Source organism: Pan troglodytes, chromosome 7, assembly GCF_028858775.2.
Source record: "Pan troglodytes isolate AG18354 chromosome 7, NHGRI_mPanTro3-v2.0_pri, whole genome shotgun sequence".
Lineage (NCBI taxonomy): Eukaryota > Metazoa > Chordata > Mammalia > Primates > Hominidae > Pan > Pan troglodytes.
In genome coordinates, this window is record NC_072405.2 from 135,789,016 (window position 1) to 135,933,194 (window position 144,179).

General features: G+C 46.2%; 1 long non-coding RNA gene across 1 annotated transcript; it reads left to right on the top strand.

Moving 5' to 3' along the window:
- The first annotated feature begins 6,981 nt into the window (after nt 1-6,981).
- On the top strand, nt 6,982-84,103 carry LOC134810796 (uncharacterized). Its single transcript, XR_010159385.1, has 4 exons — nt 6,982-7,390; nt 13,477-13,655; nt 81,629-81,811; nt 81,920-84,103. It is a non-coding gene; the product is annotated as an uncharacterized LOC134810796 (long non-coding RNA).
- The last annotated feature ends 60,076 nt before the right edge of the window (nt 84,104-144,179 follow it).

Consider the following 144,179-nt stretch of genomic DNA (forward strand, 5'->3'; position numbering starts at 1 on the left):
CAGATGAGGAAATTGAGACCAAATGCCAGCTCCCACATCACACAACTGGCATTTGAAGCCCAGAAGTCTGGCTCTGGAGTACATACTCTTAACCACTGCACTTAGCTGGTTCTCCCAGGCTCATGGGGGAGAAAGGTGAGCACTCAGATAACTCCACCCTCTGTGTGCTTTGCTTGGGTGATCTCACCAACACCATGGCTTCAACCATTACATATCAGTTTCCACATATTCAGCATGGATCTTCTTCTACTTCCTATTAAACTCTGTACCTGGGTATCTGGTGGCCATTACAAACAAGTGTCAGTCCTCAGTAGGTCACTGTCAGACTGCAATGCACAAACTACAAGGGATCCTCTTGCTGCAAATCTTCCTGTGTCTTCCCGTCATCTTCCCTTAGCACAGTACCCTTGCTGTTGCTGTCTATTTCTCCAGCCTCAACTGGAAACCACCCAAATGTCCATCAACTGGTGATTGTATAAACCAACTGTGGTACATCCATACAATGGAATATTACTCAGCAATGAAAAGGAACACACTGATACATGCAACAGCATGGATGAGTCTCAAGAGCATTGGACTAAATGAAAGAAACTAGAAAAAAAAAGAGTATCTACTGTATGATTCCAGAAAGTTCTAGGAAAGGCAAAACCATAATGAAAGAGAACAGATCAGTGGTTTCCAGGGGTTGGGGGGTGGGTGGCAGGAATTGAGTGCAAAGATGCACAAAGGACATTTTGGGGGTGATGGAAATATTCTATACGTGATTGTGGTGGTGGTGAACAGGTGTACACATTTGTCAAACTCATAAAATTTAAAATGTACACTTAAAACAGAGGCATTCTATTTATGTAAATGACACTTCAATAAAGCTGTTTTATATGTGTGTGTGTGTGTGTGTGTGTGTGTGTGTGTGTGTGTGATGGAGTCTTTCTCTGTTGCCCAGGTTGGGGTGCAGTGGCGCGTTCTCGGCTCACTGCAACCTCCATCTCCTGGGTTCAAGCGATTCTCCTGCCTCAGCCTCCTGAGTAGCAGCGATTACAAGAGCCTGCCATGATGCCTGGCTAATTTTTTGTATTTTTGGTAGGGACGGGGGTTTCTTCATGTTGGCCAGGGTGGTCTTGAACTCTTGACTTCAGGTGATGCGCCCACCTCGGCCTCCCAAAGTGCTGGGATTACAGGTGTGAGCCACTGCGCCCAGCCCAATAAAGTTGATCTCTTGAAAAAGCCTCTGTTTGTGGGTTCTAGTCCTGGGGTGCCTTGCAGGCCACCACACTCACCACACTGTATTTCCACAGTCTGTTTTCTGGTTTGTGTCTGGCACTAGACCTCAAGCTTCTCCAGCCTCTTTTCCCGCTGTAATTGCCATCTCTTCCACCGTAGCACAGTGGCTGTACTCCCTGGATGCTCAGGGAGCGATGGGCTAAGAGTTATTAGTGACTTGCCAAAGTCATGTGGCCACTGTAAAAAGTCTTTCCTTGCCTTTAAGACAAATTTCAAGCCCCTAAATACTTGGGCTGGAATACTTCTGACCCGAATGCCATAGGCTGTATCCAACCGCAGTTCATCAGCAATCTGGTCTGAAGAGAGACGCAGACAGAGGATTCGGAGGGCTCCCGACCACCGGTCGCTGTTCCTGGCAAGGACTCTGAGCAGAGGTTCTCCTGGTCACTGTTACCCCCATAGCCCTTTACTGGTTCAGCTGTGTATCATGCATCCTAGAAAGGAACACTAAGCCCCAGGAGGGAAGGGGCTGTGTTTGTCTTTCTTGTCAGTGTTTCTCTAGTGCCTAGCACAGTGCTTGGCATGCAATAAAATTACGATATATATATATATTTTAAAACAAATAGATTGTGAAGTTTGGACATCTGGAATAGACATGTTGTTTGTAGCTGAAAATATTGGAGTCATTTTTATTTATTTTTAAACATTTCTGTTTATTTTTTATTTCCTTTTTAGAGATGAGTCTCTCTGTGCTGCCCAGGCTGGACTCAAACTCCTGGACTCAAGTGATCCTCTTGACAGAGCCTCTTGAGTAGCTGGGACTGCAGGTGCCTGCCACCCGGTGTTTCTATTCTTTTTTTGTTTGTTTCTTTTGTTTGAGACAGAGTCTTGCTCTGTTGCTTAGGCTGGAGTGCAGTGGTGTCATCTTGGCCCATTACAACCTCCACCTCCTGGATTCAAGTGATTCTCCTGTCTCAGCCTTCTGAGTAGCTGGGATTATAGGAGCATGCCACCACACCTGGGTAATTTTTGTATTTTTTAGTGGAGACAGGGTTTTGCCATGTTGGCCAGGCTTGTCTCAAACCCCTGACTTCAGGTGATCCGCCCGCCTAGGCCTCCCAAATTGCTGGGATTACAGGTGTGAGCCACGGTGCCTGGTCTGTTTTTATTCTTGAAATGCTGAAATGTAGGGCAGCTCAGGCATAGATCATTTTCCCATCTGAACTCCAATAGTTTGGGACTTCAAATGGGGTCTGACACTTTGTGGGGGAAGAAACACAAGAGAGGTGAAATCTTTGATGTGTTAAACTCTTGATGACTGGGTACATTTTTGAGGGGGCAAGGGGGAAGGGTTTTTCAATATTTCGTTTGTTTTTTGAGACAGGGTCTGGCTCTGTTGCCTAGGCTGGAGTGCAGTGGCATGATCACAGCTCACTGCAGCCTCAACGACCTGGGCCCTAGGGATCCTCCCGTCTCAGCCTCCCTAGTAGCTGGGACTACAGGCATATGCCACCATGCCCTGCTAATGAATTTTTTCTTTTTCTTTTTTTTTTGTTTGAGATGGGGTCTCACTATCTTGCCCCGGCTGGTCTCAAGAGCTCCTCCTGCCTCAGCCTCCCAAAGTGCTGGGATTACAGGCCCGAGCCACTGCACCCAGCCTGTTACTAACATTGAATGCTCTGCAGTACTTCATTTAGAAAAAAAAAAAACACAAAAATCTGATTTTTTTCGAACAGATTTTAATTTACAAAAATTTCAAAGACAGCACAGAGGGTTCCCATATACTCTAGTTTCTCCCATTATTAACATCTTACGTTAGGATGGCACATTTGTCACAATTGATGAACCATTACTGATGCGTTATTATTAAGTAAAGTGCATAGTTTATTTAGATTTTCTTAGTTTTTATCTGAGGTCCTCTTTCTGTTCCAGGATTCCATCTAGAATCCCACATTACATTTAGTCACCGTGCCCCTTAGGGTCCCCTGGGCTGTGACAGTTTCTCAGACTTTCTTGTCTTTAATGACCTTGACAATTTGGAGGAATGCTTTGCTGAAATATTCTGTACAGTGTCTCTCAACTGGGATTTGTCTGATGTCTTTCTCACGATTAGACTGGAGGGCATAGGTTTTCGGGGGGGATGTCCCCAGAGGTCAAGAGCTGCACCTATTTTTCAGATCTAAATGCAGCTTATTAGTTTAGATGAAAATGTGTTGTGGTTGACGTTATATGCTTGCGAAATTGCCATGCTGATAAGGGATAGGCGGACTTAATCCCCAAACAGAAAACAAAATGAAACAAAATTACACAAATCCCCCACTTACCCCACCTCCCAAATGCTTTCCACCCTCGACTTCACTTTCCCCCCACAAAGCAACAATACTGCCATTTCTGGATATTGGTAGCTCTTTCTAAAGGGAATTGAACTGACTCAGAAGGAACCAGGAAGCAGTTGCATATTCAGCCCGCTCCGGATTAACCCCTATCTGTTTCTGTGCTTTCTTTCCAAACAAATCTTTTTAGAATCAGAAGGGAGGGAACTGATTCTGTTCTCAAGGATCTACCCGGCCGGGAGCGGTGGCTCACGCCTGTAATCCCAGCACTTTGGGAGGCCGAGGCGGGCGGATCACGAGGTCAGGAGATCGAGACCATCCTGGCTAACATAGTGAAATCCCATCTCTACTAAAAATACAAAAAAATTAGCCAGGCGTGGTGGCGGGCACCTGTAGTCCCAGCTACTCAGGAGGCTGAGTCAGGAGAATGGCATGAACCCAGGAGGCGGAGCTTGCAGTGAGCAGAGATCGCGCCACTGCACTCCAGCCTGGGCGATAGAGCAAGTCTCCGTCTCAAAAAAAAAAAAAAAAAAGAAAAAGAAAAAAGAAAGGATCTACCCAACTAGGGAGCCTCTCCCTCTGTCCCTTTCTCCTTTACACATTTAGTCCCTGCTGTGTTCCAGGAGCCACCCTTGAGCTGAAAAGTTGACTGAAACAGGGCTCTTATCTGGGATTTGGAAGGAGAGATACCCGATGTATGAGCACGGCCCCACATCATAGGTGTTGGAGAGGCGGATATGTACCTGGGATTGTGTGGCCCAATGAAGGGAAGATTACCCTTCTGGGTCTGCATGAAGCATGCCAGTCAAAGGGAATTGGGCAGGAAAGGATGCCAATCAAATGAGCAGATTAATGAGCAGGGTAGTCCCCCACCAGTCAGGGGACAATAAAAGCTAGATTTAACTTGGCCCATTCTTTCTCAGATACCATCGACCTTTGGGTGAATGTGAGGTGACTGTTCTCTTCCAAAGTCTGCCTTTGTGATGGCAACTGGTTTACTTTGTACCCAGACTCGCCTGAGGGAGGGAAGCCAGCTTATCCGGAGGCTGTGCTGCGGTGTACCAAGCCCTAATCCTTAAATCCTTGGCTCTCTTCCACATAGCACATGTCAAACCAATCCCTAGGAGTGGGCAGGACAGCACTTTGCAAAGCACTCTGAATCTTGAGCCAGAGGTTTGGGTTTGATTTAATATTAGTGAAAATTGCCTCTATTGGGGCATATACAAAACTCCTGCCTAAGTGCCTTATGTGTATCATCTCATCCAACCTTCCAGACTGCATACGATAATGATGGCACTAATAAGAGTTACTAATTTTCTTTCTTTATTATTATTATTTTTTTGAGACAGAGTCTTGCTCTGTCACCCAGGTTGGAGTGCAGTGGTGCGTTCTTGGCTCACTGCAACCTCTGCCCCCCAGGTTCAAGTGATTCTCCTGCCTCAGCCTCCCGAGTAGCTGGAACCATGGGCATGTGCCACCACGCCCGGCTAATTTTTGTATTTTTAGTAGAAATGGGTTTCGACATGTTGGCCAGGCTGGTCTTGAACTCCTGACCTCAGGTGATCCACCCACCTCAGCCTCCCAAAGTGCTGGGATTACAGGTGTGAGCCACCGTGCCCAGCCAGAGTTACTAATTATTGAGCATTTGTTATGTGTCAGGGTTGTTTAAAGAGCTAGACATGGATTACCTCACTTAATTTCACAATAGCCCTGTAAGTGCAAAAATCTTAAGCACAGAGCTTAATCAGTTTTTACCTATGTGTCCCCATGCCCCCACCACCTGGGTTAAGCTATAGAAGTTTTCTCCAAGCCTTCCTCATGGCCGTTCTCGGTCATTACCACCACCCTCTCCTCAAGAAGGTAACCACTATTTTGATTTCCAGCATTGTCAATGAGTTTGGCTCACTTTCAAAATTAATAACTTAATTATTTTTAAAAATTAAGGTGAAATTCACATTATTTACAAAATTAGCCATTTTAAAGAAAATAATCCAGTGACATTGAACACATTCACGATATTGGGCAACCATCACCTCTCTGTGTCTCCAAAACATTTTCATCACCCCAAAAGGAAGCCCCATTCCCACTAAACAGTTGGCTTGTTTTCGAACATCAGATAAATGAATCATGCAGGATGTGCCTTTTTGGGTCCGACTTCTTTGTTTTTAACATATGTCTGTGAGAGTAACGCATGTTGTGCGTGTGGTGGGTACAAATATTATCCTCATTTTATAGATGAGTAAACCAGGGCACAGAGTGGTTAAGTAACCAGCCCATGATCACTCAGCTGCTAAGTGGTTGACCTAGGATCCCTGGCAGGGTGGCCCTGGAGCCTTATTCCGGAAGCATGTACCGTATTGCAGAGGAGGAAACAAACTCAGACAGTAAGGTAACAAACTGAGGGGAGCCAGTAAGGATTTCAATGCAGATTCTTCTGACTGCAAGACCAAACTGTTGACTGCTAGCCTGTTTTCCCCTTGACTAACTGTGTGTCTTGGGGCCTCTTTCTGGGCCTCAGTTTCCCAGTCTCAGTAAAGCCTTCTGAATTTTCCTTGCTGGGGTGGTGAAAGGCTTGGTTGAGAGCCTGTGTGAACCTCACGGTGCCATATTAACAGTCACGAGAATGTAATTGATTCTATGATGTTGTGGTTCACTGGAAACTTGGCAGGGGTGGAGTAGGACCCTGAAGAAAGCTGGCACTATGTCAAGTGGCCAACGGGAGCTCAGCCCTTCCTGTTCTCTCTGAGTATTTGTAGCTCTTTATTATTTCCTGTGCTCAGCCCCATTCAGAGATCACCAAGTCAAACACCTAAAATCCAGGGTCCCTGTGTTTGAGGAAGTTTGCATTCTAAGATATTTCTTCCCAGGCTGGTACCCTAGAATATCATCGTTCCATAGGCTGCCTTTGTCATCATTTATGAAATTTGTCAACTGTTGGTCCAGAGGTCTGATTAGGAGGAAAAGAAGAAAGTCATGTAAGGCCAGGTGCGGTGGCTCATGCCTGTAATCCCAGCACTTTGGGAGGCCAAGGTGGGCAGATCACCTGAGGTCAGGAGTTCAAGACCAACCTGGCCAACATGGTGAAACCCCATCTCTACTAAAAATACAAAAATTAGTGGAGCGTGGTGGCAGGTGCCTGTAATCCCAGCTACTTGGGAGACTGAGGCAGGAGAATCGCTGAAGCTGAGGTGTGGCAGCTTCAGCGTTTGGCTCCATTATTCCCTCAGGCATGAAATCTTCCTCTCTAGCCTTGTTTAAATCTCAACACTTCCCTTTCCAAATGATTTCTAAGGGGAAACATAAAAAGAATGTTCCAGAATACTCTGTTGGCCCAGGGGTGATTTGCCAGAGCAGTTTCCTGGATTACGGCCTCTTCCCCCATCAGCAAATCATGTGAAACAAACTACTGTCAGCTGTAAACCCTGAATGTGGGAAAAAGAGCTGACACACAGGGCCCACTTTCGTAAAGCTGACATTTCTCATGAATAGCGAATTCCTGAGTGTGGGTAGTAGACCAAGGCCAGGAATTCTCATTAGCTGGTGATAATCAGGCATGACTTGGACTGTGGAAGGCAGCTGGGCGGAGAGGTCATAGGTATGGGCAGGGGCGACCCACAGCTGATAGCTGGGCTCGATCTGCCTGGATTGTTACTGAAATACTAACATGCTCTTTATGGGTTAGTAACTCCCTTCACCTCCCCAACGGCTCCTACCCACTGGGACCTTCACCTCCCCATGATCCAACAGTGAAAGATATAATACCCACATGACAAGGGCCTTCCAGACATGGTCCAGCTGGGGTCTGATGCTGATTTGGATAGATCCATGGCAAACTGGTGAGTAAATATGTTAAATGCCTCTCCTGGCTGTGGGACGACAGTTCCCTCCTTGGGCCCCAGCCTCCTTCCTGCTTCTGAGACCATGGCCTCTGATCTCACCTCTTTAGAGCTGAAGGACATCTAGGACATGAGCTCAGCTGATTGTTTCCCATTCAGTGGCTCAATCCCACCCCTTTCACATTCAACCTCCCTGAAGTCAGCATTCACTGTTTTTTTGTTTGTTTGGCCTTTTTTTTTTTTTTTAAACCCTTATCTCTGTAGCATTTCCTCACTTTCCTAAACAGAGTTAGTCACTTCCTTCTGTGTGTTCTCATAATACTTACAAGCCATATCTCTATGATCCAATTTTATGAACACTGTTATTTTCTTTTTCATACGTATGAAAGATTGTGAATATTTCTTTTCCTTTTTTTTGCTTTGGCCTCTGGGAATCTCAGAGCCCAATTTGTAGTTTCCCTCAATTAAGCAATCGATGTAGGCTTTGTGAATTCACTTTGTCTCTGGCTTCATGTTAAGTTCAGCCTTTCTTTCCTCCATTTCTTTATTTATATATATTTGTATTATATTCATCTCTGTGATTCATCTCAAATGCTAAAATTATTTTATGCATTGTCTTATTTATTTATTTATTTGAGACGGAGTCTTGCTCTGTCGCCCAGGCTGGATTGCAGTGGCGCGATCTCGGCTCACTGCAACCTCCGCCTCCTGGGTTCAAGTGATTCCCCTGCCTCAGCCTTCCGAGTAGCTGGGACTACAGGCATGTGCCACCACGCCCAGCTAATTTTTTGTATTTTTTAGTAGAGACGGGGTTTCACCATGTTGGCCAGGATGATCTCCATCTCCTGACCTCATGATCCACCATCCTCGGCCTCCCAAAGTGTTGGGATTACAGGCGTGAGCCACTGCACCCGGCCCTTGCATCGTCTTCTTTAATGAAGTATAATTTTCAAAAATAAAATGCATCAATTTCACATGTACAGTCTGATGTGTGTACCCATGTAACCACCACCATAATGCCATAGGATACATTTCTATCACTTCAAATTTCCCTTGTATCCTTTCTCAGTCAATTCACCACCCTACCCTGATCTCAGGTGCCACTAATCTGTTTTCGGCTACTACATATTAGATTTACCTGCTTCTACAGTTTCATAGAAATGGAAGCCTACGTATGTGATCTTTGGAGATGCATCCAAAGACATGGATGCATTATGCCAAGTGATATTTTTGAGATGCACCCATGTTTTTGTGTATATTAGCATCTTTTGAGATGCACTCACGTTTTTGTGTATATTCGCATCTTCTGAGATGCATCCATGTGTTTGTGTATACCAGCAAATGGTTCCATTTTATTTCTGAGTAATATTCCACTGTATGGAGACATCACAATTTGCTTCTCCATTCACATGCTGATGGACATGTGAATGATTTCCAGTTCTGGGCTGTTTTGAGTAAGTAAAATCAGGAGAGCGTAGCAGGTGTTGGGCAAACAACAAACATGTCTGCTAGTGTGAAATTCACTGGCAATGCCTTAGCATGGTGTCTAGCACACAGGGGTGCCTAAGAAATGGATAGTCGGGTTGATTTTAACAGCTCCCTGGGTCGGGGAGACAGGGTTGGACCTTGAATCACAGAAATACGAATATCAGTCCCAGCTGTGCCATTTCCAGCTGTATGATCTTGAATAAGCCACTGAACTTTTCTAAACCTCAGTTTCCCCCAATTCTGTAGAAGGGGACTAATTCTTCCCAAATGAACACAACTGTCAGTGAAAGCACTTTGCAAAGGATTAAGACAAATATTAGGCAAAACTACTGTGACCATGGAATTTCAAAAGACTAGAATTTCTCTTCAGATCTTGAATTCTCTGCTCTTCCTTACCGCTGCCCTCAATGGCTGATGAGGACTCCCACATTTTAGGGAAGAATTGAGATCACGTCCAAGCTCCTACTTGGACTTCATCCTCACCTCCTTCTGAGCCTCCCATGGCCAAATGCAGTGATTCCCCAACTCCCCTGTACCCCGCCCTGCCCTTAGCACATTTCTAGACCCTGGAACTTTGGGTGAAATCCCATTTATCACACCGGTCTCCCTTGGCCACCTCCTAGCACTGTGTCGCAGTGTCAGTAGGGCTGTTCACTTCTCTGCCCTTGCTGTCTATCATTCATGAGTCAAAGTTCTCCGAGCTCATTCCGTGTTGGTGGCCCCCTGTGAAGGGTTTCACCAAACACCACTGTGGCCTGGGCGCTGGCTTCCATCCACTGACCCAGTGCAGCTCCTGGCTTCTGACTTCTTTCTGTTCCTCTCTGGCCTTATTTTCTCCCACTCCTTCCTGTGACTGTTTAATATACCAAGATGTTCCCTGTCTTGATGCTATCACTTGACTCCACTGGCTTTGGCTTTTTATTGTACTTCCTTTTTTTTCCTTCATTTGTAATGCATTCATCTACCTGCATCAACGTGGCTTTGTTCTCCACCACTTCTCAGCAATAACTGACCTACCAAAGGCCAAGCACCCCAGCATGGCTAGGTCTTCTCTTCCTGATGCTCCTCATGGCTTCCATATTTTCCCTGAGACTCCTTGGGGCCCCCAAGTCACCTCCCCTCCCTTCTCTTCCTCCAGCCATTTCTTTTCATCTTCTTTAGCTGTCACCTCATCTTCAATGCTGGGCTCTGTCACCCAGGCTGGAGTGCAGTGGCACGATCATGGCTCACTGCAGCCTTGACTTCCCGGGCTCAAGCGATTCTCCTACTTCAGCCTCCTGAGTAGCTGGGACCCCAAGCACACATCAACACACCTGGCTAATTTTTTATTTTTTGTAGAGATGGAGTTTCCCTATGTTGCTCAGGCTGATCTCAAATTCCTGGGTTCAAGCGATTCTCCTGCCTCAGTCTCCCGAGTAGCTGGGATTTTAGGAGTGCACCACCACACCTGGCTAATTTTTGTATTTTTAGTAGAAATGGGGTTTCATCATGTTGGCCAGGCTGTTCTTGAACTCCTAACCTTAAGTGATCCACCTGCCTTGGCCCTCCAAAGTGCTGGGATTACAGGCATGAGCCACTGTGCCCGGCCCAATCACTTTCTTTTTCATTATACTGTGTATCTTTCTCTTTAAAAATCCAGATTCAAACAAATAGCGTTTTAAATTCAATTAGTCCAAACCTGGTGACCTTTTATGCCATCTTTTGGGACAGGGCCCTGATGGGAATACCTGCAGCATGGGCCCATAACAGCAGCCAGCATGAACGCTGTCTCAAATTAGACTGGGTCAGCAGTTGCAGGCTTGGTTGTAAGCAGCCATATAATGTCATGCAATGTCAACCCTGAAATACCTTGGGCTGACTCCAGGGAGATCCAGGGCCAGCAGGACACTGAGAAAGCCATGGAAAATCTGCCATTGACTGTTGTTCCTTCCTGGTGAGCTGGGGCATGCATTAGTCCGGAAAGATCTAATTGGTTATAACTGCAGGGGAAGGAAGGAAGGAGTTAATTCCTGGCTGGGCCTGTTTGCAGGAAGCCATATGCTTTAGTTATTAAAGTCTGCTCAACGTGGGAGGGAATAAATTGGCCCTTCCAGGAGCCTGGTGAAGCAGCAGAAATAGTTTTCTCTTGGTCAAGCACAGGTTGGGGGGTGGGGTTGGAGGACCACCCGCGGATTTAAGATGTGGCCGGTGCCAGGACCATGGGTCTTGTCTGCCACATTCTCCTGCTAACTTGGTGACACTTTTTCCTCTGTTAGCACTGTAGCTTTGCTTAAGAAAGACACCATACTGGACACTTGACATTCAAAAGGAATTTGTCCTCAAATCTTAGTTCTCTCAATTTACAAGCATACCTCCTGGTCTTCTCCCGAGTCACTCTTCTGCTGAGTCTTGTGTTCACAAAACTTCTGAACTGCTCTTTCAAATCACCCTAATTTTTTCTGTCTCATATGGTAACCACTGTCATAAACAAAGATTTTTTAAAAGCCACAACACACCTAATGAAAACCTAGCCCCTTGCCCCCAAAATAAATTCTGATGTTAAATTTAACCTTCTAAGATCATTCAGTTTCATCTTGCAAATAATTTTCTGGATGAGATATAAAACTATTTTAAATCATAAAAAACAAGTGATAGCACAGACCACAAAATAAAAAAATAGTGCACTCTACTTCGTTGAAATGAAAACTTATACTCTTTGAAAAACGCTATTAAGAAAATGAGTTGATAAGCTACAGACTGGGAGAAAATATTTGCCAGACAAACAATCCAATTAAAAATGGTCAAAAGATTTTTAATAAATACTTTACCAAAGAATATATATGAAGGGCCAATGAGTATGTGGAAAGAGGCCCAACATCATTAGTCATTACAGAAATGTAAATTAAAACCACAATGAAATACCAATACATACCTACTAAAATGTCTAAAATGAAAGAGACTGGGCCAGGCATGGTGGTTCATGATTGTAATTACAGTGCTTTTGGAGGCTGAGGTGGGAGGATTGCTTGAGGTCAGGAATTTGAGACCAGCCTCGGCAACAGAGAAAGACCCTCGTCTTTACAAAACATTAAAAAAAAATGAGCCAAGCGCAGTGCCACATGCCTGTAGCCCCAGCTTGAGCCCAGGAGTTCAAGGTTGCAGTGAGCCATGATCATGCCACTGCACTCCAGCCTGGGTGACAGAGCAAGACCCTGTCTCAATTAATAAAATAAAATAAAAAGACTGACAGTGCTAACTGATGATGAGGATTTGGTGCAAATGGAACTTTCACACACTGTTGGTGAGAATACAAAATGGAAAGCTACTTTTTAAAAAGATGCTAAAAATGTTTAGGCAACTGGACTTAGTTGAGATAATCCCAATTTGTTGGCAATGTCCAAAGCTTTGTAGCCGGGGAGCAAATGCATGCCTTCTTTATGCCATTAGGCCTGATCAGAGTATGGGCTTTGGCCAGTCAAGGTCGTAGGGCTCCTTCGTAGCCTCTTTGATCTGGTGCTTGTTGGCCTTGATGTCCATGATGAACACTAATGTGACCAGTATGTCCTTGCCATTGAGCTTCATGGCCAACTTCATGGTAATAACGGCTAAGCTTATTCCTCCTAGGGACCTCTGTGTGTCCATGTCTACATTTATAAAATGGAGTGTATTCGTTGGGGTAGGCTAACTACTGTAACAAATAGACCCGAAATGTGTCATGGTTAAAGACAGGTGTTACTGGGTCACATAACAGTCTAAGGTAGTTCTAAGTTGGAGGTGGAGCAGAGCCTTACTGCTGACTTGGACAGCTCATCTTGGGAATGTTTTATCAGCGAAACCTCAATATTGTTTAAGCTATTGCATTTTAGGACCTCTTCGTCACAGCAGCTGAGTCTTAACCTCACTAATGTGGTCAGACTCAACTGGTAAACATCTTGCCTCTCACACAGGCCTTATTGCTCCTGCAATTCTAATCTGAGCTTCAGCTAAATTCAAAATGGCTGTGTGTCAGGGGCCTTCAGGGTTGCTTGTGAATAGTCAAAACTGCTGATTTGTGGAAAATACCAAAGGTCCCATCAATCAGTCATGGATCAGTCATATAACATGCACATAAAGTGTTTATTTTCAGCATAAAAACAAGGAAAATGCAGCTTAGGAAAAGGAGGAGGGAAGGAAGGAACCACCTCTGCTGAGCACGTCCATGTAGGAGGTGCGGGGTTGGGCGTTTGCATGCGTTATCCCATGTTGATTATCAAGAGAGTCCTACTGCAGAATGGTTATCTTTATTTTATTACATTTATTTATTTATTTTTTTAGACAGGATCTCACTCCGTCACCCAGGCTGGAGTGCCGTGGTGCTATCATGGCTCACTGCAGCCTCTACCTCCACCGGCTCAGGTGATCCTCCCACCTGAGCCTCCTGAGTCACTAAGACTACAGGCACACACTACCAAGCCCGGCTAATTTTTGTATTTTTTTGTGAAGACGGGGTTTCGCTCTGTTGCCCAGACTGGTCTCAAACTCCTGGGTTCAAGTGATTCACCGACCTTGGCCTCCCAAAGTGCTGGAATTACAGGCATGAGCCACCACTCCCAGCCAGGACTGTTATTTTTACATTGCAGATGAAGAAATTTTGGTCAGAGAGATGAAATAGCTCTGCCAGTACACAGCATGGAATTGAAAGCAATGGGCCTGGCACTGACTGAGAGGTGCTCACAGCTTGGGGCAGACTCCCATTTGGAGATGGGATCCTGAAGAAGCCTGGATGTTTGTGAGGGCGGTCAACAGAGCTTCCAGAATGGTAAATCTGATCTTTTGTTTACAACCTTTCAAGAGGCCCTCATTGCCTTCCAGGTAAAACGTCCAACCCTCAGTAGCTAGCCATCAAGTCCTTAGTCACCTGACCCACCATCATCTGTTTCATTTGTGTCACATCCCCCTTGTATAGGCTACGGTCTCTTTTTCTCTTGGCTGTTGCCCTTGCTGTCCCCTCTTCTTAAACACTCCCTCTGTCACCCCTTTGCTGACTCATCCTCATGCTTCAAGATGCAGACATCACCTCCTCCAGGAAGTCTTCTCTCCTGATGAATCCTCTGCTCCCACTCATTTCCACGCTCCCCAATCTGCACTTCCCTCCCTCAGAGCAGTTGATTAACAGTGTAACTCTATTATATAACCTGCTTAAATTCCTCCATCAGTAAAATGGCTATGATAATAATCGTACTTATAACGCAGCAGTGCAGCAAAGTGGAAAGAGACCATCCTCGCAGAGCCCTTTGCATGGGGCCTTGCTCAGAGTAAGCACTCAATGCATGTTAGCCAGTTAGCACTCTTTAAGTAATTCTCTGTTGAAGCCTCTGCCTCTTGCCAAAGATGCCATGCAGCACTGTATCTCCAGCACCTAGCCCAGTGCTGAGACACAGTGACGTTCAATAAAGGTGCAGGAACCAAAGCTTAGGCACATCTCTACCTATGTTTTTTTTTTTTTCTCTCCCCTCAGCAAACGAAAAGGAAGGGTTAGGTAGACCAATTATGTGACTAACTTAATTGGCGTTGTGTTTCACTAGCAACTGTGGTTTGAAGATGTGCAGTGACCTGCCCAGTACCACACAGATGGTATTAGGCAGAACAAGGACTTTCGTCCTCTTCATACCTAGGCTACCTCCTGCACAGCTACTTGATGGACTAAGGGAAGGGGACTTCTAAATTTTGAGGTGGGAGAAAGAAGGTACCAAGAGTGAACCCCTATCTTTTTCTTTTTCTATTTTTTGTGTGTGTGTGTGTGACAGTCTCGCTCTGTTGCCCAGGCTGGAGTGCAGTGGCACAATCTCAGGTCACTGCAACCTCTGCCTCCCAGGTTCAAGTGATTCTCCTGCCTCAGCCTCCTGAGTAGCTGGGATTACAGGCACCTGCCACCATGCCTGGCTAATTTTTGTATTTTCAGTAGAGATGGGGTTTCACCATGTTGGCCAGACTGATCTTGACCTCAGGTGGTCCACCTGCCTCAGCCTCCCAAAGTGCTGGAATTACAGGCATGCACCACCGCGCCCGGCCAAACCCCTGTCTTTATTTGGTTCTCTATAGCTGGTGTCTGAGACTTGGCTCTCTAAAGAGATGGTGAACTCTCAGAGAACAACTTCATGTACTAACAAGAGCAATACTAGCTCACTACGCTCCAGCCCCTGAGCTGGGCTGAACTCTTCGTGGTATCATTGTGTTTATGTGCATAGAAATCCTTATAGGTGGGAACTATGTCAATCTCCATTTTATGGATAAGGAAACTGAGATTAAGTAATTACCAAGGTTACCCTTAGTAAGTAGCAGGCCTGGAATGCAAACACAGGCCACAGGACACTAAAGCCCATGCATTAACCTCTGGGCAGTGCTGTCTTTCATCTTTCCAATTCAAGTCACGTCAATTACTTGGCACAACTTTCCTTGGCACCTTCTGGTATAGGCATTATGCTAATACAGAGACACAGTGATTCCCAGAGGAAGAAATCAAGGAAGCCTACATACATGCTGATTAGTCATTGCCAGCACGAGTTTATGGAGTATTGACTTGTCCTAGGTGCAATCCTAGAAACCACACAGGTATTACATTTATTTAATTCTCACAGCAAACCTTTGTAATAGGTATTAGGGTTCCCCCCATTTTACAGATTGGGAAACTGAGGCTAATAGCATGCACAAGGGCACAGAATTCTTAAGTAGTAATGTCTGGATTTGAACAGAGTCATGATGCCGTGCTGCTTTGCAGGGTGGAGTAAGGCCAGAAGTCAGCATTTGGAATGGCCTTGGAGGGGGAAAAGGCCAGGGGGAGCTGGGTGCAGCCAGGAGAGGCAACTAAGGAGAAGGTACCCTGCACACCCTTACTGACTGGCAACCCTTACTGACTTGAATCCATGTGGCAATCCACGACCTGGGTCTGATATCATCTCTGGGAACGGGCCTGGAACACCCATGAGAAACAGAGCGCAATGGTTGAGCAATGCAGCCTCAACTCTTAGGAAATGGAAAATTCTGAAAAGGAAGGTTCTAGGAGCTTGGAGAGGCACAGCCACAGGTCTGAGAGTCGCTTCCATTTCCTCGCTCACCCCTGAATCTGCCCTGCCGGTTCCTCCACTCTGAGCCTTTGCTGTTGCCTAGGCCTGTAAAATGCAGCCCCTTCCCTGCAGTCCTCCTCTGATCCCTGTTTGCCCATCAGGTTCCCTCACTGTCTGTGACAGCCCTGTCCCTCCCAACCAGTGCAGAACTGGCTGTGGACACGATTTCCAGCATCACTCTTTTTTGTTTTGTTTTTCACTTATGTGATTAAAAAAAATTTCAACTCTAATTTTGGATTCAGGAGGTACATGTGCAGGTTTGTTACTTGGATATATTGTGTGATGCTGAAGTTTGGGATATGAATGATCCCATCACTCACCTAGTGAGCATAGTACCCAATAGGTAGTTTTGCAACCCTCGCCCTCCTTCCATCCTCCCCCTACTAGTAATCCCTAGTCTCTATTGTTGCCATCTTTATGTCCATGGGTACCCAATATTTGACTTCTATTTTATAAGTGAAAACATTTGATATTTTGTTTTCTGTTCCTGTATTAATTTGCTTAGGATAATGGCCTCCAGCTGCATCTATGTTGCTGCACAGGATATGATTTTGTTCCTTTTTATGGCTGTGTAGTACTTCCTGGTGTTTCTGTACCATATTTTCTTTATTCAATCCACCGTTGATGGGCACCAGTTGGTTCCGTGTCTTTGCTATTGCGAATAGTCCTGCACTACTCTTGCAGGGCCAGCAGAGCCTGGGTTACATCTGGGCTCTGCGGACAGACCAACCTGGATTGAATCTGGCAGAGTAACTAAGACAGGGACCTAGCGAGCTCTAGATTTCACCAGGATCAGAGGCTCAAAGAGGTAAAACAAATCTCCCAGGCCACACAGATTGTTATTATTAGAGCATTCTTGTTCGGGTGCTGCTTGACCAATCTGAGCCTTTAAAATGGGGCTAGTGATACTTGTGTGAAATAGATGAGATGATGCTTACTAAAGGGTGTGGAACAGGGCACTCAGTCAACGGCGACATTAGCCCTGCTCCCCACCCACCCCATGTATCTCTTCAGATGTATGTGTCTTTTTTCTACAATGAAATCATAGGAAATTGAAGGTCAGAGCGTCTTCTTTAGCATATTTCAGTAACCCTTTGTGGGGCCTTGCCTATTGAAAAAAGGGCTGAAAAGATGTTGGTTAACAAAACAGCCTTCCAAAAAATGTTCAGAACCCAAAGCAAGGTCTACAGTCCCTGGGGCTGCCATGTCAAAATGATGTCCTTGTGGCCGTAGGGGTCGGGTTTCTGGGAAAACCTGTCCTGGAGACAGAGCCCAGCCCAGGGGAGTAGGGTGCTAGGCAGCTGTCCCGGAGGGAGACCCCATTTTTCTCTGCTCAGCTGGTTGGAAGGGAGCTGAATAGTCATTTAGGTGCTCGTTGCGACAGGCTGGGGTTGAGACAGGCAGCCTCAGACGGGCTGGATATTAATGTGGCTAATTATGTGGATTGCTTCACCAGGAGATGGGAGATAGAACTCCCCAGGAGTCCCAGTGGGAAGGCCCTGTGGGACCCAGCCCTTGGTGTGCTCATTGCTGCTCTGTCTGGGAAAGCTGAGGTGCCCTGGCCAGTTCCTGAAGTGGCTGGTCCCTCCCAGCTGCTCCAAGTGACAGTCTGCATCTCTAGGATGATCTTGGTGTGGCTACAGAGGGAGAGATGGGGCCTCCGGGAGAAGAAAGCCAGGGCCAGGTAGAGTGGTGCTGACAGATGGCTTGATAATGATCAAAAGGTGCACCTCCCAGGCAAGGAGGAAAATGCCGCCCCCTGGAAATAGAGAAAAGAAAACTGCTGAGGATGTGTCTTTGTCAGGTACTATATTTGATCCAGAGAGGGCGAGTCTGGCTTTACCTTCTCTTCTGGCTCTGCAGGAAATAAAGGTTTGGGTTCTATTTCCTGTTCCCTATGGTTGGAATTGAACACACCTATAAAGTCCTATCAGGATTAGAGTCTATCTATCTATCTATCTATCTATCTATCAATAATCTATTTTCTTTGAGATGGAGTCTGGCTCTTGTTGCTCAGGCTGGAGTGGCATGATCTTGGCTCACTGCAACCTCCGTCTCCTGGGTTCAAGTGATTCTCCTGTCTCAGACTCCCGAGTAGCTGGGATTACAGGCACCTGCCACCACACCTGGCTAATTTTTTTTTTTTTTGTATTTTTAGTAGAGACAGGGTTTTGCCATGTTGGCCAGGCTGGTCTCAAACTCCTGACCTCATGAGCCGCCCGCCTTAGCCTCCCAAAGTGCTGGAATTACAGGAATGAGCCACTGTGCCTGGCCTATTTTCATGTATCATCTATCTATCTATCTACATAGATATATATGTATATATATGTATATAGATAGATTCTATATCTATATAGATATAGATACTTTCTATATATATATCTATCTACATATATCTACATATATATCTATCTACATATATATACATATATATCTATCTACATATATATACATATATATCTATCTACATATATATACATATATATATCTATCTACATATATATACATATATATCTATCTACATATATATACATATATATATCTATCTACATATATATACATATATATATCTATCTACATATATATACATATATATATCTATCTACATATATATACATATATATATATATATATTTTTTTTTTTTTGACAGAGTCTTGCTCTGTTGCCTAGGCCGGAGTGCTGTGGTGCAATCTCAGCTCACTGCAACCTTCACCTCCCAGGTTCAAGTGATTCTCCTGCCTTGGCCTCCCAAGTAGCTGGGATTACAGGCACCCACCACCACACCCAGCTAATTTTTGTATTTTTTTAGTAGAGATGGGGTTTCACCATGTTGGCCAGGCTGGTCTTGAACTCCTGACCTCAGGCCTGCCTTGGCCTCCCAAAGTGCTGGGATTACAGACATGAGCCACTGCGCCCTGCTGTCATCTATATTTCTATTTTCTTTCTTTTGATCAATTGAGCAATCTATCTATCATGCACCTACCTATCTACCTAACTTTCATCTATCAACATACTATCTCATGTTGGGACTTAAAAAAAAAAGAAGAAAACCAAATATCAGTGCCATTTACAAAGCTGCTGATGGAATTTTACAGTGGATCAGCAACTACAAATTAGCAGAACAAATCTGGTTTATTTTTTGGTATCTCTCCCCTCATGACACAAAGCTCGTTGCGTCTTCCATTCAAAGATGGTGGATTTGAGATTTGAGTAAACTCGGCTCAAAAGCAAGTCATCATGCCTAGTCAGTTAAGCAGAAACGAGGCCAAACTTTGGAAAGCGCCTCCAAGCCCACTCTCACAAAACCAAGTACTGTATCTGCTGACTGCTTTTTAATTTGTTCCCTGGCTTTTTGTAAGCATCTTTGACTTCAGAAAACACTTGCTGTGTTTACACCTGTTAAAAATTTTTTACAAGTTTTGAGAAAGCACTGTGTTGGCTGAAATTGTCATTTCTTTGGTGGTGTTTCAGGGGGATGAGGATGAGGGATGTGCAAACCAAAATGAACTTGGCTTTCTCCTTTTAGAGCTGGAGAGCCTATTGCTTTTTGAAGATAAGACACTACAAGCTCCTTTATCATGCTAGACTGGAAAGTGTTTCTCCTTCCTTTGTAAGTTTCTTCCTCTCTCCGGCTGTTAGATGAGGCAAAACGTGAAGCTTTAAGCACGATGATTCTCAGTCTCCAGGAGATGCTAAATAAACGCTACCTTCCTTCTTGTCTCTCTTTTGTTGCCTGATCTCTCCTCATCATCACGACAGCATATCTTCCCACTGATCGACTGTAAGATGCCGTATTGATTTATTAACAGCTGTTATTTATTTTTGGCAAGGTTGGTGCGTGTGGTGGGGACAAATATTGATTGTACGTGGTACCCTGATTTCAGCAATGTTAGAGTTCAGAAACAAATCACATATCTTAGAATCGAAGGGACTCAGTAGCATTTTCAAGTGGACTCAGAAGCAATGTTGTTCAGAAAAAGAGGCACAGGTCAAGGTCTTGGTAGCACTTGGTTTGTCTGTTGTCTGGGGACGTTTTTCTCCCGTGGCTTCTAGGACACAATTCTCTTTTTCTCTTACCTTGTTACTGATGTGTTTTTTCTCCATCACCTTTGCTGGATCCTCCTCCCCTTTCTGCCTTCTTGTGGAAGTGCCCCAGGGCTCACTCCTGAGCCTTTTTCTTCTGTGTTTGCATAATGTCCTCCGATGATTCAATCCCGTTTCTTGGTTTTAAATATCATCTATACACGGGATGACTCCCAACACTTTTGTCTTGACAGCTTCACTTGGACATCTTAGACACTCCTCAAGCATAACATAATCGGAACTTTGGGTCTTCCTCTACTAACCTGCTTCCTTCTCTGTGTTCCCTTTTCCAGTTAACGGCACCCAGGGGCTCAAGCTCCAAACCAAAGAGCTGTCCTGGACTTACCTCTCTCACATCCATCATTTGAACCACCAGCAAATTCTATCGATTTCACTTTCAGAATATAGTCCCCCACCTCTCTCTCTCTCTCTGTCTCTGTCTCTCTTTATGTATATGTGTGTGTGTATATATATATATATAAAACTAAAGCTCAGCGCCACTCACAAAGCTGCAGATGGGATTTTACAGTGCCAGCCTAGCCCCAGATGTCTTTAACTTCCATCTAGACTGCTACGGTGCCTTCTAATGGGGATTCCAACTCCCATCCTCACCCCCTAGAAGCCACACAGTAGGCAAAGCAATCTTTAAAGACAGAAATCAGATCATGTCACTCCTGATTCCAAGTCCTGCCTGGAAAGATTGGTGGACTGGTCTATGGAGAGGACAAAAGTATTATTTCATAAATGTTTACAATGTTTTATACTTTATATATTTTTAAGGCAAACTTATTTTGTGCTAATTTTTATTGATGAATATCGGATTATGTAAACCAAAGATTCCCGGATGCCTGGCATGAAGCCTGGCACAATAGCAGGTGTGCAATCAAAGTTTTTTTTTTTTTAGACAGAGTCTTGCTATGCTGCCCAGTCTAGAATGCAGAGGCACTATCTCAACTCACTGCAACCTCTGCCTCTCAGGTTCCAGTGATTCTCCTGCCTCAGCTTCCCAAGTAGCTGGGACTATAGGCATGCACCACCACACCTGGCTGATTTTTGTATTTTTAGTAGAGATGGGGTTTACCATGTTGGCCAGGCTGGTCTCAAACTCCTGAGCTCAGGCAATTCGTCACCTCAGCCTCCCAAACTTCTGCAATTACAGATGTGAGCCACCGCGCCCAGCCAATAAATGGTTGTTGAAAGGATGAACAAGCAATCCTGACTCAGATTCTAATTTGTCATGTGACCTGGGAGTGTTTCTTTTTTTCTCTGGGCCTGAGTTTTCCTCCTTTGGTAAAGTGATTGCTGTGATCCATGATGCAGCCTGATATTTTCTTTCTCTTCTCTTTCATGTAAGAAATGGCTACTCATAAATGACCAAAATGATTTCATGATTTGCTGATGTGTGGAGATCCAGTGGAAAACGTTGTCTGGCCTTGTCAGAGCTGCCAGGCTCTGCAGATTGCTGAGAGCAGGCCGCGTGTTCTGCAGATCGGAGAAGCACTACCATGCCATGGCTCTGGAGCCAGAACCTGGTGCTTCTTTGCAGTGTGATTGCAGGCGAGTCTGCCAGCCTCTCTGAGCCCTGGTTTTCTCATCTATAACCTGGGGAGTCTAACATTTTTCTTTGACAGCCAGGGTTCCGGCTGACCTAGTATGATGCCCAGATCAACAGCTAACCTTCATTGTGTGTTTACTGTGGGGGCTTACTGTGCCGTGTGCTTTACAGAATTGGTTCAGTGGTTCTCAGCCCTGGTTGCATATTTGAATCATGTAGGTAAAAAATATGAATGTCCAGGCTCCACTTGATATTGGTAAAGTCAAAATTTGTGGGGTCAAAGCTTGAACATTGGAATTATTTAAAAGCTCTCCAGGTGATTCGAATGTGCAGTCAATGCTGAGAATCATTGTATTAAGTCAATCAATTCTTTTTTTTTTTTTTTTTTTTTGAGATGGTATCTGGCTCTTGTTGCCCAGGCTGGAGTGCAGTGGCATGATCTCGGCTCACTGCAACCTCTGCCTCCCGGGGTTCAAGTGATTCTCCTGCCTCAGCCTCCCGAGTAGCTGGGATTACAGGCATGCGCCACCATGCCTGGCTAATTTTTGTGTTTTTAGTAGAGACAGTGTTTCACCATGTTGTCCAGGCCGGTCTCAAACTCCTGACCTCAAGTGATCCACCCACCTCGGACCCCCAAAGTGCTGGGATTACAGGCATGAGCTACCACACCCGGCCAAGTGAATTCATTCTTAACCCTATGTAGTAGGTAGTAATGGTATGTACACCTGTGTTTTAGTTAAGTAAATCGAGGCACAGAGAGTTAATTTGCCTTGGCAGGCATTCAAACTCTAGCAATCTGTCTTGACAGCTTCACTTGGATATCTTAGAGAGTCCTCAAACATAACATATTCAGAATCAAACTTCGGGTTTTTTTTTTTTAAGAAATAAATGTTTTATTCTTCCAACTAAATTTCAGTACTACAAGGGCAGTAAAACAATGATACACTAGAAAAAAATGCAGCAATAAATATTTGTTTAAATGGCTGATAGAATAAATAAAACTACCAAAAAAAATCCTATAAACTCATTCTGAAATCCCAAGAAGTCCTGGAATACAGAAATGCCCTCCTGCATCACTATTTCACAGGATGCACTGCAGGCTATTTGCTCAATATTGTCCTGGGATTACTTTCTTTTTTGAGATGGAGTTTTGCTCTTGTTGCCCAGGCTGGAGTGCAATGGTGTGATCCTGGGATTACTTTCTCAAATTAATAACTGCTTACAGCTTGGTTGTAGCCCACAATTAAAATCACACTAACTTCATCTGAAGTTAGTTTGGGAAGACGTATTAGAATGAACATTCTGTTGGTAAGGATGCCGTAGAGCTTGAAAGATTTGGAGGCTGGCCTGAGGTCACTCAGTAAGGTTTTGGCAGAGCTGTGGGGCTAGAACTCAGGAATCTTGGTCCCTGTTTAGGCAAATTGCCACTGCAGTGGGCTACCCTATTTGGTCAAATATAACATACCATCAGTTGTGAGATGCTGCTGTGGGAGGGATGTGACATCTGTGAAGAATGTATGGCCCATTCTGCTCCACTCTGGACTTCCTTGGGCTGGGAGGATGGGGGCTGGTGCTGGGGAGATGGGGACCCATGTCAGGGAGGCAGGTGTGAAGAGAAGCAGGCCCCTCTGGGACCCACATTTCTTCCTGCTGCCTTCGTCACCAGGCTGAGGTTGTGTTGGCTTTGGCATGGTGCTTTCCCTCTATTCCACTATTAGAATTAATTATTATTATTATTATTTTGTAGAGACAGGGTCTCATTATGTTGCCCAGGCTGGTTGCAAACTCCTGGGCTCAAGCAATCCTTCCGTCTTGGCCTCCCCAAATGCTGGGATTACTGGTTTGAGCCACCGAGCCTGGCCTTTATTAGAATTTTAAGCAGCTAGGCGCAGTGGCTCACGCCTGTAATCCCAGCACTTTGGGAGGATGAGGCCGGCAGATTTACCTGAGTTCAGGAGTTCAAGACCAACCTGGCCAACGCAGCGAAACCCTGTTTCTACTAAAAAAATACAAAAATTAGCCTGGTGTGATGCCTGTAATCCCAGCTACTTGGGAGGCTGAGGCAGGAGAATGGCTTGAATCCGGAGGCAGAGGTTGCAGTGAGCCAAAATAGTCCCACTGCACTCCAGCCTGGGTGACAGAGCAAGACTCTGTCTCAAAAAAAAAAAAAAAAAAAAAAAAAAAGAATTTTAAAAAATAACACATGTGTATTACTTTTGTAATAATAATGATGACGATTTTAAAATGTCCCACCAACCTCAATGAAGTGTTAGGAAGAGAGGTAATGAAATAGATATGAAAAGCCCCTAATACCAGGCTCATAGAAGATCTTAGGCCAATATCAAGAAATTCTAGACATATCTTTCATCTTCTCATCCCAAGAAGGGGGTTGGCATGGGAAAGGGGAGGGTGACGAGCCGAGCAGTGCCACTTCCTCTCCCCTGCACAGGTCCTGCACCAGCTCCCTGCCTTTTCTTAGGTGGGGTCGCCTGCCTTTTTTATTTTATTATTATTATTATTATACTTTAAGTTTTAGGGTACATGTGCACAATGTGCAGGTTAGTTACATATGTATACATGTGCCATGCTGGTGTGCTGCACCCATTAACTCGTCATTTAGCATTAGGTATATCTCCTAATGCTATCCCCCCCTCCCCCACCCCACAACAGTCCCCAGTGTGTGATGTTCCCCTTCCTGTGCCCATGTGTTCTCATTGTTCAATTCCCACCTATGAGTGAGAACATGTGGTGTTCGGTTTTTTGTCCTTGCGATAGTTTACTGAGAATAATGATTTCCAATTTCATCCATGTCCCTACAAAGGACATGAACTCATCATTTTTTATGGCTGCATAGTATTCCATAGTGTATATGTGCCACATTTTCTTAATCCAGTCTATCATTGTTGGACATTTGGGTTGGTTCCAAGTCTTTGCTATAGTGAATAGTGCCTCAATAAACATACGTGTGCATGTGTCTTTATAGCAGCATGATTTATAGTCCTTTGGGTATATACACAGTAATGGGATGGCTGGGTCAAATGGTATTTCTAGTTCTAGGTCCCTGAGGAATCGCCACACTGACTTCCACAGTGGTTGAACTAGTTTACAGTCCCACCAACAGTGTAAAGGTGTTCCTGTTTCTCCATATCCTCTAGCCTGCCTTTTTAAGGCTGCAGCATATGGTGTCCCAGGGATGGGGGAGGGGAGAGCCCTGCTCAGGCGGGCTGTGGCTTTCCCATCTCCACACTTACGTTGACTCAGTTTCCTTTACTAGAATGCCCTTCCCGCACTTCCCCTTGTTGCAATTCATTCATTCATTTATTCATTCATGTAACAAGCATTTATGAAACACTCACAAAGGACCAGATATTAGCTCTCAGGCCCCAGGCATGAGAATCATCGTGAGTCATGGGTCTTCCTTTAAAGAGCTTGGAACTCAGAAGAGGAAAACAGATGTTTGAACCAGTGAGTGTGCCACAGCGGTGCAGGTACACGGATGGATGGATGGGGAAAGTGTACATCCATGTATGGGGAAAGTGTTAGCGGGCCCTTCTGTATTTTATTTTATATTTTTAGAGACAGGGTCTCGCTGTGTCACTCGTGGAGTGCAGTGGCACTATCTTGGCTCACTGCAGCCTCGACCGGCTAGGTTCGAGTGATCCTCTCACCTGAGTACCCGAAGTAGCTGGGACCACAAGCCTGTGCCACCATGCCGGGCTAAATTTTGTATTTTTTTGTAGAGATGGGGTTTTGCCATGTTGCCCAGGCTGGTCTCGAACTCCTGAGCTCAGGCGATCTGCCCGTCTCTCTGTATTTAATTTCCTTATCTCTAAAGTGGGGAGGGTAGAAGTGCCCCTCTCATGGAGCTATTGTGAAAACTGAAATGAGTTCCTGAATGTTTCAGAGCGCTCAGAGCGGCAGGAGCTGTATCAGTGCCGGCAGGCCCTGGGACCTGCCACTGCTGGAAGGCAGTCGCTTTAGAGGCTGGGTCTCCTCCCACTGGCTTCTCTACCTGGTGCCTCCAGCAAGTTATTCATTTTTCTTTTTTTGTTTTGTTTTTTTTCTGGGCTCACACAAAGTGTTCCCAAACCCTGTGTACCTGGTGGATGCTTCTAAAATATTTGGTGGAAGGAATAAACCTCTCTGTGCCTTAGTTTCCTCAACCGGACAGTGAAGAAGATATAATATGCCCTCTATACTTCATGGAGCTCTTGTTGAAATAACATGAGAGTGGCATTAACCCTATGAAACAGGGAGGGGGCCAGGATGTTCTACCATTTTACAAAAGAGAAAACTCCCTCAGAGATGTTTAGTGAGCTGTCTAATTTTGCACAGCCAGCCTGAGGCAGCTGGAAAATATTTCTCTGAACTTTGACCTATAGTTTCCCTTCCCTCCTGCGCCCTTCTATCCCCCAACAGATAAGCCATGGAGAAGACCGCTTTCTAGTTTCCCCTCCAGGGATTCTGTTTCCTTCCTTTGGTACTGGTAAGGAAGCTTGGGTAAAGTGGCTGGCACTCAGGCAGCCTACCAGAGCTCAGTGGCTTTCTCCCAGCCTCCCATCAGATGCCTGAGGCCCCCTCCCTCCCCCACACCCCTGGGCTCTTTTTCGAAACACATAGAAAAGGGTCAGGAAGATGGGTTCTCTTCGGGCTAGAGATGTTTACTGGGTCAGGCTGATGGATTGCAAAATGGAGATTGGGAAAGGGTACAGAGGGCAGGACCCAGGATCTCAGGGCTATGGTTGGACCCCAGCAGACCCTAAGGCCATGGCCCAGTGCCCTGCCAATCTAGGTGATAGGTGTTCCTCAGATCCCATCACTTCCGAGGGCAGCGAAGCTCTGAGGGCCCCTTAGAGCCCACAGCCCAGGTGGTTGCGGGGCTTGAGGCACATAGAACGACGCCTGGCATTTAGTGAGTGCTCGCCCATGCTGGCTCCCGTCATTACCGAGTTCTCTGTGGCTGGCATTGCCATCCACCAGCTCCATCAGAACACGGCCCACCTGCACCCGGGCGCTGCCTCCCTCGGTGACTGGTCCCACCACGCACCCACGGGAGGGTAAAACTGGCTGTGCGGACATCCCGACATCCCGACATCCCCACATCCCGAGAGGGGCATGGGGAGCTCTCAGGCCCTAAAATAGCTGCTGAGCAAGACTTGGCTTCTCTCCTTTGGGTTGAGAGTTTACCCGGCTTTTTGGAGATGCTAGAGTCTACACTGAGCAGGTTTCAGCAGTCAAATGTGTCCCTCCATTCTAGGAACCGAGGTGTTGGAATGGTAGCAATGGACATGGACAAATGCTGGAAGCAAGAGGCGGAAGAGAACCCGCTCAGAAGTTAAGAGGCCTGGACTCTCACACTGATCACGTGACTCGCACCTTCCGTTTCCCAGAATAGCGGCCACAATTCCTGCAGAATCCCTCCTGAGGGGTCTTGGAAAGATGCAAATGATGTAATGAGCAGTAGCAGGGGATTGACTTCCAAGCTCTGCCCCTTATTAGCTTTGTGGTCACTTACGCCCTCCCCAAGCCCCAGTGTTTTCACCTGTACAATGGGGGATTACAATACCAACTGCCAGAGTGGATGCAGGTGGCGTGCAGACTCTAATCACAGCAGTGAATGCAAGAAGGAAGGTGGAAGGTGGTGGCGAGGTCCTGAAATGGGCGTCCATGTGGACTTGCACGCACCGTGACAACCCCAGAAAATGGTTAGTGTTTTACACTCTTTCATCTGGATTTAAGAGCCAGTTGAGCATGAGGTGTCACTTTGCACTGTGTTTAGGAGTCTCCCTGGTGAGACTGGTGTAGCACCAGACACTCAGGCAAATGCTGCCCAGTAAACCACAGTGGTCAAGAACGTGGATTCTGGAGCCAGACTGCCTAGGTTCAAATCCCGGCTTTGCCTCTTTCTAGTTGTGTAACATTGAGCAAGTCAGTTAACCTGTCTGTATTTTATTTCCTAATCTCTAGAGTGGGGAGAGGAGCAGTGCCCTCCCCTCTCCCATAGGGCTGTTGTGAAAATTGAAATGAGTTAATGAATGTTTCAGAGCACTTGGAGCAGCGAGTTGTATCAGTGCTTCGTAAGTAAAATAAATGACAGGTCATCCTGGGCCCTTCCTCAAGGCCCAGCTCCCTATGTCTAGCGACTATCAGGGGGTGTAGACAAGGAGAAAGTAGGCTTTTATTATTTATTTTATTTTGAGACAGAGTCTCACTCTGTTGCCCAGGCTGGAGTGCAGTGGTGTGATTTTGGCTCACTACAACTGCTGCCTCCCGGGTTCAAGCGATTCTCCTGCCTCAGCCTCCTGAGTAGCTGGGATTACAGGCATGCGCCACCACACCTGGCTAATTTTTTTTGTATTTTTAGTAGAGACGGGGTTTCATCATACTGGCTGGGCTGGTCTTGAACTCCTGACCTCAAGTGATCTGCCCGCCTCGGCCTCCCAAAGTGCTAGGATTATAGGCACGAGCTATGGCACCCGGACTTATTTTTTATTTTTATTTTTGTAGAGATGGGGATCTCACTGTATTGCCCAGGCTGGTCTCAAACTCCTATCCTCAAATGATCCTTCTGCCTCGACCTCCCAAACTTGGGATTACAGGCGTGAGCCACTGTGCCTGGCCAGAAAGCAGGCATTTAATCACTGTTATCCTCAAATGGTTAGATGAGAAAAAGGGAGGAAGGTAGAAATGGCTTGCCTACTTTGAGCTTTAAAGAAGTGAGGTCTGTTTCCTGCACCTACCACTTTGGGAAATATTTGTTTTTTGGCAGCAGGTAACCAGAAACCAGAGCTGGTCAAACTGGGGCACACACACACACCACCCTGCCCCAATCTCTGGTTTAAGCTCTTCTGGCCATCTGTTCAGGCAGGGTGGGAAAACTTTCACAAAGCAGGCAGGTCCCAGGCCCCCCAGGCCCCAGGGGCTGGCCTTAGAGTCCAAAGACCTGATTCTGGTTCTAGGCTAGCTTTGGTCCTGAGACAATGTCCTCAAAGCTCTCTGAGCTTCCATCTGCCCTTTGGTAAAATGGGGATTGTCATTAACACACCATTGGAGATAACAGATGCAAACCTGTTTTAAACAGGAAATCTCAGTATGCTCAGAACGGTGGGTAAGGGGTTATCGGTGAGTAGAACTTCCAGGGCACCAGGCAACTGTCCGCTGTGAGATTTCTGCACAGCCTGGCCTCTGGAGGTGTCCAAACCTTCAGCTGCTGGTGTTGAGGCTCAGGAAAACCTCACATGCTGGAACTTGGCAGGCAGATGACTGGCCATGGGCATTGTTGGGTGAGGCCATACCCATGATCTGCAGTCAGGAGACCTGAGTTCTTTTCTGGCTCCTGCCACTGTGTGGCTTTGGGCAGGTCACTTCTTTGAGCCCCATCTCATCTTCTGCGAAATGAGAGGATGGTGGCAGGAAGCAATGCGGTCTGGCAAGGTATAGGCCAACGAGGTAATATATGTGAAATAATTTTGCAAACCATAGGGGTTACAGCATGGAAATAGCCCTGGCCAGGAGTTTGGGCTCTAGCCCTGCCTCTGGAGCAAGCATGCTGTGTGACTTTGGGCAAGTCACTGCTCCTCTCTGAGCCTCATTTTCTTCATCTGTAAACTGAGAGTCTGGGACTACATCAGTAGTTCCCAAACTGGATACACGTTAGGATCAACCTGGGCCAGGTGCGGTGGCTCACACCTGTAATCCCAGCACTTTGGGAGGCTGAGGTGGGTGGATCACTTGAGTGTAGGAGTTTGAGATCAGCCTGGGTAACATGGCGAAACCTTGTCTCTGCAAAAAATACAAAAATTAGCCAGGCATGGTGGTACTCGCCTGTAGCCCCAGCTAATTGGGAGGCTGAGGTGGGAAGATGGCTTGAGCCCAGGAGGCCAAGCCTGCAGTGAGCCATGATGCACCACTGTACTCTAGCTTGGGCAACAGAGTGAGACCCTGTCTGAAAAAAAAAAAAATCAACCTGAGAGGATGGATATAAGAGATGCTGATGCCCCCGCTCCATCCCAGAACCACTTAATCAGAATATCTGGGGTGGGGCATTTTATAAGCTACCCAGGTGTTGCCAGTGTATAACCAGGATTGGGGATATCTGGTCCAGGTGATACAGGAGGTTCCTTTTGGCTTGAGCTTGTTTGATTTCTAGGAAGTTCTTGGGGTATAGAGTTCACAGATGCTTCCAACACTGGGGCCACCATCCTCCTCCCTGCTGAGAATGATAAATTCCTGCCCAACCGTGGAGCCTATGATCTCAACTCTGGCTGTGCACTAGAATTTCCTAGGAAGCTTTTAAAAACCTTCCATGACTCGACCCCACCCAAAGCAAGTTAATACAATCTTTGCGGATGGTTCAGCCCTAGTTTGAAAAAGCTCCCCAGGTGATTCTAATGTGCAAAGTGGCAAACCACTGCTTTGAGAACAGCCAATGAGCCAAGAAAACAGACAGCCCTCCTCCTGGCCCCTTCCTTTTCCTCCTCAGAATGCTCATAGTCTGATGTGGGTTGTCAACTTCCTTACCCTGGACAGTGTGCTCTGAGTGAGGCACATGTTTAATGGCTAAGATAATGGACTCTGAAGCCAGGTGGGTTTCAGTTCCAACCCTATCATCTTATTGGCTGTGTAACTTAGGAAAAATCATGTAACCTTTCTGAGCCTCAGTTTCCCTATATGTAAAATGGGGCTTATGACAGTATCCACCTCATGGAGCTGTGGAGATTGAATGGGTTCACGCACAGAAAGTCCACAGAACAAGGCTTGGTCCATGGTGAGTAGCAGCTATAATTTGAGAGAGGGTGTGTGTCTAGTTCATGTCCAGACCCCAATGTTAGAGTCTGATAGCTCCAACAATGATCTGGATTTAAGATTGGATTTAACAGGAACCTATCTGTAAAAGATAGATAGGCTCATGACCCATATTTCTAGATATCCTGCCTGACCTTATTTCCCATAAAGTTTGTTTGCTAATCCTGCAGTTATTAATCTTGGTTGTGGATCAGAATCACTGGGAGAACCTTTGAAAATGTAGATTACCAGCCCAATCCCCTCCCACTTCCCCATCCCAATCAAAATTCTTATTCAGCAGGGACGTGGGATTTGGACACGCTCCTCAAGTAACTTTAATGTTCAGCCAGGGCTGAGAAACACGGCATTCAATATATAACTTGGTATGAGCCTGTTGGTTCACCTTTGTCCACACATTCATGAATCGGAGGGAAGACCTTTGTTAGTCTGGGACTGTGGATTGTTGATTCAGAAAATATAACTTTACCAGATTATTTTCTATGCTGGGAAGTTTTCCATGGAGGCATTTATACTCTTTTGCCTTGCGGTAGCTTGAAAACTGTATTTTTTGGCAATTTCTATCAAGAGGCAGAGCCTGTTTCCTTCTTCTTGACCCTGTGCTGGTCTCGTGAGTTGCTCTGACCAGCAGGTTCTGTGGCTTTCAACTTTTTGGAAGGCTCTCCTGAGACCACTATGTAAGCGAAGCATTTAGCAGACTGGAGGATGAGAGACCACGTGGAGGAGAGCCAAGGTGACCAGCCAATAGCTAGCAGTGGAGTCATGAGTGAGGCCATCTTTCACTTTCTGACCAAAGTCACTTGCACTGACCACCCAGCAAAGTACAGCCATGTGAGTGAGACCAGCCAAAATCAGCAGAAAAACTGTCTGGCCAACCAGCAGAATTGTGAGAAATAAGAAATAGTCATTTTAAGTGAGTATGTTTGGGTTTGTTACACAGTAATAGATACCAGAAATAGACCTTATCCACCCCTTTCAATTCCTGATCTGTATCAGCAGGAAAGGTAGCCAGAATAAGGGGTAAAATGGATGAAATGGAACAACACTAACTCTCTCAACCCCCTGGGGGTTGAACCTGTGTCCCAGCTTAGCCTAAGAAGCTACATAGCCCCAGATGCCCATGTGTGGATAACTGAGGCCAAGGTGATGCAGACCTCACCTGCCTGTTGGCCTTTGGAAGCCTCATTTTGTAGGTGACCCGAGGCTCCAACTGTCCTCAGCATCTTCTGTTTGCATTTGTGACAATATCCGTTCTGTGGCCCTTGGGTCTTGGGAAAACATGGCGCAATCATAAATGAGTTAAATGCTATCTGATCATAAGCCAGAGGGCCTGTTTTCATTTTCAAAACTCCGTGTGTCAGTGGCTGTAATGCAATGTCCAGCAATGTCTTGAGCAAGTGACCGGCAGGGGACAGAGGATGCTGTTTACTCAAGATAGCCCCATCACGCAAAAGCAGCTTGCCTAACCGGGTTTGTAAGCGATTGTTACGAGACCACCGTTGCAACAGGGATTGCCCTGGGTGATGGTCCCAGGAAGGGGCTGGTCCCCTCAGGCCAGATTTGGGGCTATCTCCCTCTTTCTGGAGCCCTCTGGGACCCTGGGCCTCTGGCAAAGAGCAGAGAAAAAGCATTGTTGGGAAATCCCACTCAGATGTGGAGTTGTCCTCGTAAGGAAGGGTGCCCTGGGGAGAAGGGCTTCGTGCTACCCTGAGAGGAGACAGCCTCCTGTGTCAGAGGAGGCTGGAGGGGTGGCTAGGGACCTGCAGAGGCGGAGGATGGTGTGGTATGGTTGCTGAGCAAGAACATGTTGACTTGGGGTTTTGAAAGGCTTGGTCTTGGTAATGGTTCTGTGAGTTTGGGAGTGGTCATTGTTTCTCCAGCACCAAAATTATGGTGGGTGGGTGATCACATGCATATGGCTGACCCCTATGGGTATTTTCCTGAAGGTCAAACTATTAAATCCTTTATCCTTTCACCCCTTCCCTCTTGGCCAAGTTCTGAGTTACAACCACCGTCGTCACCACCACCACCACCACCATCACCATCATCACCACCACCATATCCACCTCTTTATCTGAACAGCTTCTTAAGATTTAAAAGCTCTTTCACATGGTTTCTCAATTAATCCTCACAACAACTCCAAGAGATAAGCATCACGACACCCATTTTATACCTGGTGAAATCGAGACTCAGAGACGTTAAATGTCTGATGCAAGACTCTTGGTCAGTGTGTCCCATAGAAATATAAAGTGGGCCAGAAATGAGAGCTGCATACATAATTTGACATTTTCTGGTAGTCATAATTAAAAAGTAAAATTAATTTCAATAATATATTTTAACCTAATCAAAATTTTTATCATTTCAACATGCAATCAATGTAAAAATTATTGAACAATTTTACATACTTTTTCATATAAAGTCTTTGAAGTCTGGGGTATATTTTGTACTTATAGTACATCTCAATCTGGACTAGTCAATTTTAAGTGCTCAGCAGCCATAGGTGGCTAGTGGCTGCTGTGTTGGAAGACACAATTCTAGATTTTTTTTTTTTATTATACTTTAAGTTCTAGGGTACATGTGCACAACGTGCAGGTTTGTTACTTATGTATACATGTGCCATGTTGGTGTGCTGCACCCATTAACTCATCATTTACATTAGGTATATCTCCTAATGCTATCTCTCCCCCCTCCCCCCACCCCACGACATGCCCCGGTGTGTAATGTTCCCCACTCTGTGTCCAAGTGTTCTCATTGTTCAGTTCCCACCTATGAGTGAGAACATGTGGTGTTTGGTTTTCTGTCCTTGTGATAGTTTGCTCAGAATGATGGTTTCCAGCTTCATCCATGTCCCTACAAAGGACATGAACTCATCCTTTTTTATGGCTGCATAGTATTCCATGGTGTATATGTGCCACATTTTCTTAATCCAGTCTATCATCGATGGACATTTGGGTTGGTTCCAAGTCTTTGCTGTTGTGAATAGTGCCACAATAAACATACATGTGCATGTGTCTTTATAGTAGCATGATTTATAATCCTTTGGGTATATACCCAGTAATGGGATCGCTGGGTCAAATGGTATTTCTAGTTCTAGATCCTTGAGGAATCACCACACTGTCTTCCACAATGGCTGAACTAGTTTACACTCCCACCAACAGTGTAAAAGCGTTCCTACACAATTCTAGATATTTTTGTCCTTCCTCAAAGCTTCTTTGCTCTTCCATAATATGCATCATATTTTCTCCATTTCTAAAACGGGGTGTTTGGGCCAAGGTGTTTCCAAGGTCTTTTTCAGTTCTAAGGTTTTCTGATTCCAGAGCAAAGCCAGAATTCTGCCCAGGCTCCGCTTAGCCCCATGACACAGAGGGTCCCAGACATATGGAGAAAGAACTGTGAAAACGTCTTCACACTAGAAGTTTGTGTTTCTTTTCCTATGGTCTACAGGGGCAAACAGAGACAGATACACAGACACGGACAGGAGGACTCCCAGGCTCCCAGATACAGTCGCATGACCCACAGGAACAAAGACACAGACACAGCACCCAGGGGGGTGTTCTGAGCATGTTCTTTGTGTTCTTGCATGTGTAACCCTGATGTTGTGGGGAGTCGTCCTGCCCCTTAAGGGCCAGATGAAGTTGCCACAGACACCCCAAACCCCAACTCCAATCCATCTCCTCCATTTGTTTCTTTTATATGTAGATATGCACGTGTGTGTGTGCACACAGGTCACCCTCTATGTGTGGATATTGGGTCACTGCAGAAAAAGTGTTTCTGGTCTGTGCGCGGTGGCTCATGCCTGCAATCCCAGTACTTTGAGAGGCCAAGGTGGGCAGGTCACGAGGTCAGGAGATCGAGACCATCCTGGCTAACATGGTGAAACCCCGTCTCTACTAAAAATACAAAAAATTAGCCGGGCACGGTGGTGGGCGCCTGTGGTCCCAGCTACTCGAGAGGCTGAGGCAGAAGAATGGCGTGGACCTGGGAGGCAGAGCTTGCAGTGAACTGAGATCGCACCATTGCACTCCAGCTCGGGCGACAGAGTGAGACTCCGTCTCAAAGAAAAAAAAAAAAAAAAAAAAGAAGTGTTTCTGACCATGGGCTGTTGTTAAGCAAAGTTTGACTGTCCCAGCTCAAGAGAATCCTCATGGCCTCTGGCCAGCCACCTCTGTGACTGTCTCCTCAGCCACTTTGATACTGCCTCCATTTCTCCAACTGTCAAATGATGTTTTTGTTCCTCACAGCCAATCTCGCAAATCCTGCATTTCTCTGTCTCTCTCTTTTTTTTTTTTTTTTTTTTTTGAGATGGAGTCTCGCCATGTCACCCAGGCAGGAGTGCAGTGGCACAATCTTGGCTCACTGCGGCCTCTGCCTCCTGGGTTCAAGCGACTCTCCTGCCTCAGCCTCCCCAGTAGCTGGGATTACACGCGCCTGCCACTATGCCTGGCTAATTTTTTGTTTTTAGTAGAGACTGGGTTTCACCATGTTGGCCAGGCTGATCTCAGGTGATCCGCCCACCTCAGCCTCCCGAAGTGCTAGGCTTACAGGCATGAGCCACCACACCTGGCCCAAACCCTTCATTTCTTTGCTGTTGACACTACAAAGCTCTCCCAGGATTTTTTTTTTTTCCTTCCACGTGCAACCTCACAGATCTTTCTTTGGTCTCTGTATGTCACAAATCCCCAGGAACTTCAAACTTTAGGAGATGCTCCTGAAGATTTTCTGGGCTTTTTCCTTTCCCTCCCACTGCACAGCTCCTCCCTGATTACTGTAGACCCTCCAGATCCCCTCCCAGTCTCATCTTGCCTCCTGAGTAGCTATCAAGGGATTTATAATCACTTCAGAGTACCTTGCCAAAGGTCTTGCAACTCTGCCCTGGTCTGCTCTGGTCTTCCTCCCCTCTCTTCAAGTCTTCCTGGTCTGGGTCTGTGCCCGGCGGCCGGTTCTCCATCAGCAGGGCAGAGCTGTGTGTGGAGTAGGTTCCTCCCTGGGTAACAGGTAATGTGGACAGATAGAAGGCCAGGATCTGGATGCAAAGGGCAGAGTGACTGGTGGTGAGACACTGTGCTGTAGAGTGGTGGGAGGGGCTGGTCCCAGCCTTTCGCCCATTCCACCCCAAGGGCAGCGGCAACTTATGCTATCTTCAGGGCAGGCTGTTAATTAATTATGAGGGACTGTGGCCTTAGAAAGAAGGGTGCTGGGTCTGAGTGTCTGGACACTTTCTCCAGTTCCCTTGCACCCATCTAAGTGAGGGAGCCTGGCTCAGCCACTTCAGAGTCATTGGTCACCCTGATTAGCTCACCCTGGATGGAGGATGTTCCCTGAGTGTCTCTTCTTGGCCCCTGGAGGCATTGCCTAACACCATGTTTGCCAAATGATCCACATGGTCCAGTGTTTTGAAATGAAGTTTTTAAAGAGAAGGCAAAGGCAATTTTTTTGGGGGGGGGTGGGTGGTTGTTTTGTTTTCTTTGTTTTCTCCATAGAGCAGAATTTCTTTGCCTCATGAGAGAGTTGTGTGATCTCAGGTAGATAAATCTGTCCTAACTCAGAAAGGAGAAGTGTGACTAGACTCTCACCGGCCTTCAGGAGATGTCAGTTCTCTTCCCAAAGTAATTGCATGATGGTGAAAGTGGTTTCTGAAGCTCAGTTTATGAAGTGGAGAGGGCGAGGGAAGAGGCTACTGGGTCCTGAATGGTGAGGACTTGTAAAAGGGCAGCGGATAATAGAATAAATGCTTCAACCAGCATTAGGATTAGGGGTGGGTGCACACAGTGGATGCTGGCGTTAGGGTGGGTTGTTCTTGGGGGTGTAGGGAGTGGGAGAGTGTTATATGGGGCAATGGTATTACACAGTGGTGTTCAGGTGGGACTTGGGGTGTATGTGTATTTTGTTTGGGGTATAGGATTAGGATGTGAATAGGGTATTAAGAGTGCATTCAGGCCAGGTGTGGTGGCATAGCCTGTAATTCCAGCACTTTGGGAGGCCAAGGCAGGCAGATTGCTTGAGTCCAGAAGTTTGAGACCAGCCTAAGCAACGTGGCAAAACCCCATGTCTACAAAAAAAAAAAAAAAAAAAAAAAAAAAAAGCTGTGCGTGGTGGCATGCACCTGTGGTTCCAGCTAAGGTGGGAGGATTGCTTGAGCCTGGGGAGGTAGAGGCTGTGGTGAGATGTGATCATGTCACTGCACTCCAGCCTGGGTAACAGAGTGAGACCCTGTCTCAAGAAAAAAAAAAAAGTGCATTCAGCAGCAAGCAATAGAAAACCCAGCCCCCAGAAGCTTAAATAATTAGGGGATTGTTTTTCTCACAAAACAAGAAATTTGGAGGTAGACAGGGAAGAGCTGGGGCAGAAACTCAACCATGGCATTGAGACCCAGGCTCTTTTCATCTTCTCTGCCCCATTGTAGAGTATTGACTTTCATCTTTCCAGGAAGGGGCTGCTGTACCTCTAGGCATCATGGCCATAGGCGAGGCAGGAGGAAGGAGCAGTACATCACACCAGCTGGGGCTGTTTACTTTTATTGGGAAAGTCATAAACTTTCCCAGATGCCTCTTCCCAGCAGACTTCTGCTTATATTTCACTGGTCACGACTGGGCCGCACGGTGACCCTTCACTGCAAGGGAGAGAGGAAAGATGAATATTTAATTTTCTAGCCTTTCTAATAGAGGAGGACATGGGAGAAGGAGATTGGGGGTGGGCAGGGCATGGATGGGCCAAACTCCAGTGCTGCCCTGAAGGGGAGATTGAAATGCACGTGGGGGGAGGGTTGCACGCAGGTGAGAAGATTAGGAAGGTGGTCTAGCAGAAGAAACAGATATCATGCCTGTGACTCTGCCAGCCACCAGTCCTCGGCAAGTTACTCACCTTTTCTAAGCTTTGATCTCCATGCATGTCTGTGTCTTCCTTGCAGGGCAGATGTGCTGGTGTGTGCAATGCTTAGCCCACCACTTGGTAGGCACACGGCAATGGGTATTATTGTTATTCTTTGTGTGAATGTATGTGGGGGATTGTGGGTGGGTTTAGCAAGGAGGGAGGGGTATTCAAAGTCAGGCTCCCTCCATCTGTCTTTTTTTTTTTTTTTTTTTGAGACACAGTCTCGCTCTGTCTGGGGCGTGGTCTCGGCTCACTGCAACCTCTGCCTCCTGTGTTCAAACAATTCTCCTGCCTCATCCTCCTGAGTAGCTGGGATTACAGGCAAGCACCACCATGCCCGGCTAATTTTTATATTTTTTAAAACAGAGATAGGGTTTTGCCATGTTGTCCATGCTGGTCTTGAACTCCTGTCCTCAAGCGATCCACCCACCTTGGCCTCTCAAAGTGCTAGGATTACAGATGTGAGCCACCGTGCTCTTCCCTCATCTATCTTGATTAAAACTTGATCTGTACAAGCTGTAAAGCTCTGGGTCCCTCTGTCTTTGTGTTTAAGGCAGGGTCTCCCCAAAGTGCTTGTTGTGAAGGAGGTGGTGGTATTTGGCCTGAGTGTGGGAGAGGCAGCCGGAAGGGGTGGGGGCATGGGAGTGGGGAGCTGGTGAGCCACATGCACCTTTCCTTAAGAACCGGTGGGTACCAGGCAGGGGCACTTTCCTCAGGATCTCAGGGTTCCTCCAACAGACCTAGAAGGTAAATCTGTCGTCAACCTCACCCGAAAAACCAGGAAGCCAAGGCTCAGAGAGGGGGAGTGAGTTGCCCAGGACGCCCCAGCTTTCTGAGTGTGGGATCTGGGAGCACAGAGGAGAGCCCAGAGCTTGCCGGGGATGGAGAGTCAGCAAGGTGGGGGGCCTCCAGTGTGGGCCAGGCATGGAGACCAGGAGGGTGAGACAGGAGGCTCCCAGCTTTTCAGCAGGGGCCTTGAGGAGACTGAGGTGACAGCAGTGGCCCTGCCTTCGTGTCCTCTGAAGGACACTGCAGAGATTAAGACTCTGTGGCTCATTTCTTTCTTTTTCTTTTCTTTTCTTTTTTTTTTTTTTTTTGTGGCAGGGTCTCACTCTATTGTCTAGGCTGAAGTGCAGTGGCATGATCTTTGCTGACTGCAACCTCCGCCTCCCAGGTTCAAGCAATTCTCCTGCCTCAGCCTCCTGAATAGCTGGGATTACAGGCGTGTGCTACCACGCCTGGCTAATTTTTGTATTTTTGGTAGAGATAGGATTTTGCCATATTGGCCAGGCTGGTCTGGACCTCCTGACCTCAGGTGACTCACCTGCCTCAGCCTCCCAAAGTGCTGGGATTACAGGCATGAGCCACTGTGCCCAGCCCTCTGTGACTCATTTCTACCTGACCTACCAGCTTTTCCCTCTGGGAGTTCTGGGGCCTGAGCATTGCTGGGAACCCTTGCTCAGAAGGTGACTTCAAAGACCTCCCCAGGGCTGGCCTCCCTGTAGCTGCTGTCTCTGAGCTTTTGTGTCATTTCAGCCCTTGAGGTGGCCTTCCCTCCCTCTCATGAATCTCTGCTTTCAAAAATGTGTCACAAACCTTGCTTCCACCTGGAAGCCCTCTTTGATTGCTTCCACTCACTGCACAGACCTTTTACCGATTGGCATTTAGAGGGAACTTGGGTTCTGCAGGTGGGCCCAGCTTTACAAAATAGCAAAGTGCAGAAGCTCATAGCAGATGAATGAAGGGGCTGTTCTTCACTTTACCCAAAGGTCCAGTACTTGCCTTTGCCAAATATCAATCATGCATTAGAAAATGATTTGATACGTGAAAATTAGATTTACACCAAGATCACTATTAGGGCCTAAGATGAGGAGCATTTATGTTCATATTCAATCATTTACATGCTTTTTGGAAAACAAGTTGCGTTCACTTTTCCTCCCTCTTTTCTTCTTTTGATGGGAAAAACAACATAAAAATAACATGAAAGATTTCTTTTTTTGGAAAGAAGAGAGAGAGAAAAAAACACTTTTCCACCCATAAGCCCTCTTATTTTTGAACATTCCATCCTCTGTTTACATGCATGTCGACTTAAATAGCTGCGATCGTGGAACTTTTGCTTGGCTGCTGGGCTGTGAACTTCCGGAAAGGAAATAGAGACAGATGTCATTCCCCCGGCAGCTAGCAGAGTGCCAGCCGATGGCAGACACTGGGCATGGGTTATTGTGATTATTGCTACTGCTACCAGCTTGTTGAGTCGGCGGGGCCGCTGTCTTCATTTGGCAAGTGTAGGCATAGCCCTTGTCATTTGATCTCTACAACAGTCTTGCAGTGTAGGTATTATTCTCTCCATTTCACAGAAAAGGGAAGCAAAGTAAGTGACCTGCCTATAGGCACAGAATTAGAAAGCGGCACAGCTGGGAGTTGAACCCAGTCCCTCTGAGATTAGAACCCATATTCTTTTCATTGCACTAGGGTTTCTCAGCCTCAGCAATATTCACATTTTGGGCTGGATAATTTTTTGCCGTGGTTGGGGAGGGGCTGTCCTGTTCCTTGCAGGATGTCAGCGGCATCCCTGGCTTCTTATCCCCTGGATGCCAGTAGCTTCCCCGCTGCCCACATCCAAGGTTGTGACAACCAAACATGTCTCTGTACATTAGCAAATGTTCCCAGAGGACAAAATACCTCCATGTTAAGAACCACTGCAATACAGCCATGAAAAGCAGGCCATGCTGCTTGTTTCTTGGGTGTCCTTTTCCAGGGCATACACTGGCTGTGCATACAGTGGGTGCCAATTCATGTGGTTGCCTGCCCTCACTTGCTAGGTCTGTAGTTGATCCAGAGGTAGCCCAGGCTATGTAAGAGGATCTTGGTCGAGTATGGTGGCTTATGTCTGTAATCCCAGCACTTTGGGAGGCCGAGGCGGGTGGATCGCTTGAGGTCAAGAGTTCGAGACCAGCCTGGCTAACATGGTGAAACCCCATGTTGTATTTCTATTAAAATACAAAAGTTAGCTGGGCATGGTGGCACGTGTCTGTAGACCCAGCTACTTGGGAGGCTGAGGCAGGAGAAACGCTTGAACCCTGGAGGTGGTGGTTGAATTGAGCCGAGAATGCGCCACTGTACTCCAGCCTGGGCCACAGAGCAAGACCCTGTCTTAAAAAAACAAAACAAAAGCAAACAAAAAAACCCCAGAGGATCTGAAATGTGGATTCATTTCCAGGCTGTGAAGCTCTATCTGCTGGCTCAGCCCAGGGGGTTCTGCAGCATCTCCCGGCACCCTCTCCAAGAATTTGGGACTTGCCTGTCCCTCACCACACCCAGATGTGTTTGGGAGACTCACATCTATGGGGTAGGGCCGTGGCAGCTGCTGGCACACCCAGCAGCATTGTGCAAATCGGAAAAGTGCTCCCTTCTTCAGCCCTGCTCCAGGGCGCAGGCATGGTGAGCAGAACATGGGTTGACACCATCTGGGATGTTTTTGCAGAGTCTGCAACCCGCACAACCATTCACAGCAGCCCTGATCTAGAAAGTTTTACTGACTTTCCTATTCCCCTTCCATCTCATGGCAAGGACACTTCTGGATAATTGAAGTCCACAGATAAAGCTCAAACTTGCTTTTAGACCTAAAGACTTGACCTTTTTCTCCCCTCACCCAGCTTTGGTGAGCCTTGCTCATTTATTCATTCAGCAAACATGTTAAGCATCTACTTTGTGTAAGCAGAGTTTTAGGAACGTAGGTTTCAGGCATCAGAAATGAAGTAATATGATGTAGTGCAGTGATTCTCAAAGTCTGGTTTAGGGACCCTTTCATAAGGTGAGCTCCTAGGATTTTCTTCATATACTTTAATGCAAACAGAGTATGGCAATATATTGAATACAGAAGCAGATATGAAAATCCAGCTGTTTTCTTTTAAGCCCAAGATTCAGGAGGTTTGCAAAGGGTAAAACAATGCCATCCTTCTCACTTAGTTTTGTTTTGTTTTGGAAATTTTTAAAAAAATTTTATTTATTTTTATTTTTATTTTTTTTTGAGACGAAGTCTCGCTCTATTGCCCAGGCTGGAGGGCAGTGGTGTGATCTTGGCTCACTGCAACCTCTACCTCCTGGGTTCAAGCTAGTCTCCTGCCTCAGCCTCCCGAGTAGCTGGGACTACAGGCATGTGCCACTGTGCCTGGCTAATTTTTGTATTTTTAGTAAAGATGGGGTTTCACCATGCTGGCCAGGCTGGTCTCGAACTCCTAACCTCAGGTGATCCGCCTGCCTTGGCCTCCCAAAATGCTGGGATTACAGGCCGTGAGCCACTGCTCCCAGCCTTTATTTTTTTTTAATGAAAAGATATTGTTTTTATTTATGTGTAATAGGTTTGTCATTGTTATTTTAAGTGAATTAATAAAGATTAAAAATTTCTTATTTTAAATTTTGAATACAGCAAATATCGATAGATATAATCCATAAAAATAAAGCTTGTTGCAGGCCGCCATAATTAAGAGTGTAAAGACCAAAAGCTGGAAAGCTGCTCACACGGTAGATAGAAGCCTGAGTGTGGAGGATGACTAGCCCAGAGTCCCAATTCCAGCCCTGTTCATCACTAGCTGGTTGTGAAACTTGGGTAAGTTTTTAAATTTTTCGGAACCTCAGTTTTCTCACCTGTAAAATGGGAGTCTCATGCCCTGCTGAGAGGGTGACTGTGAGAATTTCAGATCCTTGGTTGGAACCCCTGTCCCGCTGAAGGGTGGCTGGCTCTGGGGGAGAGCTGGAGGTGGCCCCCCAGGGGTGTGCGTTTAGTGGAGCCCTGCCACAGGGGGTGGGGCTCTGAGTATGTTACCAGCCTCCCCCGCAAGGTAAATATGTGAGGATTGGGAAAGTTGGTCAAAGGAAAGGAATTTAGTTTGTGAAATAGCTTCAAAGGGGAATTGGAGGCAACGTGTTTTGCCTTTGATTATTGGATCGTAACCACTTTTAAGTTTTGTAAAACTCTGTTTACTGTCTCTCTCTCTCCCTCCCTCGCTTTTTAATGCACTCCTTCTCAGGGTGCAGAGGAGCTGTCCCCTGCTGGGCTGGGGCCCATTCAGGGGAGATGGTGGTCATGTCTGTGGAGCACACAGCCTTGGGAGTCCCAAGGCCTGGATGTGGCTCTGACTGCTCAAGGGGACCAGCATTAGTCTGACCAGTACAGTTGAGGGGAGAGCTTCGATGCTGTGTATACTGTCCTCGGGCAGCCAGATAGCTCTTCCATCAGCTTGACATGCCACCTCTATTTTTACCACATGAGGTTTTTTTCCTTTGGGCTAAGGCTCTTATTTACTGGAAAACTTCTACCAAGGTATGAATAATAGAACAATTTGTCACTAGCTACTGACACTCATGGTGGACTTACTTATTTGATAGCAAAAAGCAAGGCTTGGGGCCATGTAACGCAGGACGGATAAGTGTTGACTGCCACAGGTCCTACTGAGTTTCCAGCCTCCATGTGTTTGCTCTTCCTTCTCCTGGGGGCCGCTTTAACCCAGCCCTAGTATTAGGACCAATCCTGGAGATGACAGGTCTAAGATCTTTAAGTCTCAGCATCAGGAACTTAGCATCAGTTCTCCCTATCACTCAGCTCCCATAACTTGGCATTTGTTTTATTTGTCCCAACTCTGGGTCCAATTCTTTTATGACCCAAGCTAAATGAACTCCACTTGGCTACATTCTGAGAAATGCCAAGCTGGAAATTTGTGTTGTAATATTCAGGAGCTTGAGTTGACCCTGAGACTGTCCTAATCTTGATGATGCTGTTTCATTTTATTTTTTCTTTTCTTTTCTTTTCTTTTCTTTTCTTTTCTTTTCTTTTCTTTTCTTTTCTTTTCTTTCTTTCTTTCTTTCTTTCTTTCTTTCTTTCTTTCTTTCTTTCCTTCTCTTATTCACCTTCCTTCCTTCCTTCCTTCCTTTCTCTCTCTCTTTCTTTCTTTTTCTTTCTCTCCTCCCTCCCTTCCTTCCTCTCTCTCTCTCTTTCTTTCATTATTATTATTATTATTATTTTGGAGGCAAGAGTCTGTCTGTCGCCCAGGCTGGAGTGTCGTGGCGTGATCTCGGCTCACTGCAACCTCCGCCTACCGGGTTCAAGGGATTCTCATGCCTCAGCCTCCCCCGTAGCTGGAATTACAGCTGCCTGCCACCACGCCCGGCTAATTTTTTGTATTTTTAGTAGAGATGGGGTTTCACCATGTTGGCCAGGCTGGTCTCGAACTCCTGGTCTCAAGTGATCCGCCTGCCTCGGCCTCTCAAAGTGCTGGGATTACAAGTGTGAGCCATGGCACCTGGCCTGTTCTTCTAACGAATTTCTGATTGTTGAACTGAGGGTTTTAGTTGGTGTAGTGGGCAGAATAATTCCCCGCCTCCCAATGTTCATATCCTAATCGCTGGAATCTGTGAATATGCTACCTCACATGGCACAAAGGATTTTGCAGATGTGATTAAGTTGAGGATCTGGAGATGGGGAGATGATCCTGGGTTTTCTGAGTGGCTCCAATGTCATCACAAGGGTCCTTATAAGAGCGAGACAGGAGAGTCAGTCAGAGGAGGAGACGTGGTGATGGAAGCAGAGGATGGACTGATGTGATTGTTGGCTTTGAAGACGGAGGAAGGAGCCGTGAGCCAAGAATGGCAGGTGGCCTCTAGAAGCTGGAAAAAGCAAAAGGACAGATTCTCCCCTAGAGCCTCTGGGAAGGAACACAGTCCTGCTGACACTGTGATTTTAGCCCAGTGAAATTCATTTTGGACTTCTGACCTCCAGATTTGTCATAAAATAAGTTTGTGTTCTTTTAAGCTTCTAAGTTTGTAGTAATTTGTTACAGCAATGATAGAAAAAGAATACAGTTGGGAGTAGGGACTATCAGAAGCTGGTAAAGCGGCAAGTAGATACCTCTAAGAGCGCTATGAGGTCTCTGGGTATAAATAATGCATGGGCTCTCCTCTCCTGGAGCTTACAGTCTAGCAGTGGCACTAAGATGTCGTGTGAATGACCCCAAGGAATGGGGTAGAGTGGAAAGCACTAGGAGGAAGCTGCAAATGAAGTGCTGAGGAAGGACTTGCTGCCTCTGGTCCATGGGTTCAAGGGAGGACTCATATAGGGATTTGAGTTGGTATTTGAGGGAAGGACAAGGTTCCCAGATGGGCAGAAGGAACCATGCCAAAAAGAGCACAGAAGCGGGAAAGTACAGTATGAGCCCAGAACCCAGGGGTGGTCTGAATTTGGACCCAGGGGTTGGATAAGGATGTCTGTTGGTTACAGAAAGCCTCAACTCACTTCAGACAGGAAGAAATCCTGAAGTTGAGTGTTTTGAGGTTGGCCAATACGGTGCTCAATGCTCTTGCCAGGCACTCAGTTTCTTTCTTTCTTTCTTTTTTTGAGACATGATCTTGCCCTGTTGCCCAGGCTGGGATGCCATGGCGTGATCTCGGCTCACTGCAACCTTCGCCTCCCGAGTAGGTGGGATTGTAGACACCCGCCCCATGCCCGGCTAATTTTTGTATTTTTTTCAGTAGAGATGGGGTTTCACCATGTTGGCCAGGCTAGTCTTGAACTCCTGACCTCAAGTGATTTACCGGCCTTGGACTCTCAAAGTGCTGGGATTCCAAGTGTGAGCCACCTCGCCCGACCAGAGACTCAATTTCTTCCCTCTGTACTGCCACCCTCAGCCCACAGACTTGGCCTTGGCCATGTCGCCTCATGGCCACAGAAAGGCTACTGCTAATTCAGGTGTCACATGCAGGCATGACAGTGGCCAGCAGAGGACGAGGGATTGTCTCTTCACAGGAATGTCTATTTATCAGCAAAGAAAGCTTCCCTGGAAGTTCCCACCCCTTTCTTCTCTGTATGTTTCCAGAGCGAGAATTTCGTCTTCTGCTTATTGTCAAAGGGAGTGGGCTAGGGAGGCATGTGTATGGAAGATATATTGCATTCCCAGCACATTCTACGGTTATCAGTTATTCTTTTTTCCTCTTTTATTTTATTTTGAGATGGAGTCTCTCTCCGTCACCCAGGCTGGAGTATAGTGGCATGATCTTGGCTCACTGCAACCTCCGCCTCCTGGGTTCGAGTGATTCTCCTGCCTCAGCCTCCTGAGTAGCTGGGATTACAGGCATGCACCACCATGCCCAGCTAATTTTTGTATTTCTAGTAGAGATGGGGTTTCACCATGTTGGTCAGGCTGGTCTCGAGCTCCTGACCTCGTGATCTACCCACCTTGGCCTCCTAAAGTGCTAGGATTACAGGTGTGAGCCACTGGCCTCCCCTTTTATTTTTTGTTGACATGTAATAATTGTATATATTTATGGGATACAGAGTGGTATTTATGGAATACAAGTATAATGATCAAATCAGGGTACTTAGCATGTCTATCCTCTGAAACATTGATCATTTTTTCAGTCTTGAGAACATTAAAAATCCTTTCTTCTAGCTTTTTAGAAATGTACAGTAAATTATTGTTAACCATATTCACCTTACAGGGTTACAGAACCCTAGACCTTCTTCCTCCCACCTAGCTTCTCTAGTAATTCTTGAGAAGTACAAGCAAGAAAGTGAGGAAAAGTTGGTCAGTCCAAGGCCACCCAGAAGCCTATCCTGCATCTGCACACAATCCATCCCCATGTCCTGTTGGCACCATTGTCCACCCTCTTCATTTCTACAGCCGACACCCTAGTTGATGCCCCCTGTGTCTCCTGCCAGGCTCTGCCCCAGGGCTCCCTCCACTGGTTGTGTGTAATGTGTGTGTGGGGTTTCAGAGGGGCGGGGGAGACTGCTGCAAGGACCATGGCTCTTATTCCTTGGAAGTCAGGGGCCATCCTGACAGCTTGGTGGCTCTGCTGTCCGGATTCACGGGACCTTTCTCACCCCAGGTGGTTAGAGACAGCCAGTTGGGAGTGGTTTGAGTTTTTCACAATGACAGGTTCCTGAAAGTCACCCCAAGCTCTGGGCTGAGGATAGCTGGGTACAGCCAAGGGGGGAAACATAGAAAGAGGAAGGAACTTCCTGTTAGAAAGCAAACGGCTGGGAGGTGGGGGTGGGGGCGGCTGTGCACCCTGGACCCTAAACTGCAAGGGACTGTGGTGAGGCCTCGGCAGACCCCAGATCCCCTCTCCATTCCCATAGGTGGAGGGCTGGCATGACCTCCCATGGCTGGGTCTGGCTGGACCTGTGAAGGTTGGCCTGCAGACCTCTTTCCTGTGCTTCTCCTGGTCCTGACTCTGGGCACTGCCTTCTGTCCACGCGGCTGGGGTTGCTGCCTCTCTCAGTGCCCTGCTGGTCGTTAGACCCCACGGTGGCTGCTTTCGAGCCAGTTTAGAAAAAAAAAAAAAAGGAAGGAAGCCGAGGACTTCCTTCTCAGAGAGGCCATCACCCAAGGGGGCCAAGCCACACAGAGTGGCTCCTTCTAGCTCTCTTGTAGCTCCAGGAATGAGAGGCCTTCCTGGCTATGCAAGACCCTTTCTGCCTCGATCCCATGGAGCCCTCTGCTCTCCTGGGCTGCCCCTGGGCTCCCTTTCTAGAGAGGGTAATTCTTAAAATATCTAGTAACCAGTTTGCCATGGGCACTGCTCTGGCACAATGAACAGACAGCAGCCATAATCTCCTTTCCAAGGTGAACTGGACCAGTTGATGGTTCACTCTGCTTTTGCCGTTCTTCCCTCAGGACATGGAGCCTGTCCACTCACCTGTCTCTTGCAGTTGCCTGTTAGAGCAGGTTTTTTTTTTTTTTTTTTTTTAACAGAGTCTCGCTCTGTTGACCAGGTTGGAGTGCAGTGGTGCAATCTCAGCTCACTGCAACCTCTGCCTCCCAGGCAATTCTCTTGTCTCAGCCTCCTGAGTAGCTGGAACTACAGGTGCCCACCACCATGGCTGGCTAATTTTTGTATTTTTAGTAGAGATGTGGTTTCACCATATTGATCAGGCTGGTCTCGAACTCCTGACCTCAGGTGACCCACCTGCCTCGGCCTCCCAAAGTGCTGCAATTACAGGCGTGAGCCACCGTGCCCAGCCCTTGAGCAGGTTTTATCATGGCTCTGAATCTGTCAGATGGAGATAGAATACTAACATCTCCTTTTCAGGCGTGGTATGACCATTCAGTGAGGAGAAAGCCCTTGTCACTGCGTGGGGCACATCACAGCCTCATGGTTCATGTGACCATGAGTCCCAGTAGGCCAGGGACAGCCTGGTTTGTGCTCGTTGTCTCAGTGTAATTATTAATAACACTGCTTTTCATTCTCGAAAGTGTACCGGTCTGGACAACAGATGACTTAGTTGCCATTCTTCTGTTAATTGCTGGAGTTCTTCTGTTGGCCCAGTGACACCCAGTGTAGAGGCAAAAACACAAGGTTTGCTCTGGATTCTTGTCCCGGCTCTGCCACCAAGCACAGTGTGGCCTTGGACCAGTCAACTCCCGAGCTTCTGTCTCCCCAGCTCCACCCACCTGGAGGACAGAGCCTTGTGTTTTTCTCGTTGGCATCCCCAAGGCCTGGCAGACAGTCGGCGCTTAGCGGGCTGATGACTGACTAAAGAACATTTGCGAGGGTTGAAGGAGGCACTCCCATTCCCACGCACAGGGATCCCGCTGCTCCGGGTCCCTGAACCAGAAGCCAGTGTGTGTCTGTGGTTAGTGTCCCAGAGGCCCCACCCACTCACCTCCCCAGCCCACCCCAACAAAGGCGGAAGAAAAGGCCCTCGCACAGGCCCTGGCTTGATTTTAGTCACCCCAGACTGTTTCCCTGTCTGCTCTGAGCACCTGCTTCTTCAGCCTTAAGCTGAAAGATTGGGAAAGACAGTCTTTCAACCTGCTGCCAACTCAAGCCAGGTTTCTGGCCTCAGGCGTCACATTGTCATGGGCTTATGGGACACCAAGAGATCCTGGCTCTGCTTCTTAATAACTGTGTGACCTCGGGCAAGTCACTCAACTTCTCTGGGCCACCATTTTCTCACGTGAGAGGAGTCAATCAGATGGGTATGCGAGGCCTTTGCACAGGGCTGAGGGAACTGAACAGACACTTAATAAACATCTGTGTCTCCACCAGGCTTTGCTTGTGACAGGAGTGTGGGTCTCCCTCTCCTCCCTACCACCTCTTGGCATTTCTTCTGGGCAGGGAGGTCAGAACCATGTGTTCCCAGGAGGACCACGAAAACCTAGTCACCCATAATCACCATACTTTCTGAATCCAAAGTTGTATGTCGTGTGCCCTAACAAAGATATCAAATGCAATTATGAAGATGAGATGATTCAATAAACCACTTTTACAGAAAGTATCCAGTGTGGACATTGAGTTGAGGCAGTCCTGCACGTGGTACTCCTTACTCCTTAGGGAGGAAGCAGGACAGTCCAGGGCACACATTTACTGAGCACCTACTAGGTGCTGGTATTTGCACTCATGTGCTTTCATTTTGTCATCACCATGACTCTGAGAAGTGGGCATCTCTCTTCTCACTTCAGGATGAAGCTTGGCGAGGTGACAACTTTAAAAGTAGTCAAGTGTGTTTACTTAAAAGGAAAAGCTGATCACACCTCACATCCGGTTATGACCATCAAAGAGTCACAGGAAGTTGCTGACTTATTCCCAGCAGAGGAGAGATTTGAACTCAGTTGTGTCCACCACCTAAGGTTAAATACCTTCCACTACCTTCCCCTCTGCAGTCCCCGGGCATGCATTCCCAGCCGTCTCTTTGCCACACAGGTGCTTGCCTCTTGAGCTACCTTTTCTCCCTCCCCAAAACCTACAACTTGCCTCCCACTTGCTTCTAGGGATACTTTGAAGATGGAGGAGGATGTTTTCCCAAAGCTCCCAGGGCCCTCTGGGGCCTCACCAGGGCAGCATATTGTTAGCTAAAGCACACGACAGCAGCAACAGCAACTCTAATGAGTGCTCTCCCAACATCCTGTCGCCGAGGTCACTGGCAGGCATCATTAGGCCCATTTTAGAGATAGGAAAGCTGAGGCCCAGCGTCACCATTTGTGACCTGCCCACGGTGCCATGATGAGTCAGTGGAGGCCCAATGCAAGCTTACTGTGCCTTTGTTCTCCTTCCTGCCTGAGAAATGGAGGGTAAAAAAGAGCTGCCACCTTGGGAACCTCTGGCCCTTCCTTGGAGAGGGAGAGGTGCAGCCAGACTTGATGGTTCCAGCCTGACAAAGCCTGGCCTTGGGTAGGGGTAGAGACAAATGAGTACATGGGGTCCAAGGCCCCTTCCACACTGGTCACCAACCCTAGGTGGCATTGCTGGGACACTGTCCCCCGCAAATGTCTCCAGCTGTTACTTTGCAGCTAAGACCTTGGCCAAGATGGTGGTGATGGTGGTGGTGTGTGTGTTCTGGTTTGAGCCTGGAAGGGAAGAAATTGATATGGAGGAGGGAGGAGGGGAGGGACAGCAATGGGCTCACATTTGCTGAGTGCTTTTCATGTGCCACCTACATTACATGCAGTTTGCCATCTCATCCCCACTCTACAGAGGAGGAAACTGAAGCCCAGAGGGGTGAAGAAATTCCGATCAGAGTTTCAGAGCATGAGAAAGAAAAAAAAGTCAGGATGTTAACCAGGATCATTTGGCTTGAAAGCTGTCGCTTTTGAAGTAGCCCACCCTGCCTCTTTGGAATTTCTTTGAGAGAGCTGGGGTCTACAAAGGTCAGCTTCATGGGCATGTGACCCGTGTGATCGCACAGGGTCCCACACTCAGAAGGACCACCCACTTGGTTTAATTGGTTCTGCTGTCATCATCTTGAAATTCCTAATGATTTTTGAACAAGGGGCCTTGCAGTTTTTTTTTTTTCACGAGGCCCTACCTACAAATTATGTGGCTAGTCCTAGGTCTACACACAGAAGCCTACAGGACCAGATGCCTCTATCTGTGGAAGGCCTTGGCCCAACACTTCCGCAGGAGTCTGGGTGAAAGGCACAGGCCTTTCCAGCTTTCCCAATCACAGAGCCTGAGCAACAAGGCTTGGGGAAGACCTCTTATGGAAAGAAAGGCCTGATGGAGACAGAGCCTGGGTTCATCAGGGAAGAACGGGTACCTGATAGAGCTTTAGAGTGAGGGGCTGGAGACCGCAGAAAGGGGACCCAGGAGCCCTCTGGGCTGCTGTAGGCTGGTGGAAGGCCCCTTGCTCCAGCTATTAGTCACAGGAAGTTGCTGAGAAATTGTTGACATATATAATCGTGACTCTTTGATGGTCATAACTGGATGGGAAGTGTGATCAGCTTTTCCTTTTAAGCAAACACACTTGGACTACTTTTAAAGTTGTCACCAGGGGAGACTGTGGACAGTCTTTGTTCCAATGCTGTTGCTGTAGGAGATGCGTTTGAAGCTCTGCAGCACATCCTCTCGGGCTGTCTCTGGTTTTTAGCTGCATCTGAGGTGGGGGGATGGTTCCTTATGAGTTCAGACGTCTGCTCACAGCCTCCCACCTAAGGTGCTGGAGATGCGTGACTCTCTGATTTTCTGCCTCAGGCTGGGCTTCGGGAGCTCACTCAGCCTAGTGCAAGCACAGCTGGGAACTCAGAGGTTCCCAGAGAATCTAGCTCCGTGCCTAAAAGGGTGACTTCAAAAGTGCACACTTAGGACCAGGTGCGGTGGCTCACACCTGTAATCCCAGCACTTTAGGAGGCCGAGGCAGGAGGATCACTTGAGGTCAGGAGTTTGAGATCAGCCTGGCCAACACGATGAAACCCTGTCTTTACTAAAAATACAAAAACTAGCTGGGTGTGGTGGTGTGTGCCTGTAAATCCCAGCTACTCGGGAGGCTGAAGCAGGAGAATCGCTTGAACTTGGGAGACAGAGGCTGCAGTGAGCCGAGATTGCAGCACTGCGCTCCAGCCTGGGCAACAGAGCAAGACTCTCTCTCAAATAAAAAAAAAAAGGTGCACAGTTGCATTGACTTTCCTCTTCCCCAACTCACCACCCCCAACTCTCACTCCTGCTTCTTTGGGTCATCTCCTAAATAAATGGCTTGAACCCTAGTCCTTGTCTCAGGCTCTGCTTTTGGGGAACAAAAGCTGAAATAGGTGGGATTGCTTGGAGCATCAGCAGTTACTCTTCTGGACTGTCTTTCAGAAGCTGAGGCCTGATCTTTTGTAGCTCTTCAAACACAGCAAACCTTCCATCTTCCTGGAGGAGGAGATTGATTCCTGCCAATAGCCAGACGCAATGCAGAACAAAGCTTGGTATTAAGCTTGGGTGGTAAATCACGTTCCACGTGCAGCGACAGCTGGACTGGAGGCCAGAGTGAAGGGCTAGATTTGGCCAAGACTTGGCTTCAGGTGTGATGTTGGCCACATCCTTAGCTGTGTGGTCTGGGGCTGGTGAGGTGACTTTTCTAGGCCCCAGGGGCTTTGTCTGTAGAATGAAGGGCAGTAACACCTAGCGCCCTGGTTTACTGTGGGAACCGAGCATATTTGTGAAATCGTTTTGTGATGGATAAACAGCTATACATGCATGAGCTGTGACTGGTTGAAAACAAAATGGTGGCTGCAAATTAAAGAGGTGGGGGCCAGTTGATTGTGAAGGCCAGGCCCTGTGGGAGTCTGAACACATTTTGGTCAGTGGTAGCATCATTAGAAGGGCCTCCCCAAAAGGCTCCTGGGCTGGGACAACAGTTTTCTGACTGTGATTACCCCCATATGCTGCTTACAAAGCAGTCCTTGGTCCTTCATGGGTGTGTCTTAGAGATACTGTTTGTGCTAAGAAAGGATTGGGGTTCTGGTCTTGTTTCGTGGCATTCATGAGCTGGTCCCTGAAGAGAAGCATGTGACCCTGGGGATGAACCAAGAGCTGGCACACTGGGCTGGTCCAAGAGCTGGCACACTGGGCTGGTCCAAGAGCTGGCACACTGGGCTTGTTCAAGAGCTGGCACACTGGGCTGGTGGGGTGTGGGGCAGGGACGTTGGGATTCCTGTGAACACCGCAGGGTGTCATCCATGCATCTCACAAATGCGTACTGAGCAGGTACCACGTGCCAGGCACTGAGCCAGTGCTGGGATGCAGCAGGAGACAGAGCCTGACACTGCTGGGGCTCACATCCCATGGGGGACAAGGCAATAAACAAATAAAGATATAAGGTCAGGCTGTGCCATGAAAGAAAATAAAGCCAGGTGGGGGAATGGAGAGTGATGGAAGGGCCACTGACTTGGAAGAGTGGCCAAGGAAGGTGGTGTGAGGAGCTGATATTGGGACAGAGCCTGGGATGATGGGAGAGGTGAATCACCGTTAGGGGTAAAGGTAGAGGTGATAGTCCGTACAAATGCCCTGAGCAGGGAGGGTGCTCAGTGTTTGAGCAAGGTGGCTAGAGTGGTAGAGGAAGGTGAGGGAGAGGGAGAGAGAGGGACAGAGAGGGAGAGAGACAGAGAAGGAGAGAGACAGAGGGAGGGGAGAGAGAGAAGAGAGAGAGGAGAGTGAGAGAGAGAGGGAGACAGAGGGAGGGAGAGAGAGAGAAGGAGAGACAGGGAGTGAAGGAGAGAAAGGGAGATAGAAGAGGGAGAGAGAGAAAGACAGAGACAGAAGAGGAAGAGAGAGGAAGAGAAGGAGAGAGGGAGGTAGAGAGAGAAAGAGAGAGAATATCAAGTCACAGAGTCCAGAGAGGTGTTGGGGAGGTCAGATCATGCATAGCTTTGCAGGCCAGTGTAAAGTTCAAGTCTAATCTTTGTCATTAGCTGCTGTGTGACCTTGGGTACATCCCTTCCCCTCTGTGGGTGTAGTTTCTTCATAGGCAAGTGAGAGACTGGACTAGTAGTTCTTACCCCTACAACATCTGCTTTAAAAAACACCCATGCCCAGGCCCCACTCCAGTGATTTGAATCAGAAACTCTGGAGCTGGGGCCTGAGCATTGTGTGTGTTCCAAGCTCCCCCGGTTGACTCTGTGAGCAGCGGGGAGTGAAACACTGGGGGAGTGGGAAGGTCTGAAGGGCAGCAGGGGTGGAACCAACCTCTCTATCCTCTCCGTCCATCTCTGCCTCTTGCCTAGGCTTCTAGCAGCGTCAGCCTGTAGCCTGTCCCGCACCAAACACCTGAATCTGCAGAAAGAGCAAATCAGCCCTGTCCCCTTCTTCCTTTTTACAGACCCCCACAGCCAGAGGGCAAGAGGCAGGGGTGACCCTAGGCCCTGGGAGATTTTGTTTATGGTGCATATTTCACTTCTACAGGATCCTCACAGCTGTGATCTTGCCTCATCGCAGTTGCCAACACTGAGGGGCTGCCTTCACCCCATTTGCTAATTCCCCAAGTTCCTCTTTCGGGCATGTTCCTGTCCCTCCGTGTTCCCGTGGCCGCGTGGAAATGGACCGAGGCCCACAGGGTGACTCAGAGGGGAAGCCCCTGCGCTGCGAGGCTCCCAGCAGCTCCTGGATTGCGTAAGGGCTATTTTTGAGGAGATTGCAGACGATCTGATGAATCATAGCAAACACACATGGCTCCGGCGGGGGACAGCCCTTCCTCATGTTGCTGTGGAAAGTGGAGCTTCTCAAAATGAATCAGCAGAGCCTGAACCCCAGGTCTGTGGGAGGAGGATGAGGGTGTGAATTACACATTTCCAAAGTATTGGGGTGCGGTCGCCTGGACCTGGGAGCGGGGGCTGCAGGGACCCAAGTCTTTGGTTTTCTCAGTGACTCAAAGATCCTCTCTCACCCACCTGAGCCTGCCATTTGGAACCTCCTGACCCTCCATCAGTCTGGAGCAATCACTTGCACTTCCTGGGGTCCAGGGAGAAAGTTAGGGTGGGCGCAGCCTAGTGTAACTGCTTTCAAGTTGTGGCACACAGGGTCTGAATCCAGAAATCCAGAGGCCACCCCTTCTCTGGGTTGCCCATATGAGAAATTCCTGACCACGAGGAGAAGGCTCAAATTACACCTGCTAGGGGTAGGGGAGGCCCCCCTTGCTCCCCCAAGCTCAGCGGCATGAGAACTAAGGGGGAGAGTGGAAGGGTGGTTGGGAGTCGTCAGGCTTTAGAATCGGACAGTATTGGATTTGAGGCCCCAAACCAAAACCACAGCTTGGAAAAAGTCCTAGGACATAGCTGAGCCTCAGTTTTCTGATTTGTCAAATCAGGTAATAATATCTAAACACACGAGGATTACCCAAGGCAGCCGGATATAATGTAAAGAACCCCCACTCTGCAGCCGGGGGCCTAGACCCCGGTCTGTTAATGATCAGCTGTGTGTTCTTGGGCAGGTCACTGAACTGTTCTGTACCCCAGTTTTCTCCTCTTTAAATGAGGATAATAGTGCCTTCTCATAGAGTTGATTAATAAGCTAATAGATGCAAAATTAAAGGAAGAGTGCCTGGTGCATAATGCATGCTTGGTAAGTGCTAGCTATTGTTATGTGAAGTGAGCATCATAGCAAGGTATGGTAGATTTATTACAGTCAGAGCTCAGGAAAAAGTAGTTGCCATCATCATCATCATCATCATCATCATCATCATCATCATCATCAATCATCATCAATCATTGTCATTATTTTTTCTAAAGAACTGAAGTAGATTTGGATAAAAGCTGGGGGGCCTCAAAGGGCACTGGAGAGAGGAAAACCTGAAGTCACTGTTGATGTCAGACTTTGGGTCTCCTTCATAATGTTGCTTAGTTTGGCCCAAAGCAGAGGGAGATTTTGCGATTAGCTGGACAGCAGGAGAAAGACAAAGGGGACAGTCTGTCTTGGAGAAGACTGAAGTTCCAGGGTGTCCTATTTATCTCTCTGCAAAGATGGAATGACCTTTAGGATTGCCCAATTCATAGTGTGCAGAGAGGACACGGAGGATGCACCAGCAGAGAGCCTGGACCCATGGCAGCATCAGGTATTGAAGCTGAGAGATGAGAGTTTCCATACACACCCTGCTCAGAATAACATGCTCTGTTGGGTAATGGTTAAAAATTCAAGAGATTTTCTGTGGCTGCTGCTGTTGGTGAACCTGCTCCCTTACAGACAGGCTGTTGGGATTCTAGGTTCTGGCTGGTATCTCTTCTATGCATAAGCCTTACAGCTGAGCTTAAAGTTAACCTATTTCTATAACCAGGATGTGGTAATACCGTCCTTCTCACTCCTGGCTGCAAATATGAATCACATAGAAAGCTTTTAAAAATAATGGTGCTTGGGCCCCACCCCAGGCCAATTGAATCTGAATATCTATGGGTAGACCTGAGCATTATGTGGCATAAAAGCTCCCCAGATGTTTCCAGTCTTCTTCTCTGAACTGAGTTTTTTTTTTTTTGCTTCCTTTTATCTTGAACTACCTGCCCCTCCCCATCTCACCCCAATCTAGCTGATTCCATTCTATCTTTTCCTTTTGTTGAATGATTCAGTCATACAAAAAGTATTTATCGAAGGCCTACTGTATACCAGAAACTGGTCTAGAAAGGGCAGATACAGTAGTAAACAGGAAAAGACAAAGGCCCTGCTTTCATGAAACTTATGTTCTGGTTTTTTTTTTTTTGCTTCCTTTTATCTTGAACTATCTGCCCCTCCCCATCCCATGCCAACCTAGCTGATTGCATTCTATCTTTTCCTTTTGTTGAATGATTCAGTCATTCAAAAAGTATTTATTGAAGGCCTACTGTATACCAGAAACTGGTCTAGGAAGGGCAGATACAGCAGTAAACAGGAAAAGACAAAGGCCCTGCTTTCATGAAACTTATGTTCTGTTTTTTTTTTTGAGATAGAGTCTTGCTCTGTCACCCAGGCTGGAGTGCAGTGGCATGATCTCAGATCACCACAACTTCTGCCTCCTGGGTTCAAACAATTCTCCTGCCTCAGCCTCCTAAGTAGCTGGGACTACAGGCGCGCACTACCATGCCTGGCTAATTTTTATGTTTTTAGCAGAGACAGTGTTTCACCATGTTGGCCAGGCTGGGTTCAAACTCCTGACCTCAAGTGATCCACCCACCTCAGCCTCCTAAAGTGCTGGGATTACAGGAGTGAGCTGTCGCGCTTGGCTGAAACTTATGTTCTTATGTGGGGAAGACAGAGAATAAGCCAAATATATATGAATATTCATGGTAGAGATCAGAAAAATAAATCAGGGAAGGGGATGTGAGAGTGATGGGTCATCAGGGATGGTGATATTTGACCAGAGACTTGAATGAAGTGAAAGACCTACCATATAGATATGTGAGGTAGAACATTCCAGAAAGGGAAGCAATTATCAAGACCCTGAGGAGTGAATGTGGAGCACATTCCCTTCCAGTGCACGCCATTCTACTCCATGTTACCCATTACAGTGTATCCTATAAATATCATCCACCCAATTCCAGTCCTAACTAGTTTCTTTGGACTTGGCTTAGCCAACTGCGTTACTGGCCTAATATTGGGTAAGAGGTAGAGATACAATAAATGCTAATTCAGAGTATTGCTGATGGAAATAGTGCTGTCTCAGTTTGGCTCAGCTCAAATCTGGATGGGCGTTCTGCCTGACAACCATGTGTTAAAACCATGTGCAGGTTTAGAGAGAAATTAGGAACTAGTCTCAGATATATTTCCCCATGTGTAGCTCTGTTGATCTCATGGATCTTTTGTTTCATTATATACTCCAAATTCAAGGTCAGTGGACATCAGAAACCCAGCAGAATTCAAAATATGTGTCGCATCTCCTTACCTGCCACAGTGTCTGTAATTGTCTTATTTGGGTCACTCAGTGAGAGGTCTTCCAGAGATGAGCCTATTAAACAAGGTTCAGGTGTTCTGTTATCTATTAGGATCCCTGAGGATCTTGCACAGACTGAGATCTTGAAGGAATAGGACGTGGGGCAGGCAAAGTTTGATTGAAGAGAAGAGGGAACTAATAGGATAAGATCTGGGACCATTGTGTCTCAGGATGGCATGAGGGCACTGAGGTCATGGAGATGGGGCTGGCAGGGAAGGCCAAGGCCACAGATGGCTCTGTCATATTCTACTGAGGCCTGGTGTGGCAGTCTTGAGACAAGTCTGCAAATTCATTGACACTTCTCCCATTGACAGGAGAGATCTATGTCTCCTCCCCTTGAATCTGAGCTGGCCTTAGTGAGTCTCTCGTGAGCAGTAGAATCAGCAGAGGTTTTGCCCTATGATCCCTAGTCTGGGTCGTAAAAGCCCGTGGAGCCTCTGCTTGATTCTCTTGGGTCACTCACTCTGGAGGAAGCCAGCCAACTTGCATGGAGTTCAGTAACCCCAAGACTACCATGCTGGAGAGGCACATCTAAACACCTAGCCAAGAGCCAGCCTCAGCTGCCAGCCATCTTGGACTGAGATTTCATGTGACTGAGCAAATCTAGATGTCCAGCCCAACTGAGGCTTCAGATGAGTGTACCAGCTCCGACCGGCATTGATCCAACTTTGTGAGAGGTTCCCAAGCAAGGGCTGCCCATCATGCCCTTTCTGAATTATTGACCTGTAAATTCATGAGCAAGATAGAATGGTAGTTGGTTGTTTTACACCATTAAATGTTGGAATAATTTATTTCATATCAATAGTAACCAGAATACCTTGGATCCAGCCAGCTCTTGGTAGCTCATATTTATGGGCCAAACAAATGATTATAGCAATTCAGAATGGACTGTCCCTGGATAGCTGGAAGAGAGAGAGGGCAAGAAAAAGGATCTCATGGAAAAAAGGGCCTATAGACTTGAAAATGATTTTAGAGATTATCTTGTCCAAATCCTTCTTTTGAGGGCTGAGGGGAATAACTTGCCCAAGGTCACCGGGATTGTTTGGGAAAGACCCAGGACTGGGATCCAAGTTCCAACATCTGGACTCCTATTCCCCATCTTCAGTTTTTCTTGGCCAATACAGGACTATGGGAATAAGGGGGTGGTAGGGCAATTAATTTGGATTTCCCTGGGATGGGTTTGGATTCATAAAGTTAAATGTCATTCTGGATCTCCCTGGAAATTACTCTTTTTGCAATTCCTTGCCTAGAATGTCCTCCTTCTGTCCCTTCCTGTATGTCTGGATTCTCCCCAGGCCATCTTCTTTTTGATGTATTAAATGATTTAATCCATATGTATCTATAAGGCACTTCTTACATGCCCAGGGCTGTAGTGAGCCCTGGGGTTCCTTTGCTGAGCAAGGTAGACTTGCATCCTGCCGTCGGGCACTACCTTGATCTCCACAGTTAGAAGGAACAGCTTTCATCTTTGGACTCTAGTTCTGTTGTCTTTGCTCTGTGTAGGACACCACCCGTTTATATACTAATTGGATTTATGACTCATTTCTGGAATCTAAGCTCCTCCAGGGCAGGATTAGTGCCCAATTCATGGATGTCTCTTCTAAAGCGTGTGGCTCAGCACCTGACCCAGCTGCTCTGGCTCCTTTGTAAGGTAGTGAGCTCCGTGTTGCTGTCAGCCATTGGCAGGGAAGGATACATGTGTGATGGGTTAGGGGTGGAGAAGATGAGGGTTTTAGAGGCTTAGACAAGGGATCCTCATTCCTTCTGCTGAGAGTCTCAGTTTCTCATGTGACATCATATCAACCTCTGCCTTTTACTGACTGCTCGCTATGCCCAGCTGTGATGCTTTGGGCTTTATATATGTTTAATCCTCACATCCACCTTCTCCAGCAGGTGGGATTAAAACCTCTAGGTTACAGACTGAGAATCAGAGGCTGAGGGCCCTGCTTAAAGGCACTCAGCTTGGAAGTAGCAGAATCTGAATTCAAACCCAAGTAGATTTCTATGCCCCTATTTTTCAAAATGGAGATTGTTAACTATTGGGTTATGAAAGCAATTAGTAGATCATGATCATTTTAAAGTGAATAGAGGCCGGGTGCAGTGGCTCATGCCTGTAATCCCAGCACTTTGAGAGGCCGAGGCGGGTGGATAGCCTGAGGTCAGGAGTTTGAGACCAGCTGGCCAACATGTTGAAACCCCATTTCTACTAAAAATACAAAAATTAGCTGGGCTTGGTGGCATGCGCCTGTAATCCCAGCTACTGGGAAGGCTGAGGCACAAGAATTGTTTGAACCTGGGAGGCGGAGGTTGCAGTGAGCTGAGATTGTGCTATTGCACTCCAGCCTGGGTGACACAGCGAGACTTCATCTCAAAAAAAAAAAGAAAAAAGAAAAAAAGAAAATAGAATATTGGGAGGCCGAAGTGGGTGGATCACCTGAGGTGAGGAGTTTAAGACCAGCCTTACCAACATGGCAAAACTTCGTCTCCACTGAAAATACAAAACTTAGCTGGGCTTGGTGGCACATGTTTGTAATCCCAGCTACTCATGAGGCTGAGGCAGGAGAATTGCTTGAACCTGGGAGGTTGCAGTGAGCTGAGATTGTGTCATTGCACTCCAGCCTGGCCAGCAGAGCGAGACTCCATCTCAAAAAAAAAAAAAAAAAAAAAAAAAAGAATAGACTAGAAAAGATAAGAGTGCATTACTTGTGGCAAACTGTAAAGATTGGTTTCTGAAAAATTTGGTTCATGTATACACACACACACACACACACACATCCTGGATTCATATATTTGCACACACACAGACACACACACATACACACACACACACACCCTGGATTCATATATTTGCACACACATGCATATATACATGCACATATATAAAGGTGTTCTGTGTCACCATGTAAAATACATTTCATGGCCAAAAGTGGTTTGAAAACCACTCTTCTAGGCTGTACTGCTCCAAACTCACCAACAATAAATAACATTTTATTAAGTGCTAGGATGTGCTGGGAATCCTCTTGAAGCAGAATAGTTTCTTCTGTGGAAGCAAAGTCACTTTGACAAATGGCCACGCCCTCACCCTTCCTGGCTACCCTCCATTCCCACCCCCTAGCTGCCTCATCTGCTTCCCAGGGAGGCTGCAGTAGAAACCAGTGGACTGGATTTGCAGTGCTTTCCCCAGAATGTCCTGTCTGGACAGCCCTCACTGAGCAGTGTGGTAGGATGAGGTATGATGGGGACACCTTGTCAGGCCTCTGGGAATTCTGGGCCAGCATCCCCACACCTGCCCCACACTGCCAGGCAGCAGTGAGCAGTGACTCTCATTATTTTAGGATGTCTTTATTCATGTATATCTATTCTTTCTTTCTTTTTTTTGAGACGGAGTTTCACTCTTGTCACCCAGACTGGAGTACAGTGGTGTGATCTCGGCTCACCACAACCTCCGCCTCCCGGGTTCAAGCGATTCTTCTGCCTCAGCCTCCAGAGTAGCTGGGACTACAGGTATGCACCACCATGCCCAGCTAATTTTTGTATTTTTAGTAGAGACTGGGTTTCTCCATGTTGGTCAGGCTGGTCTCAAACTCCCGACCTCAGGTGATATGCCCACCTCAGCCTCCCAAAGTGCTGGGATTACAGGGGTGAGCCACCGTGCCCAGCCTATGTATACCTATTCTTGAAGTACAAACACATGGACGTGTTTCTTCAACTGCAGGGCAGGTGCTTGTAAGAGGAGCCACAGGAGGAAGGAGGAGAGGAGAGGAGAAGAGAGGGAGGGAGGGAGGGGAGGGAAGGGGAGAGGAGAGGAGGGGAGAAGAGATGGTGCCTTTGCCCTTTCTCTGCATTTTCAAGTTGAGGGCCACAGAGCAGTCAAGAGTCTACTGATTTTATAGTTGGGGTAACTGAGGCCCAGAGAGGGGAAGGACTTTCATGGACAACCCCAGCCTGGCACGTGGCCTTCATCTCCCTTCTCCCCAAATCTGCAGGCTGAGCTGGGCCACATCCTGGGGATTGAAGCCCTCAGGGCTGTCTTCAGGGACTTGGCCCTGTCATCCTTGTTGCTAGTCTGGCCCTGGCTATCCTGAGCTCTGGCACTGGGATCCTGTTGTCCTGTGCTCCTCTGAGCACCTCGGTCTTGCCTTGTTCTTCCACTTCCATTTGGGGCCAGAGTCCTATTCAAATATTAAACAAGCCATTTGGCACAGGTAGTGACCAATTAGAATGAACACTGGCCAAATCCTAGAGTTCCCCTTCTGCAGTACGCACTGGCCCTTTGAATGCTAAAGGTGGGTGGTCTGGGGGTGCTGGGGAGGGGACAGAGTGGCTGGGATGGACGGTGCCTTTGCCAGGCTTGGGACAGTGGCAACTAGCCACTTAGGTATGAGAGTATGTCATTATTTTAACACCTTTACAGGTGCGTATTGGTTGAATATCAGCCTGCATCTCATCCTTAAATCCACATCCCTGAACCGACATGAGGTCTTGGCATCTGATCACAACCTCCGTGATGCCACCTGCCATTGTAGATTTCCAACGATCACCCCCATCAGATTCTCTATTGCCAGCTTTGCCTGAAGAGGGAAGGAGGAGGGGGTCTGTGCTTGTCACACGATGTCTTAGTGCCAGGCCTTGCGGTAGGGAGGTGGTTAGTCTCCTAGGGCTGCAGAGGATCACAGGCTGGGTGGTTTAAACAGCCATGCATTCTCTCACGGTTCTGGAGGCGAGAAGTCTGAGAGTGCCTTTCTCCTAGTTCCTGGTGGTTTGCTGGAAATCTTTCGCATCCCTGGCTTGTGGACGCATCATCCTCTCTGCCCTCATCTTCACATGGTGCTCTCTTCGTGTCTTCTCTGTGTTCGCTTGGCCCCCTTTTAAAAGGATACTGGGGCCCATGCCAATGACCTCATCTCAACTTAATTATCAACAAAGACCCAAATTTCCCTATTTCACAGTCACAGGTACTGGGGATAGACCTCCAACATCTTCTGGGGGCATATGATTTAGCCCATATCAGGAAGATTTACTCATAATATCTCCTTGTGAACTCTGAGTATGAGATCTTTTTGATTAAAGATTATAACTGCATGTTCCTCCTTTCCTCCCTCCCTTCCTTCCTTCCTCCCTTCCTTCGCCTTCCTAATCCCTCCTTCCTCCCATCCTTCCCCTTCCTAACTTCCTAATCCCTCCCTTCCTTCCTTCCTTCCTTTTTTCCTTCCAGCCTTCCTTCCTGCCTTCCTTCCCAGCCTGGGCAACATGGCAAAACCCCATCTCTACCAAGATTATAACTTTCTCCCTTGCTTGCTTCCTTCCTTCCTTCCTCCTTCCCTCCCTCCTTCCCTCCCTCCCTCCCTCCCTCCCTCCCTCTCTTCTTTCCTTCCTTTTTTCCTTCCAGCCTTCCTTCCTGCCTTCCTTCCCAGCCTGGGCAACATGGCAAAACCCCATCTCTACCAAGATTATAACTTTCTCCCTCGCTTGCTTCCTTCCTTCCTTCCTCCCTCCCTCCCTCCTTCCCTCCCTCCCTCCCTCTCTTCCTTCCTTCCTTTTTTCCTTCCAGCCTTCCTTCCTGCCTTCCTTCCCAGCCTGGGCAACATGGCAAAACCCCATCTCTACCAAGATTATAACTTTCTCCCTCGCTTGCTTCCTTCCTTCCTCCCTCCCTTGCTCCTTCCCTACCTCCCTTCCTTCCTCCCTTCCTTCCTTCCTTCCTTCCTTCCTTCCTTCCTTCCTTCCTTCCTTCCTTCCTTCTTCCCTCCCTTCCTCTTCCAGAATGTATTTTATTCAGATGACACATTTTATAGCAATCTTATAGATTAAACATGAGAAGGCTGATTTTCGCTGGTTGAAGAGGGATAGGAACCCCTAAGGTGCCACGAAACACATTTTGGGAACCACTGAGTGAGCTTCTCTCAGGTCTCCCTCTAGCTCAGGCATTCCATGGATCCTTCTCACCCTGGTTTTGGCTCGAACCCAGGTCTATATGGTCTTATTTATTTTAGGTCCAATTCTGCTTGTGACTTGTTCATGTGCCTTGCCAAGGGCTGTCCAGGAAAAGGATCCCCACTGCTTTCATCCCTGAAGTTCTGGCTCAGAATGGGCTGAATGAGGGTGCCAGCAGGGCCCTTGCCAAAGTGTTTCCAGTCAGAATAGGAATCGTGGATCTCTTCCATAACTCTGTCCTTTGTTTTGTCTGCAGAAGCCTAAGTTGTCTTAGTTTGGAAAACTCAGTGTCCTCCCTTCTTGCATGGAGCTATGGTGTGTGGAAATTCCAAACTGTAGCTTAGTTGCCTTGCCCTGAAACTTGTCTCCTCTGGAGATACAGGGCTGGGGGCAAGGCTGAGCGAGAAGAATCTGTCTTGGTCAATCCTGGTGCTCTGGAAGAAAACCTTGTGTGATGGTCATCTCTAGTTGGTAATCTGATATAAGTTGAGTTGCCGACAGAACCCAGCTGAGGAGAATGACTGGTCTAAGCCCAGCATGGCTTTCCTGCTCCCTTTGCTAGGTGTGTGATTTCCCAGCTTCCCTTGGAGAAATGTCACTGCCATGATTGTGTTACAGAGGACCTCCATCTAGCCAGCACGCTCACACTCCTTCCCTGGATCACTTTGATGAAGCAGGCCTCCATGTTGTAAACTGTCTCATGGAGAGGCCCAACTGGCAAGGAACTGAGGAAAGCCTCTGGCCAACAGCCAGTGAGGAGCTGAATCCTGCCAACAGCACTGAGAAAGTTTGGAAGTGGATCCTGCCCTAGTTGAACCTTCAGATGGCTGTGGTCTCAGCCGACATCTTGATTGTAGCTTTGTAAGAGACTTTGACCCAGAGGACTCAGGTAAGCCATACTAGATCCTTACCCACAGAAACTGAGATAGAAAGTTTTTCAGACCTGCCAGAGGCACCATGGCTCATGCCTGTAATTCCAGCACTTTGAAGGCTGAGGCAGGTGGATCACTTGAGCTCAGGAGTTTGAGACCAGCCTGGGCAACATGGCAAAACTCCATCTCTACAAAAAATTAAAAAATTAGCTAGGTGTGGTGGCATGTCCCTCTAGTCCCAGCTACTAGGGAGGCTGAGGCAGGAGAATTGCTTGAGCCCAGGAGGTGGAGGTTGCAGTGAGATGAGATTCTGCCACTGTGCTCCAGCCTGGGAGATGGGAGTGAAACCTTGTCTCAAAAAAAAAAAAAAAAAAAGGTGTTTCAGATCACTAAGTTTGGGGCAATTTGTTATGTAGCAATAGACAACTCATACAGGGGGCTTTGATTTTTGATAGAAGAGATAGAGGAAGCTGGCACCCCTGTTATCCACCAGATGCAATGACCATCTTATGACCATGAGGCAGCAGGCATGATGGTCCCATCCATATTAAGCTTGGCAGAGCAGAAAGATAGAATGATCCAGGGTTCTGACAGCATCTATAAGCAGCTGGGTCACTGCAGCAACCACCTACCTTTGGACTTCTTATATGAAAAAAACATACTCTCATTTAAGTCTTTGTTGATTGAGTTCTGTTACTTGCACCCAAAAGCCTTCCTAAAAGTAAATTGCTTCCTCTTGTGGAATCTCAGATACCTGATCTATCAAACCAGTGGGATGGATTAAATCATGTCTAAGGTCCCAGCTCATGATGGGCACTTCCAGCTACATAGTCATGTGATATTCTTTAGTCAAGTGCTCTATTTCTATTAGGGTCCAGTGGCACACCAGGAGCTGCAGATATCGTGGCTTTATGACAAAAACCCATGAGTGCACATTGTGATTCTCCTACTGAGGCTTGCCATAAACTCCTCACAGCATCTTTCCCCCTTCAGACTTACCTGTAAGACCATGGGTTTTAACTGGGCTTATGGCTCCAGTACTGGGGGTACTTATACCATAACCAGGATCTACTGCATACCTTTTTCTGCACTGGGCTTCATTCAAAGCTGGCAGTCTTCTGTGTCACTTGGTAATTGGCATGGAGCATTACTACAATGTGTGAAATATGCTAAATCCAGAACCCAAAGAGGCTTACCAGGTATTGTGCTTTTTCCTTTGTGGTAGGAGGTGCAAGATATAATAATTTGCCCTTTACTTTGGAGGGGATATCCTGGCCTTTCCAAGAATCCATTAAAGCTGATATGGCAGGACCCTGAATCTTCACTCTCATCCTCTGGAGTGCTTATGTCTTGTCAAGACCTCTAGGGAAAGCCGGGCGCGGTGGCTCACGCCTGCAATCCCAGCACTTTGGGAGGCTGAGGCGGGCAGATCACCTGAGGTCGGGAGTTTGAGACCAGCCTGACTAACATGGTCTCTACTAAAAATACAAAATTAACCGGGCATGGTGGTGCATGCCTTTAATCCCAGCTACTCGGGAGGCTGAGGCAGGAGAATCGCTTGAACCTGGGAGGCGGAGGTTGTGGTGAGCTGAGATTACACCATTGCACTCCAGCTTGGGCAACAAGAGTGAAACTCCGTCTCAAAATACATAAATAAATACATAAATAAATAAATCCTCCAGGGTACTTGTCACTTCTTATTCATTACTTACTCATTACTTCCAAGGTACTTGCCACTTCTTGCTCATTGCTTGCTGATTAATAGGGTCATGTTAATAAAGCTGACCAATGCAATGTTTTGTGGAATGTCCAGGTGGTCATTCCAGGGTGGCACTGATGTTTACCATTCCCTCATGATGCAATACTGATTTTGATTTATTAGGTTGGTGCAAAAGTTATTGTGGTTTTTGCTATTACTTTCAATGCAAAAACTACAATTACTTTTGCACCAATCTAATACTATCTTTGTTAGTGGCGGGTGGGTTGAGGCAGTTTCCCAAGTTTCACCTTCGGAACCCACTCTCCCCACCTTGATAGCGCTTGTCTCATAAGCCATGGGGGTTTTGCCAATTACCGAGTATGTTTATTTCAGTTGTATACCAGGAACTGAGGAAAGACTACTGAGTGAGTCCATGGACCTGGCTGTGACCTGGACTGGAGTCTGGACTCCATTTGTTACCTGGCCTCCATACACTCCCATTCGAACAAGGGCCAAAATAATATTTTGGATCTCCATGTATCAACTCAGACCATGTATCCACAGTCCTTAACATTTCTGACTATGAACAGAATAAAAGCTGGGAGATACTTTGACATGGTTGTGCAGAGTCTTTCTACCTGGAGGTTTGGTCTTTTCTTCAGTCAATGGGTTTCATGTCTGAAAATAGGTTCAGGTCTAGAAGCTTGGCATGGGATCCTGAGTCTTGGTTTATTTTGACTGCATAGATTGAGCAATTCCCTTGTTAGCTGCCTGTCTAGCTAGGCTTCAGGAATGTCGTGTTCTATTAATCATCTCCATAGCTGTCTGTGGGTCAGGCCCCCAGCTGCTTTGGTGACTTGGCTGCTCATTACAATATTTGCAATCATCTTCCCTCTGATGGTTAAGTGCCATCTGGCATCTATTATTTTGGGATCCTATCATCCCCCTTGCTATCACAGAAGTCTACCAGGCCCAGTATTTTCTGGCTGGATAATGCTATAACTTGGCTCTAGTTATGGATTTGGCAGTCAGGAGGTAAAGTGGGGTCTAAACTGAGAGGTGAAGGGGGTGTTTATTTTCATGTAACATAGAAGCTTCTGTATCATTTTTAAGCTAGGAGGGAGTGCTAGTATTTACTAGGAGTCCTGGGACACTTCTGCAGGCTCAGAGAGTCCTGAGTATCTGGGAGTTTAAGGATTCTTGAGGGCATGAACCCTACTGTCCCTATCCAACAGCTTAGGGCCCCACTTCTTTCTAATCGAAGCCCTAACCTTGGCATGACAGAATTACCCAGGTTGAGAATTTTCTGGTGCTCTGTTACCCTCATAATTAAGACCTGGGCCTGCTTCTGGGCCTTTTCTGTCCTTTGGATGCAGGAGAGGGGAACTCTGTACATGCTACCAAAGAGGCCCTCTGACTTTGATGCTTTGCCTTATGCTGGCAATTTCCACTGTCTTTCTGTAGCACGTTAGTAGCACTCAGCAAGCCACCCAATTTTGTTGTCATTATAGTTAGTACTTCATCCAAACCTCTCAAAAGCCTGAGATATTGCACCCGTTGGTTCATTCCCTTCCCCAAGTAGTCCATCCCAATTTACCACCAGTGAAAGGCTTCACATTTATGTCACTCTATCACCCCAAGGGCTGTTCATACTCCACCTACCACCATCCTGTCACCTCAGTGATGTCCGCCAGCCAGTGAGTGGATGATCCAGTTATAAAGTCTCATTTAGTCTGCTCCTTAGACCACCCCACTTCTGACACCAACTGTCTTAAATCTTGTATCCCAAGAAATAAACTTTGAGACAGAAATCTAGATCCTGGGTACTTACTGGGGAGTGCTTTGGAAACAACACCTGCAAGCGGGTGAAGAATCTCAGATTGGCCAGTGGGAGAAGTTGAACTCTGATGCAGAGTTCAACTCTCTGATGCAGTCACAGAAGAGGCCTTAGTCGATTGCATGGGGGACCCTGAAGCTGAGATGATCCTGCAGAATTCTCTCAGACTGAGGCCTCTGAACTTCTACATTGCTAGTCGTGGGTTGCCAGTGAGGGGACATGACTTTGGGTGAGGCAGTGCCCTTCAGTGAAGGACGCTTCCTGGGGAGGGACTGGGCTCTGAGCCGTTAGCAGCCAACACTCCTGGGAGCTGAGCCAGCCTTTGTCCCTGAGGGAGATTCATCTGGGTAGGGCACCACAGCATCCACTATAGCAGTGGTTCTCAAAGTGTGGCACTCAAACCAGCAGCATCACCATCACCTGGGAACTCGCTAGAAATGCAAAGCCTCAGGCTCCACCCCTGACCTACTGAATTAGAAACTCTGAGTATAAGATCCAGCAATCTGTGATTTAACAAACCTTCCCAATTTGATGCGGCTAAAGTTTGAGGTCCACAGCACTACAGGGAGCAAGATCTAGCAGATGACTCACACAGAAAAATTCTGCCCTAGGCCCATTTCAATGTATATTCTCAGAGCTATGTTTGATTATGGAAAGTATACATATAGTAGTATCTATTTATAAATGGTTTCCTTGATCCATTTTTTTAAAAAGCGTTCATTTATTTCTTTTTTAAAATAATTTTAAAAATTTTTTTATTGAGACAGGGTCTCACTATGTTGTCCAGGTTGGTCTTGTACCCCTGGGCTCAAGTGATCCTCCTGTCTCAGCCTCCCAAAGTGCTGGGATTACAGACATGAGCCACCGCACCCTGCCTTTTTATTACTTTTTAAAAAATGTATTTCCATTTATTTCTTAATGGACTGATGCGTGAGGGCAACTGGCTCATTTGTTTCATCTGCTTGTAACTCATGGTATTTCCCAGAGAAACTGCCAGCAGCTTTCAGTAAGTGCTAGGTCTGGACTTAGCAGCTTGGGACTGTAGGGATATCTATGTAAATCCAAGGCAGCCCAGTGGAAAGAGTTTGGGTGCTGACCTTGATTTGGAGCCTGGCTCCCCTAGCACCTCTCGCTGTGGAATCTTAGGAGGTCACTTTCCCTTTCTCATCTGAAAAAAAAAATGGGGTTGATGTGATGATGAAAAGGAAATCACACATAGTAACTGCTAAAAAGCGTGAGCTCTACTTTCACTTCCAGCCGCCTGTGTTCCAGTTCCTGCTCTGCCACACCACACGGTGCAACCATGGGCACGCCCATTCCCATCTTGTGCACGTCCCTTCCCATCTCTGGGCTGTTACCCATCTACAAAGTGGAAGGGCATTGATCTGGACAGACTCTGCGGTTCCTTCCTGTGCCTGTGAGCAAGAGTCCCCCAGGCATTTGGGACCCAAGGCTCCAGGGAGGGAAGGATCCTACAATGTGTTTAAAATCTCCCTCCAAATCAAGTCCTAACTCCTGCCATGTCCAGCATGACCTGGCACCTGGAGGCATCTCAGGCCTCACCCCTTTTCCTCACCCTGCATATGCCAGCCAGTCTAGCCCCTTCTTAATCTTTGAGCAAGCCAGCTAGCCTTTCTCACTACCTTGTGGACTTTGCATTGGTGAACCTTTTCTGGAAAATTCTACCCCCAGCTCTTTGCACTGCTGGCTTCTTCTCATCTTCTGGGGTTCAGCTCATTGTCACCTCCTCAGCACCCCACTCAGCATTCCCCTGCCTCAGTTACAATCGTATCAGCACTTTTGTTTCCTGCAAAACACCTTTCACAATCAGAAGCACTCTCGTTTGATTGTAAGTTTAGCTGGCTATTGTCTGTGCGATTTTTTAGAATGTGCGGCCGTGAGGCTGAAACTTCTGATCTGGCCTTAATCATGACAGTGTCCCCAGCAAATGACCCTAGCACATAGTGCTCAAAAAATAGGTTGGCATGTGTCAGTGAATAGAGACTTGCTCTTAGGAATGCAGGCTGGCTCCGTCTCTATTTGTCAAGCCTTCTTGGGCTCTCATGGCTGAGAAATGGGTTTCAACTGGCAGGCCTGTTTACCCACACCACCACCTTACTGTATGCACCTCGTGCCTCATGCCATCTCGCCTCAGGAACCCATGGGATGTGCCAGATGGGCTGGGCCTGGCTCTGCTACATGTGTGTCCACTTCTAGCTCCTGGCTCCCAGCAGTCTTCCCAGGCTTCCAAGGCAAAGAAAGAGAAAGAGAGAAGAGAAAAGGAGGCTAGACTTGGCTTTGCTCTCCAACAAACCAGCAAGCAAACAGTATCTGGTTTCGAATTTCAACAAGGATGTGTCAGCAGAGCCTGGGTTGCACCAGCCTGGGTTGGGGGAGAGACTGGAGAGGTTATGTCACTGGTGAGGTGTGGTGGTGCAATGCGGGTGACAACACCACGCAGGCCCGGATGTGGTGTCAACAAACCCGGGCTCGAGCGGGGCTCCTGGGTGGGGGCATGCGGAAGTGTTGGGGTGACCCCTCGAGGAAGGAAAGAGCCACGGTCATTTCCTGAGCCTGTCTGCCAGGTGCTTTCGAGTGAGAATCCCACGAGAATCCTCTCACCTGCCAGGCGGGGCCCATGTTATCCATGTCCCTTTACAGGTGAGGAAATCGAGTCTAGGAATTGAAATGACCCACCCGTGATCATTTGGCCCTGGTATAGAGCTGGGAACCAAACACAAATCCAGTTTTGTCTCCTCTTCCTGGGGACTCTGGGTTGAAGTTGTGCTCAACTGTTTCCTGGCTTTAGGAGGCTGGTCAGGCTTCCCAGCCTCCCCATCTCAGCCTCCTCGGTTACAAAATGAAAGTGTCGTTGCCCTCATTCATTCGGTTGGGGTGAGGTTTGAATGGACGATGGTGGCAAAACCCTTGGAAGACCACCTGGCTCTGTGTGCCCCAGACCCATCTTCCTTCTTTGTGGGTGCAGAAGTCCCAGCCCCTTGGGGAAGAAGGAGACTCTGGTGGGCAATGATGTATCCTTGGAATGGCTCCAAGGGAATGGAACCAGCTTTGAGACCCCCAGGCATTGCCAGCTCTGGGCGTCCCTTCCTCTCAGGGCCTGCTCAGTAGATGACTCTGTCCCCATGGGGTGGTGATGCCTGGGTCAGGCTGTCTCCCCACTTCCTTCTCTGTTGGCTACAAGAGCAGGGGCAGCAATGGCTGAGAGTCCAGACAAAAGCTTTTAGAGGAACCAGGTGGGGAGAGGGTGCCCACCACAGACCAGGCCCTTTCCATAGCTCTTGAGATGCCCAATCTCATTGACCTCTTCTGCAAAACCTTGATGAGTGACACAGTGTGCTTCTTCTTTTTTTTTTTTTTTTTTAGAGATGGATAAGCTGAGGATTGGAGAGGTGAGGTCAGTGCAGCAGTCCCACAGCACACCAGAGCTGGATTTGAACCCAGGTGCATTTGCATGGCTTCTGGCTCCTCTGTGGACTGACAGCCTGTGTGGGCCAGCGCTTCCCTTCTCTGGGACTCAATTCTTCCACTTATAAAATGAGGGGGTTGGACCAGATGACTTTAAGAGTCTTCCCATCCCTGGTATTCCCTGAGTCGCCATCTTGGAAATTCTGACCTCATTCCTGCTTTGTGCAGCTGTTTATTTGCTTGTCTCTCTTACACTGTGGAGCTGGGAGGGCCCAAATGGTAGCAGTTCAGGCCAGTCTTGCTGGGGTAAAGGCATAGCTTCCTCTGTGGCCTCTGGGTTTGAGAAGGTCTCCGAGAATCCTCACTCCACAGAGGACATAGCATCTTTTTCGGAGCCCTCCCACTGGCTCGAGAGGGAACTTGTAATTTCGTTTTATTTTTGGTTCTCTCTCTCTTGCTCTTTTTACTGGAGTAAGATATACATAATATAAAACTTACCATTTTAACTATTTTCAAGCATCCAGTTCAGTGGCATTAAGTACATTCACATTATTATGTAACCATCACCATGATCCATCTGAGAACATTTTCATTATCCCAAATGGAAACTCTGTACCATAAAACAGTATCATCCATTCCTCTCTCCCCCCAGCCCCTGGTTGTGATGTGTTTTTATAGCAAAGGCTCCATGATATTTAAGAGTTGATGTCATCCTCCTTCCCCTCCCAGTTCTAGGGGAGAGAAATGGACCTACAATCCCACTGATTTCCAGAGTCTAGGACATGCTTAAGCACAGGATAAGGAGGGCGTGCATGAGGTTCCCTGGCTTGAGTAGCACAGTACAACCTTATAGCCTCAAAATATCTCTGCCCCAAAATGCATCAGTGCCTCAAGTTGCACAGTCTTCATTTATTGCCCCTTCCCTGGGGTTGTTTCTTTCAAAGTATCCCACCCCCTCTGCTGCTTAGCTCTTGGGAGCGAACACACAGCTGGTGTTAGGAGAAATACATTGGGCCACCGTGGGACAGGAAACCTGCTTTCCAGTTCTGCTACTGCCTCTGATTGCATGACCTTGAGTAGCCAGCGTGACCTCTATAAGCCTCAGAAGGCTAAGTGGTGCCAAGGACTCTCTCACCTGTCAAGTGGGTAAGGATGCCAGCTCTTTCAGGACACTGCACGAGAAAGCGCAAGGTGGAGTTCAAATGAAAGAGAAGATAGATGCTAACTCAGTGGCTAGCCCACGGCTTTCTCCTCACTTCAGGAAGATGCTCTGGTGGAGATGGGGTGGTGACCTCTGACGCCTACGGCTGCGGAGGGCTCCAAAGCCCACAGGTTCTGGAGATGACTCATGGGAAGTTTTCCCGAAGGTCAGAGCTGGTTGTCAGCCTCCCTCTCTCCTCATCTTCCCCATAGGCTTGGGAGTTTGCCAATTCGAGGCAACATTCTTCTTATCTCCCACTAGGCCCTATGCTCATGGATTTGTTAGGGGTGGGAGCTGTTTTTACTCACAACACTTCTGACACCAAATGTGTGGGTTTTCTTCTCTCACCAACTAACTCTCCAACTCTCTGGATACCCACTGGGCGTCCTACATTTCAATTCAATTTGGACACTAACGCCGCAGGCTTAGGGACTCAGTCCCACGAGACTGCCCTCGCTTCAGATGCCAGTCACAGCACCAGTTCCTCAGGTGATCACACTGCTGTCCAACTTCGCTACAAAGCCTGGAAGGTTCACACAACCAACTGCGCATTTCAGGTTTGATGATTTGTTAGAATGGCTCACAAAACTCCAGAAAACACTTCACGTACCATTTTTGCTTTATTATAAAGGAAGCAAATGAACAGCCAGATGAAGAGGGACCTAGGGCAAGGTCTGCAAGCGTCCTGAGCACAGGAGCTTCTGTCCCTGCGGAGCTGGGATGAGCTGCCATTTCAGCTCTCCCAATCCTGTTGTTTAGAGGTTTTTAATGGAGACTTCATTACATGAACACAATTGACTAAATCATTCACCTTTGGTGATGAACTCACTCTGTATTCCTTCTCTCCTCCCTGGAGGTTGAAGAGGCTAAAAATTTCAAGCTTCTAATCAAGGCTTAGTCTTTCTGGCAACTATTTCCCATCTGGAACCCATCTAGGGGCCCACCAAGAGTCGCTTCATTAGAACAAAAGGGGCTCCCATTACCTTTATCACTCAGGAAATTCCAAGGGTTTTAGGAGCTCTGTGCTAGGAACTGGGGACAAAGACCAAATACTTCTCTATAGCACAGACAGTAAGAAGGGCCCTACTCTGTCAAACACAAGGTTTAGCAAAATGGAGTTGGGATGTTATCTGAATAGTGTTTCTTAGTAAAACCATTATCCATCAAGGTCATAATCTATGGGCATACTGAGTTCCTGCTCCCCTTCCCCATGTGTCAAACAGGGACGTATTAGTTATCTTTTGCTGCATAACAAATTACCCCAATGCCTACTGTCCCAAAACAAATGAACAAAAATTCTTGTCTCACAGTTTCTGTGGGTCAGGAATCTGGGTGGAGCTTAGCTGGGTCCTCTGGTTCCAGGGCTCTCATGATAGCTGCAGCTAAGATGTTGGCTGGTTATTCGCTAGAGAAGGATTCACTTCCAAGCTCACTAATGTGGCTGTTGGAAAGATCCAATTCCTTTTGGATTATAATATGGAGGCGAGGACTTCAGTTCCAGGCTGGCTTTTGGGTGGAGTTCTCCTCCTTTCCTTGTGCAGTGGGCATCTTCATATCCATGGAGGGCAGCTCACAGTATGGCAGACTGCATGAGTTAAAGGCAAGTGAGGGAGTGTGAACAAGATGGAAAGCATAATCCTTCATGACTTTGATATGGTTTGGCTGTGTGTCCCCACCCAAATCTTACCTTGTAGCTCCCATAATTCCCACGTTTTGTGAGAGGGATCCAGTGGGAGATGCCTGAATCATGGGGGCAGGTCTTCCCCATGCTGTTCTTGTGATAGTGAATGGGTGTCATGAGATCTGATGGTTTTTAAAAACAGGAGTTTCCCTGCACAAGCTCTTTTTTTGCCTGCTGCCATCCACGTAAGATGTGACTTGCTCCTCCTTGTCTTCCACCATGATTGTGAGGCCTCCCCAGCCACATGGAACTGTGAGTACAATTAAATCTCTCTCTCTCTCTTTTCTTTTTGTAAATGTCACAGTCTTGGGTACGTCTCTATCAGCAGCATGAAAACAGACTAATACAGACTTGATTTCAGAAATGACATCTCATAACTTTTGCCCTGTTCTGTTTGTTAGAAACAAGTCACCAGGCCAACAGTCAACAGGAGGGAATTACACAAGGGCATGAATACCAGGATGCCAGGATCACTGGAGACCGCTTTAGAGACTGCCTCCCACAGGGCATAATAATAGCTACCTTAAAGGGTTGTTGTGGGGATAAAACATGACAATATATATGAAAACAGCAGCTTTGAATATTCCAAAGCACTAGGTAAACATCAGTTATTTTTGTATTATGAATCATCTATTACATACAATATTAATGATGCTGTTTAACTTTTTAGTAATAAATACAACTATTGGCAGAGAAGACAAATTATAGCCCATCAGAGCTACCTAGACTTCAGAAACCACCTACTACAACCTCCTCATTTTGCAAATGGTGAAATGGTGCACTCAGAATCATTCGGAGAGTGAGTGCCAGAATTGTAAACAGAAGGCAAGTGTTCCCATTACTTTTTTGTATCTGCAAAACCTAAAAATGTACGCTTTGTCCAGTACTCTTTCCACTTTATCATGTTGTCTTTAGGTAGGGTATTAAAAAGAAACAAAATAGACACATAATTTCTTATGAGGAAAGGGTCTTTAGGGTACTTCTTGACACTTTTCCTAGGTGATGATGTAAGTTTAAATAAATAGAGGCCACCTGTTAAATCCGTGCATGCTGACGGGGCTGGGATTCATCAAGCTGGCAATGGTGGGATAGTATGTGGGTCTCAACCTTCACTGCACGTCAGAATCACCTGTGAAGCTTCAGAGGTTCTGAGTTCATTGGTTTAGGATACAGCTTGGGCACTGGGAGTTTTACAATTTCCTCAGGTGGCTCCAATGTGCAGCCAACAAGTAAGAGGACCAGTGGGATCATCTTTATTCAGCTGGAGGAATACTCACTGATCACAGCCATCAATTCTTCTTTGGAGGCAGAATTAGAGCCACCGTTTGTTTTTGTAACTGATGTTTTATGGGGATGCAGGCATGCTCATTCAGTTACTAATGTCTGTGGCTGCTTTTGTGCCCCAATGGCAGAGCAGAACAATTGTGATTGGCACTGATGGTTCGCAAAACCTAGAAATGTATGATTTGTTTCTGTACAGAAAAAAATGTGCTGACCCCTGAGTTAGGAGATGAAACAGTGGGAGCTGTGTGCATGGCTCAGAAGAGTCACTTGGTGTTGGATAAAAACTTGGGAACCATTTCTAGAGTGGTGAGAGTGTAAGCCAAGTCAAGCCCTGAACAGATTTGACATTCCAGTGGGGAGAGAGTGGGAGGCAGCAGCACAAGCACAGAGTTGTGGGAAAGATGGAAGCAAGGTCAGGAGAGGAACCAAGAGAAACAGCAACATTTCAGGTGAGGGTGGAAAAGGATCATCAAAAAGACAGAGTGAGAGAGCGTGGTCAGAGAGGTGGCAGATGACCCCGGAGAGAGAGACATCATGAAGCCAAGGGAAGTAAGGACTGTGGTTGTCGCAGGAGAGATGGTGCCCAGCAGGGCCTGGCATAGCAGAGGCCAAGGAGGGAAAGGCCTGAGGAGGGGCTGAAAAATTTGGCCACTGAGAGGTGATCATTGCACCTTAAAGATATACAATAAAAACCAAATACATTAATCAAAAGAGCGAGAGAGAATAAAGATGAAAGAGAAAAAGTAAAATAAAAAATATAGTGACTGTCTAAAATCTTTGCTATATAAGCAAAATAGCAATAGAAAATTTTCAGAAAGGAAAAAAATTATTTGCACAAAAGTGAAATAAAAAGAAGGTCATTGGATTTATCAGAAAAGAGCATGACCCCAATTTTCAAATAACTGGGCTGCTACTTTCATAAATCATTTTTGGGGGAAGGGGGTATTATTTATATTTTCTGATGCAATCCACCAGATTGAAACCTTGTTATCTTCTTGTTTTTTTCCCTTTGTCTTATCTCTGCTGTCTTTCTCTGGGTCCATAGATACGCATGTGCACCTAATTATACATTTCACATGTGTTGACTTAAAAAAGTGATTTCATATTTGCAGTTGTTTCTGAAGGAGACAGGTGTCTGCATGACTAATCTAATTCTGCAGAAATCACTTGCTACAGAGCAATTGACCAAATGCCAGTTGATTCAGGCACCATCTCTCATAGCTTCCTCACCTTCCCTCCTTTCCTCTCTTGATAGTTTTATAACCCTTGTTCTGGGGCTGCCTTGTGAGGTGACCTTGGGTGAATAAGCTGTTTCTCCCTGGGCCTATTTGCTACCTGGAAGTTCAGGCAGCAGAGTGCAGACCCACAGGCCAGGGGACTAATGAGGAAGAAAAAGTGACTGGTGCTTGTGTGGCCCAGGGCAAGCCCATTAAGGATGGCAGCTCCATAAGCGGCACAGTCATGGAGAGTTCAGCCAGACTCTTGAGAATGATGGAAAAGGGTAGTATGACTGGGACTACCTTGGAAAACCTGGTAGGCATGGCTATCATTGTGTTGATGGAAAAGAGGAATGTGTTAAAGTAGGTCTGATTTCCCTGCATGTATAAGTGCCTATTCTATTTGAGCAAAGCTATTGGTTATTACTAATATTACCCCTTACTGAGTACTTATTGTGTAACATGCTCTGTACTGGAGCTTTACACATTTGATCTCATTTAATCCTCATGACAACCCTGGGAGGCCAGAGACTGAGGTTAAATCAGTCGCTGGAGGTCACTGGCTAGGAAGTGGTGGAGTTGGGATTTGAAGCCAGTTCTGCCCATGTTGTTTTGATCATGACTCCACAGTGTCTTGCATAAGGGCAGGGACATCCATATTCACCACTGTATCCATAACGCCTTGCACCGTGCTTGTATATCATAGGAACTCAATGAATAAGGTATTGATTAACTGCTATATTAACTATAAAACGATGCTGTAGAAAAAAGCAATCCTTCAAAATTTCAGTGGCATTACAATAGCATATGTTTATTTTTCCCACTTGTGGGTCTGTGGATTGGCTGTACTTCAGCTGATCTAGCTTTGCCTTGGCCAGGCAGGCTCGACTCAGACCTCTAGTTGAATTTCTTTCTCTTTCTATGTCTTTATTCTGAGCTTAAGCTGAAGGAGCAGGGGCTGCCCGGGACATTATCATCTTATGGTAGACTAAAGAAGTGCAAGAGGTAAAGGTAAAGCAAAATCATGCAGAGACATTAAAGGCCCTGGTCCAATCAAATCGGCTATTATTTCATTTCCCAAAGCTCTTCACACCACCAGGCCCATCATCAATAGGCCAGGGAGATACATTCCACCGACTGTAGTGGGAGGTATTGCAAGCCCCAGGGCAAGAGTTTGTAGAATTCTATAACAGGGAGCATAGAAAACCAAAGCCAACTCTTCACACTCACTCTCAGTTGGGATTAATTCATCTGTGAATAAAGGTAAAACTCCAGGAACAGTGACTTACACAATATGGGAATTTCTCTCTCATGTTAGTCTGGATATAGGTAGTTCAGGTCAGGCAGGGCATCTCTGATCTGTGAAATCCCTAGGTACCCAGGTTCTTTCTATCTTGTTGCTCTGCCTGGCATGCCTGGTCCCCTCATGGGGCAAAGTGGTGTTCCAGCCAGCACCTCCACGCATCACACAGCAGATGGAAGAAGGAGTAGGGACTCGAGTCAGCTGCCTCTTAGAGCAGCAGTCCCCAACATTTTTGGCACCAGGCACTGGTTTTGTGGAAGACAATTTTTCCATGGATTGGGGAAGGGGATGGTTTTGAATGATTCAAGCACATTATGTTTACTGTCCACTTTATTTCTATTATTGTTACTATATTAGTCTGTTTTCATGCTGCTAATAAAGACATACCTGAGACTGGGTAATTTATACAAGAAAGAGGTTTAATGGACTTAAGTTCCACATGGCTGGGGAGGCCTCACAATCATGGCAGAAGGGATAGAGGAGCAAGTCATGTCTTAGATGGATGGCAGCGGGCAAAGTGAGAGCTTGTGCAGGGAAACTCCCCCTTATAAAACCATCAGATCTCATGAGACGTATTCACTATCACAAGAACAGCATGAGAAAGACCCGCCCCCATGACTCAATTACTTCCCACTCGATCCCTTCCATAACACCTGGGAATTGTGGGAGCTATAATTCAAGATGAGATTTGGGTGGGGATACAGCCAAATCATATCAGTTACATTGTAATACATATTGAAATAATTATACAACTCACCAAACTGTAGAATCAGTGGGAGCCCCGAGCTTGTCTTCTTGCAACTAGATGGCCCTATCTGGGGGTGATGGGAGACCATGACAGATCATCAGGCATTAGATTCTCTCTCTCTCTCTCTCTTTTTTTTTTTTTGTTTTGGACAGAGTCTTGCTCTGTTGCCCAGGCTGGAGTACAGTAGCATGATCTTGGCTCACTGCAACCTCTGCCTTCCGGGTTCAAACGATTCTCCTGCCTCAGCCTCCTGAGTAGCTGGGATTACAGGCGCATGCCACCATGCCCAGCTAATTTTTCTGTTTTTAGTAGAAATGAGGTTTCACTGTTTTGGCCAGGATGGTCTTGATCTCTTGACCTCATGATTCGCCCGTCTCGGCCTCCCAAAGTGCTGGGATTACAGGCGTGAGCCACCGCGCCTGGCCTAGATTCTCACAAGGAGCATGCAATCTAGATCCCTCACATGTGCAGTTCACAATAGAGTTCGTGCTCCTACGAGAATCTAATGCCACCGATGATCTGACAGGAGGCGGAGCTCAGGCAATAATGTGAGTGATGGGGAGTGGCTATAAATACAGATGAAGATTCTCTCCTTTTCTCTGCCACTCACCTCCTGCTGTGCAGCCTGGTTCCTAACAAGCCACAGATTGGTATTGGTCTGTGGCCTGGGGTTGGGGACCCCTGTCTTAGAGAAGGTTCTTGAAGGTTGCTATGTGCACCACTGCTAGTATCTTTCTGGCCAGAATTTAGTTTCAAGCCATACCCACCTATAAGGGAAGTCTGGGGAATGTAGTCTTTATTTCAAATGAGCATGTGACCAGCCATAATTTCCAGTTTTATTAAGGAAGGAGAGAATGGACATTGGGCCGTGTCAATCTCTGCCACCCCACTCTGTTGGTTATTAGACATGTGGATGCAGGAAAGGGTGAGATGTGGTGCCACAGGCATAAACTCTGAGGTCAAGCAGATCTGGCCCCAAACATGCCTCTTCATACAGCCACGTGGCCTTGTGCAAGCCACCTAATCTTATTAAGCCTCAGTTTCCTCAGTTGTAAAAAGAGGGAAAATGATCCAATTTCAATGAGTTATTATAAGAATTAAACAACTTAAGACACGGCATATCAGGGTTAATATGTTACTCCAGGAGATTACCATCTAGAGGGGAAGATGTATGTGTTAATAGGTAGTGATGAAAAAAAATATCCTCTTGTTATCCCCACTACTTGTTCTTAACATCCATGGAACTTCATTACTGATATATGAGAGACTGATAACATCATTGGCCAAAAAACCATGATATCTTTCTTACCTCAGTTTTATCATCTGACAAATGGGTATAATAAGAATAGCTCCCTTATTGGGTGTTATGAGGATGATGTGACCTCCTGCATATAAAATATTCATAGTCTTACCTGCTGTATGGCAAATGCCTTCAGGTAATGCTACTTGTTATGACAATCTGGTTTTCTCATGCCCTGAGCAGGACCTGGCGTGTGCTAGGTGTTCAATAAATGTTCTTCAGTTGAAGGACAATTAAATGAAAAAATGGTTCTAACTTAAACAAAAAGTTTATTCAAACAAGAAAAAAAGCCCTTAAAGCAAAAGCAACCCAAGACCAAGTAACCGTCTTGATGCAGTATGTGGGTTTTAAGTTCTAGAGACCAAAGCCAAGCTGAAGGTTTCATTGATGACAGGCATCTCAGACCACAACAATCCAGCCTGGCCTCTGTATACCTTAGAGGTCTCTTAAAGTTCCTCTACACCCCTTTGCTTCTCTATAACCCAGAGGAGGGGAAATTATTATTCTCATTTTACAGGTAAGAAAACTGAGGCTCAGGGAATCAGGACTGGACCCAAGATCACAAAACTAACAAGGAGTCTGTATGGATGTGCTGACTCTCAGTCCTGTGCTCTCCCCATTAGACCAGAAAGACCATCTGGTTGGTCCTAATACTTTTACAGCCTGGAGGACCAGCAGGGTTAAGTGACTTCCCCAAGGCCACATAACAAATGGGCAGAGCAGGTGAACCCTCTGACTTGTCTCCAAAGGAAGTGTGGGCTGTTTGCTGTAAACAGTGCCTCCAGGGAATCACTTCTCAGCACCCAGCTCCTTGATGGCAGAGGCTTAGGCCTGAAAGCTTGCTTGGCTTGGAAACAGCCCAAGCCTGGCCAACAGAAGGACATGGGAACATCTTTTTTTTTTTTTTTTTTTTTTTTTTAATTATACTTTAAGTTCTAGGGTACATGTGCACAATGTGCAGGTTTGTTACATATGTATGCATGTGCCATGTTGGTGTGCTGCACCCATTAACTCATCATTTACATTAGGTATATCTCCTAATGCTATCCCTACCCCCTTCCCCCCACCCCACGACACGCCACGGTGTGTGATGTTCCCCTTCCTGGGACACAGGAACATCTTTGACGACAGCTATGATTCTGTCAAGATGGGAGGAGATGCTTTGATCAGGATTGTGGTGTGGAAGTCTGTTTCCTCTGGAAAGAGTCATGAGAAAGAGAAAGACAGGAATCATGGGGTAGACAATGAAGCTTGAATTTGAATCCACATCTGTTTGACTCCATAAGACAAAGGTGTGGAATGGCATCCAGGCTGAGTCTGAAATGTGAAGTGAACATTTCCTCCTTGTCTATCTCTATTATCACCCCATCTGTCTCTTGGGACTCTGTGTCTGGTGGTGCAGTTTGAATATTGCACAAAGGCACCTGGTTACTGTGAGCATCCCGATAATCCCAGCACTTTGGGAGGCTGAGGCAGGCAGATCACTTGAGCCTGGGAGTTCAAGACCAGCCTAGTTAACATGGCAAACACTGTCTCTATAAAAAATGTAAAAATTAGCCAGACATGGTGGCATGTGCCTGTAGTCCCAGCTACTCAGAGGGTGAGGTTTGAGGATACTTTGAGCCCAGGAGGTCAAGGCTGCAGTGAGCTGTGATTGTGCCACCGCACTCCAGTGAAGATTTTAGTACCATGTATTGTGTATTGCAGCCAGGAGGATGTCTATTTATCCTTCTGTTTATTCATTAGCAAATACCTATCAGAATTCTTAGCATGCATAGAGCACTGTACTTGGGGATGGGCATAATGCAAGGACTAAAACAGACCTAGTTATTGGCCTCACTAGAGTCCACAACTTAGCACTCTAGTCTTTCTCTAAGAAGTCGTGAATGTGTTCATCATCCATCCATCCATCCATTGTCCACACACTCATTTAATTGACTCACATATTCATGCATTATTTTTTTCACGTGCTCAATCATGTACCCATTTAATAATTTTGTTACTCTTTCCTCCTCTCATTTATTCATTCATTTAGTCACTTAGAAGTTTATTCTTTTACAAACTCATTTGTTTACTAACGCTGATTCATACTTTTCTATTTATTCACTCACTAAATAGATCCATTTAATCACATGCTAATTCATTTACGCTTTCTCTCACTCTTAAAAATCATTTAGTCATCAAACATTTACTAAGCCTATTCTGTATTCTAGGGGACCTAGATGCAGTCATCTTCAAGTTCCATAGGAGGGCTGTGGCTGACCTTGTCTCGTCTGATAAACCACTGAAGAAGAATGCTGTGTATCTATCTAGTGGGGCCTTCTAGGGAACTACGGGGGGCAAGGGCAAGTTCATTGGCCTGTCATTACTGTTTCCTAATCTAGGGAGCCTCTCAGGTGAGGAAACACGTTTTCCCACAAGATGTCACCTGTGGCCACCTCCCAAGAGGTGGTCAGCTGGGAGAAGCTTTCAGCTTTCTGTATCTTTCTTCCCTTCCCCCTCAGAAAAGACTCCCCTGAAGCGACTGGTCTTCTCTGGCTCTGGCCAGGGGCTGAGGAGTGACGCTGGGTGGAGGCAACACCCAGGGAGATAGGAAGCCTGTTCTGTGGGGCTTATCTCAGGACTGTGAGGCAACTGAAGACAGAAGCCATGAGAGGAGAAGTTTGGTAATCTCATCTGCAATTGTTGTTTTTGTACTTATCTAAGGATGGGGGTGGGGATGGAAGGGTGGGAATGGGTTTGAGTTGCAGCAAAAGGAATTTAGATTAGACACCTGAAAGAACTTTCCAACATACAACGCTGTAAGGCCAAAAGGAGATAGTACAGTTGCCTTTTATCTTGATCCATGGTATAATACTTAAGTTTAGGTGTTCAATAAGTACTGAACACACAAGACTGGGAGTCTGGAGAGTTGGGCCAAAAGCTCTTATTTGTCCTTCATTCCCACTGGGGACATCTCTCCTCTTTATTTCACTCTCTGAGCCTCTGTGTCCTTGTCAGCCTTGTAGGGCTGCGATGAGAATTAAATGAGACAATATGTGAATGTGACCAGTCCAGTCAATGCCTAGCACATAGTACATACTTAAGAAATACCTATGTCATCTGGATTCTGGAAATCCTGTACACCATGGTAGTCCAATAAAAATATACCCAATGAATCATTAACATGATTTAATTTATAAGGGGCACAAAAGGTTCATTAATGTTAGTTAACAGTAAGTTTTGGAGTCAGATAGACCTGGGCCTTATTTAGAGCTGCATTTGGGGTTGGGAGTGGAATAGAGAGGAAGAAGAGGAAATGGATGGGAAGAGTTGATGAAAATTCAGGAGAACCCAGCCCACTGATAGGAGAGGTTTGGGAGAAAGAAATAGCTACAGAAGGGTATGTGTTCAAATTTTGCTCTTTGCAAAGAACATGCTGGTTACTAAGAGAGATCAGAGCAGGTACAAGGAGTTCAGTGTGGAGACTCTGGCAGTGGTCCAGGTGTGATGTCTAAAGCAAGGGACTGTGGTCAAGGGTGAGCTCAAGGTGAGTGGGTCTTAGCTGCCTTAGCTCCTTGTGGAGGGCAAGTGAAGAAGGTATTGGCAAGAACATTAGAAATTGTCCTAGGTGCTCTCCTACAATGCTATGACCAGGATGCACTCTGCACTCCTTTCGATGAGGAGTTTGGTATCACATCCAAGGCCTTACCTGTCTCCGTTCTCTTTGATCTAGTAATTTCACTGGAAGCCAGTTCAAGGAGATTATCTAAACTGTGGAGAAAGGTTTTTGTCAGTCAAGGGCTCTTTATTAAGCACTTACTATGTGCCAGGCTCTGAGGGTACATCGGGGAGTGTTAGAGAAACACAAGTGGGAGAGATTTTGAAGGGCTGCTGAGATCATTCATGTAGTCAGGCAATCAAAAAATATTTACTGAGCACCTGTTATGTGTCTGACATCATTCAAGGCTCTGGGTTTTCAACAAGGACCAAGACAGATGAGGATTTCAGAACTGTGGACAAGTGAGGGTTAGCAGGTCAGCAAAGTCAGAATGTTTATGCCAATGCAGCAGGCTTCTCTGATCCCCCAAATTATGCTCGGTCCTTCTCATATATGCTCTTTCCCACCCCCATATTCACACAGATGAGGACCTCAACTTCTTTTCTCGATTTCCATTAAAAGCCTTTACTCAAGGTCGTTGTATATGTAGTAAATTTTATGAAAGGTTTATGGATATGGAGGGAGTTACATGATGAGAATGCAAATACATTAATTTTGAGTTGGTTAAATGTCATTGTTTTCAAGATTCTCCAACTGCCCAACAAGTAGCTTGGCTGCCATCTTCCCTCCACTTTATGCATCTCTGCTTCCTTCCTAAACCATCTTCCTCAGTGGCAGTGGGGTTCCAGTCATTTGCAGTCGTAAATAGTATTTCCCCCTTGGTCACACTTTAATCACTTGTCCGAAGTCTATTATTTCAGCTACATTGTAAGCTCCTTGAAGCACCTAGATCAGGGCCTCGCTCATAATAGGCATTTCAAAAAAAGTTATTCAGTGAATAAATGAACAGATGAATGAGACATCCTTCAGATCCCTATAAGAAAATTGTACTACCTGCATCGTTGCAAGAAAAAAGTGAGTTAATTTTTTTTCAGTATGATGCCACATTGGATTCTGAATTACAGAATTCAATCTAAATATCTGAATTTGATATTTGCCCTTTTGTCTCCTCTACATGGCATAGCAAAATGGGAGACAACACGGGCTTTCAAATCAGATGTTGATTTGGCTGTTGGCCCTTGTGCTGTGTATCCTTGGGCAAGGATTTATTTCTTGTAAGCCTCAGTTCCCTTATCTGTATAATGGGCACATTACCAGCACAAATGGTGTCGTGGTTAAGTGTAGACTCTAGTACTGAACTTCTGAATTCAAATCCCAGTTTTCCACTGACTGTGTTAATCTTGTGCAAGTAGCTTATTGTCGTCATCTTCATCTGCAAAATAGGAATATTATTTACTTTATAGGGCCACTGGGAAGATTAAATGAGTTAATATATACAAGGTACTTAAACAGTGTCTGGCAAAAAGTAAGCATGACATAAGGTTAGCTCATGTTATTATCTACCTCAGACAGCAGATGGAATAAGATAACATATATAGGGTGTGTACTTAGCACAGTCCCTGGGATGTTTTAGCTGTTCAATACTTGTTAGCTGTCACTATTATGCCACATATTATCAAGTTAAATGCACATTCATTTTCTATCATCTCTGAAAATGGGATACATCTAATAGTCACTTTTGGGAAGGAGGCATTCATGATGTAGTTTTCATTGTCTGTACAATTAATCTGGCAGAATGATGTCAGTAGCTTGGAAGAAAACCCCAAGACAAGAGCAAGAGCAAAACACTCTGTGAAGAAGTACTGCATCCTTCCTGTGATCATCCCTGGGTCCAGATGGCTCAGAGGGTGGCGTTGTGGGGAAAACGTTGCACATAGACAGCTCTGAGTCAAAAAGTGACTCAGAGGAGCTGGATTCTGAATGTGACTAAGTTTTAGGAATACCTTAAACAACTTACCTCATTTCTATTTTCCTTTTCATGCATGCATGAAGCTGATATAGAGTAAAAACCCGTTCTAAATAAAACTAAAAAAGCTTTCAGTAAGTGTGAAATACACATTCTGTGTAATCAAAATCCATGTGTCATAATTGGGTAGGTAACATGTTTTTCTTTCTTAGAGGTATGTAAAATAATGCTGCATCTTACAATCACCAGCATCTTAGACGGATGAATTATGGTGCTGTGCATATCCATCTGTCATCAGGCGTTGTCTGAGCAGCCAGCCCACTGTGGCAAGTGCCGTGGGAGGAGAGTCAGAGGTGGGAGGAGGAGAAAGAGAGGCTGAAGTCCCTGCCTGGAGCTGGCTGCAGGGCCATCCTGCAGAGTGGGTCATTGACTGGGCAGCCCAGGCCTCCTATGGTCCCTCCTCAGCATTCTGCTTCCAAACTGACCTGCTCTGGGCTTTCCTGGGTGTCCTGGTTTTGGCTCACCCTCACCTTTCAGGTGAGTCAGTTTGCTTCACCTGAGCAAGTTGCAACTGCCTGGGCGGAGCCTCACCTGTGACTGTACAAGGGACGGGTCTGGATCGGGCAGCCAAGTAGGTCTGATAAGAAGGATGGGGCAATTTCTTGCCAGCACCACCTTGTAGGGAGTTTGGGCTTCTTCCCCAGGGCTCAGGGAATGGGCAAGAGAAAGAAGGGTGGGGACTTGAATCCAGTGAAAGTACCAGGCCTCCCTGAATACCACTGACACCCCAAAGCAGGCACATCCTCCTGTTTCCCTGTGCCAAGGGCTTATAAGAAATCAGGTAGTGATCCTTGCCCCACCTCCCAAGCATGGAATTCTCTAGGCTTGCCCCTTGGGTTTCTAGAGGATTCTGTGGGAAAACAAGGTTTCATTTGTTAAGAAGAGTAAGTGACGATCACTTAGTTTGGTGACCTTGGGTACAGGTGGTGACATGTGGATGTTAGGGCAGGAAGGGCCCAGGATGAGGTCACAGGTTGAAGGAGGTGGCTGATGGTAGCCAAGGCCCATATTACAAGTTGGGGAGAATGATTAGCCCCCACTTATTTCCGAAAATCACTGCCAGGATGATTTTCAGAGTTTCTTTACCAAAGTCCAAGTTCTCTGGCCATTTATTTCAATTCAAAATAAATGAAATTTTGAATTCACCTCCCAGGAAAGAGATAATTGACTTGGTTTGGCCATTACTAGTTTAAAAACAATCAAAAAGAAAAAAGAAAACGAAACAAAGAATGAACATCCTCAAAGACAGTTACTTTCTGTATTACAACTGTAGGATATTGCTATGTTGCCATCATTTATTGGTTTGTTGACTGGTTTTTTGATTGACTGCTCTATTGAGCAAGTATTTATTGAATGCTTGTGATGAGTCAGGGGCCGTGCTGAGAACGAGGGGCATATAGTGATGAAACAGAGAATCTCTGGCTTTAAGAACTTCCAAACCAGTAAATGAGCAAATACTTATGATATGAAGCATTGCTTGAGTCACTTGGTTTTCACAACCTCCCTTTGAAGGAGGCACTGGTATCTGTTTCACAGATAAGGAGATTAAGACTCCAAGAGGTGAAGAGACAAGGGTGGATAAAGGGCTGGGCAAGTTCAGAGTGGAGAGAAATGATTTCCACTTAAGAGTACTCTGTATAAGCTCTGGAGGGGTGGCCTTTGAGATTGAGATGAAGGCAGAGCTGGCCATAGCAGGTGGAGAGCAGGGGCAGGCAGCACCGGGCTGTGGGGCACAGCCAGACCACGATGAGGGGAGGTTTCACGGATCATAGAGCAGCCAGTGAGCCATCAGCTAAGCCTCCACTCCTGGACCTTTCGGTGGGGGAAGTGCAGTTCCATGAAAACAGGTCAATATCCCAGCCAGACAAGGAGTAGTCCCTGCAAAGCTGCATCGCCTGGAGTTGCACAACTCTGATGGCATGAACAGTTGTGTTTGGAGGGAGAGCTCAGCACTGGGAACAGCACAGGCAAGGCTTTTCTGCCTCATGAGTATCTTCTCTGAGCAAATCAGCTCAGCTGCAGGGCCCCCAGTCTATGGAAATCTAGGTGGCTGCTAGAGAAAGCCAGCTGTAGGCAGGGGGTTTAGCAGAGACTGTGGCTTCTATTGCTCATTCATGCATTCCACAAATATTTACTGTGCACTTACTGTCTGCCAGATGCTGTGCTAAGAGATAATTAAGACAGGATCTCCGCAATCACAAACTTAGTCTAGTGAAGGAAGGGACAAGAGAACAGCTGATGACCGTAATAATAAAAATCAGACACTTGCTATGTGTCAGGCATTGCTTTAAGTGCCTTTCATCATCACAATAAAGGTTGGTTGTATTATTATTTTATAGAGGGAGAGACAGGGACACAGAGAGGTTAAGCAACTTGCTCTAGGTCACAGAGCTAGTAAGAGACAGAGCCAAGACTTAAACCCAGGCAAACTGGCTGCACAGCCCAAGCCTTTAACCACTGTGCTATACCACCTTGTCATCCAACCAAATCAATTATAATTCAGTGCAGTTCTACTGGAGGAAACACAGGATGCTACAAGAGCAAAAAGAGTGGGTTCCCAATCCAGGTGTTGAGGAATGGGTGCAAGGAGGACTTCCTGGAAGAAATGAGACTATGCTGAAGCCTGAAAGGTGAGAAGTGGCACCCCCAGGCCGAGGAGAGTTTGGGAGGAGAGGTCTGGGCAATGGAATGGAATCAGAAGGAGCTGATGGTAAGAGAGAGCACAGATGGTTTCAGGAACTGTGAGGAACTCATGTTGGCTGGAAGGGGTGTGTGGCAGTCCAGAGTGGAGGAGGAGACAGGCAGTTGTCATGGTTTGGGAGGTGGCACCCTCTAGCCACTCTGTGAAGATACAGCCTGGTAATACCTCAGGTTCCCAAGAACTCCAGGGCCTGTAAACATGCCAGTCACACGTGGGCCTGCTTAGAAGGCCGATGGCCTTTGAGTAAATAAACAACACCTTGCATAAATCTCTGCACTTTGAGTGGCAAAGAGGCCATTCCCTGAGGGTGACTTGGGAAACCAGAGGTGCAGTGACTCAGCCTTTCTGAACCTCAGTTTTGTCATCTACAAAATGGGATTTTGTAATAACCCTTTATGCACAGCAAAGGTGGAGCCTGATAGGATGTTTGTCGGGGACCCAGATTCCTTCATCTTGTTATTGGCAGATTTCTGTATGAGGGGACCTTGACTAAACAAGTAAGGAGGTTTAGAGCAACAGCTTTCAAATGGGGGTTGGAAAAAAATCTCAGAATGTGCGGAATATGTTTATAAAAACAACATGATAATTTCCATTATGCCACCATCCTCTCCCAGAAACAGTGTCCAATTGTTATCAGGGTAGCATGCCTTAGAACTTAGAGTTCGGATTGGAATATCATCCATGACAATCTATCAACAGGTGTAGGTCATTCTTATAGGTGAGACTGGATCCATAAAACACCACCTGTCTCTCATCTTGCATGGTCAACTTCTTCAAATGCGACTGGTGCCTTCCTTCAAGGTCTATCCGTTTGATGATCAGGTCATTCTTAACAGCCATCACGGGCAAGTGCACTGCACAGTGTGTTTTTAGATGCTACAGAATAGGAACAAACATTCCTGCTAGCTCTAGCAATTGGCAGGATTGAAGCAAAATGCAGTGGCTCAAGATATCAGCAACACTTTTGTGAAGACCATGTGGAATAATCCCATATTGGTTACATTGATGTGGTTGTAAGGGAACTAAATTTTGCATAATCCTTATGAAGTTATGGGGCCATATTACACCATATGTTCATCTATACTCTTTTTTTTTTTTTTTTTTTGAGATGGAGTCTTGCTCTGTGGAGACTGGAGTGCAGTGGCACAATCTCGGCTCACTGCAACCTCCGTCTCCTGGGTTCAAGCAATTCCCCTGCCTCAGCCTTCCAAGTAGCTGGGATTATAGGCACCTGCCACTACAACTGGCTAATTTTTGTATTCTTAGTAGAGACGAAGTTTCACCATGTTGGCCAGCCTGGTCTCAAACTCCTGACCTCAAGTGATCTGCTCGCCTTGGCCTCCCAAAGTGCTGGGATTAGAGGCCTGGGTCACCGTGCCCAGCCAATATTCTTGAAAATATTTGCTTGTTGTTTCACTTACTGGTGTGTTTCATATTATGTACATATCTATGTATATACACATACAAAAATCTCAGAATTTGTATATTTTTGTGCTCATGCTCTTAAAATATGATTGAATTTCAGTAACTAAGAATCCAATCCTTAGTAATTAACATTATTTGTTATATTGTTTTCTGAAAGAAAAAGAAAGGCCATCTAAGCCCCTAAGATTTGTTTTTTTCCATGATTTTTAGGTATTCATTTGCAAGTATGATTTCTTAACTATGAAACCTTCAGTGATTATTTTTTGGCATGAGTCTTCTACTCTGTCCTAAATAGTTTTGAAGTGTTTATCATTTTACCGAGATGATAAATAATGAAGAAAAAAAAAGGTAGTGAATATAGATAATTCATTCTGAAGCTCATTTGAAAGAATTCCTGAAATTCTTAATATGTGACACATTTTAAACACAGGATAAATTCAAATTTGGAAATTAGACTCAGTGCTCTGCTCAACAGATAGACACTTGGTCTTTTAAACATTATTTCATACCATTTTCTATTTTCACTGATCTTTGTAAGGGAGTGTATTAGTTCATTCTCACACTGCTACAAAGAACTGCCAAGACTGGGTAATTTATAAAGGGAAGCGTTCTGCATGGCTCATGGTTCTGCATGGCTGGGGAGGCCTCAGGAAATTTACAATCATGGCAGAAGGGGAAGAGGCACCGTCTTAGATGGCGACAGGCAAGAGAGAGCAAGTGTGTGAAGGAACTGCCAGACACTTATAAAACCATCAAATCTTGTGAGAACTCACTCACTATTATGAGAACAGCATGGGGGAACCTGCCCCACCATGATATAGTCACCTCCCACCAGGTCTCTCCTTGGACATGTGGGGATTATGGGGATTACAATTCAAGATGAGATTTGCATGGGGACACAAAGCCTAACCGTATCAGGGAGTTAAACCCAAGTGGACACATCATCGATAGCTCAAAGACATTTTCAACAAGCAACACAGCTTCTTGTGTGCTGATCTTCACTCTGCATAGAAATGTTTTAAAACACCATCAGCCCTTTCTTCAATGCATGGATTGATAATATTGAGAGCTCGTGGAAATGCTTTTATTTCCTCACTCACAAACCAAAGCTTATTACTACTGACTCCTAAACCCAGGTGTAACCATGTATGTGTGAAATGGTTAGCTCTGTTTTCATCAGCTTCACTGCGAATCCGGTAAGCTTTCTACTCTGGGTAGCAACATTATGATAGACCTGGCCAATAATTTGATTCAAATCAATTCCATGCTGCAACCCTGTGCCAACTGGTCCTGATTTTTCCTTCAACCTTGATGAGAGACCTTTCAGCCTTTCTTTGTTTATGCCTTGCTTTGAGGTCTTCTTGGATCTCTTTTGCGCAAGTCGACAAGTGTTCTTTCATTGTCGGTTGGCTCATCACATATTATTGACTAAGCTGAGGAAACACTGATCTCATTCTTTACGCCTTGAAACATTTCATTCTTCATTGTTCATTTAAAGCTTTCATTTTTTTTTTTTTTTTTTTTTTTTTTTTAGACAGAGTCTCACTCTGTTGCCCAGGCTGGAGTGCAATGGAGCGATCCCGGCTCACTGCAACCTCCACCTCCTGGGTTCAAGTGATTCTCCTGCCTCAGTCTCCTGAGTAGCTGGGATTACAGGCGCCCACCACCACGCCCAGCTAATTTTTGTATTTTCAGTAAAGACGGGGTTTCGCCGTGTTGGCCAGGCAGGTCTCAAACTCTTGACCTCAGGTGATCCACCTGCCTTGGCCTCCCAAAGTGCTGGGATTATAGGCATGAGCCACCGCGCCCAGCCAGATTTCACTTTTAAAATATGTGTTCTTTTATAGTGATCAACTAGTAAACTCCTCAGTCTGGGTAGGTTCTGTGAGGGCCCATACTTTTGTCTGTTTACTTTTGCACAGCTATACAGTCCCTGGCACACAGTAGGTTCTCATTAACTATTTGTGGAATGAACAAATGAAGTTTTTCTCTTCTTTCGTTGTCCACTCTAATTTTAAACATACTTCTAAATATTGTTTTGGTTTCCAGAAAACAGATTCATGTATTAAACCAAGGGCTCACAACAGTTTTCTGTAAAGTACCAGATAGTAAATATTTTAGCTTTTGTGGGCCACAAAGTCTCTGTCATAAGTACACCTCTACCATCGAAAGTAATGCAAAAGCAGTCAGAGACAATATATAAATGAGTGAGCATGGTTGTGTGACAATAAAACTTTATTTACAAAAACAAGTAGTTGGCCAATGTGGCCTGTGGGTCAAAATTTGTCTCTTGTTTTATTTTAATTTTTTATTATTTTCTGGGACAGGATCTTGTTCTGTTGCCCAGGCTGGAGTGCACAGGTACAATCATGGCTCACTGATGCCTCACCTCCTGGGTTCAAGTGATCCTCCCACCTTGTCCTCCTGAGTAAGTGGCAGCACAGGTGTGTGCCACTGACTAGTTTATTTTTTAAAAAATAATTTTGTAGAGTCTAGGTCTTGCTATATTGCCCAGGCTAGTCCTGAACTCCTGGGCTCAAGCAATCCTTCTGCCTTGGCCTCCCAAAGTGCTGGGATTACAGGTAAGAGCCACTGTGCCCAGCCTGGCCCCTGTTTTAAACTACTCTTTTTTTTAAAAAAATATTTTCTATTTCCTTCATTTTATTTGGCTGTGTAGGTGATACTTCCCCCTGGTAGTTTACTATAAATCACTTCTAAATCTGTAATTGCAATATTATTTCTCTCATATTTTCTGAAAAATTTCAGGTTTTTTTCCTAATAGAATTAGAAATTCCTCTTTCCCACTGCTCAGTTTTCCTGGCAGCACAATGAATCTGAAAACAGAATGCTATTGAACTCCAGCCTTCAAAAGTCTGTTATCCAGAATCTTTACACTTTGTAAATTGGCCCTGAACTTTCTGTACTTTGAAGGTGTATTTTGTTTGATACAGTGTAGCTATTTCTTATGTTCTGAATTTCAAATCATGTTCAGGGTCTTAAGCTGAGATAGCCTTGTATCCTGTCTCCATATTGATCCCAGATGTCCCCTCATGTATTGTCTGTGGTGATGAAGTTTCCTGTCATTTAATACCAACATTATCTGTCCTACCATTTGGCTTGATGTGTGAGCTCTCAGCATGTTTTGTGAAGAATGATTACACAGGCTTTTAAATAATTAAAGTTATGAAAGAAACCAGAGTTTAACACACTTAAGACATCAAAAGTCTATAGAGAGTTTTTTAATTTTTAAAAATTTTAGTGAAAGAGGCAAAGTGCTGATAGGAATTAAAAAAAAAAAGGAAGGCCAGGCACGGTCGCTCACACCTCTAATCCCAGCATTTTGGGAGGCCGGGTGGATCATGAGGTCAGGAGTTCGAGACCAGCCTGGCCAACATGGTAAAACCTCGTCTCTACTAAAAATGCAAAAATTAGCCGGGTATGGTGGCAGGCACCTGCAATCCCAGCTATTTGGGAGGCTGAGGCAGGAGAATTGCTTGAACCTGGGAGGTGGAGGTTGCAGTGAGCCGAGATTGGGTCGCTCACTGCACTCCAGACTGGGTGACAGAGCAAGACTCCGTCTAGAGATAAAAAAAAGCAAAGAAAAAAAAAAAAAAAAAAAACCCCACAACCAAACATACGGTGGAACAATTAGTGGGCAGCAGCCAGGCCTGTTGAAATGTCATCATCAGTTGACTTATGTCAATGTGCTCATAGTTTTTATTTGTTACAGTGATGAAAAAGTAGATTAACAACATCATGGATCAAATAAAACAGTGATGTACATTTCTCAATTTGGAACTGATTTCATATAACAAGATGGTTACATTTGTTATTTATTATGTGTCAGGAACTGGACTAGACTCCGGCCTGGATTATCACGTTTAATCCTCACTCTAGCCCTACCAGATAGGCACTTTGATTGTTCCCAGTCATCTGTACTTTAGAGACCTTCTGTATCTTGCCCAAGGTCACAGGGTTAGCACATGTGGAGCTGGTATGTGTGTTTTGGATGGGTTCACCTTTTCCTTCCTTTGAAAAATGGTTGAGGGAGAGAGTTGAGCAGGGAACGGGGAATTTGCAACTCTAAATGGACTCTCTACTGCATTCTGTTCGGCCCTCAATCTGCTCCTTCTTTTGCAAAGATTAAAAAAGTGAGAAGAAAAAGTTCCAGATTGGTTATGGGGGTAAAGAAGAAGTGGGGGCAGAAGTGGAGTTAGAAGGCCACCACCAGTGAGTTACAACCATGACAGGCCAGCCAGCCTGATGGGAAGGGAAGACAAAGGGAGAAGAAGACATTGGAGGCTGGGCATGGTGGCTCACACCTATAATTACAGCACTTTGGGAGGCCGAGGCGGATGGATCACTGGAGGTCAGGAGTTCGAGACCAACCTTGCCAAAATGATAGAACCTCGTCTCTACTAAAAATACAAAAAATTAGCCGGGCATGGTGGCGCGCGCCTGTAATCTCAGCTACTTGGGAGGCTGAGTCAGGAGAATTGCTTGAACCCGGGAGGTGGAGGTTGCAGTGAGATGAGATCGCACAGCTGCACTTCAGGGTTCGGGCAAGCTGAGAGATTTTATTTTAGTTTTTATTTTTATGTATTTGGGAGGTACAAGTGCAGGTTTCTTACATGCATATATTGAGTAATGGTGAAGTCTGGGCTTTTACTGTACCCATCACCTGAAAAGTGAACATTGTACCCAATAGACATTTTTTCAATCCTTGCCCCCCTTCTACCCTCCTACCTTTTGGAGTCTCCAGTGTCTATTATTCTACTCTAAGTCCACGTGTGTACCCATTGCTTAGCTCCCACTCATAAGTGAGAACAATGTGGTATTTGACTTTCTGTTTCTGAGTTATTTCACGTAGGATAATGGTCTCCCATCCATGCTGACCTCATTCTTTTTTGTGGCTGAATAGTATTCCATGGTGTATATACACCACATTTTCTTTATCCAGTTCTCCACTGATGCACACTTAGGGTGATTCCATATCTTTGCTATTGTGAATAGTGCTGTGATAAACATGCAGGTGCAGGTGTCTTTTTGATATATTGCTTTCTTTCCCTTTGGGTAGATAGTAGTGGGATTGTTGGGTGGAATGGTAGTTCTATTTTTAGTTCTTTGAGAAATCTCATACTGTTTTCCATAAAGGTTATACTAATTTACATTCTCACCAACAGTGTACAAGCATTCCCCTTTTTTCTGCATCCTTGCCAACATCTGATATTTTTACACTTTTAAATAACAGCTATTCTGATGGTATAAGATGATATCACATTGTGGTTTTAATTTGCATTTCAAGCTGAGAGATTTTCAAAGCTGATTTAGAGAATTGGCTAACTTAGGACTTACTAGTACAGTACTCGGTCATATTCTGGAAATGTGGTGCATCTTGATTGGGGAGAAAACATCCAGGAAAGGTGCTTCAAGGGCAAGATGCTGACTAGGGGCTTGCTGCTTTAAAGGAAATCTGGTGTGCACTAGAGTTTTTCTGTGACTAATACCATTCACCAGTTCATGACCACTCTGCCAAGTACCCCATAACCACACTGCCGAACGTCTATTGTCATCAACCCCACTTCCCAATTTGCAGACGAGAAATCTAAGGCTCAGAAAGGTAAGTGATTTGCCCAAAGTCACACAGCTAAGAAGTGAGAGACTCAGGATCTGAAGACAATGCAGGAGAAATCCCCGTGATTCATAGGGATGCATCTTGGTTCAATTCTCTGCTGATCCGTGACGGGCCAATGTGTTTAGACCTCTGGAGGGTTAAAAAGCACTTCGACATCTGTTACTACATTTAATCCAGGTAAGTCTGTGCTGTGATTCTTTTTATTGATCCCATTTTACAGATGAAGAAGTGGAGGCTAAAGTTCTTTTGTGGTCCATCTTTCTGTGAGTTGAGATATCCAAGCCATGCTCAAACAAGTATAGCAAATAAATATGGTTAAGAGCAGATAACCCAAGGCTGACTTGGAACCCTGATTTTCCCACTCCCGGCTGTATGGCTGGAAAAGAGGTAAGTGGGGAAGACAGGATTTGAGAAGAGGGTGAAGCACTTTCTAAGCAGAGAGAAAGAGGGCCTGCCTAAAACAGTGAGGGGGCAGTAGGGGCCCGTGGTGAGGAACAAGGGTCTTGGAATCATTTATTTGCACTTCATCTTGCCTCTTATTCATTTGTGACCTTGGGCCTTTTGGAACCCCAGGTGCCTAAAACCGGGCCAATAAAACCTATCTCAGAGGGTAGCCGTTATGAGCATCAAGTAAAATAAAGTGCTCAGCCAAGCGCTCAGCTATGGTCCAAGCCCTACCACAGAAGGCGTCATCTGTGTAGAGCCTGGGCTGGCCGAGAGTCTGAAGCCACTGGAGTCTGGGAAGCCCAGCAGTGCCTCAGGGACAGCTCTTGGGTCAGGAGTGATGAGATCCAAATGACCTCTCAGGAGCCACATCTGGGCTGGGGTCACTGAGCCTGGGCCACACTGAATGTTACCCACAGCCAAGGCTTCACTCCCGGGGGCCACAGACATGGGGCTCCTGGTATCCCTTCCTTAGGAGCTGTCTTCACCCTTGGCAGGACAGGGTTCATCCTTTGCGAGGCCCAGTGCAAAATGAAAACGTGAGGCCTCTTGTTAAAAAATTATTAAGAAATTCAAGATGATTATAGCAGAACATTAAACCAAGTGTGGGGCCTTTCTAAGCAGGGACTCTGTGCAACTGACCAGGTCACAAAGCCAAGAAGCTGGCCCTACACTTGGCCACACCATCTCTTTCTGGACATCTGAATAAACTCCAAACACCCCATTCAACGGTGTAGGTAGTCTGGTTCACACAGCAAACAACTGGGGTTTGGAAACATCCATTCTTTAACATATTCACTCTTAAAGCATTTATTAAGTGCATTGGGAGGCACTGGCAAGATCAATACTTTCTTCAAGAAGTTCAAGGTCTAGTGGGAGAGACAAACACATATAAACACATACAATAACTAGCATGTTAATAATTCTACTCATTTAGTCAACAAATAGTTATCACTACCTAGCAGGCCAGGCAGTGTGCTGGGGATCAGAGACACAGACATGAATCAAATACTGTTAAGAGCACAGGATTTGAGGCCGAGCTGTTGGGGGTAGAATCCTGATTCTACCATTTACTGCCTATATGACCCTGGGCAAATGACTTAACCTCTCTGTGACTCAGTTTCCTCATCTGTAAAATGGGAATAATAATAGCACTGTCCTCTTAGGGCTGTTCTGTTGTGAGTATGAATAAGTTAGTACTCATAGTAAAAGAGCTAATATGAGAAGATTTTTAGAATAGTGCCTGGCATATAGGATGTGCTATGTAAGTTGTTATTTCTTCAAGGAATTAAGTCTACTGTCAGACAAAGACATAACACACACCCAATGACACAGTTATTATTATTACTATCTTTTAAAGACTTTTTTTTTTTTAAGACGCAGTCTTGCTCTGTTGTATTTTTAGTAGAGATAGGGTTTCATGAAAAAAATAAAAATAAAAATAAAAATAAAAATAAAAGAGAGACTGGATTTCACCGTGTTGGCCAGGCTGGGCTCGAACTCCTGACCTCAAGTGATCTGCCCTCCTCAACCTCTCAAAGTGCTGGGATTACAGGCATGAGCCACTGCATCCAGCCCAGTTATTAGCTAATCATGTCTACCATGTCCCACACTTTGCGTGTGGCACTGGGGGATCCAGAGAAGCGTGGGATGTTGTCTCTTTCCTTCCCAGGGCTGTGGGTGCAGGGCAGCCCAGCAGGACCCTGTTAGGATCAAACTTCCATTTCAAAATACGTTCTTATTACTTCTCTATTTTGTGCTCTGTTGAATGACTTGGAGTGAACAGATGGGACGTGGAGGAGTTTACAAGGTACTCAGTGCAACACAAAGTGCCACCCACTGGCCAGGGAGCGGGAGAGGGGCGAGCGGACGGTGGAATAGTTTCCCCTTTTCATCAGGGACCTTGCTGTCATGTGGAGCAGACATAGCTTTCAGCCTCTGGCAGTGCGCATGGCAAGACCGAGCAGAGCAGAGCCCCATATTTGGCTGGGGAGAAATTCACTCCATCACACACCCTCTGACTCACCTCCCAACCCAGCACCCTGGGGCTGAGCTCACAGGCCTCTGACTCAGGCACCGTGGGGCGTCCTCCTTGGGGGGGAAGGGGAGGGGGCTGTCCCGGTGCCCCTCCTTTGGGTTCCCCCTCCTCCTCAGCCTCTGCACTTCACGGTCTGGGCGCTTTGCTGCCTCCCCCACCTTCCCCTGGACCCCTTTCCACAGAGCACTACCATCCACCCACGTCCAGACGCCGATTCTGCAAGGGCTGACTTTTTCACGGAGAAATTCATCCTGGCCTCTCCTCACAATCAGAGCCAGGATGTGCTGGGGTTTGGATGGGTGGGTGAAATTGCTCATTAGGGGAGGCGAGGCAGTGCTGTGCAATGGAAAGAAATAGAGATGTGGGTGCCTTTCCTGGCCTGTGTGACCTTGGGCTGCTTATGCTGCTCTCTGGGCCTCTGCTGCTAGAAGCGTTGACGAGTTTCCAAGGACACAGGAGCTGTCCAGGCCAGCCAGTGAGGCTGGGAAGAGCGCATGCTGATGAGGAGCTGTCTTTTGGCCCCTTGCCTCTCGATGTGTGGTCCTGGGAAGGGCAGCACAGGCATCAGCTTGGAGCTTGTTAGAAATGCAGAATCTCGGGCTGCACCCTGACCCACTGAATCAGAATCTGCATTCTAACAAGATCTGCTGATGATTCCTGTGCACACTGAAGTTGGAGAAGCCCTGCAAACTTGGCTGCACATTGTAATCTGGGGAGTTTTAAAACATTGTGATGTCTGAGACCCACTCCCAGAGATTCTGATTTCACTGGGCTGAGGTGTGTCCCGGGCACATTCAAAGCTCCCCAGGTGATTCAAAGGTGCAGGAAAGGTGGGGAGGGCTTGCCCTAGTGAGTCAGGATGATGCTGATGTTCTGGGTTCCACACTCAAATGCACACAGTGTCCGGTCAGGTGCAGAGATGAGCCAAACAGGCTGGGGTCAGTGCATGTGAACACGTGGTATGATGGGAGGGGGCTGCAGAGGATGGAGGACTATTGCCAGGACGACAGAGACCAGTGGCTACTGAGCTGCCACTGACTGCCCCCATGCCTGAACGCACGCACACCCAGGGCCCAGATCATCCAACTTTTCAAGAAATGCCAAAAATACAGCTGTTAGCATGATGCCTTCTGATTTTAAAATGTTGGCTCAATTGTATTTCAAAATACAGTGTGGTCTAAACAGAAAGCTGGATGTGGCCCAAGACTTGCTGGTTTGTAATGTCTGTCCAGCCAGGGTGACCAACTGTTTCAGTTTGTCTGGGACTGTCCTGGCTTTAGCACTGAAAGTCCTGTATCCTGGGCCAATCAGGTTATAGGTCTTGATGCAGTGTAGCTTAATTTATTTAGGAGACTTGATTTTGGAGTTCCCTCTCCCAGGTTTGAATCATGTGGCTCTATCACTCACTTGGTCTGCGATCTTGGTCACCTCACTTATCTCTGTATGCCTTAGTTCCTTCATTAGTCAAATGGGGATAATAAAAGTATCTACTTCATAGGCTTGTGTTAAGAATTAAGTGAATTTCTATATACAAACTGCTTAGAACAGTACCTGGTGTTCAGCAGATGCTATGTGAATGTTAGCTATGATTATTTGGTCTTAAAATCAGAGGACTGAGCAGGAGAGAGTAAATACTCACTGTAAAACCATCTAACTTCACCAATTTAAAAGTCTATCAGAGATTGTGCAGTGAAGAGATACAAGTGAGAGGTAAGGATACAGAAGACCTGGGCTTATAGTCCAGCTCTGCCACTTATGAGCTGTGTGACTTTAGGCAAGTCCCTTAACTTCTCTGTGCTTCATTGCCTCTGTTTTAAGTTGGAATAACCACAACTACCTTCAGGACTTCTGTGAGGACAAATGAGGTGATGTGGGTGAATGTGGGGGCCCACCTGGGAGAGGAGTGTTTCTGGTAGTGCATTGATGCTGCCTCTTCATGCCTCAGGAATGTCCAAAAAGAAAAGTTCAGGGTGATTTTTAAGGAGTGGCTTCATTGTCAAGATATATGAATGCTTCAAGAAATTTAATCAATCACTTATTACTACATGTTGTATCATCTCATAAGGAAGTCCAATATGTATTGTGCCGGGGTGAGCTTTGGCCGTTCCTGTGGTCAGAAAGCTAAAGCCCTTATAATGTTCTTATTAGTGTCTGCTGTCCTTCTCAAAAATCAGCCCTCAATTTTGATCTGCTTTTCATTTTAAAAAATGGTCCTTTGCAAATCGTTGGTTGTGATTTTTCTGCAGGACTTTTACCTTTTTATTTTTCCATTTGAAAAATCATATCACAGTTGAGCACATTGTTTAGGAGCCATGTGACTAATGAAATTTGTATTTGTTAACTATTGTTGTGTAATGAACCATAAACTACCTAAAACTTAGTGGCCTGAAATAACAGCTACCTCTTTATTCCTTGATTTTGCCGGGCAGCTCTCTGGACTATGTTGGGTTTGGATGATCTTGGCTGGGGCTGCTCATATGTCTGCAACTGGCTCAGGGGTGTCTGATCTCAGATGGCCTCACTCACATGTCTGGGGATTGGCTGGCTGTTGGCTCTTGGTGGGAGTAGACCACATGTTTCTTATCACCCAGCAGGCTAGCCTGGGCTGTTCACATGATGGCAGGGTTCCGAGACCCTCAGTGGTCATTGCTTTCCAAGCCTGTAATTTGGTCTTGTTTGTGGCTTTTCCATTGGCCAAAACAAGTCACAGGGCCAAGCCCAGAGAGTACTGGGAAGGTACCACCAAAGAGAGGTGAACAGATTAGGGCAATGACTGAAGTTATTCTACGACATGATTTTCAATTAAGAAAATACCAAGTTATGTAGTTAATGACTACATTTTCTCAACCAGTTGACTGGAGACAAATTCTTTAAAATATCCATGAATTGACTATCATGGTCACAATAATCAATTAAAATGTTTACTTTTTTCTTGTTTCACATTCAAATTTTATTGTTTTCTCCCGATTTTAAGAAAATCAGCCTTCCTGTAAAAAGTTTGTTAGAGAAAAGTATGCTTTAGGAAGGATGAATTCTTTATAATCTTGCCATTCCAGAGATACTACCTGTTAACAGCTTGGTATATATCATTTCAGTTTCTTTACCTATGTATATCCTAATTAGCAAATGACATATGCAATTTTCTTTTACAGGAATTCTTTTATTCAATAGTTATTTATTGGATGCCAACTATGTACTAAGGGGTACATATTGGAGAACAAGACAGCAAAGCCCCTGCTTGCTGGAATGAGATCCTATGATAAATATAAAAAGCAGTTTCCCCTCCTTTTCTTAATATACCTTGATATCAGTCCATGTGAGTATAACTATCACCACTGAATGTTTCGTTTGTAGCAGACACTGGGATACGGACTTTGCATTCATCATTTCATTCCAATACTCACTAGAACCCTATGAAGAATGTACTTTCATTATTCTCATTTTATGGGGAGGATATTAGGCATAGAAAAGTTAAGGAACATGAGGCAGCTAGTTAGTGGTGAAGACAGGATCTGAACCAGATCCAACATCTGGCTCCAAAACTCACAATCCTAACCACTTTGGCAAACTGACTCTTGGTTCAGATAGATTCACTTTTTCCTTTATAGTGGTTGTGTAGTATTTCATTAGGAAAGCATATTAAATAATAAGTATTCAAGGTATGTGTTTCCTTATACTTAAACTACTACCTACCTTTCCATATTGTTCCAAGTGCTTGATGTGTTTTGTTCTTTATGCCACCTAATCTCTCTTCCTTCCTTGTTTGTGATTAACTTCTATTCATCCCTCAAAACCCACTGCAAATAACACTTCCGTCCGAAAGCCTCCTTCAATCCATGATCTATATTAAGTACCCTCCTTCATGGTTCCACAGTTTTCAGGGCTTTCCTCAATCATGGCACTAATTTTTTTTTTCCCTGAGATGGAGTCTTGCTCTGTCACCCAGGCTGGAGTGCAGTGGTGCAATCTTGGTTCACTACAACCTCCACCTCCTGGGTTCAAGTGATTCTCTTGCATGGCACTAATTTTTGCTGTTGTGAGCATTTATTTGGCTGACTCTTCCACTTGGTGATGGGCTATTGGAAGGTAAGTCTCAGTCTTATTTTCTTTTGTGGACATACATAATCCCAACACCTGGCACTTGCTTGGGGCATGAGAAACCGTTATTCATTGTTAGTTGAATTATTAATAAGTGGACTTAGCATTTATGACACAAATTTTATTAAAATTAATTGATAGAGCTAATTTATTGGTGACTAAACCTGTAAATTAATTTTTTAATAGGCAAGTTCTTGCACTGTTGCCCAGGCTGGAGTTCGGTGGTACAATTACAGCTCAATGTAGCCTCAAACTCCTGGGCTCAGGGTATCCTCTTACCTCAGCCTCCAAAGCTGCTAGGACTATACCTGTGCCCCACCATGCTGGGCTGATTTTTTTATTTTTAATTTTTTTGTAGAGATGGGGTATTGCTATGTTACCTAGGCTGGTCTTGAGCTCCTGACACTGAGTGATTCTCCTGCCTCAGCCTCCCAAAGAGCTGGAATTACAGGTTTGAGCTACCATGCTCAGCCTAATTTTTTATTATGGAAAGAACACATGCACATGGTAAAACTTCAAAAGCAAAGGACATGCCAATGAAGAGTAATGTTTTTCCATTTCACACCCCAATTCTACTTCCCACAGGTAATTACCTTCAATAGTTTTTTTATGTATCATTTGCCTAATTTCCCGTGTATATAATCCATACACTATCACAAATGGCGGCATACTGTAACACTGTTCTGCACCCTAACTTTTACATTTACCTGTCTTGGATGTCTTTCTACATCAATAAAACTGGTGTACTTTTTAAAAGTAGTCACATGGTACTCAATTGTAGGAACGGTGCCATTTTTAGATTAGTTGACTCTCATGAATGTGCTTTTCATTTGTTTCTAAACTTCCTTTGTTGGTTTTTTTTTTTTTTTTTTTTTTAAGACAAGGTCTCACTCTGTTGCCCAGGCTGGAGTTCAGTGGTGCGATCATGGCTCACTGCAGCCTCGACCTTCAAGGCTCAGGTGCTTCTCTCATCTCAGCCTTCTGTGTGGCTGGGACTACAGACAGGCGTCACCACGCCCAGCTAATTTTTTGTAGAAATGGGTTTTCACCTTGTTGCCCAGGCTAATCTCAAACTCCTGGATTCAAGCAATCCAATCTGCCTACCTCGGCCTCCCAAAGTGCTAGGATTGCTGGTGTGAGCCTCCACGCCCGGCCTCTTTGTTGCTTTTTACTGTTAACAACATCTGCTACCGTGAACATTGCTGTATTTCATTTTGCTTTCATATTTGAGTATCTCTAGGAGAAATTCCTAGAAATGGAGAAGTTAAAAAAAAATGACCCTGCTCCAAAATTAATAGGAGGAAAAGGATACAGAAAAGGAATTGCACTGAGTGCCAATACCTGAGTTCCGTTCCTGAATTTTTCATTTGCCCTGCAGAAGACACATGGATTTTAGCTGCCAGCATCTGAACCCCATTCCAAATTTGGAGGGTTGTGTGATGATTGCTATGAGCAAGGTCCTGCTACAAAGATAAAAGGGCTTTAATTTACCCCATGAATGGACAACTTATTATTATTATTATTATTATTTTTGAGACAGATTGTTGCCCAGGCTGGAGTGCAATGGCGCGATCTTGGCTCACTGCAACCTCCACTCCCCGGGTTCAAGTGATTTTCCTGCCTCAGCCTCCCAAGTAGCTGGGATTACGCCTGGCTAATTTTGTATTTTTAGTAGAGATAGGGTTTCAACTTGTTGGGCAGGCTGGTCTCAAACCTCAACTTGAGAATCCTGACCTCAAGTGATTCTCCTGCCTCGGCCTCCCAAAATGTTGGGATTGCAGATGTGAGCCACTGCGCCCAGCCGGACAACTTATTTTAACTAAACTCTTAGCTTCTTTGCTTTGGCTGGAATTAAATCATCAAATGCTGGTCAGAAACTTAGACTGGCTGTTGATGACATCCTAGGCATTCCTGGAATATGATTAGCAAATCAAAACCATGGCAGCAATGGTGCCCAAAATGAGCATGTCCAGTTATAGACACCGCATACACACACACACACACACACATACACACACACACACAGACTTGGTGAATAAGAAGTGGGGAAATATATTTGTTATTACTCAACAAGTGCAATTTGTTTGTTAGACATGATCTTTCAAAACATGAGGTCCAAAGGGAAAAATTATGAAAGGGCCCTGGAGAATAAAAAGTGTGGGAATCATTGCTGTGGTCCAGCTGTCCGATGGAAGACTTGATTCTTAATATCTCCACCAAATGATCAGCCCCTGTTTGCCTCTTCTAGTGACAGGGAACTCACTACTCTCTGATGCAGAGTAGATGCCTCACCTGGGTTCAATGCCTTCAATAGTTTTCCTTTGCCCAGTGGAGTGTGGGTAAATGTGATTTCCCACATTTCCAGGCCTGGCTGTGTACACCATAAAATATCCCTGATTCTCGTTCCCTTGGCACAATCTTCCAGGCTTTCCCCATTTCTCATGGCTAGATGATTCCAGGTTGACTTTGAAGTCACATAATGGGAGACACAATACCAAGCAAAGTAGGTCCCTGAGTCACCCTTTTATAGCAGATCCTCTTGACCAGAAACAAGAGGCATGAGATGAGAAATACAACTTTTCTAGTGTTAAGACTCTAAGATTTTGGGGTTGTTTGTAACAGCTGTCAGCAATAATCATCCTGAGGGGCCAAAAATAACACTCGTTCCTTCTCCTCCTGGGTTGAGAAATGAAGATAGAAATAAATGATGTTTTTACGGATAAAATTTGGGTTGGAGAATGTGCAGAGGTGTGGCCACAACAATGGCCTTCATAATACTGCTCCCTGGAGTTAGACAGACTTGTCCATCCCATCATTGGCAACTCTGTACATTCCCAGAGTTCCTTCTTATGGTCATGCTTTTATAGATATATCTTAAAGCAGCTCCTAAAAAGAGCAGACTTATTTGTTTTTTTCTCCTGAACTCATTGATCAGATAAGTGAATCCACCTCTCATGAGGAGGGAGCCTAGTGAGGAAGCAAGACAGGAAGTGTTACCCTGGATAAGTTCCCTCTGCATGGAAATAGAAGAGACAGGAAGTGTTACCCTGGATAAGGTCCCTCCTCATGGAAACACGAGGCCAGGAAACCAAGGTTCCCACCCAAGGTTCCTTTCAGACATAAGAGTTACTGAGTCCCTCTGAGTATAAGCTCCTCGAGGACAGGAGCCATGTCTCCTCCTTGTGCCTTTCTCATAGCACCTAGCAGAATGCTAGGCATGGAGACAGTGCTGAGTCAATGCTTGCCTATTGACCAGTGACACCTCATGAGCATACATGACATTTCCCCCACTGGTTCACTTCAGAAGGAGGAGAAATTGCTGTGGTCTGACCCCTCACACTGCCAGTCCTTGCCTAACCCAACAATTTGGGAGTGTGAAAGGCCAAGCTAATGACCCAATCCTTCCTTGGGGAGATATCAGCCCTCTCCTTCTGCCCACCAAGTCCCATGCTGGGCAAGACACTTGACCTTGCTGAGTTCCTGGCCAGCACATCACCCTGGGTGTCACTGGGTACCTCTGAACCCCACTGTTGGTTGCAAGTTTCTGAAGTCAGAGACTGAGTCTTATTCATGGTATCAGTTGAGAAGTACCTTCAGCAGGCTGTGGCTGAAAAAAGATAGGAATTTATTCTTTCTCTGCTAAAGGATGTCTAGGGTAAGAAGACAGGCCTGGAGTGACAGCTGTGTGACATCTTTGATGTCACAGACTCCTTTGACCTGTTTTCTTTACCATCCTTAGCTCATGGCTTCCATCCTCAAGGTTGACTTATGGGTATAAAATGGCAGTCCCAACTCCTATGTCCACATTCCAGGTAGCAAGAAGGAGGTGGGAGAAAGAGTTATAAGGCCCCAAGCTGAGTCTATTCCTCTCCTTTTTTGGAAGTTCCACCCAACAAAGAATGCCTACACCATGTTGGCCAGAACATAGCCAAATGGTCACATCTCTGTAAAAGGGTGCCTGGAGAAATACGTGTTTTCAGTTGGTCTCATTGCTTCCTCTACAAAATCAAGATTGTGTTATTAAGGGAGGAAGGGAGAGTGGGCAATGGCAGGCAACTCAGTCTCTGCCTCACTCATCTCTATATCCCTGGCAGCACCGACCACATAGTAGGTACATATATGTTTCAATTATTCATTCATTCATTCTTTCAAAAAATATTTACTGAGCATCTGCTTGGAGCAAGTTACATGTCTTCACATCAGGGAGAGAAACAATGCAAAATAAACAAAAGTATAATATAATATTAGGTAATAATAAAAGCTATGACACCAAATAAAGCAGGGAAAGGGTTTGGGGGACAACGTTAGAGTGAGTGGTCAAGAGTGGCCTTTCAGAGGAGATGCTGTTGAAGCAAGAACTGGAATGAAGTAAGAGAGTGAGGTATGCCGGGTTCAAAGCGGGAGAGTGCTCCTGGCAGAGGCCCTGCTATGGAGGTGGGCTTGGCACATTCTAGAAACAGAAGACCAGCAAAGAGAAGTAGTCAGGAGCCAGATCATGTTTGATTATAGAGACTTTAAAATTTCCCCCCAATAATTCTCCTATGGATACATCCTAGAGCACTATGAATGAGGGGGAAGGTATGAGAGACTGAGCAGGGGGGTGCTGTGTTGAAATTCAGCTGCCTCCCTCTTCTGTTTTCTTTTTCTGATCACTCAGACATATGTTAGATGCTGTCATTCTATTTGCTGTTTTTTTCTCTCTCTGTCTCTGTAGTGCAGCGTGGATAATTTCTTTAGATTTGTTTCCACTAATTTTCCCTTCAGATGTGTTAATATTTTGTTTAAGCAATACACTGGGTTTCTAATTTTCATTATTATACCATCTCATTTTCCAAAGATTTTTGGTTCTTTTTCAAACATGCCTGATTGACTTCTTATTCCTTCATCATGCACTCATTCCCTCTTCTTATTTATTTATTTATTTATTTTTGAGACAGGGTCTCGCTCTGTTGCCCAGGCTGGAGTGCAGTGGTGTGATCTCAGCTCACTGCAACCTCCGCCTCCCAGGCTCAAGCGATTCTTGTGCCTCAGCCTCCCGAGTAGCTGAGATTACAAGCCTGCACCACCACACCTGGCTAATTTTTATATTTTTAGTAGAGATGGGGTTTCTCCATGTTGGCCAGGCTGGTCTTGAACTCCTGGCCTCAAGTGATCCACACGCCTCGGCCTCCCAAAGTGCTGGGATTACAGGCGTTAGCCACCATGCCTGGCTCATTCCCTCTTTGATTTCATTAAATACATCAAGTTTGACTACTTTATGGATTGTATCTATTAATTCCAGCATCTGCAGTCCTTGTGGAGGGGGCACCATCGTTGGTTGATTCTGCTGACTCTCCCTTATAAGGATCTGTTTATTTGTGTGTTTGTGTTTTATGATTGTGACTTATGCTCCTATGAACAATATCTGTGGTAATTCATTGAAGCTTAGTTTTAAAGTATACACCTTCAGGGAATATATATGGCTCGCTTCTGCTAAATACCCAGGTCTATTTAGATTCTTCGGGCCACACAGGACATGTGAATAGTGGCCTCAAACACACTGTGAATTTGGGCTTGTAGTCAGAAATTCTTAAAGGAAAAAAATTTTTTTTCTTTGTTTCTGCTCCACCAAGAGCCAAAGCCCAGACCGGCACATTTCAATCTGTGGAGTGAATGTTTGTTCCTCATTTATTTACTAAGGTGTGTCATTCTTGGGAGTTCTAACTTATTATGAGAATTTTCAGTCTGACCTCCAACCTTGCAAGGGCCTCAGGCCTTGTTTTCTACTCTTCCCAACAACCACCCAGTGGACAAGGTCTGTGAAGACGTTGTCTTTTTGCCCCTGTAGAACACATACCCCATTGGCTCCACTGTCGGTCTACCCTACAGATTCAAGCTTTTTTATTGTTGCTGGCATTTAAGGGATTCCCTTTCTCTTTTGCTAGCTCAGCCATTCATAAAGGAATATGGTTTTAAAAAGACTTTATTCATGATTTTTATTGTGCTAAACAGGGAGGGTTTCTGATATATTTTATAAAAATTGCATGGCCATATTTACATTTTAGAGGGTCATTTTAGGTGGTAGGAAGAGAGGGGATTTACAAGGGGGATGATCTCCTAACAGGAGACCATTTAGGACTGTATTGCCATAGTCCAGACACAAGATTTGATAGCTTGGAATAGGAGATGGTGGTGCAGTGCAAAAGGGTTGGATTTGGGTTATATTCTGAAGTTACTGATGACAAAATTTGCTGATGGTTTGGATGTGAGGTGTGAGGAAAAGAGAGGAGTTGAAATGACTGCAAAATTTTGGGCCTGAGTATCTGAGTTCAGGGTACATCTCAGTAAATGAGGGAATGATATGCATTGATAATATTCCCTCACAAGCAAAGGTGGCTGGAAATGTAGGTGGTTGGTGTCCTTTTTTCCAGGATCTGATCATTCCTAGGAAAGTTGAACAGTGGGCTTCTAGATCCACAAAGGTAGGGAACAAATCTTGAAGTGTAGGGAGGCTGTTGAGACCTGAAAATCATTCTCTACCTTCCCACCATGCTCCTCCTCAGTTAGATCCACACTCTGTTGTCCTCTAGGATTAAATATAAAATACAAAGGAATGCCCGCATGGGGAGAGGAGTGAGCGCCCATCACTGAAGTATATGCACAGGCTGGATCAGTGGTTCCCAGGCTTTTGGATCATGGTGACCTGTAAAATTAAACGAGGCACCATTGATGGATGAATGGATAAGCAAAACTTGGTATACACATACAATGGAATATTATTCAGACTTTAAAAGGAAGAACATTCCGATATATGCCACAATGTAGGTAAACCTTGAGGGCATTATGCTAAATGAAATAAGCCAGATACAAAAGAACAAATGCTGTATGAGTCCATTGATAAGAGGTACCTTCAATTCAAATATCAGAAAGTAGAATTGTGGTTGCCAGGGACTGGGAAGAGAGGGGGAATGAGGAACTGTTGTTTAGTGGGAACAGAGTTTCAGATGAGATGGTAAAAAGGTTCTGGAGGTGAATGGTGGTGATAGTTGTACAACACTGTGAATGTACTTAATGCCACTGAACCATACACTTCAAAATGGTTAAAATGGTAAAAAGAAAAAATTAAGCAGACTAACATCATAACTTTCCCAACTTTTAGTTCTGTCCATTAAAGGTATTAAAAACCAAATTACAATCTGTCATAACCATTATGCCATCCAAAGAAATGAGACTTTTAACCCTAAGAAAGTAAGTGCTCTCAAGACACAGGATAATTCTTTGAATGGAAAAGTTTTAGCTTTATGGAAAAGCTAAACAATAAAATACGTGGCTTTAATTTCTTTTACATTCCACATTGGACTAGTGTGGCCAGTGTCTGCAAAGTCCTGGGATGGCTGGATGGCCTCTTGTTGGGAAAAGTGAGGAGGGACTCAAGGAGAGTTGGATTCAAGCCTTTTGTGACATATTTGCTTAAGGGATGCATGGATGGTTGGAAGGTGGGCTACAACTAGGGTGACCACATGGGACAGTCCTATTTGTACCTGCTACTCACCACAATCATTAAAAGTGCCCCCTGGTCACCTTCAAACCATACTTGTTTCAGTGCTAAATGCTGTGGCCACCTTGGTATCCCATCTGTGCAGGAGGAGCAGCTGGGCAGGGGGCCTCCTGCTAGGAGAATCTGCTCAGTGAGAGTCGTGCAATCTGTGTTTGTAAAGGGCCTTCCCAGGTCTTGGCAAGTGGCAGATTCTTGATACACGACAGTTATTTTTATCCAGGCTGTCTAGAAAAAGCACAGGCTTCAGAGTCCTCAGATTTTGGACTGAATCCCTGTTTACTAGAGTTTTGACCTTCAGCGAGTTACTTAAATTCCCTTAGCCTCAGTTTCTTGTCTGCAAAGTAGGGTCAATGAAACCTCTCTCACAGGGTAGTTTGGAAGTGGAAAGGAAATATGCAAAAGGAAATATAACAACTTCCTTCCTTCCCTCCCTCCCTCCCTCCTTTGCCTCCCTCCCTTCCTCCCTTTCTATCAGGATGGCATATCTAGCCTCCTGATCTCAATCCCTCAGATTCTTCCTCAGACCCAGCTAGGAGGACCCTTCTTGACTGGCAAGGTGAGATTCAGCTCTGTCAGGGTGTCTACTTCCCCATTCACGATGGCTTATTTGAATACATTCTGCACTGGGACTACAGGTGTCTCTGCTATGAAGTTAAGTACGAGGGTGGGGAAGGAGAGAGATGACTACTGAGACAAAGAAAACAGAAACCTCTGCTCTCAACGGGCTTGCATCTTCTTGGGGTTGAAACATCTATTCCCACCTGAAGTGGTCCAAGAACCTTTCAACCGGTGCTCTCAAGGAGAACAAAAGCTCTCTTCATTTCCAATTTTATTCCTAATTTTCTATGGACTTCTAAATATGATTTTTCAGTTTGGCACCCAATTGATCTTTGGTTTTCCTCCACAGGTTGACTATTCACTGCTTGAGGACAGGAATGATGGTTCTCTTCTTGAAGGCCAGCACAAGCTGGAGAGTTCTAAGGGTTCTAAGCTACTCTTCTGGGCTCTGACAATGTCTTTGGGTTGGTACATGAAGAGGCTGACCAAGTCCATGATTTATTTGAGAGATATTGAATTAACTGGAAAATGATTTCTGCAGGGGAGGTACTTTTGCACTAGCATGTAAAAGGAAGGCAGGAAGGGCTTTAGTTGGCAGGAAGGCTGGGGAGCAGCTGTGTTGGAACCCCCCTACACCCAACTCTCCCTGGCCAGTCTTGGTCTTCTGCCTGGTACCCAGGGTGCTTCACAAACATCAGTGGAACAGGGATCATGCTTCAAGACCAGGCTCATGTTTCACCTCTTCTGAATCCTTCTGGAATTGCCCAGACAGGACTAGTCACTCCTCCCTCTGGGCTTCCGGAAGCAGTACACACTGGGGCATCCAATCATATTGTATTGTAATTATCCATGGGCTCCAGACGAAGTCCTCGAGGCAGAGGCTGTGTCATCACACCTCTTTCCCCAGCTCCTAGCACGGTGCCTGACCATAACAGGGACTCAGCATATGTTGAGTGAATGAGAATCAGGGATCAGCTTGTCTGGCACTGGTAGTGGTCAGGGAGGTCCCAAGGAATTGGGGGCTGGCTGAATGTCAGGGGCCACTGATTGTTAGGCTCCAGGGCTACAATCTGCTTGGCAATACATTCATTCCTCATTTCCCAGAGATTGTTCTCGTAATACACTGGCAGCATGCCCAAGCCAGGCTCTGACTAGTTCCTAAAACAAGTTAAATCTTTCCCTTTGGGACAATTCCATCAGCAGGGCTAGAGGAGCATGCTTCTCTTATGACCGTAGCTTTCACAGTCCTGGCCATTGGATCATTTCCCCTCTGGTTCCTCAAAGACCCTCACAGCAGCCCTGTTATGCTTGGCTGGGTTTCTGGCTGGTGAACAGATGAGCTCTCTCTTCCCAGATCTTGGGGTGAAGAGAGCTATATCCACACCCCCACCCATAGCTGCCTGTGCGTGGCTGTGATGGAAACTGGCTTCTCATCCAACAGATCTCAGTGGAGATTGGAAAGTGCTCATCGGAGGAGGGAGTTGTGTCATTGTTGGTACATGGATGGAAGCCAGGCTGCAAATGAGACTAGTCTTCCCATCGCCCTTGCTTTCTACTCCAAGGGAAGGACAATGTCAGCTGCAGAGAGCCTGGGCACTATCTGCCTTGAATGGACTGAGTTTCATCAGATGAGAGTCACGGAGGTGAACCCCAGGATGACCAGACAATAGAAGGTGGAAATATCTGTGAAGTCCCAGTCCTAGGTAGTCCCTACTTGCAGGATGGTGCATTTTAACCCTTCAAGTCCTACTTAACACACCTGGGGCGTGAGCATGACTTTTTGCACATCTGTAAATTAGCCTCAACCTGAGTCATTTCAACAGACTCCGCCCTGCACGTGATCTCAGAGGGAGCCTGGGATTTGGGCCTTGGGAGTCCTTCCCTGCTGGATCTTTTGGCTAGGAGGCATGCAGGGGTATCCCTGAGATATATATGGCCTAAAGGGAACACGCAGATGATTTACATCTCTCACTGAAAATGGAAGTGCAAATTTAGTTGAGAAGTAGAATAGAAAGGTGTGGAAAGAACACTGGATCAGGAGTCAATTCCAACTTTGATACTCACCCAGTTCTGTGAACTTGAGCTAATCATGTCATTTTATTTGGTGTTTTATTTCTAAAATTCATTTAGCAAAGATTAATATACATTTTGAGACAGAGTCTCGCTCTGTCACCCAGTCTGGAGTGCAGTGGCGCAATCTCGGCTCACCGCAGCCTCTGCCTCCTGGGTTCAAGTGATTCTCGTGCCTCAGCCTCGCGAGTAGCTGGGATTTATAGATGTGTGCCACCCCCCCCCCCCCGGCTAATATTTTTTTTTGTGTGTGTGTGTGTGTGTGTGTTTTTAGAAGAGACGGGGTTTTGCCATGTTGGCCAGGCTGGTCTTAAACTCCTGACCTCAGGTGATCTTCCGGCTTCAGCCTCCCAAAGTGCTGGGATTACAGACGTGAGCCGCTGCGCCCAGCTAAAGATTAATATACTTTTAAAATAAGTGTCTTGAACTATTTCATGTGCGTTACAAATAATAACTCATTTAACCTTTATAATAATCACTGATATAGGTATTATTATTAAAGCTATTTTATAGATGAGGAAAATGAAGGGCGGAAATGTTAAGTAACTTGCCCAGGGTAACACAGCTAATAAATTGTGGATTAAGTCTGAGGTCTCTCTGGATCTCAGAATCCTTATCTGTAAGATAAGGATAGAACTTGTTATCTTGGCCACATCAGCATTTAGTTCCTCCGTGTTCCCACTCCACTTGTATCAATGGACTGGTCAGCTCGTTTTTACATTGTACAGAGCTTCTTGGACAGAGCTTCACTTATACTTCTGCCACTATTGGAATGAAAGCACCCTAAAAAATGTAAGCCAGATGAAGACGTGGATCTTTGCCTGTTCATTGATGATAGCCCAAATGACTAGCGGACTGCCTGACACATAGTAGGCACTCAATAGATGCTATTGAATGAATGAACAGATTGATCCCATCACTCCGTGTTGTGATGAGACTGACCTAGCTCTTCCCCAAACATCGCTTTCTGAAGGCGTGGGCTGTGTCTTATTTATCTCTGGGTCTCTGGGCTCCAGCATATTCCTGGCACAGAAAGATGCTCACACTGAATGAATAAATCCACACCGTTGCCCTTTGTCTTAGGTCAGAAGTCGTCGTTAGTCAGGAAGGCATGAGCACACTTAAATGCTGTAATCCAATGGACATTGACACCAGTAAGCTAGGGAGTAATCTTTTGTGGTTAAAAAAAAAAAAAAAAAAAAAAAAGATAAGGTGGAGGAAATGGAGTTCTTTCAATTACTGTGTGACAAACCACTCTCTAATGTCTTAAAACAACAAAGATTTATTCTTTCTCCCAACAGTTGAGCAGTTTTCTGCTCTTATGTTGCGTAGCCAATGTTAGCCAAGTAGCTGCACTAAGCTGGGAGCCGCCTGGGGCTGGGACATCCAAGATGGCTTCCCATCCTCGGGCCCTCTCTTCCTCATGTGGTCTCTCATCTTCGTAGTGTAGTTGAAGGTTCTTTACAGTCCGACAGCTAGATTCCAAGAGGCAAGAAGAGAAAGCTTCCCAAACTCTTGAAGCCAGGCTTAGAAACTCTAGGACATTATTTCTACCATATTCATGTGGGCAAAGTAAATCGCAAGGCCCTACCAGATTCAAGGGGAGGGAAAGACAGACTTCACCTCTTGTTGTGAGGAGCAGATATAGGTAGAAAGATGGGAGAAAGTGTTGGTGGCAATATTGGAGACTCTCTGTCACAAAGGTAGAAGAGGAGTGGTGGCAGAAACCCAAAATTATCCTCAGGCAAACAAGGAGCTGTTAAGGATTAGGCTGTGGTTTGCCTGCCAGAAAGTAACTGGTGTCCTACTCAGGTAATAGATACGTGGAGTGTTAAACTCCTCCAGTGTGTCCTGGGGAGTCTGAGCTGACCAGGCCACTTGGAACTATCAACTTTCATATTCTTCTTTTCCAGGTTATGACACCTGGAAAAGGCATGGAGAGAAGTGATGTGCACACACACTGCGAGGCTGTGCAGGACCAGGGCTGCTATTGCCAAGTGGTTAAGAGCATGGCTGTTGGGGTCAAATGTTGATTTTGTCACCAAAAAGACTAGGCAATTCATAGTATCTTATGGAATTCCACCTCCTTCTTTATTTAATGTGGATACTCATACCTTCTTTATAGGGCAAAATAGATCGTGGTGAATAGTATGAGATCCGGAACCAGACTGCCTGAGTTCAAAACCTAGCTTTCCCACCAATCACCTGCATTACCTTGGAAAAAATACTTAATTACCCTATGCATCAGTTTCTGATTCTGTAAAGTGGAGATAATAATACTAATAATGTAATTTAGATTGGTGCAACCTAAATTGAAAGTAATGACAAAAACCCCAATTACTTTTGCACCAACCTAATAATATTATATAATAATATTACAACAATAAAATTGTATTATTGTATTATATAACGTACATATAATATATAATATTTAATAAACATATAATATCACAATAATCATAGTGTACAGAGTTGTGAGGATCCAATGGGTTTGTAGAAACATCTAGAACAATGCCTAGCACAGGATTCACAATCAGTGGACGTTATCTACACTTATTAGAGTGTGTTGATGAAAATTAAAATGAGATAATGCTTGCAAAAGCCTAGTACATGTCTTGCCCATGGTAAGTGATGGCTCTTTTTGTTAGGAAAATGGGTCCTTTGTCCATTTACTCTCTTTCCATGCTTGCCCTTGGGGAACTTTGGAGCAAAGAACCCCAAAGTCTCTCTTTAATTGTTCTTCTGCAAGCAATGAGCATCTTACCTAATTGGCTAGATAGAGTATGTGATTTACTGTGCTGCTGTTTATTAGTGGGCAGGGAGAGTCACCCTCAGGCAGGGGCAGACTTCACCATCCCCCTTACCTGGCTTGTGCCTTCTTCCTGCCTTCCTGGGAGAGTCCACCAAAGGGGAATGTGCCATTAAAAGAGGAAATGCCTTTTTCTGCCTGTCACAGGCTCACCTCTGACTAGACAGATGAATTCCAGATACACACGAGATTGAATCCCTTCTTTAATAATTTCTGGTTTGTTGTTACTGTATCTTGGTGTCCTCATCTGTATGATGGGAATAGCAATAGCATCTACCTTAGAGATTTCTTGGAAGAGTCAAATGAGGCAATATTTATGGGAAGGGCTTATATTGTGCCTGGCACAGAGCAAGTGGTTAACTATAGTTAGTAGATTATGGTTGTTGTTATTGTTATGTACATGCAAAGGCCCAGCTAAAATGCTCCCTTTCTCTGGGAATTCTCCCAAGCTCCTCCAGGTGGAAGTTTGGAAGTTTGGAGCTGGGCGTGGTGGTTCCAGAGGCAGGAGAACTGCTTGAGGCCAGGTGTTTGAGGTCAGCTTGGGCAACATAGTGAGACCCTGTCTCTTTACCAAAAAAAAAAAAAAAGAAAAAAAAGGAAGTTAGCGTTTTCTTCTCCCGGGCTTTCTTCTCACCCTTTCTCTAGTTTTTTTGATAGCGTATTTCCTTCCAGTGTTGATTTAGAATAGTTGAGAAGTGAATCTTCTCCTTCATGGTAAGCTCAGAGGTGAGGTTTTGTGCTAGAATCAGCCCTTATGCCTCATTGATCTGTCCCATGTCTGGGCACAAAACAGAACAAGTATCTACTGTGCCATTTACAACTGTTAATAGAGCACTTACTATGTGCTAAGTCTTCAGGCTGCCCTTTTGTGATGCCTTTATCTCTTTAAGGCTGCTTGGGATGTTTCTTTTACTTTGATCTCACTAGCAGTGAATTACTGGGGTGGGAGGAGCAAGCTGTTACTCTCTCCAGGGCAGGAGACAGACTTTGGTCAAGCATCTCACAGTTGTGTAGCTTTCAGCCCCTTGCTACCTTAAGCCTCATGTTCCTTAGTAAAATGCAGGTCACACCACTTTGCTGTCATTGTTGGGATTCAACAGAATAATTTGTGTCAAAATGCCTGTAGACAGTAGGCCTTTTCCAAATATAATCACTCACCTCTGGCTATGCCTGGGAGCAATTTTGTGGTCCTAAAATGTATTGCAATTGTTGCAGGTGCCCTCATAGGAGGTGCCCTGTTGGAGATTTAACTTGAGCTTTTGTTATTTTCTTTAGTGAGGAAGTTGCCAGTTACAGCAAGGTACAGGCAGGAAAAGAAAGGCACTAAGGCCAGTTTCCATGAGAAGGGCAGGTGCAGTGCAGGCAGCAGTCATTCTCTTGAGGGAAAGGTATTAAAAGATGTTTCCCGACCTGGCGCAGTGGCTCACACCTGTAATCCCAGTATTTTGGGAGGCCGAGGCGGGCGGATCACTTGAGGTCAGGAGTTTGAGACCTGTCTGGCCAACATGACGAAACCCTGTCTCTACTAAAAACACAAAAATTAGCCGGGTGTGGTGGTGCATGTCTGTAGTCTCAGCTACTTGGGAGACTGAGGCAGGAGAATCGTTTGTACCTGGGAGGCAGAGGTTGCAGTGAGTTGAGATTGCGCCACTGCATTCCAGCCTGGGTGACAGAGCGAGACTCTGTCGCAAAAAAAAAAAAAAAAAAAAAAAAAAAAAATTTCCCTTTCTGGAGATTTCAAAAAGAGAAGGTGTTTCTTGCAGTAGTCATAGGGTGGGTAAAAAGGGATTTGTGAGTGGTGGAAAGTAGACCAAGTTCGGATTTAGTGTTCTTGATGTTCTCTTGTATCCTGATAAATAGCTGAGTATGAGAAAAGGAATTAGAATTATACTTTTAGAGCTCGACATGGGGCCCCTGGCTGCAGGTCAGGGATTTGGTCTTGCCATTTGCATGTATCCAAGAAATTATGTAGGTGTAAGCCTCCACAGTGACACTATATGGCAGTGAGAACCTGTGAGAGGTCCGTGGCATTTGCAAATTGAACAGACACCGGTTCCTCTGTGCCTGATGTCTGAAGAGGACTCATTTTTGTTTTCACTTGGCCTCCCCAGGGTTTTGGGACAATTTGTTGGGAGCAGAGGAAACTTTCAGAGGAAAATTCTGGACTTCCTGCTTTTAATGTAGGTGACTGCTTAAGAGATGTTTCAGAAAAATAAGTGTAATGTGATGGTATTTGTGCTCTGAGTTTATGGAGCAGTTCATACTGGTTATACTAATCATCCCAGAGGGCATTGTGAAATCCCGGTCTTAATTAACTTGTGTCTTGAGGATTACAGGATGAATGGTTCTTCTGAGGGGAGGAGATAGTCTGTTTCCTGGGCAGGGATGTGGTGAAGAACGAGGTACGTCCGGGATCCAGTCAGAGGTTACTGTCAAGGGGAGTTGTGGGAAGAGATGAAACTGTAGGTGACTTCTGGGCCATGGAAAACCTTGAATGCCTCACTAAGGGGTTTAGGGTACAGCTTTTGGCCACTTGGGAGGAGTGGGTCTCTCTGGCTGTAACCATAAGGGGTTTCAGGGCTGAAAGAACTCTCCGTCTCCTGAGTGCTGACGCAGTCTCCAAAATGGCCACCCGTCTGGGCATCCCAGCGCTATCAGGCCTCAAACTCCTTATCCGCAGTTCGTTCTCAAAAAACAGCCAACGCGGCAGCTCCGGGTGACCAGGATTGCAACACCAAATGTGTTTGTTCCCCATGTTTGTGAAATACCTCAGAGGCACTGTTCCAGTGCCACCTGACTAGTTTTCTGATTGCCACATGGCCCTGGCTCTATCTGCCAATACTCAACCGGGGCTGACTGGTCAGAGATTTTGAGATGTTTGTGGGTTCAAACATAGAAACCTCATTAATGTCTGCTTGGGTGAGGAGATTTTACCTCCTCAAAGCTTCTGAATAACACTTATCGGACTTGGAGGCGGCTCTGGTGGCCTGGAGTAAGCAGTGTGACCTTGGACCAGTCACAATTTCTCTGAGCTTTAATTCCTTCAACTGCGTAATGAGGATACTAATTCTTACTTTGCAGGATTGTGACCCACAAGTATGCTATACAGATGGCAGGTCAAGAATCAGCTCACTCACCAGCCTTCCTGCCCCATAGGTCACTAAAAAGCAAATTTCCGAGTTGTTAAAATTCAATCTTGCATTTAATTTTTGCAAATGAATTGCTGTCAACCTTTGACTGAGAGCAGGAAGAAGCCTGGCTAATATATAACATAATGGGAACTCAGAAGCCCCTGGAAATTGGCTGAAGATTGGTCCCGTGGTACTCTGCCTAAGGAAGGGGGTTGCAAGGGATATTTGGCCTTGTGTGTCACTTCCTTCATTGACCTCCTACCAAAGGGAAAAAAACTGAAGTTGCAGAGGGGAGGGGCTGACTGTTTTGGGGCTTTGATTATGTGCCAAGCACACAGAGAATAGTTTTGCATATGTTTTCTCATTTTGTCATCTCCTCCATCCTAAGAAGTAGCCAGTATTACCCCTAAATAACAGTTACTCATTCAGTAAATATTTGTTGAGTGATTACTGTGTGCTAGCTATTGTTCTAGGAAATAGAACATATGAGAAACTGAGGTCCAAGGTGGTGATAGGACTCGGTCAAAGTCACACAGCTGCTGTGTGGCCAATCTGCATACAATCCCACCTCTCCTGGGGTTGATTCCAAGGTTGTTTTCATTCCAGGTGCTGGACAGACATAGACACACATATATGCACACCTAGTACGTACACCCAAACACATCCACACTCGTGCACACACCTGCATATGCACATGCATAAGCACACACAGTCACCTGCACACACACATCGTGCAAACACACACATTTTCACACACTAATGCTCACACACACATACACATGCACAAATATGCCCACAGATGCATACCACATACACTATTCTAACACATATTCACAAACACATGTGCACTTGCACACATTTTCATACACACTATACCATTTATTGGGGAAAACTGTTTTCAAACTTTTGGCATATTTCAGATAAGCAATATTATCAGACACAATCTCAAAGATTTCATTCTCTGTAGCTCCCTCCCTCCCTTTGTCTCTTCTTCCCTCTCTTCCTTCCCCCTTCCTTTCCTTCCTTCCTTTCTCCCTCCCATCTCTTCCCTTCCTCCTCCTTTTTCTTCTTTCTCTCCCCATTTTGAAACCAGACTTCTCTTCCTTTTTCTAGTCAAGAATTTTTCATTTGTTTTTCTTTTAAGACAGAGTCTCACTCTCTCGCCCAGGTTGGAGTACAGTGGTGTGATCTTGGCTCACTGCAACCTCTGCTTCCCGTGCTCAGGTGATCCTCCAGCCTCAGCCTCCTGAGTAGCTGGGAAAACAGGTATGAACCACCAAGCCCGGCTACCTTTTTGTATTTTTTTTTGTAGAGACAGAGTTTTACCATGTTGCTCAGGCTTGTCTTGAACTCCTGAGCTCAAAGGAATTCACCCGCCTTGGCCTCCCAAAGTGCTGGGATTACAGGCATGAGCAACCGTGCCTGGCCTAGCCATGAAATCTTAGGGAATTATCAGGACTATCAGACTCATGTTGGAATTTTCAACCAGAAAGTAAAGACTCCCTCCAGGGCTACCAAAAGCTGAATCTGTTTGCCAAATTCTGCCTAGGTTCTTTCCTGCATGCAACTGTATAATCCCCAGAGTCCCCTCCCCACCATCAGGCATGGCATGCTCAGGTTCAAGTCAAGCTCTTGCAGCCAGGCGTCCCAGCCCCAGCACCCACCTACCAGCTCTCCCGTGCATGTGCCAAGTGCCTGTGAAGGCCTCTTCCAAGTCTTTCATCACCCCTCAGGGTGGGGATGCATCTATTTCTGTGTTTCAACACTTTGCTTCCACCTGGCATTTCATTTGCCAGCTAATAGGTGAAGTAACTCATCTTGCTACTGGCAACATGGAAACTGTGCTTTATGGGGAGCTGTGCTCTGGTCCATAAAGTGTTTGCAGGGGCATGGCAAGTCCAACCTGGAGTCCTTAGTGGCCACCAGGAGGTAGGCCGGGTTGCTGGGCTTCAGTCAACCTCATCAGTACAGGCAATCAAACTCTTCAGAGTATTTCATCATCCCAGTGGCTCAAGGTGCGGGTGGTGGTATTTGAGAAACTTTGGCAACTCCCGTGTCTCAGTCTCTGAAGAGTGCCAACAGAGTCACCTTTCCCAACTCATCTATTTTCTTTGGTATCAGGGACTTCTCTCATTCAATAAATCTAAATCACCTTTGCTTTTACCACGAAAGGATATCGAAAGCGTGCTTAGAGACTCCAAGTTCTCATTGGGACCGTTGGACTCCAGGGTCTAGCATTTACCCAACTGGCCACATTGCCCAACTGGGTGCATTTGCTAGAGGCAGGTCGTTAAGTTCAAGTGCTTGTAAACAATTCCCAGGGAGCGGGGACAGCCAATTCTGCGACAGCTTAGGAATGGTTTTAGCAACATGCACTTCATCTGGGGCAAGCTGCCTGTACTACGTGCACCCACACAGACACATATATACATGCACACACATATCCCACTGGAGAAGATAAAACAGGAAGATGGAAATAGGAGCTCTAGTGAAGATGATGTCGTGGAGGAGAACGGCGCCCAGTAAGAGAAGGGGAGCCCAACACCAGGTGCCTCATGGGCATCAGGCCAGACTTTGGGATTGTTTAGAGATAAAGAAATGGACTTCCGGAGGTGGGGTTCTCCTGGGCACTGAGCCTATAGCCTTATATGGTGATTACTTACAATCAAGTCGTATGTTGTAACTAGACCATAAACTCTCAGCAGGTAGGGATCAGGGCTCCTACTTATTTTCCCTCTTCTATTCCACTCTAACTCAGAGCCTTATGCATAGACAGTGTTCACTAAATGCCTGAAAGGAAAGGAGCTTAGGCTACATTTATATCACATGCTGTCATGTTCAAACCTTTTACCGTGAGTTAGCCCCTTCTGGTTGCTGAGCTCACTTTCAGGCATGTGACCTCCTCTGCTCCTTTGTCCAGCACCCATTACCATGGGGAACAGCGTCAGGCTTCGGTGAACTGTCTTCTAGCAGGGAGGCAAGATTTACACATACAGAGCAGCGTGTGATCACAGGCTACAGTGGATTCACTGAAGCGTTGTAAGTTTAGACAACACGTTGGTCCTGTGACAGCCAGTAAAAGGAGTATTTATCTCCTCCATTAAGAGGAGCTACGAGGGAGGCATCCTTGGAGCAAGTGAGATTAAGGGGTGGCCTTGTGAGAAGGAAGAGAAGAGACTGGTTCAGGCCAAAGGAATGGCGCGAGGAAAGGGACAGTGCCAGGCGCACACATTCGTTTGCTCTTTGTTCCTCTTGTTTACTCATTCATCCATCCAAAAATACTTAATGAGCCCTGCTGTGTGCCAGGCACTGTTCCAGCTTTAGGGACAGAGCTGTGGGCACCTCTAGTCCCTAAAGTTTATAAAGATAACAAACAAATATTACAAGTGAGCAAAGCATTAGCTAGAAAAGCACTGGGTGTCTTAAGGACATTGAATAGGCAGGGGCAGAAGGAGGGCTAACAAGGGCTGAAGGATAAGGGGGGCAGCCTGGAAATGTGACACGAGGCGTTGAGGAATAGCAAGAAGTGTTCCAAGCATGAAGTTCCAGGGACAGGAATGAGCTAGACTCTCAAAAGTCACTTGAAGTCCTGCGTGGCCAGAGTGTAGGAAGTCTAGGGAAGGGCAGTGGGGTGGAGGGAGGAGTGAGTGAACAAGTTGGGGTGGGAAGGTGAGGAGTAGGGGGTGGATAAGGTCAGGCAGAGGTCACACAGAACCTTCTGGGCCATGATAAGGATTTTAGACTTCTTCTAAGGTAAGCCAAGCAAGTAACGCTATTGACTTGAAAGTGGGTGCAAGTAGTGTAAAGATGCAACAGCCCCATGAAATATTCCAGGCAGGAATCTCTAGGGTGGGGAGTGAAGGGAGAGAGAAGCATCAAGGATGAGTCTAGGGCTCCTTGCTTAAGTAACTGGTCAGGTGGGACTTCTGTTTACTGAGGTAAGGAGCACAGGAAGGGGACAGGTTTGTGGGGGACAGGTATTAGGGGATGACACAGTTTTGCAAATGTGGGTTGGAGGGTTTATGAGATTCCTGCATGGATATTGAAGATCTCATTTGGAACCCCTGAGAAGATATCCTCTTTTTCTTTCTGCTTTTCCCTTTCCTGGGCCTTGGTCTCTTGAATATGTTCCATGAACGATCTTTTATTGTCACTAGCCCTGGTTGGCTGTGAGAGGAGAGGGCAGCTGCCAAGTGTCTATTCCAAGGTGTATTTGTCCATTTTTCTTTGCTATAAAGAAATACCTGAGACTGTGTAATTTATAAAGAAAGAAGGTTTATTTGGCTCATGGTTCTGCAGGCTGTGCAAGCATGGCACAAGCATCTTGACTTCTAGTGAGGCCTCAGGAAGCTTTTACTCATGGTAGAAGGTGAAGGGGGAGCCAGCATGTCATGGTGAAAGATGGATCGAGAGAGAGACACAGGAAGAGGTTCCAGGCTCCTTTAAACAACCAGCTCTCTTGTAAATTAACAGCTCCAGAACTCACCCATTACTGTAGGGAGGGCACTAAGCCATTCATGAAAGATCCACCCTACTATGACCCCAACACTTCCCACTAGGCCCTACCTCCAACATTGGGGATCACATTTCAACATGACATTTGAAGGGGACACAGATCCAAACTATATCACTAGGTAAGCACAACTCCCAATGTATGAAGGTTCATTGGAAGGTTCATTCACTGTTGGAATGACAGAAATTATTCCATTCCATTTCATCCCATTCATTTTGTTCAACTCAACCAGTACTTTCTTTTTTCTTTTTTGAGGTGGAGTCTTGCTCTGTCTCCAGGCTGGAGTGCAGTGGCACAATCTCAGCTCACTGCAACCTCTGCCTCCCGGGTTCAAGTGATTCTCCTGCCTCAGCCTCCTGAGTAGCTGCGACTACAGGCACCTGCCACCATGCCAGGCTAATTTTTGTATTTCAAGTAGAGACGGGGTTTCACCATGTTGGCCAGGATGATCTCGATCTCTTGACTTCATGATCCACCCACCTTGGCCTCCCAGAGTGTTGGGATTACAGGCGTGAGCCACCACGCCCAGCTTCAACCAGTATTTTCTGTGTGCCTGCCCTGTACCCTGCATAGGCTCATGGCGTTAACATGACCACTAGGGAGGCAGTCATGCAAGATAAAATTTTACACTTTCTGGAAGCATAGACAAAGTACCCTGGGAGAAGAGTCAAAAGGTATTTGAACTCATTTCCTCATGTTTTTCCTAAGCAGAAACTGAGGCCCAGAGAAATGAAGAAACTTCCCTGAGTTGACATAGTGTTTAGAAGCAGAGGCAGAGTTGGAACCCAGTTCTGAGTCCCAGACTAACGTGTCTGTCCGCATTGTATGAGGCCTCCTATTGGCACACATCTTTCCATAAGTGACATGACATAGACAGGGCAGGAGAGTTTGACAGGAAAGAACTCTAGCTCTAGAGTCAGACAGTTCTGGGTTCAAATTCTGGCTCTGATATTTGTGACCTTGGGCAAGTTATCAACTTCCCTAAGGTTTAGTTTCTCTATTTCTAAAGTGAATAATAGTACCTCTGGAACTAATAACAGTATTTCCAATGTCTGCCTATATTGAGGATTGAATGAGTAGTGCTTATGAAGCATGACTTACTCACCACTTCTCACCCCCTGCACTGCTACCACTCTGGTTGAAGCCCCTGTCATTATGGGCCTGGATCTGGGCTATTTTTTGGGGTCTGCTTTCACCCTAGAAATACCATCTGAGTGGAGTTTCTTGTGTAATTGATTTATTACGTAAGGGATGTAGGAGAACCCTGTATGGAAGTGTGGGAGGCTGGAGAGGGCAATGGAAGGGGTTCAGCAGAGATATGGTTTCAGCTGGAGAACAGCCTCAGTCTGATCCCATGGGCAGTCTGAAGCATGAATGACACTACAGAGCTGGTCCCTCCTTGTGGCTAAGGGGCTGGGTATTCTACTTCCAGTTAGTTGGGGGTTTGTGACTCCTAGACATTTCCCTGTGAGACGATTCCTGACTATCCACAGAGGTAATACTCTGGAGAAGGGTGCATTGCTCACAGCAGCTTGGGGGTGGCTGTGTTGGCTGGGACCGCAAAGAGATCTTGGGTGAGGCCCCAACACTTTGATGCTAGCACATCTTTAAACACTCACAAATCTCTCTCTCTAACAAAGACAGGATAAGTCTGAGACAATGGAATCTATCTAGCCTTAACTCAGTTAACACTGTGGGTGTTTTGATTGCCTCTGCATTTTCATGGCAAATGATACTACATTTCTATTTGATAGTGATACAAAATTTAATCTGAAAAAGTCCATTTACATTAAAAAACTGGGTTGATTTAAAGACATTAGCAAACGATGGTACGGGTGGTAGCTGGATAAGGCAAATAAAATACAGGGCCCTCCAGAATATTGGAGTTTGTGGGAGACCATGTTTGCAGATAAAGCAGGAAAGATCCAAGGTCCCAGATTGAAGTGGGGACTGTCTTTCACTCTCAGTCGCCCTAGATGACTCATTGCATTAGTGGAGAAAGCACTGTATCAAGAGGACCCGCTGTGTGGTCTGAGCAAACCATTCATGTTCCAATCATTCATGGGTTCCAGTCAGCCCACGTGGGAAACAAAGAGGATTATATTGGTTGCTAGTGTCAGAAACACAAATAAGCTTCTTCAGGAAAGGGGCGTTATTGGTTCTTGTTAACTGTGAAGTTCCGGGATAAGACAGCTTCAGTTCTCGTTGGATCCAGGGATTTCAAGTGTCTTCCCTCTCCTAGCTAAAGTCCCAGAATTGAGTCTGGCAGGCTTCAGATAGGTGGAAGTTTCTGATTGGCCAGGCCTTGGTCATGTGCCCACAGGTGGGTGGAAGGTTCTGATTGGTCAGGCCTTGGTTGTGTGCCCACAGGTGGGTGGAAGGTTTTGATTGGCCAGGCTTTGGTCATGTGCCCATAGTGGCCAGGGGTTATGAAGGGTGGGAGAGCCGGCAGGGTCAGCCCTTTCAAACTCTGTGGATTAGAATGGGGTAGAAGGGGATGGTGCTCTTCAATGGAGAACCACCGTGCTTTTATCAGATGAAGGGATGAATGTCTAAGTAAGAGATGTGGTACCCACCAGAGGACTTTCTGTAAGGTTGTTTCCAGCTCTTTCCTTTGCAGCTGCACTCTGTGCTGACCCCTGATGTTTGTGGAGGAGGTTGAGGCCTCCTCTGGGAGCCTTCCTGCTTTTCTAGCCTCCGCTCAGGAATTGCACCTTCTTACTCCCACTTGAAGTGCCCCCTACCCTCATCACGTCCCCACCTCCAATCCCTCTATTTACCTGGAGAAACCTGCTCTACATCCTCCTCTGCCTAAAACCCTCTACTTCCGTTTGCAAACAAACCCCTGATTTTGGCATTGAGAGCCAAGACTCCTCTGAGCCTGCTGCTCCTCTTACTAGCTGGGCATCTGAAGGCTCTATATCTCAGCATCTCCATATATAAAGAGGATCATAACTGTGCTGCCTCCTAGGGCTGTGGTGAGATTTACATGTTACTACAAAGAAAACATCTTACACCTGGCTGCTTGTGGTTAGTTCCATAGATGCGGCCTGTAATTATAGCCATGGAATACGAGGCTCTACACAATCTGCTGCTCACTCTGTACTCAGCCTTATGTCTGTGCCTCTTCCCAATTCCCTGAACTCCCCAGCCATATTGGACTCCTCCCCATGACCTGAGCATACCTATTTTTTCTTTCCTCCACATTTGCTCATGCTCTTCCCTCTGCCTGCAATGCCCTTTCTTCCCTAGCACCTTAAGACCTGGCTTATGTCCTATTTTCTCTGTGAGACCTCCTCTAGCCAGTCATGATGACCTGCCATCCCCACTCTAAGGCTAAGGAATGATTCCTCTTCTGTCACGTTTCCCCAGGACTCAGGGGTGTTCCTTTATTATAGTACACCTCAGTGTGTGTTTCTGTGGTTGTTTTTGGGGTCAGTCTCCACACACAGGTGTGAGTTTCCTGGGGGCAGGAACGTGTGTTTATCTCACTGGTCTGCATTCTCAGCATGGAGTCTCACACGTCGTAAAATTCTCAGAGCTTGTTGGGTGAATGAATGAATAGCCTGTGTACTTGTCTGCTTGAAGGCGAGGACTGTGTCCAACTTAATCTTTGTTTCCCCAATGTCTGGCACCCAGTAGGCGTTCACTAAATTATTCATGCACGTAATCGAAGGATAGATAAGGCAGATGTATGCAAGTAGGTGAAGCAAGGAAAGGTACGAAGGACCCAGGAGAGGGAGAATTTGGACAATGAAATCAGGGGTCGAGATGTGGTTCCAGAGCTCTGAGGGGGAAGCTGGACCAGGGAGCTGGGGGAGTCATGGGAGGCCCAGCCTCTTTTCCCTGAGCTGCACTCTTTCCTAGGTGTATGGGAAGGCGGAGACCCCACCCAGCCTGAAGAGGGGTATTAACATGCTCGAATGGCTCGAGGAGTGTTTCACAGGCTTATCTGTTAATAGTAAAAAGGAAATTATATGAAAAATACAACAATGTGTGGGTTGCAGGACATGTTAATGATTTCTCATGTAGTCAGATGTGTGTCCCTTTAATGGAGGCAGGTAATGGCGGTGGTAATAATACCCTGGATCTGTTGATAGCGTCTTTCTTCTGAGGAGCTCAAAGCACTTTCTATTCTTATCTCATCTCTCTTTCTGACTTCCCAGGGAAGTCAGTCTGATTATCCCCATTTCTCAGGTGCCTATGTGCTGTGACTCACACGGCGCCTCTGGAGCTCATCCCTTTGTCCAGCCTGGGTGGGGCCCATGTGACTCTCTCCTCCTTGAGCACTGCGCCTGGAGCACCCCCATTTCATGGGTGACCAAGAAGGCCTGGCTCACTATAAAGGGTGCTCTGACATACGGGTCTATGGGAGCTAGCCACACCACGGGAAGCAGAGGGGCTGGGTGGGGGTGGTGAAGAGAGGAGGAGGTGGAGGAGGAAGGACCTGAGGGAGGGGGAGGGATGAAAGGTCTGGAGGACTCAGAACACTAGACTCTGAGCATGCTGAGGGCAGGGCCATGTCCTGTTTGCCTTCCTATCCTTAGGACGAAGCCCAGTGCATGACATGGCATAGGTACATAGGTCAGATACAAGGTTGGTCAGGTGACAGGTGGACATGCCATGGTATCTTTCAAGACCCAGTTCAAAGATCACCTCTTTGAGAAGCTTTCCCTGGCCGTTCCACTGGACTACTAACATACCACTACTGGACTCATAACCCATGGAGCCTCTCAGGCAGCTTTGTGGCAGAGTTAACTGTCTATGTGTCAGATGCCCCCATTTGGATGTCAGTTCCTGGACCAGGCATGAGTCTAACTTGTCTCATATCTTTAGGGTCTGTTAGCACAGGATGTCTCATGTAGTAAGGGTGGGCAGAGAGAGGTACAGGAAAGGCTGGGCTTTGAAGTCAGAAAGACCCAGATTCATACGCGGGTTCTGCCTCTGACCACACAGGGTTCCACTGTGGCTCAGGAAACCCCTTAGCCTCCTTGAGCATATGCTCCTTTCCCCCTTCCTCATGATAAAATGGAGCTGAGAAAACCCACTTTGCTGGGTGTGGCAAGGCTAACCATGGTGGCATTGCTTGGCACCTAGAATGTGTTTGGTATTCATTTCCTATGATTAATTTTAGATTTGGTGGTTTCCAGCCCTGGCTCGGCATTAGAACCGCCCTTCTCAGGAATAGACATACTTGGAACTCCACCCCTGGGAAATTCTGAGCCTGTGGATCTGGGCTGGGGCCAGGATCTGCCTGTTAAAAAGGGTCCTCTGGTTATTCTGATGTTGGAGGGTCTCAGTGTTTGTGAAATCAAACATATGATTGAATGTAAGGTAGAACGTAAGTCCTTGATTTCTCTGGTTTCTAGGGTTCAGTGAAGGGACAGAAAAGGCTGCTTGGTAAAGTGATCTCTTCTAGGGAGGATGCTTGGGGGGTCCAAGAGCTCAAAGCATTTTCTCTTCTTATCTCATCTCTGCATGTCCAGCCTTGCCCATCGAAGCAGATGGAACGGAGAGGAAGTTCACCCTGGCCTCCTTCACACTACCCCCGTGACACAAGTAAGCTGGCCACCTTCTCTGCACTTCATCTGGCCACTTTGTTCAGCAGGCATTCTCCACATTTTACGTTTGCAGACCAGAGGCAGGAGGAAGAAGAGCTCTGTGGACTCCATGACCATCAGTCAAGGGGGTAGTGAGGTGTTGCTTGTCTTTGCTAGAATTTCTCGAGTTTACAAAGAATTAGAGATGGAAATGAAAGTTCATAACTGTTTACAGTTCCAGCTGGCATCTGATAGACCCCTAAGGGACCTCTGTGCAGACTGGGGTGCCAGCCAGGCCTTCTTTCTGAATCAGGGACCTAGAAATCTCCAGTTGTTGAAAGGCAGACTCTGTATAGGTCTAGGGGTCAGCAATGCAGAAGGAGCCCAGGTTGTGAGGCCTGGGTCCAGGTTGGACTTGCTGCTAGCTTGCTGTGTGACTCTGTACGGGCCAGAGAGCCTCCCCAAGCCTTGCTGACTTTGACACATCAGCTGAAATTCTTTCTCTGAGGCTTATGATCCTGAAAAGGGATTGGATGTAGTGGAGAAAGGAATTTGTCCCAAGCAGGAGAGCAGTAAATTGCCAACAATGGAAGGTTGGAAAGGCCTGTGTCCATAGTACCAGGTGGGAGTCATGGACCACTGGGGCTGCTGAGCCTGGACGTGGGGCTTGTAGGAGACTGTAGGATCACAGAATTGAAAGTGGTAGCGGTGAATGGAGAGTGGGGATTACACAGTACAAGGCATTTTCTCACATACTGTTTTCTTCAGTTTACATGCAATCCTAAGAGATATTATTGTGTCAACATTCATAATAACCAAATCGTTTTACAGGGGAGAAAACTGAGGCCCAGAGAGGTGAAGGCCCCCAAAGTCACACGGCAATTTGGTGGTGCCAGGATTTGAATCCACGTCTGTCTGACTCTACTACCACCCCACTACAGTTGACTTGGGGCAAGATGGGTGTCCCAAAGCATTTGGGTTGATTTAGATTTTTTCTGGAGTGGTTCTACAGATCTTTCCCCCAGGTGAGGCAGGCGCCCTCCCTTTCCTGGGAATAGGCCACTCTCAGTGTTTGGGAAGGAAGGGGCAGCAACATGTGGTGGGGTCAAAGGCATCAGGTGCTGGCTACTGTCATTCCCAGTGGGAAATGGATCTCCTTCTCAGGAACCTGAGCAGGAGCTGGAAGTCCTCCCTCTGCAGGCAGGATCTCAGGTGATGGCCCTGAACAGGTGATTGTTTTGCAACTAGTCAGGGAGGGTGGACAGGTCTTGAAGTCTGAGAAGGCACAGATTTCCAGACCAGGTCTCACCCAGGAGATTCAAAGGGCAGGATTGCGCAAGGACGACCTCTACTTGGGCCCAGAAAACGAGAAAGTCAGCTTCTTTTCCGTGTACTGTGAGTGAGTCACCTTTCCCAGAAGCCAGGCCATTCTCTGGTTCCTCCTGCAGGCTCAGAGTGGCCTGGCTAGGGTGGAGCAGAGCAGGGAAGGTGAGGAGCCAGTGACAACTCTGTCTTCCCCATCTCCGTAGGGAGCATAGAGCTTAGTGCATTAGACTGGGTAAGAGCCCATCACGCATCCCCAACCCTCTGCACCCCATCCACATGTCACAAGGTCACAGCTGGGTACCGAGGCTGGCATGGGGCAGATCACTGTGCCTGTGGTGCGGAATGGGATGTGTGTGTGTGTGTATAAAAGCCATGGAAGCCATGGTACAATCTGAGGGGCAGACAAGCTTTTTGTTCCCCAATCTCATCTTTCCTGCTTGGTGTAGACGGGCTTCAAAGTCAGACATCTGGGTTCCAATTTCAGCTCTCCCCCTTAATTCCCACCTCCCCAGCCCACCTCCCAGCCCTTGGAGCTCATACTTACAGAGCAACCCTGGACAGGTCATTCCAACCTGCTTGAGCCTCAGTTTTTCTCCTTTGTGTAATGGGGATAACATTACCCACTTCTCAGAGTTGTGAATTATCAAGCAGATTAAATAGAAGAGTGCTGGGAGGGTAGGGTCTGTCATCAGGCAGCCTGGCTTTATTTTTATTTATTTATTTATTTATTTTTTTGAGATGGAGTCTTTCTCTGTCACCCAGGCTGGAGTGCAGTGGCATGATCTCGGCTCACTGCAACCTCCGTCTCCCAGGTTCAAGCAATTCTTGTGCCTTAGCCTCCCAAGTAGGTGGGACAACAGGTGCCCGCCACCATGTCCAGCTAATTTTTGTATTTTTAGTAGAGACTGCGTTTTGCCATGTTGGCCAGACTGGTCTTGAACTCCTGGCCTCAAGTGATCTGCCCGCCTCGGCCTCCCAAAGTGCTGGGATTACAGGTGTGAGCCACTGTGTCCAGCCAAGGCAGCCCAACTTTAGGCCATAGCCCTGTGTTCCATCACTAACCCTCTGGCTAATCCTACCCCTCCTGGGCTTCAGGCTGATCAGTTGTAAAGTACAGCTCCCTCGTGGAGCTGCTGTAAGGATCAAATAAGATACCGCTCTTGCCATGTATAAGGCACCCAGCAAAAGTGTTAATTGCCTTCTCCATTCAGGCTCATTTCCTCATGATTTTGCTGAGAAAAGAGAGTTGGATCTGAAGATGTCAAATTATCCCAAAGATTGATCTTTCCTAGGTTCCTACTTTATTAGATGGGATAAGAATAGCATATATCTCATAAAGCTGTTGTCAGGCTAATTGAGTTGATATGAGTACCAGGAAGTGCCCCATAAATGTCAGCTTCATGGCTGGCTATATATAGTTCTTCATTCTGCTGGTGATGCAGCCCTGGCCGGTGCCTTGGCCTGAGTGATCAGGGCCAAGGTGACTCACCCTGCAGTGACAGGTCTGGGTAGTGACGAGCAAAGCTGGTTGGACAGGGGCAGCGAGGTCCTTGCTGAGCCCCAAAGAACAGCTTGGGCATTATTTTATAACAGAGATTGCCTTTGGTCTTGGCCAGTTCCAGAGAAGGCTGGAAAAAGGAATGTCTGTGACCACCAGGCTGCAGGGAAATGGGATGCTCCTACATTTTGTCATGGCTGAGGGAGCAGATGAGGACCACAGCAGAACAGGTGGGGGTCTTTTAGTGGATGCTGACCAGCTATGAGGCCACAGCTGGATGGAAGCTGGGGGAATAACCCCAGTCCCATCGTGTGGGGCAGTAGACACTAGGCAGGGGCCCCAGAGCCTGCACATGGCCAAGTCAGTCAAGATGTGCCTCCTTCTAGGGAACTGACAGAGAGTGGGTTCTGTTGCCCCAAAGAGTCCAGCGCTCTTTCCATGACATCATGTTTGCCCAGAATCATGGACCCCTGCCCTGAGAGCTCACCATCAACTCATGGCAGGTGGCCAGCTGGATGCTCAGGGACCACAGAGGAAGGAGAGAGATTCAGAGAAAGTTTGTGGAAGATGCAACACGTAAGCCAGGCTTTTTAGGAGGAGATGAGGAAGAAAGTTGTTGTCCCCACTTCCTCATCTCCACCTCATGTCTCCACCTCTATCAACTGCAATCTGGCTTCTCTTACACATGGAACTACTCTTGTCAGGGTCATCAGTGACCTTCTGTGGTCAATCCAAAGGGCACATCGCGGTCCTGCTCTTAAATAATATGGGGGTCACATTTGACGCTGTAGCTCACTTCTCCCTGGACTCTTGGTTCTCCTTTTGCCTCCCTGATGTTCCTCCTCATTTTCCTTTGTGAGGTCATCTTTCTCTGTTACCTATCATTTATCCATCCACCCACCCATCCATTCATCCACTTGTCCATTGATCCACTTATCCATCCATCCATCCATCCATCCATCCATCCATCCATCCATCTATCCGCCCACTCACCCATTCATTTATTCTATCTATCTATCTTTGTACTTAAGGAGAATTTAAAGAAGGTGCTATTTATAAAAGTGTGGCAGGATTCAGGAAATCTAACAAGAGATACTGCAGCACTCCAGGACTGACCATATTAGGGATCCATTAGCAGCCCTAGGCCTTAAGATCAAGTGGCTTTCAGAACCCAGAGTGAAGTTATAAGGGGGCTTCCTGTTGGGAGCTGAGTCCTTCAGCCTGGGGACATGGCCAACAAGGGATGTAAACATCGGACTTGACTCTCTTCCCTACAGTGATGTGACTCATGGCTGTGTTCTTTCCTCTGAGACTGGAAAGGAGCACCCCTCCTTTCTTTTCTCTACTCCAGTGGCTGATGCCCACCGAGTTGCTAGCTCTGGCCCAGACTCCTCTACTGACAACCTACCTGAACACCCAACTCTCTACTCACTGGAACCCTGTGGCTGCCCCTCAGGTCTCACAAACCCAGCCTGCCCACAGAACTCATGGTCTTTCCCCAGGCTGTTTATCTCCCGTGTTCTCTGTCTTTGTGAATGGCCACTCTCCTTGTCACCTGAGTCCATGGCTGGGACTCATTCCTGCTCCTCTTCCTCCTTTACTGTCCCTATCCATCGCCAAGTCCTGTCCAATCCGCACCCAGAAATGGACAGATGCATCCCTCCCTCCCATCCTCACTCCTGGTGCCTTTGCCTAAGTTCTTCTCATCTCTGCCGCTCTGGATCACCACAATTACTTCCTAATTCACCTTCCGATTCCCATCTCACATCCTATGGCAGGGGCTGCTGGTTGCCTCTTAAGGCCCATCATTCTCTCTCCATTCCTTAGTTATACCCAATTTTCAGTTAGGTAAGTGATCAGTGATCTAAAAGACAATATTTGCCAGACTTTCTTGTGGCTAGAATTGGCCAAATGACTAAGTTCTATATGAAGATATAGGCTAGGTGCGGTCGCTCACGCCTGTAATCCCGGCACTTTGGGAGGCCAAGGTGGGTGTACCACTTGAAGTCAGGAGTTTGAGACCAGCCTGGCCAACATGGTGAAACCTCTTTGCTACTAAAAATACAAAAATTAGCGGGGGTGTGGTGGCACGTGCCTATAATCCAAGCTACTTGGGAGATTGAGGTAGGAGAATCTCTTGAACCCGGGAGGCAGAGGTTTCAGTGAGCCGAGGTTGCGCCACTGGACTCCAGCCTGGATGACAGAATAAGACTCCGTCTCAAAACAAAACAAAACAAAACAAAAAACAGACGAAGATATAAGCAGAAATGACCTGTAGAAGTGCTGGGAAGTCTCCTTAAAATGGAAAGGGTGCGCTCTTCTTTCTCCTGGCTCTGTCTGCTGCCTGGAACATGGATGATGGCTCAAGCTGTAGCAACTTCCTTGGACTATGTGGGCAATCACCTTCCACAGCTGAAAGGATGAATTGTAAGAAGTATATCAACCATAAGTCACTATCTCTGGACTTCTTCAATGAAAGAGTGAAATAAAGGTCTAATTTGTTTAAGCCACTGTTATTTTTTGTTTCTTTGTTATTTTTAGCTACACATAATTCTAACTGATGTGTCTTCTACCCACGGGGATTGTTGCAGATGTTTCTGTGCCCCATGTGCCCCTTTGGACCACTGAGTTGAGCACAGCTGTGAGGGCAGTTTTGTTCAAACATGTAGGGCTTGTTCAAAGCCACAGAAGGCCAGTCGGCCCCTGCCCAGGCACAGCCTGGAATAGAAATGAGGACTCCAAAAGAAGGGAGTTGAGAGAGAGGCAGGGGCTGAAAAGATTTCCTATTGGGTCCTAGGGGAGAGTTGATGCCTTCTACGGGCAGCCCTCAATCAGCGGGAGATGAAAGTTGGTAACCATACGAGGTTCATTCATGATTTCTCGGAGGGTCCCAGCAGGCCTGGGCTCTGGCTGCCCATGGAGGTAACCAGCTCAACCACACACCCTTTCCAATCTTTTCTCCCACCCCTGTCTCATTCTTTTCACTGTCACTGCTGCTTTCTGGAGTCACCTCTCAGATAAGCCACCTCCACAAATGTTCTGGTCTCAGGCTCTGCCATTGAGCTAAAATGTAGCTCTATTTGGGCCCTTCCCCTCCAAAAGTCCCTCTGGAGCCCACAGAATCCTAGATGATGATGTGATCCCTTGGTGTGGCTGCTGCCTCTGATCACCTCCTCCCTGCTGCTCTGTCCCGTGCCCTCAGCACCCCCTGTGTGACCCTTGCTCCAGCCATGCCAGGCCATAGCAGTTCTCTGATGGGCCCTGCAGTGTCACGCTCTGGTGCCTTTTCATAGACTGGATCATCCTTTCTTTACCCTTCCCCAGCTCATCTCAAGTTCAGCTGGAGCTGCTCCTTGTCTAGGGTCCCATTCCTCTTTTCCACCATCATGGAAGTGTCTACGCAGCCACCTCTTTCTCCTTTTTGACTTTGTGCTTCTTTTTAGGGCAGAGACTACACACACCCTATTCAGTTTTAGATTCTGGACACAGCGCTGAGCTGGGGCACAGTTGAAACTCAGTGTTTGTTGCATGGCAGAAGGGGTAGGGGCAGGGCCAGGCTGAGCAAGGCCCAGAGAGGGGCACATGCGTGGTGGCCTGATGTGTTCCTGGATTGACAAGTGGACCACATGTCCGAGATCCCTCACTCCAGCATCCAATTTCTCCCAGATTTGATCTCTCTCATCTTTTCAGCTTCAGCTCCTAAACCTCTCCTCTGGTTCAGAGCTCCAATCCCACCAGCATCTGTCCTGCCCTGAACACATTCTGTGTTCTCAAGCCACTGTGACTCAGGCCATGCTCGTCCCTTTGCCTGGATGGCTTCCCTTCCCCCTTGGCCTTCCACCTTGCTTGGGAATTTCTCCCTGCCCTTCAAGGCCTGTATCAAATACATCTGCATCCATAAGCCCTTCTCTGCCAGGGACTGTGCTTTGTACATTGTGGGTTCTTAGGAAAGCTTATTGTGGATGTATTGGGTATATTGGGTAGGGTGGGGGTCATGTATGTATTTATTTAACAAACATTTACACAGAGCTTAGTATATTCTAGGCACTATTCTACATGCTGTACCCATATGAACTAATTTAATATACATAACAATCGTATAAGGAAGGTACTGTTATTGTTCCCATTTTACAGATTATAAAACTGAGGCACAGAGAGGTTAAGTAACTTGTCCAAGGTTACACTGCTAGAAAGTGCTAGAGACAGGATGTGTTGACCCAAGTGGAGCAGGAGAGATGGTGAAAGGTTTCTTTTTAAATCAATGCTATGGAGTAGATGGAGAACATCAATTGCTTGGTGTTTCTTTTTTTTTTTTTAATCTAAATTTTAGATCTGGTAGGTCCATGTGCAGGTTTATGACATGGGTGTATGGTGTGATGCTGAGGTTCTGGCCTCTATTGATCTTTTCACCCAGATAGTGAACATAGTACCCAACAGGAGGCTTTTCAGCCCTTGCCTCCCTCCCTTCCTCCTTTTGGCATACCCAGTGTCTTTGTTCCCATCTTTACGTCTGGGTGTGCTCAGGCTTTAGCTCCCACTTGTAAGTGATAACATGCAGTATTTGGTTTTCTGTTTCTGTGTTAATTCACTTGGGATACTGGCAAATCAACTTCCCCTTCTGGGAGCTCCATGGCTGAGCTGGGCTGAGGACGGCAGCTTTCAGAAACCCTGCAGGTGTCTGGGACATCTGGCCACAGGGGCCACTGAATGGCTCTAGAGGCCCAAGCTTCAGCTGGGCCATGAGTATGGGCCTGGCCTTCATCAGGCAGGGCAAGGGACGAGGCTTCCTGGCAGGAAATCTGCTCCTCTGACTTGCACCAGCCTCCTTTCTGCTCTGCCTTGGAGAGTGCGGTGGGAGATGGCAAAGAATATCCAGGATAAGGTTTGCAAATGGATGAAGGGTTCACAAGAAGACCCCGGGACTAGCAGGCAGGGACTTTGACTCAATGTGCTGAGTGATTTCAGCGGCAACTCACTTCCCCTCTATGGGCCTCAGTTTCTCCATTTGTGAAATGCAAAGACTGGGCTGGATGCTCACGAAGGGCTCTCCCAGCATGTTCTTTAATAATTCTAGCTACATAGGGATTATCTTGGGGAGCAGAAGGGAGGAGGGAAATTGGGATATGTTATGGGCTGAATTTACATATTCAAAATTCATATGTTGAAGTCTGAACCTTCAGTATCTTTAAATGTGACTGTACTTGGGAAGGGTCTTTAAGAGGTAATGAAGGTTTAATGAATCGTTGGGGTGGGCCCTAATCCAATATGACTGGTGTCCTTGTAAGAAGAGGATATTAGGTCACAGACACCCACAGAGGAAGGACACATGAAGACACATGGAAGAGACGGGCATTTTCAAGCCCAGGAGAATGGCCTTAGAAAACACCAAACCTGCTGACACTTTAACCTTGGACTTCTGGCCTCTAAAATTATGAGAAAATAAATGTGTTCTTTTAAGATGCTCAGTCTGTGGTACTTGGTTCTGACAGCCCTAGCAAACCAATGCAAGGTAACACCATAAGCTGATCCAACTGCAGTGTCCTCCAGCCACAGTACCTTGGTTCTTGTGGGGTCAGACTAGCCAAAGAGTATGGGAGGCAAGGGGAGGGGCTCAGCGTAGATCATCTCGAACAACATGCATTGAGCCTGCTTTGCAGTCAGGGCTGAATTGGTGCACCCTACCTTGCCCTCAAGGAGCCCTTGATCCCATGAGGGAGATGGACTTACAGTGAGGAATACTTGTTGTGTGAATCGTGGTGATGAAACATACACAGCACAGACACAGGCCTGGGGAGGGAACAGTCCATTGTCCAGATGACTTCACTGAGGAGAGCTTGGAAGGGCCAGCTGTGGTGTCCAGCGATCAGAGAATGGAGGGAAGAGCATCCCAGCAGAGTGATCAGCATTTGCAAAGGCACAGAGGCACAAACATTTCCCTGGGGCAACTGAAATATGAGACTGGAGAGCAGAGCTGGGGAGGCCCTGAGGGAATGCAGCTTATAAACATGGGGACCCTGGAGCCAGCCCATTGGAACTCAGCAGGGCCACTTCCTAGCTGGGTGACCCTCAGCAGGTTACTTGGCCTCTTGGAACCTCAGTGTTCTCATCTGCAAAATGGTGATGGCGATAGTACCTACCTTAGAGGATTGCCTCAGAGACTAAGTAGGTAAATATCTACAGCATGCTTTGAACAGTACCCTGCATGTGAATGGCACTTCAGCAACTCTGGCTGTCAGCTCAGCTCTGGTTTTCACACCTGCTCTCCCACAGAGTGGCTGAAATGATTATTTCATCAACCCTTTTGGTTGGGCACAGTGGGGAGTGAGGTCAGTGTAGAACATCAATCTTCGTCAGCTAGAACTGGGAACTGAGAGGTGCAGAGGCTCCTGGAAATGCAAGGAGAACTTGCCAGAAAGCATTTCAGCAGGGTTCCAGGAGGCCTGCTGCTGAAGGGGGCAACCTTTGTGGCCCTAAAACTCTGTGACGCGCGTAGGGGAAGGAACTGAAAAGGGGACCTGAAAGATATGTTTTCTCAGTAACAGGCACAAGAGGCAGCAGGGGTGGAGGAACAGTGTTTTGGAGACTCCGAGGAGTATAATTGCTGGCTCTCAGGGCTGGGAGGCCCTGTTTAACTTTACAGTGTTTGATATGATAAAAAGATGCAAATAGTTACCCTTATTATTATTATTATTTTTTGAGATGGAGTCTTGCTCTGTTGCCCAGCCTGGAGTGCAGTGGCATGATCTTGTCTTACTGCAATCTCCGCCTCCCAGGTTTAAATGATTCTCCTGTCTCAGCCTCCTAAGTAGCTGGGACTACAGGCATATGTACCCTCTTTTTATAATTAAAGATTTCTTACAAAAAATCCAGATGTCCAGCTTCTGGTGGACACAGAATATCTGAGAACAGTAGCTGGCATTCCCATGCGGCAACCATCAGCAATAATTCAATGGCAGGTGCCCCCACAGTAGGTCATTTTCTTTCTCTGCCCCATCCCAGCAGGCATTTGCATGTAAGATTGCCAAGTCTAGCCCAACACTCTCCTTTTACAGATGAGGAAACAGTGGGGATGTGACTCATCCAATTTTACACATGTGAGTGACCCAGCATCGGATGAGATCTCAGGCCTCCCAGCACTCAGTCACACACACATTCCACACCTCTGCTTGCCTTCTTTTGCCTTCGTGCCCTGGTGGAAAGGGTAGAGGAGCAAGGGGATATGGTCTTCTTTTAGTTTTAATTGATAATAACGATTAAGAAAAAGAGCAGCCATCAGTTAAATGTCTACAATGTATCAGGGACTTCACACACATTTAAATTCTCATAACAACCCTGGAAAGTAAATATTATTATTCCTATTTTTCAGATGAGGAAACGGAGGTGCAGAAAGGTTAAAAAGCATGCCCCAGGTTGCTGGGGTGGTGTGTGATGAAGCTGGGTCCTGAACCATGGTTGAGTGGACTCTAAAGCATTGTAGCAAGCCTGTTCTTAGGCTCTGGGGCATGCTAAAGTAGGAAAGTTCTGGAAGCTGTGGTCCAAGTGGTTTACTAGTGCTCCATTCAGACAGTTCAGGGCATGTCAGGGGAGGTTTCAAGTTGTTGAGTGTCCCATGAGCCTCGTGGGAGAGAGGGGACTTGATCTCCCTCCCTGGGACTGACCACCCATACCCCCTGCAGACATTTCTCATCATAGTTGGGGGTTGGGGGACACCTTTAGGGGAAAGCTGGGGGGCCTGGCCAGGGCTCAGGATGGAGGAATGACTTATAAACTAGAGAGCCTTAACCATCTTCAAGGCGCCCCCCACCTCCAGCCCCCTATGCAGTGTTTAATGGCCTTAGCGGAGGGCTCCCCAGCACCACCAGCTGAGCTTAACATGGCTGTTGTTCCTTGGTGTTGAGGCTTCCTTTAGTTTGACTGTCTCAAAAAGTGTCTGCTCCCTGAGTCCAGGGACCCCTTCCCATGTATCTCTATATCCCCATCATCTAGAATGTTGCTTGACTCATGATAGGTACAACAAATGTGTGGTTCTGGAATGGATGAATGAATGTATGATGCAGGATTCACTTCTTTCTGGGGACAGATCGCTGGGGTTTAAGTCTTGGCTCCACCCTTACTAAATGAGTGACCTGGACAAATTATTTAACCTCTCTGGGACTCAGTTTCTACATCTGTGAAATGGAGACAAAAATCATGCTTATCTCATTGCTTATTGTTAAAATTAATATATTGCCCATAAAGTGCTTAGCACAATATCTTGTCTTGTGCTGTCTGATATGGTGGCCACTAGTCACAGGTGACTATTTAAAATAACCAAAATGAACTAAAATTAAAATTGAGATTCTTCCATTGCACCAGCTGCATTTCAAGTTCTCAGTGGCTTCTAAATTGGACAGCACAGATATAGAACGTTTCCATCATCACAGATAATTCTCCTAGACAGAGCTGGTGGAGAATATTGTAAGGGCTCTGTGATGCTAGCCATTTCTCGTTACAATTACTCCTGCTGTTATTGCCGCTGTCTCTCAACTCAAGGTGGAGGGTGATACAAGGTCACTACAGCAGGAGATTTGCCCTCGTGGCAGCCCAGGCTGAAAGTCCATACCCTGCATTTGCTTTCTTCTTGGAATGCTGTCCTGCCGACCTTCACCTGCTGACATCCTCCTTGTGCCAATGCCTGGTAGGACAGGCTTTAAGAAGCTTTTCAAAGGGAGAGCCCAACATAAGAGCCTTCTTCTCCATGAGTCTAGCCTCCCTTTGAGAGCTGGAACTGGATTTCCTTCATCCCTGCCTCCCCAGTGCCTGGCACTGGGTAAGCACTCAGAATAAATTTGTTGGGGAATGAAGGAGCTGTGTCTGAAAGTTTGCATGGGTCTAAGACAGTGTGTTCACTCAGCTCCATGACTGCATCAAAGCATTTCTAATACCAGATGACTTACAGTGTGGAAGAAAGAGCAGCTAGGAAACAGGTCGGTATCCGTGGCCAGGAGGCATGAGCCTCAGAAATGTTGGCAGGATGAGCAGCCTTAGAGAATGATGGCAGCGCCCCAGGGAAACGACAGGAAGCACAAGTTGAGTGGCCCAGGGAAGGCGAATGGGCATCAGAGAATTAAGAAGAACTGTCTTGTGCATGGGAGACTCTCGAAGACCTCTTGGATCGGAAAGGAAGAGCTGAGGTTTCAGTATATCTTTGGCAGGGGTGGGCAAGCCACAGACCTCCCTTAGTTTCTGTTATGTGTCCCCGCTGCACTGATAGGGCCTGAGGAAATGAAAGTTAACCAGTAACAAATATTTTTGGGTCTGTCACTTTAAAGAGTCTTCAGTTGGCTTCCCTTATCATTGGAGATTATTTTTTTTGTGAGTGTGTTTTCTTTGCATATTCTTTGCATATGTATTGTTTCAAGGAGAAATGGTAGCTTCCTGGGTGTTGACATCTGAGGCAAAGTTTTAGATTTAACTTGAGGTCATCTTAGTCGGCTCAGGCTGCCATAATAAAATACCATGGACTGGGGTCTTAAACAACAGACATTTATTATCTCGCTGTTCTGGAGGCTCGGAGGTCCAAGATCAAGGTGTCAGCAGATTTGGCTCCTGGTGAGAGCTCTCTTCCTGGCTTGTGGATGGCTGCCTTCTTGCTGTGTCCTCACGTGGTGGAGTGAGAGATTTTTTGTCTCTTTCTCTTCTTCTAAGGGCACCAATCCCATCCCTGAGACTGTAGCCTCAGGACCTCCTCTAAATCTAATTACTCCCCACAGGCCTCACCTCCTAATATCATCATGTTGGAGGTTAGGGCTTCAGCAGATAAATTTGGGAGGCACAGAGTTCATACTGTTGATGAAAAAAGCCAAACTCTGAAATACTTGAAGAAGTTTATTCTGAGCCAAGTGTGAGGACCATGGCCCGTGACACAGCCTCAGAAGGTCCTGAGAACATGTGCCCAAGATGTTTGGGTTATACTTTGACTTTATACATTTTAGGGAGACAGAAGCTACAGGGAAAACATAAATCAATATGTGTGAGTTATATGTTAGCTTGGCCAAGAAAGGCAGGTCATCTTGAAGTGGGTGCTTTCAGGTCACAGGCGGATTCAAAGATTTCCTGATTGGCAATTGGTTGAAAGTGTTAAGCTTTGCCTAAAGAGTTTGAGTCAGCAGAAGAAATGCTTGGGGTTAAGATAATGGGGGTTGTGGAGGCCAGGATTCTTCTTATGTAGATGAAGCCTCCAGGTAGCAGACTTCAGAGAGAACAGATGGTAAATGTCTTTTATCAGACCTTAAAAGCTGTCAGACTTTTAGTTAAATCTCTCCTGGATCAGGAAAAGACTTAGAAAGGGAAGAAGATTCTCTGCAGAATGTAAATTTTCCCCACAACGGGTGGCTTTGCAGGGTCATTTCAAAATATGTCCAAGAAATATATTTGGCGGTAAAATACTTTCATTTCCTTTAGGGACTGTTATCTGTCACGTGATGTTATATCAGAGTCTCTGGCTTCCCCGACCCACTTCTCTTTGACACCAGCAGAAATCTAATATCTGTATCAGGGTCCACATAGACCAATGGCATCCAGCCCTGATGTCAGGCCATCTTTAGCCTCCACTGATCACCTGCCCACATTCTGCAAGTCAGCCTCACTCAACTTTCTGTTTTTCTTGCAGCCCAGGCTGTTTGGCACCTCTGGGACTTTGCACGTGCTCTTTCCACTTCCTGGTTCATTCTCCCCCTGCCTTGGCATCTGACTGAATCTTCCTCCTTTGTCAGGCCTCAGCTTAGATGTCACTGCTCTGAACCTGCCCCCAGTCCCCTGGTCTGAGTTAGGTGCAGCTTGTCCTCCCACAGGAGCTGGCCCACACCTGCCACCTGACTCCTGAATGCACCAGCAACCCCTGCTGGGGCTCCAACTGCTATTCAGATGGTGAGCCTTAGGCTGGAAGGACCAGGTCTGTCTTGTGAACAATTGTATCCTCAGTGACTGGCCCCAGGCATAGGGGGTGCTTCATGTAATACTTATTGAATGAGTCAAAAAGGTGAATTAAAGAATGTTGTCATCAAGTTCATAAGTCAGCCTCAGACTACTGGTTCTGACAGTCTTGGTAATGCTTTTGAAGTTGAGGTTTCTTTAAGCTGATTGTTGAAAACGGTTTACTCATCACAGGAGTTTATTCATTTACTGGTCCAAAAAGGATAAAATCATACAAATGGCTTTGTATTCTTTTGCTATTACAATACAGAAATTCATAGCATGGATTTTGGAGCCAGACTGTCTGCATGTGAGTTCCAACTCTGTCACTCAGAAGCTGCGTGACTTTGGGCAAACTATTTTTCTGTGCCTCAGTTTCCTCGTCTTTAAGATAAGATTCTAATAAAACGTATCTAATGATGTTGTGAGGATTAAATTAGTCTGTATTTGACTAATCCCTAAACACATAGAAGCACTGTATAAAATGTGTTAAATAAAGTAAATCAGGAATAAATCTCATAAACAGTGTGGTAGTCTCTTAGAAGTTCACTTCCTTTTGGAGTAAAGCATTGGCGTGGTTCTAGCACAAGGCAACTTCAGGACAAAAGTGAAGTTCATTTTCAGTGTGTGCCCACCCTCTATTTCTATCCCCTGTTTTACTTTCTGTGATGTTTTGTCTTGCAAAGTGTTATCTTCCTCTTCACCATCTAACAACAAATGCTTTTGGATTTGCCAAAAAGGCCAATTCATACTCTAGTGGAAATGACTGATAGACTCTAATGTGCTTCTCCAAAATTATTGTCTTAACATGAAGTGTCCTGATTAGCCTGGGGAATTCAGGAGGGCAGAAACCACATACTATACATGTCAATATCCTCCTTGACCCTGGTTCTCTACACCTCTAAGTGCAGCAGACATTGGCCAGCCCTATTTATCAAGTCTCCCAGGAAATAGTCAGGAGTGTGAGGGTTAGACCCATTGAACAGAATGCTGAGAACCTTGGAGACACATTGGGAAGAGAGGGGAAGAAGTGCCACCAGCACTGAATAACAATGGTTGAGTTTAAAATACAAAATCAGAATCCTGGTCAGCTTACACTGGCACTCCAAGACTATGGAGCCCTCAGATGCCACATGACCCAACCTCAAAGGAGAGCTGCGGTTTCAGACTCAGGGTGACAGCAGCCAATGATTTAGAAAGCAGAGCTCAGCGTGGGACCCATGGCAGGAGGCTGCTTGGAGTCTGTAAATGACGCCATTGTTTGAGGTTACATGCAATCAAAGAAGGAAAAAATCAGGAGTAGGCTTTGGGCGGGGGGAGCAGGGAAAAAAGAAAAACAAACCACTTAAAATTTTAGGGACATCTCTTGCCAAAAGCTTTTTTTTTTTTTTTTCAAATAAAAAAAAAACACCCCAATCTGAAGCCAATGAAGCAAACAGGAAAGCAGCGTCTGGGCCTGCTCTGAGGGCAGATGGCAGCCTCTTGGGTTTCAGAATGAGTTGATCATTGCGTAAACAAGGTGGCCTCTGGGCGGGGGCAGCCCGCTCTGTAAGAGCTCTTCCCCAACGGGCACTTGGGCCCTTTAGTGTCCACATTCTTCAAGCCTGGCAGTGCCCTGCCCTGGAGCCCCTTCAACTTCAATGTTGCTTGGCAACTTACAATGTGCTATTACGACCGTGTCTGTTATTCCCCATGATGATCCTGTGAACGTGGTGTGGATTAGTAGATCCATCTTATGGAAAGGGGTACCCTGGGTTTCAGAAAGGTAGCCTTGCTAGCTCAAGGTCAGGTGGAGAGGAAATGGCAGAGCCAAGCACAGGACACAGGCCTCTGTTTTGCCATTTAGCTAGGCAAGTGCAACAGGAAGGAAGGGGGAGGCATGCGTGACCCTGGGGAGGGCTGAGAGCCTTAACCATAACATCACCTTGGGGTTTGTTGAGTGTCCTTGAGTAAGCACGGGCTCTGGAACAAAAGAGCATGAACTCAAGCCCCAGATCCAGATCCTCCTAGCAGCATGACCTTGGGAAAGTTTCTGAGATTTCTGAGCCTTGGGTTCCTCATCTGTGAAATGGGGATAGTAGTAGGACCTGCCTTGTAAAGATGCGGTGGGAATTCAATGAGCTAAAGCCTATGAAATGTTTAGAGCCACTTCTGGCACACCCTGAGTGTTAGCTCTTATTGCAACATCCTTTCATGTAAACTCATTTAGGGTTTTATATTTATGCTGAGAGGGATTTATTTTTGTTTTTATTTTACAGATGATGAAACAAGACACAGAGAGGTTATTTTTCCCAAATCCAGTAAAGAAGCAGAGCTGGAGGTTGAACCAGGGCTTCCGATGCCAATTCTGGATTGCTCCTGGCTGTGCCATGTTGGTTCTGTATGCCAAAATTCTTGGACTTTCTTGCTATTGTTGACCCCCAGGTGTCTTGCTAGATGCTGCCGGGACCGACACTGAGCAGAATCATGACAGGAGTGTCCGTGTCCCTAGGCTTCCCTTTTTGCCCAATTGCCCTATATTGGTGGAGGCTCCAACCTGCCCTGCAAGATGCTGGGTGCTCTTCTGCATCTGACTTATTCTTCCGCTCTGATTTATGTGAACTTATTTCCAAGACGTGGTAATTAATCACCGCCTCAGCAAGGGGGATCTGGGGGGGCTGACAAAGCACTGGAGCCCCTATAGGATTCCACAAACATTGGGATAATCAATATTCCTATTGATATATTTATTCTGGATTCCCTGTGTACTTACTGGGTACTTGTTCTGAGTGCTCCTCCTGTGCCAGCTGCTGGGGATGCAATGGTGAGTCCAAGCAGACATAGCCCAGGAGCTCCTAGCGTTTGGAGTCCAGCAGGGAAGACTGATAGTAATCAGAGTAACAGTCATGAATGTGCAGCTACATACTGAGATAAGTTATCTG